The 139,734-nt window shown below is 47.2% G+C and overlaps 6 protein-coding genes and 1 long non-coding RNA gene across 15 annotated transcripts; 2 read left to right on the top strand and 5 right to left on the bottom strand.

Annotated features, from left to right (window-relative positions):
* Positions 1-11,675: 11,675 nt before the first annotated feature.
* MUC21 (mucin 21, cell surface associated) lies at positions 11,676-15,991 on the bottom strand. Its single transcript, XM_090280380.1, has 3 exons — positions 15,630-15,991; positions 12,454-13,808; positions 11,676-12,112 (listed from the first exon to the last, which is right to left on the bottom strand). Exons 1-3 carry the CDS (start codon positions 15,691-15,693, stop codon positions 11,924-11,926), a joined length of 1,608 nt encoding a protein of 535 aa, XP_090136506.1. The 5' UTR covers positions 15,694-15,991; the 3' UTR covers positions 11,676-11,923.
* A 25,188-nt stretch (positions 15,992-41,179) lies between these two features.
* Positions 41,180-50,077, bottom strand: MUCL3 (mucin like 3). The gene is made up of 3 exons (XM_090280776.1): positions 49,996-50,077; positions 41,901-44,686; positions 41,180-41,453 (listed from the first exon to the last, which is right to left on the bottom strand). The coding sequence occupies exons 1-3, from the start codon at positions 50,075-50,077 to the stop codon at positions 41,307-41,309; spliced, it is 3,015 nt and encodes a 1,004-aa protein (XP_090136902.1). The 3' UTR covers positions 41,180-41,306.
* Positions 50,078-57,270: 7,193 nt separating this feature from the next.
* SFTA2 (surfactant associated 2) lies at positions 57,271-58,083 on the top strand. Its single transcript, XM_090282053.1, has 3 exons — positions 57,271-57,405; positions 57,644-57,732; positions 57,871-58,083. The coding sequence occupies exons 1-3, from the start codon at positions 57,345-57,347 to the stop codon at positions 57,955-57,957; spliced, it is 237 nt and encodes a 78-aa protein (XP_090138179.1). The 5' UTR covers positions 57,271-57,344; the 3' UTR covers positions 57,958-58,083.
* Positions 58,084-58,523: 440 nt separating this feature from the next.
* On the bottom strand, positions 58,524-71,597 carry VARS2 (valyl-tRNA synthetase 2, mitochondrial). 5 transcript variants are annotated; one of them, XR_016511990.1, is made up of 32 exons: positions 71,470-71,597; positions 70,821-71,045; positions 70,609-70,690; positions 70,392-70,492; positions 69,979-70,100; positions 69,805-69,871; positions 69,611-69,708; positions 68,890-68,971; positions 68,602-68,721; positions 68,041-68,152; positions 67,260-67,348; positions 66,676-66,766; positions 66,315-66,442; positions 66,097-66,200; positions 65,797-65,878; positions 65,534-65,610; positions 65,387-65,462; positions 65,051-65,156; positions 64,812-64,915; positions 64,597-64,722; positions 64,275-64,379; positions 64,063-64,131; positions 63,862-63,940; positions 63,626-63,753; positions 63,344-63,496; positions 62,344-62,550; positions 61,564-61,675; positions 61,256-61,431; positions 60,983-61,111; positions 60,633-60,880; positions 59,450-59,533; positions 58,524-58,859 (listed from the first exon to the last, which is right to left on the bottom strand). XR_016511990.1 is itself a non-coding variant. In XM_090282048.1 (30 exons), exons 2-30 carry the CDS (start codon positions 71,010-71,012, stop codon positions 60,785-60,787), a joined length of 3,213 nt encoding a protein of 1,070 aa, XP_090138174.1. In that variant the 5' UTR covers positions 71,013-71,045; positions 71,470-71,597; the 3' UTR covers positions 60,525-60,784. The 5 variants fall into 5 exon arrangements, 3 of the variants coding, with proteins under 3 accessions (XP_090138174.1, XP_090138176.1, XP_090138177.1); XR_016511991.1 differs by lacking the exons at positions 58,524-58,859; positions 59,450-59,533 and adding an exon at positions 59,553-59,741; XM_090282048.1 differs by lacking the exons at positions 58,524-58,859; positions 59,450-59,533 and having other exon boundaries at positions 60,525-60,880.
* Positions 71,598-71,695: 98 nt separating this feature from the next.
* GTF2H4 (general transcription factor IIH subunit 4) lies at positions 71,696-77,043 on the bottom strand. The gene is made up of 14 exons (XM_090282052.1): positions 76,831-77,043; positions 76,080-76,222; positions 75,681-75,785; positions 75,253-75,384; positions 74,902-74,998; positions 74,724-74,812; positions 74,417-74,528; positions 74,214-74,282; positions 73,929-74,012; positions 73,545-73,677; positions 73,210-73,340; positions 72,569-72,616; positions 72,349-72,427; positions 71,696-71,961 (listed from the first exon to the last, which is right to left on the bottom strand). The coding sequence occupies exons 2-14, from the start codon at positions 76,217-76,219 to the stop codon at positions 71,789-71,791; spliced, it is 1,392 nt and encodes a 463-aa protein (XP_090138178.1). The 5' UTR covers positions 76,220-76,222; positions 76,831-77,043; the 3' UTR covers positions 71,696-71,788.
* Positions 77,044-81,850: 4,807 nt separating this feature from the next.
* On the bottom strand, positions 81,851-95,514 carry DDR1 (discoidin domain receptor tyrosine kinase 1). Of its 5 annotated transcripts, none has more exons than XM_090282046.1 (19): positions 95,379-95,514; positions 95,085-95,246; positions 92,435-92,564; positions 92,240-92,342; positions 91,806-92,034; positions 90,351-90,498; positions 90,039-90,147; positions 89,432-89,618; positions 89,074-89,320; positions 88,507-88,602; positions 88,242-88,393; positions 87,275-87,440; positions 86,413-86,523; positions 85,139-85,383; positions 84,642-84,769; positions 84,202-84,420; positions 83,550-83,784; positions 82,901-83,050; positions 81,851-82,783 (listed from the first exon to the last, which is right to left on the bottom strand). In XM_090282046.1, the coding sequence occupies exons 3-19, from the start codon at positions 92,520-92,522 to the stop codon at positions 82,643-82,645; spliced, it is 2,754 nt and encodes a 917-aa protein (XP_090138172.1). In that variant the 5' UTR covers positions 92,523-92,564; positions 95,085-95,246; positions 95,379-95,514; the 3' UTR covers positions 81,851-82,642. The 5 variants fall into 5 exon arrangements, with proteins under 5 accessions (XP_090138172.1, XP_090138168.1, XP_090138169.1 ...); XM_090282042.1 differs by lacking the exons at positions 95,085-95,246; positions 95,379-95,514 and adding exons at positions 94,214-94,268; positions 94,458-94,644; XM_090282043.1 differs by lacking the exons at positions 95,085-95,246; positions 95,379-95,514 and adding an exon at positions 94,651-94,710.
* On the top strand, positions 94,148-128,458 carry LOC150006700 (uncharacterized). The gene is made up of 3 exons (XR_016511989.1): positions 94,148-94,518; positions 105,592-105,635; positions 128,313-128,458. It is a non-coding gene; the product is annotated as an uncharacterized LOC150006700 (long non-coding RNA).
* The last annotated feature ends 11,276 nt before the right edge of the window (positions 128,459-139,734 follow it).

The following is a 139,734-nucleotide window of genomic DNA, read 5'->3' as shown; positions in this document are numbered from 1 at the left end:
AGATGGCTTCACAGGTGAATCTTATCAAACATTCAAAGAAAAGTTAATATCTCTTCTTTTCAAACTATTATAAAAAGTTGAAGAGGAGGGAAGGCTCCTAAACTTATTTTACATGACCAGCAGTACCCTGATACCAAAACACAACAAAGACACTACCCAAAAAAGAAAATTATAGGCCAATATGCCTGATAAATATAGATGTAAAAATACTCAACAAAATAGAAAACTGAATTGAGCAATACATTAAAAAGATCATACACCATCATCAAGTGGGATTTATTCCTGGGATGCAATGTTGGTTCAATATCCATAAATAAATTTATGTGATGCACCAAATAAACAAAATGAAGAATAAAAAAAACCATGTGATCATATAAATACATGCAAAAAAAGCATATATTGACAAAATACATCCATTTATGCTAAAACTCTCAGCAAAGTTGGGCTAGAGGGAACATATCTCAACATAATAAAGACGATATATGACAAACTCACAGCTAACATTATACTCAATGGTGAAGATCAGGAACACAACATGAATGCCCACTTACACCACTTTTTTCAGCATAGTATGGGAAATCCTAGCAACAGCAATCACACAAGAAAAAGGAGTAAATGGCATTTGAATTGAAAAACAAGTAAAACTGTCATTTGCAGATGACATAACTCTATATACAGATAACCATAAAGAATCCACCAAAGATTAGAACTAGTCAATGAATTCAGCAAAGTGGCATAATTCAAAATTAATATTCAGAAATTGGTTGCTGTTTTCTATATCAATAACAAAAAATCAGAAAGAGGAAATTAAGAAAACAATCTCATTAACAATGGCATCAAAAAGAATACAATAGGACTTCTGGTTAAGATGGAGGCGTAGGTAGACATGCTTTGCCTCCTTGCACAACCATAGAAAGAATTACAACCAAATCTCAAAACTAATAACACACAGAACTTTCAGAAAATTGAGCTGTATGGAAGTCCAACAACCAAGGATTTAAAGACACATTCACCCAGTTGGGTAGGAGGGGTGGAGTCACAGAGACAGGTAGAGAAGTGGTTTGGCACGGAATTGTGGCAGTGGCGGAACAGGAACAGACAGGAGAAATACCTTAGGAGTAAGTGATCCCAGCTGAGGCCAGACCACACAGCTCAAGTTTCCAGTACTGGGAAGATAGACCCCCATCACCTCTGGCTGTAAAAACCAGTGGGGGAAGGGACGGCAGAAGAAACTGCTGGATTTTTGCTGCTTAAAGCGCCTTCAGATCCTAAAATGTATGCAAATCATCCACTCTGGGGTTTACCATGGAGGCCACAGTTGGTGGGGCACCATTCACACATGGGAAGGGAGTGAAGTGACTGGAAACAGGGCAAGCACCAGGAGAACCACCAGAAGCCAGGTGGTAGCATTGTCCCCTCTCAGCCTTTGCCACACAGCCACAAAGTGGTGAAGTGGAGTGCCCCACCCTGGCAATTACCTAAGGCTATGCCCCACATAATTTACAGGTGCCTTTTCTACATAGGCCACACTACTAAGACAGGGAGTAAAATCAGCTCTATCAAATACACAGAAAAAAAACACAGGGAGGGTAAATTGAGGAGACAAAGAAATATGGCTCAAATCAAAGAATAGAGCAAAATTCCAGAAAAAGAACTAAGTGAAATGAGATAGCCAAACTATCAGGTGGAGAGTTCAAAACATTGGTTATCATGATGCTCAGAGAACTCCTTAAGTACAGCAGAAGCATAAGGGAAGAAATGAAGGCTACACTAAGTGAAATAGAGAAAATCCACAGGGAACCAACAGTGAAGGGAAGGAAGCTGGGGTTCAAATCAACAATTTGGAACATAAGGAAAAGATTAACGTTCAACCAGAACAAAAAGAAGAAATAAGAATTCAAAAATATGAGGATAGGGATGCCAGAAGGAGAAGAGGAAGTGCAAGAAATTGAAAACTTATGTGAGAAAATGATGAAAGAGAACTTCCCTAATTTGGTGAAGAAAATAGACATGCAATTCCAGGAAGCACAGAGAGTCCCAAATAAGTTGGACCCAAAAAGGAACACACCAAGACATATCATAATTAAAATGCCAAAGTTTCAAGATAAAGAGAGAATCTCAAAAGCAGCAAGAGAAAAGCAGAGTTACCTACAAAGGGGTGCCTATAAGACTATCAGCTGACTTCTCAAAAAAAACTTTGCAGGCAAGAGACTGGCAAGAAGTATTCAATGTGATGAAAAGCAAGGACCTACAACCAAGACTACTCTATCCAGCAAAGCTATCATTTAGAATGGAAGGGCAGATTAAGTGCTTCCCAGAGAAGGTAAAGCTAAAGGAGTTCATCATCACCAAGCCATTATTATATGAAATGTTAAAAGGAGTTATTTAAGAAAAAGAAGATCCAAACTATGAACAGCAAAATGACAACAAACTCACAACTATCGACGACTGTATCTAAAAAATAACAAAAACAAAATAAACAAACAAGAACAGGAACAGAATCATAGGTACAGGGATCATTTGGAGGGCTATCAGCTGGGAGGGGGAAATGCCACAGGGATTAAGCAGTATAATTGGTTGGTGCAAGATAGACAGGGAAGTTAAGAATACCATAGGAAAGGGTGAAGTCAAAGAACTTATATGCATGACCCATAGACATGAACTAAGGGGGGTGGGATTGCTGGAGGGAATGGGGGTAATGGACGGAGGGGAACAAAGAGCAAAAAAAAATTGGGAGTACTATAATGACATAATCAATAAAATGTACTTAAAAATAAGAAAAAAAATACAAAAAATTTAAAAAAAGAAAAGAAAGGTAGAATCAGTCAAGAGGATGTGTTGAAAGACTGCTGTGGTGGTTGATAGAAAGAAATAGAGAGAAATCAAGGACAACTACTAGCTTTGGTGCTTGTGAAGAGTTGAATATTGATTTTTTTTACTCAGATGGATAAGAAAGATGCAGAAGCTGGAAATATTAGACAATTTTGAGTTTTACATGCCCATTAGATATTCAATAGACTGTGTCTAGCTGGTAGTTAAATCTTAGATCTCAGTTGAGAGATCAGAACAATAGACATAAAGTTGGAAGTCATGTAAACATAGACTGTGTAAAGTGATGAGGGTGGCTGAGATTATCTGTTGGGGAGGCAATAGCTGGTGAAGAAGCCCTGAGTACTCCATCATTCAGATATCAGGTAGAAAAGAAGCTAATAAATGAGACTGAGAAGGACCAGCCAATAAGGAAGTAAGAAAACCAAAAGGTAATATCAAGGGAGGTAAAAGGATTGAGGGGGTCTAGAAAAAATATGGTGGTTATCTGAGTTGATCGTTGTGAAGAGATCAAGTAAGATGGGGCCTGCAGAGTGTCCGGTTGGATTCGGGACAATATGGAGGTAACTATTCAATGTATTGAGAACAGGTTTGCGTGATGGGACAGACCATGATTGGAGTGAACAGAAAAATGAATGAGTATGCATGGAGGTTTAAGCATTTCACAGAAAACCAAAGTAAAAATAATGACAGAACTATAATTCTATAAGGACAAAGAACTGGAGAGATAACAACAGCAGAAGACATATAAATGTTGATGACATTGAAACCATGTGTAGAAAATGACAGAACCACCTTCAGCCTGGAACCCTGAATGATTGCATGGAACAGAGTTCCCATCACTCTATGATAAAGTCTATTATATTTTACTTTATTTTAATTTTATAATAAATTATTTTTTATTTTTAAACATTTATTTTTCAAAGTCACTTTTGGGATCTGTTGGTTACATTACCCTAAGAGTGCATAAGGTTTTAACATAATTTCCTACCATGAGCCCCCTCTCAAGAATCTTCTAGAAAAAGTGCATCCAAAGAGAAAATGAAACAAGAAACAAGATAGAGATCTATAAGAGGTAAAAGAAAATTTCCAGAGTGTTGGTAAGGAAAAATTGTAGACAAGAGCTAAGCAGCAACCCAGGAGAGGCAAGTATTGACTGGAGATGGACAGTTGCTTCCAAATAGGATTCCGAGGAAGGAGTGAATCTGATAGATTGCCTCATGTATATTGAAAAGAAATTTATACTTCTGATAGATGTTTTTGGGTAAATTAATATATATGAAGAAAGCAAAGCAAAATTTTAAATGAGACTATGATTAATACCTAGAAAAACAAAAAATGTTCAAGAAAGGAGAATAATCATTATGCATTATATGGCTCAGCTATAAACATTACTTGTACAGTTATCGTGATGTAAATACTAATTTAATACCAAAGATTTGATATAAGCATTTGGGGGAATGGTGAGATGAAATATGAGGTGTGTATGTGCAAGGGCAGGAGGGGGGTGTTCAATCTTCCTTTTGAGTAGAAGGAATGAAAACCAAAACAACCAACAAACAAGAATGTTATTTAGAAATAAGAAGGTAAATACCAAAAGAAACTCTGTGGAGTAGGACACACTAGGGAAAAGCAGTGGGAGGAAGGGGTCAGGGTCTGAGGTTTGACTATAAACCTGCAGGATTCTTTCTTTTACAGAACTGTTTATGTGCATTACCTATCATAATAAAATAAAATAAACAAGTGAATGGGAGGTGAGAACTGGAAATAGCAAATGTAGGGAACTCTTTTAAAGGTGGGTGATGAAGGAGAATGGAGGGGAGGCAGTGACTGGTTGTGTTGTGGCTGGGCAGGTGTTAGGGGTGGAAATTATTACTACAATGTTGAGCCTGGGAACCTCTGTGATTAGATTGCCTGAGAGCTTGCTACACAAGATCTCAGCACAGCCACTCCATGCTTACCGAACTGGTATCTCTGGGTGTCAGAGCCCCAGAACCTAGGTTTTTAATAATTTCTCTGAGTGGTATTTATGCACACTGTTTGGATGTTGATGGGAGGGATTGGAAAATGGTGGAGGGAGAAAAGACATGAGAAGTAGAAAACCCCTGGGAAGGCCCCTAAGATGACAGGAGGGTGAGAAGGGAAGCAGAACTCCCTTAGGGAAGTTAATCCTTGCTAATTCCCTGTAACAGAGTGTGTGGTGGGGGTGTTACTTTATGGACCTGGTGGTGGGACAATGAGGTGCCTGTCAGCACTGAGTACACTTGTCTCTTTCGTGGTGAAACCTTGTTGGGGTCTGTCTGTCTTCTACAGCAGCTGGAGTCCCATGAGAGCAGAACTCTGGCTTTCCTGCAGTAGTCTTCACCATGGCCTGGCAGGTCACAGCACCTGGCCCAAGGTAAGTAAATGTCTGTTGGATGACTACATGAAGGACATGCTTGGTCGGAGGTAAAATCAGATGGATAGGACTGGAACCAATGATCTAGATGGGTTAGAAATGGATTTGGGAGCCACTGGTAGAGAGGGAACAGCTGAAGCATTCGGGATAAGGGGATCACAAAAATGCGGGAGAAAAGAGAGAGCCCTAAGAGAGGCAGGGCTGGAGCAGAGGATGGAGAAAATCCAGAAGAAGATGCAAGACATGGACATATTGGTGAAGAAAGGGGACAAATCATCCTAAATCCTCTATATCATTCAACCCAGACCTTTTCTTTTAATTCTGCACCTTTGTCCTCTTGACCTGACTTCCTATAGCAAAGCAAAGGAAGTAGATATGCTGGTTAAACCTGTATCAAATAATTAAGGAAGAATATTTGATGTGAGAAATCAAAGACCGGAGTCTGTGAAACCAGCTCAGGGCGTGAGGTGAAGTCCCACTGATCCCCACCGCTCACCCCATGGACTGCTTTCTTCTATAAAAACCACCACTGACTCTGAGGAAAGCCATGCTTTCCCACGGGCAACCTCTAGTTTGTTTCTCTCTGGAATTCTGGGGGAGGAAGCATGGTTGAAATTGGGCAGCATTCAAGGAAGGAATATTTCTACTTCACTTTAAATTCAGAACCTGGGTCTCATTTGGAATTAAGAATGCTATTGGAACTAGGATGTTGCAGTTGAAAACAAAACATCTGTGCAAAATCCAGAGGAAGTAAGACACCCTTGGCTGTGCTGACACTCAGCTCTCTGGCAATGGAGCTGGGGGCAGTACTGACTTTTGCAGAAATGGCCAAGAGTGAGTCATCTTTGCTTCTGGAAGAGGAATCATGCCTGGACTGGAACCCCCATGTCAGACCTATGGCCTCCAAACCCTTCTCCTCATTAATTCGTAAGTCACTTACCCAGGACTCCAAAGAGCAGCAGCCACAGGACTGGGAAATTAGGAGAGGTGTTCCCTCTCCTCATCTTGAAATGATGCACAGGAGATGTTGTCATCTAGAATGCCTGGGTTCCAGAGGAAAGGAGAACTGCAGAGTCGGAGAGGCAAGGGGCATACCCCCAGAGCCTTAAAGGGAAGTATAATTGCAGGGAAATCCCAGAAGGCTTGTCAGGGCCAAGGTGAGCCTCGCAGAGGTGGAGGCTGGGAAGCTCCACAAATTGCCCCAGTCTGACTTCTAGTTTTCTTCTCTTTTCTCATTAGCATATCCAAGACATTTATACTGGCCAGAACTTTAGGTCCTTCCTTCCTAGGGAGGAGCATCTCTGTGTCCTGGTCTGCAGCTCAGGGCTGTTTGCACCGAGGTCCCTGCAGGAGTGAAGGCAGCAGAAGGCAAGTCAGCAAGAGCAGAGGGGGCAGGTCCAGAGAGGGGCAGGGAGGGAATCAGTGTCCAGTGGAAAGGATTCACCCTTTGAACCAGAATGATCTGAAGCCTGTTTTCTTTGAGCGTATGCCTCATTTCCAAAGCAGGCGTCCTGTATAGAGGAGGGAAGAGGAGGAAGAGAAGAAAAGGAAGCAAGTGGATCTTAAAAGTCAACAGGTGTTCATTTGGGGGAAGCTGGGGATTTGAGGTCTTCTCCAGAGTGTTTTCTCCTAGATGGAGGGCAGCAGAGAGCTGTGATCCTTTCTCTGGGCTCTCTGACTGTAGGGATGATTACTGAGTGACTCTCTCACTCTAGTGTCAAAGAAGGTGAGTGGGGGAGTCCAGTGACCCTAAGACACAATGCTACCTTTGTCTCCATTTTCTGGAGAAGGAAACTAAGTCACAGAGATAGAAGTCAACTAATTTTGCAAAACTCACAAAGCTAACAAGTCAAAAATCAAACTAACAGTTTTAGAGTCTGTCCTTGTCACATGCAAACAGGGCTTCCCATTGGACTGGCCCCTGCCTGTCTCCTTCCAAAGTGCCTGTTCCCTGCCTCATCCTGTGTAGGATCCCAGATCTGGCACTGTTGAAAAGAACCTAGAAATAAGACCACAGGAGCTACAGAGGCCCAGCATGGGCAGCATGAAGAAACAGATGAAGCAATCATAAGAGGGCACAGTGCCAGAGAACCAAGGAGTCAGGAGCGGGCTCAGTGCATGAAGCTGACTGGTCAGAGACCATTGTTTGAGTGCCTGTTTGGAGAGTCAGCTGTGATGATATGAAGGAAAGAGCACATGGGGGCTGAGGGCTTAGAAGTCTTGCTTGTTTGAGAGAGCAAGAGATCCGTTTGTCACAGTGTGAGACACTTCAGGGACCAAGCACTTGTGTAAAGTAAACACATAGTGTGGGTTTGAAATTCATCCTTATACCTCTTGTGCTGAAAGTCTTATAAAATTCCCAAGTCCCAGCTTCTCACTGCCATATCCCTCAACGGTGCCATGTCCTGACTCAGATCTCCCTTGACCTACCAGACAAGAGCCTGCTTTCTCTTTCTAAATTTAGCTTATCCTCAGTTGCAGTTCTTGTCATTACAAAGAGTCTCAAAGCTGTCTTCCCACATTACATTTGGTTTATCAGAAAAAAGAAATAAAACAAAAAGAAACAAGATCTTCTGTGAAAAACAAACCAATACGATCCTTGCCTGTGACCCATCTTCCTCCACGTTGGCTCCCAAGGGTGGAAGTTACCCTTGGACTGGAGGTGGTGATCTCTCATCACGCTGCTTAAACTTCATCGAACAGCTGAACCACCGTTTGTGTAGAAAAAAAAAAAAACCTATATATTCCCTTATTGGTTGATGTTTAATCTAAACTTTCAATCATAAACTTAATTATTTTTTAAAAATGTAATTTCTACCATATTATAAGTATAGACATTGAAATAATAAGACAGTTTTGTTGCTGTTTGAAATGTTTCAAATGGATACTGATACTGTATCATCTCAGTGTCCACTGTTTCCCTTTTTAATAGCATATAAGCAAGTTCTTCCTCAACAGTCAGGGATTCACAGAGTTCCTTCTGCTCTCTGAACACACTATTTGCCCCACAGTATTCAACTGTAATATTTTTTGTTTAAAAGATATTTTTGATCATCACATTTTTCCATATCAAAAAACATGTTTATAAACTTTTTAAGTTTCTTGTGACTTTAAAATTTACATTCCTCAATAACCTTTTGGTGAAAAGTAATTGAAAATACTTTTTCTACAAAACATCTTTCCACATTTTCAAGAAAATATAAAACAAGAACCTACCTAATATACAAAATCACAAAATCTGTAGAGTGCTTACTAATGCAGGACTATTCTAAGGGCTTCACAGCAACTTTATGAAGTGGGTCCATTAGTCCCTCATTTTTATAGGCTGAAGTCTGGCAGAATTAGGGATTTTGTGCAAGGCCTCAGAGAGTTTAGATTTGAAACCAGAAATTCTCGTTCCTTATCCTATGCTCCTAACTGACATTCTGTACAGCCTCTCCATGTTCATCTTAAGATGTACCATTAATCAGTTGGAAGTAAAAGTGGAACTAGTTAGATTTTTCTCCTTGAAGTCATGCAAAATATACAACTGTAACCTAGACCAAGAAGCTGGTGAATGAGACTGTGTCCTCACAAAGCATGGTGTACAAGCCTAGGATGTGGGTTTCAATCAGTTTCTGTTTTCAGCATATTTTTACAAATCCTGAATATTCTACAATAGGGAGACAGACCAGTAAGAAGCGCTTCTTGCCACGGGTTCTCACCCAGGTTAGCGCAGGCACAGCCACCTGTGTAACTAGTCTCAGATGCTGCCTGAGCCCTACCTTCACAGCAGGCTCCCACAGGAGGGGTACATTCTTTGACACAGATGGGCGAGAAGAGTTTGTTAAACAGGAATTTCATTACTCCTGTACCTCACTCTACCATATATCTGAATATATAACATCTGGACATGTACCAAAATTACCAGTTTATTACATACCATTTAGCCCCTAATAGAAATGTATATGAGGCAGGTGAAAAGCATGAAGACCTACTCTGGGTATACGATGCCTAAATTAGAGGAAAATTTTGAGGTATCCCTTCATTTGCTCTATAATAATAGGGGACAGAAAGAAAAGGTAGGTGGCTCTAAAGGGGAGTTAGAAAAGTGTAACTAGCCTGATGCTTTGACCACAGAGGTCTTCTCAGATCCGTTTTAGGCAACTGTATATATGGAAGTTGAAGATCTGGAGAATGATTTCTATAAAATATCCCACAGCTGCATGATATTCTTTAGAAAGTCTTTACACACCTCCAAGGGCAGAGGACAGACTCATTTGAAGATCAATGTACTAGATCAACAAAGCAAAAGCACAGGTCTGGCAGGACAGCGCCTCACCTGTCCACTTCCCAGACTTCTGCTCCGTGAGCCAGGGCTTCATCAGGTTGAAACATCTGTGTTCATGGGAGTGTATTTTATGACAAAAGTTAAGTAACAATGCTTTCTAACTCTATAAGCACACTCCAGGTTCTGGGGGTAGCAAGATATTTACAGAATAACCAGTGAATTAATCACAAGATCAGAGAAGGAAAACTCTGATTCCAAAAAACCTCCGCTGCCTTGCGGCATACCTCTTCAGGGGAAAGGCTAAGGGAGTAAACCCCGACAGAAAATCCGGAGCCGGAGTCCCTAAGGCGGTTTGACGTTGTAGTCAACACCGGCAACTCCTGCGGCGCACCTGAAGCCAAGCTGTATTGACTCCGTCTTTCCCTTGGATCCTTCAGCTGCGAAGAGAGGGGGGGTCTGCTGCATGGGCAACAGCAGACCCTCCATATCACCCTGCCCAGGCTCTGTAGCTTCATCGCAAGATGTTGATACAACACGGCAGGAGATAGATACCGTGTCACTCCCGAGTCGGACTGCACAGCCATTTTCGGCGGTGCAGATAGACTCTTAAGAAGCTACACCATCGTCTCTCGAGACGGACGGCTGCCGACGACGAATCACAAGATAAACTGCTCACCATGGTTTCAAAGTGCCCATTGCTTTGAGTCATTTGTTTATCTTTAGCAACCAAAATTTTTATTTACACATTTTTTTAAATGCCTGGTAATAATATTGTGACAACTTTACTGAGATATAATTACATGCCATATAGTTCACCTGCTTGAAATAGGTAAGTAAGTCAAGGATTTTTAGTGTATTTACAGAGTTGTAGTTAGTGAACACTTCAATCTGCGGGCTCAACTCTTTCTTCTCTATTATTCTCTCATTCCTCTCATCCGTTTCTTTCTACTCTGTTTTGAACCTCTTACCCACATATTGGTCCTCCTGAGTCTGTCCTCCAGTGTCTTCCACTTTCCGGTGGTTCTCATCTCCATAGTTTGTGTCTAATTAAGCTATTTTTTCCCACTTGCTCTTCCAGATTATTAATGTTATTCTCAACAGTGGCCAGTCTTTTTTTGTTCACCTATTACAATTTTAACTGTGAAAAAGTCATGTTTTACAATGTTTAATTACCTAGGTGGTTTGCCTTGTCTTATCTCAGTTATTTTCACATCTTTCCCATTATTTTTTTCACAGTTCACACCAGTGGGAAGCACCTTTTCTGGGGTTCAACTCAGCTTTTCCTTCTGGTTGCTGGATCTCTTTCGGTGAGGTGATGATGATTAGCCTACCTGTAGCTTAGCATGGCCTCATTAATTAAGTTCAACTGTTTGGGTTCGAGAAACCCAGTGAGTGTTGGAAAGCAAAGCAGTTTCCACTGCTGCAAGTTGGGATGAAGCCACCAGCAAACTGCTAATTCTCTCCAGAGGGCTCTGTCCTGGGTGGGAGCCATCTCACTGCCTTATGGAACCTAGAGCAACTTGACTTTCTGAAGCAGCTCCCTGTGTCCTCCAAGATGTGTAGGTTCAGGTAGCCTGGTCCCCTGCAACCCTGAAAGGGATATGTGCAGCCCTTCAAGGAGGGGACTTCATGAGCCTCTTAAAAAGCTAGACCTTAGCCAGATAGGTTCAGGCCAGAAAGACCTTGCCTGGTACAATACAAAGTACTTCTTCTCTCTTCCGAAGTTTGCACCATTCTGAAAGAAACATGCCAACTAGCATCTTCATTCTGACAGTAGCTCAGGTCTGATGACCAAATGTAAATGTCCTGCACACTGTGATGTGGAGTGAACACACCTGGGCCACTGCATCCTGCACCCCTCCACCTCATCATGCTCTGGGAGCTCTGTGTATCACACATGACCTCTGCACCACAGGCCTATCCAGTGTGCCTCTGGAATCCTGGCCCAGGCCCTCCCTTCTCGTTTCTCCCAACTCATTCCCCTGTGAACCTGAGTGAGTCTCGGGAATCCTGGGCAAGAGTCCTACTTAGAGCAAGAAGAATTAGAAAATGGGGACACATGAATGAGGTCTCTGGATTTTACTGTGGAGATTTTGAATGCCAGGTGCTTTACAGAATGGGGGTTTCTCTCATATAACTGTGGAATTCATGTCAGTGCAATAGACACCCACTCATGTATACATACATGTTCTCTCTGTCATTTATTTTGGATGTGTTTATTTCTTAGCTCAATGACCAATAGTGTCTCTTCTTTCCAGTGTCTGGTAAAAGCAACACAGAGGGAGGAAGTATCTTTTCCAAGGTTGTCAGAGATTCAAACAAAACTGGGAGGAGGCTCCTGGGTACAAATGAAAGGGCACTTAGATCTCCAGTCCCCCAGATCAACTTCCTCCATGAAGAATATGGCACTCTGGCCTCAGCCCCACTCAGGGTTCATTGTATCTCCCTCTCATCTCCATGGCTACTGAGGATACTGGTTTCCTCCAGAACCAGCTAGGGCTCCACCTAGGCCTGTGGTGGACTCCATGACTCCCTACAGGGCCTGGGCCAAGGTGGGAACCATGGGGGTGGTAGACAGCTGTGTCAAAGACATCTCTCAGGATCAGGGAGTTTCTCTAGAAAAAGAAAGGTAAATATTTTCAAAATTATATCCCCTCTCCTAAATCTTCACCATGAACTCCTTCTGAAGTCTTCTCCTCCCTCAAACTATCATTGTCATCTTGTACACCTTCCTTCGGGCTTTTTCCTTCTTTTGGCCCCTTTACTGTCAAGTCAATAATTCCCTTGTACACTGATTGGCTCCTCTGGCCACAATGTGGTACTTCTCTGTACTAACTCTCCCTGATTTTCCCTCCCTCCACACTCACCCCCAGCTTGGTTCCCCTACTACTCATACCCATTTCCTATGTTCCTGCTACTCCTCCCCCAAGCACTACACTACTTATTAGGCACTCACCACACAGAAGAAGATCCCAGCAGAGAATCCCACAGCCACTATAGCCGAGACCAGAGTGATGAGGAAGATTTCCCATGGCTTCAGGGACCCATCAGGCCCCACTTTACTTGTTGAAGTAGCAGCACTTGTACTGTTTCTATTGGAAGTTATGTGCATTCTAGTTGGATATGTTGGGCCTGAACCTCCTAAGGTTGTACTAGATCCAGCATTGACAGCTGTGCTGGACCCACTGAAGGTCCCACTGGATACAGTACTGGAGGTTGCGCTGGTCCTACTGGATATCACACTGGATCCAGTGTTGGAGACTGTGCTGTTCCCACTGGAAGTGTTAGCAGTTTCACTGGTTCTACTGGAGGTCACACTGGATCCAGTGTTAGAGGTTGAGCTGGTTCTACTGGAGGTCACACTGGATCCAGTGTTGGAGGTTGAGCTGGTTCTACTGGAGGTCACATCAGATCCAGTGTTGGAGGTTGAGCTGGTTCTACTGGCGGTCACATCGGATCCAGTGTTGGAGGTTGAGCTGGTTCTACTGGCGGTCACATCAGATCCAATGTTGGAGGTTGCGCTGGTTCTAGTGGCGGTCACACCGGATCCAGTGTTGGAGATTGTGCTGGTTCTAGTGGCTGTCACATCGGATCCAGTGTTGGAGATTGCGCTGGTTCTAGTGGCGGTCACACTGGATCCAGTGTTGGAGATTGCGCTGGTTCTAGTGGTGGTCACATCGGATCCAGTGTTGGAGATTGCGCTGGTTCTAGTGGTGGTCACATCGGATCCAGTGTTGGAGGTTGAGCTGGTTCTAGTGGCGGTCACACTGGATCCAGTGTTGGAGATTGTGCTGGTTCTAGTGGCGGTCACATCGGATCCAGTGTTGGAGATTGCGCTGGTTCTAGTGGCGGTCACACTGGATCCAGTGTTGGAGATTGCGCTGGTTCTAGTGGCGGTCACACTGGATCCAGTGTTGGCGATTGCGCTGGTTCTAGTGGCGGTCACATCGGATCCAGTGTTGGAGATTGCGCTGGTTCTAGTGGCGGTCACACTGGATCCAGTGTTGGAGATTGCGCTGGTTCTAGTGGCGGTCACACTGGATCCAGTGTTGGAGATTGCGCTGGTTCTAGTGGCGGTCACATCGGATCCAGTGTTGGAGGTTGAGCTGGTTCTAGTGGCGGTCACACTGCTAGTCTCACTAAATGCTGTGCTGGAACCAGGGTTGGCAGGTGTGATGGTCTTATTGGATGTTGTACTGGATCCAGTACTGGATGCTGTGCTGGATACAGTGTTGGTGAATGTACTGGTTCCCCCAGGGGCTACACTGGAAGTTGTGTTGACAGTTGTACTATTATCACTGCAGGTTATGCCTGATTATAATGACAAATGATTATATATATATATACATATATAGAGAGAGAGAGAAAGAGAGAGAGAGAGAGAGAGAGAGAGAGAGAGAGAGAGAGAGAGAGAGAGAGAGAGAGAGAGAGAAGATGAGAGAGAGAGGGAGGAAGGTAGAGAAAAAGAGAGCATATATACTTTCTGTTCAACCCTTGATTAAATTCATTACATAGATAATTCTACTCACACAAGCCTATGAAATCAATATTATTATTATCACCAGCTAAGATGATGAAATTGAGGCTTAGAAATGTTGAGTCTAGCCCAAGATTACACAGCTGGTCAGTAGTAGAAAAGGAATTTAAATCCCAGCTGTTGAACCAGCACTTTCAGCTACCATGCAGTCACCCTCTCTACCCAGCCCTAACACCAGGGTTATCTGACCTAGTTTTACTGACAGTAAGCTTATTCCAAAATCTGCTATACAAGATCTAATACAGATAAAAATTTTCATAAAGAACTTGTAGGACCCAGCTGAAACTAGTATATACTGATTAAGTTGTATTGTTCCCTTCTTGGAAAACATTTCTCAAACTGCTATTCAGAAAACAGCTACATTAGAATCACTTGGAGAGCTTGTTGAAAATAAAGATTTCTACACAAACCACCCCAGACTAAATGAGTGAGAGTTTGAGATGGGGCCCAGGTAACTGTCCCTTCTAAAGGTGTGAATTATTCTATATGCATTAAAGTGCCAGGGGCTCCTGACCAGTGTGGCAGAGACTGGAGAAGAATAATTTATATGTAGATTAAACGTATAAGCTCTCCCAGAACTAAGGACCATATCAAGACCCACAGGTATAGGGAAGTTTTTAATGTTCTTGGAGGCTCAGCTGAGGTTAAGGTTGTGCCTATTTTTTGCCCCTCACTACCCTGAAGGACAAAGATACTCAGGTTCCCCAGAGCCTGCATTTATCTTGTTGTGGCTTGTTTTACTACTAACTGGGACATAGGTGCCCACCAGCTCACTCTGCACATGTATACTTTTTCCTTAGTCTTATTTGAAGTAACATAGGATTAGAGTATAGCTCTATTTTGGGAAAGTCTCCAATTCTGCAATGGGATGAAATTGGGGTTAAGGTCAGAATCATGCATAAAACTAAATAGGAAACTGAGATGACCAAAAGTAGAGGTGCCATGTGAAAGAGAGTGTACTCACACTGAGAAGTTTTGGAGAACAGATGAGTCAAAATAATAAGAGGGCTCATTTTGATTCAAAATTATGAATTCTCTAAGAAGTCATGCTTTCTGGTTGTGCAGTAAGAGATGGCCTATGGAGGGTTTGCATGCTAGAACTATGGAAACAGAGTGAAAATTAGTCTTGACTCATAAATCCTATTCTCCTATTCTCCTTGGTCCTAAGTTATGAGGTTAACATAGGCTTATGTGGAATTAAGTTAGGAACAGGAGAGAAATTAAGTTTGTAGACTGTTATGTGGATGATATTTTAAGAAATAATTAACTCTTATTATTCTTAATATTTAGCACCCCCAGCCATATCACACAGGTCATACCATTTTATATATGCAGAGCTGATGCACAGAGAAGTTAAACAGTTTACCCAAAGTACACAGGTAACAGATGGAGCCATAGTTCTTATGCAGGCTATCGAAGACCAGTTTAAATACTGTGCTCAGACTGCCTCCCTGACTATTTGTTATTAGACTGGAGTGATTAGAGTAAATGATGATGGTCATATGGAGGACTGCCAGAGCTTCTCTAAGTAGTGGGCACCACTCCACACCCCCTCAAAGGTTCTCAGACCACCACTTTTAAAGAAAATCACTCACCATGTTCTAAAAGTAGGAGTGGCAATAGTAACCAATACTTAAAAGGAATACTTCCTTTCTGCATCTTGATCTGCCTCTTGATGGCCTGAAAGCAAGATGGTTGGATCCCAGATGTGACCAACACCTGGAAGACAAAGAGCAGTATTCTTGAGTAAGAAGAGCTCAAGGTGAAGAGATAAAGGCTGGAGCTTCCAGGAGCTTGGCTCTCCTAAGTATGTGTTCTTGGGAAGAGCCGTGAGCTTAGAGGTGGAGTGAGAGACTGGATGCCTGGGTTCCTTAAGCTTCCTCCATGTGACGCTGTTGCCTCTTTCTTTATGTGTAAGAGCCATGGGGGCCTTTATAGATTCATATGGGTTGGGGAGGAGGTGAAAAGTTGACTTGTTCTTCTGTCAACTGTGAGCAGCTAAGAAAACAATACTGAGCCTGGGAAGGAATAGGCTAGGGGTCAAGAGGAAGGGTAAGAAGGAGGATGACATGATCACACTAGACAGGGCACTGGGCTGGGTTTCAGCAGGAAGTGGAATGGGACAAGAAGATCAAGGTTGTCAGAGTGGAAGGGACCCACCCTCTGAGGCATGGATGGGCCTGTTCTCTTTCTGTTTCCTGGTCAGGACATCCTATGTGCCTGCTTCAGCAAGGAAGAAGCCCTAATGGACAGAGCTAAGGAAACAGAACCCCACATCTCTCAAGCAAACAGAAATATAAGACTCTAAAGACAGCAGTAATGAGAGATCTCAGCCCCCTGAAGGAGGCAGATGGAGCCCTCCTGGTGTGCATTAAACAGTGTGTATTGAATGAACAGGGGAAGAGGAATCCAGGGATCAATGAAACCATCTCTGTGGTCTCTTAGGCATGGAGACTGAGGGCATGGGGAGAGTGTTGAATGTGCAGGAACAAACGACCTGCCAGACTGAAGGAGTGGTTTAGGGAGCCCTTGTGACCCAGGACTTCCCCTCTTGCTGATTTTCAGAGGAATCCATTGGAGCTTTTCCACCCTGGGATCCTACAGATATTCCTTCTCATAAGCCTCAATGAAGCATCTCTCAATAGGGTATACCTCAGGCCACATTAGGACACTTCAAGTATGTTAGGGGAGGGAGATCTATAGTCTGAGTCTGCCAGGAGCTTCCTATTGGGTCTGGACCTGCATGTAGCATCAGAAAGCACACGGTCAGCTAGATGAGTGTGATAGAAGAAACCCAAGTGAGTGGGAGCTTTAAGAGTTCATGAAGAAGACATCTTATGGCCAGGGCAAGAGGTGTGCACTGATGGGAATTCCACACATAGTGTGTGTGACAGAAGTCAGATGTTTCTCAGATTGTTTATTTTTAGGTGAATGAGCAACCCCAACACGTGAGACCTGCTAGAAAGAAGCTGGCAAGTAGGAGGGGGCTAGAGACACACGGGACCTTGGAATGAGTGAGTCTGAGAGTCAGGAAGGGGTGGGGTGTGCTGGGAAAGGCTCAGACATGAATGTCCTAGCAGCTGTGTGGGCAGTTCCTGAGGCAGAAGGCAAGGGGCTGATTAGTAACATATTGGGTCCTGGACTCCTAGAAATCCTAAAAACCCAGTAGCACTCTAAGAAAGAAACCCTCTTTTCCCCTCTAGAATTGTGTGGAGGCAAAGATCCTGAAGTCCAGTCCAGATCACACCTGTTAGAAGTTATCCTGAAAAATAAATTTAACATGCATATTTATTATAGACTAAATGCAATTAGTGGTTTACTCTTCATCAAAACAACACAAGGACCTTGACACATCTTTTTATTATTTTCTTTTTAAGTATATTTTATTGATTATGTTGGTACAGTAGTTGCAATTTTTTCCCTTTGCTCCCCTCTGCCCCGTACCCCCCTTCCCTCCAGCAATCCCACCCCCTTTAGTTCATGTCCATGGGTCATACTTTGATTTCACCTCTTCCTGTATTATTCTTAACATCCCCCTGTCTATTTTGTACCAACCGATTATGCTTCTTAGTCCCTGCACCATTTCCCCATTTCTCCCTCCCCCCCCAGCTGATAATCCTCCAAATGATTCCCATACCTATGATTTTGTTCCTATTCTGGCTTGCTTAGTTGGATTTTATTTTTCTTTTTTATATTCAGTTGTTGATAGTTGTGAGTGTGTTGTCATTTTAATGTTCATAGTTTTGATCTTTTTCTTAAGTAAGTCCCTTTGACATTTCATATAATAATGGCTTGGTATGATGAACTCCTTTTCCTTCACCTTGTCTGGAAAGCACTTCATCTGCCCTTCCATTCCAAATGATAGCTTTGCTGGATAGAGTAATCTTGGTTGTAGGTTGCTTTTCATCGCATTGAATACTTCTTGCCAGTCCCTTCCTGCCTGCAAAGTGTCCTCTGAGAAATCAGCTGATAGTCCTATAGGCACCCCACTGTAGGCAACTCTCCATCTCTCTCTTGCTGCCCCCAGGATTCTCTCTTTATCTTTCACCTTTGGTATCTTAGTAATGATGCATCCTGGTGTGGTCCCCTCTGGGTCCAGTTCGCCCGTGACCCTCTGTGCTTCCTGGACCTGTAAAAATTTGGGAAGTTTTCCTCATTTTCTTCAATTCTTGCTTCCTCATTCTGCACTGGTTGACTATTTTTTCTTCCTTATGTTCCAAATCATTGATTTGAGCCCCAGTTTTCTTCCCTTTACCATTGGTTTTGTGTGGATTTTCCTTTGTTTCACTTAGCACAGCCTTCACTTCTTCTCTTATGCGTTTGCCATACTCAAGCATATCTGTCAAGCCTGTGAGCATCTTTATCACCAGTGTTTTGAATTCTGTATCTCTTAGGTTGTCTATCTCCTCATCTGTTAGGTTGGCTAGCTCCTCATCGCTTAGCTCTCCCACTGGAACCTTGATCTGTTTCCCCTTTTGGGCCATACCTTTCTGTCTCGTCATTCTGATAGGTTCCTGTGTTTGTTTGCCTCCGTGTCCCAGATAGAGCTGTCGCTCCTGTTACATTGTAAGGGGCAGAGCCTTAGGGATTCATCAGTACAGGGCAACCTGTTTCACCACGTTGTGACGCTGTATGTGGGGGAGGGGTCTGAGAAGAAACAGTGCCACCTGCCCAGCATTCGCCCCTTTCCCAGGCACCTCTCCCACTTCCACACTGGACTGGCACCCCTCTAGCTGCCGCTCTGGCCATCGTTCCCAGAGTGGGTGGGTCTGTGGATGCTCCAGGACCATGGGGGCCCTTTAAACAAGTTGACTCTGCTGAGACTGGCAGTTTCTGCCTCCACCCCAACACCCATTGTTCTGCACAGTCAGAAGCAAAGAGGCTTGACCTTCCCCAGTGCTGGGACCATGGGCTGCGAGGTTCGGTGAGGAGCTGGGAATGCTCTCCAGGGGTCCCTCCTGACTTTTTAAAATGTGTGACTGCACTTTCTGCCAGCCTGCCGCTGTCGCCACTGCTGCCACCACTGCTGCCGCCACCACACCGCATCCTCTCCACCCTGGCTCCGCCCCTTCTACCTGTCTGGATGAGTATTTCTTCTTTATATCTTTGTTTGTTGGACTTCCATGTAGTTTGATTTTCTAGAACTTCTGGTTGTCTCTAGTTTTGAGGTAGTTGTATTCCTTCTTAGTTGTGGAGGCAGATGCAGCATGTCTGTCTATGCTTCCATCTTGGCCAGAAGTCTCTGCACTGCTTTTTAATCTACACTTTTATTCTTATTATCCATCTCCCAACTCATACCCTAAGGTTATCAAGTATTTTAATTCTATCTTGCTTTTTAGCTTCATGAGAGATTATTGTTGTCTGCTTCTACACCATAAGCCAGCACATGGTTGCACAGTTACAGTCAGCTTCAAACAAGAGTGCTCAACTAAAACTTGAGAATTCTATTGTGAAAGATGGAGAGTGGGTTTTAATGGACAGCTGTAAAGCTATGATGCACAGTTTAAACCTACTTTCTTTGTATTCTGTATTTAATAATGACAGTATCTTTGGGTTTTGTGGATCTGATCCTGCTATTTTGTTTTGTCTTATTTCTTGCTGGCTTTCACTCCTGTTGTCTGTTTTCATTTGTGATTGAGAATTATGATTTGAATTTATTCTTCTTGTGATGTTATCTGTAGGAGTTCCCTGGGGCCTGGGATGAAGGGCTGATCTTCCACAGAGTCTTTGCATGTTTAGGCCACTCAAGGAGTCTTTTACATTAAATTATAGGTTTGAGGTCTTTTGAATTACCCTTGATCTGGGGCTGCAAACAATGTACAGTATTGTGGTTACAGCTATTTCTCAAGACATGCTTCCCCCTCTCCTCCCTTCCCCTGCACCAAAGTCAGAAAGAGGCAATTTTACTTGCATTTCCTTAGGAGAGAGGTGGGCTTATTTTCAGTTTGCACTCTCCCTGAAGGTTTCAGATTAATGTGAGGGTCGACTCCCATTAATTTTGAGCTACTGAAGCTTAAGTGCACTGGGTCTGGCCAAAGATGGCTTCAGTGCTCCCCTTACTCCATGAATTCCTAACTTAGTCTTTAATTTTAGCATTTTCTACTTTCCTGCCAACTCATTGTTCCTTTAAGAAAACTTTTTAGGCCACCAATTTAAGCTTTTCAGGGTATTTTAGGTCAAGGCTCCTAACCCATTGTAGAGCCAGAAATTTAAGTGCCCATTGGATTGTTTTAAGAAATAAGTGATTGTGTATTTAAAGGCACCAGCACAGTGTATGGCACATAACAAGATGTGATAATAAAGGACAATGGAAAAGAGAAAAACATAAAAATATAGTTTCCAAGTGGAAGAAATTTGGAAGAAACAAAGAGTAAGGAGGAAGAATCTTCCCAAAGATGAAGGAGATTATGGGGGCGGGGAAGGAGGCACTGAGTAAGTTCAAGATGGTTTTCTGTCTACCTAGTTTGTGTGATTTGAAGCTACAAACCTAGACAGGGGTTAACTAGACTTTCAATGGTGATCATTTTGCATGTATGCAAATATCAAATCATTATGTTTTACACCTGAAACTAATGTAATGTTATATGTCAACTCTACCTCAGTTTTTTAAAAATAGGAAGCATGGACAATAGATCAGTGAAGATCAGTTTGCCAAGTGTGCACTTTTCACCAATGAATTTCATGGTCAGGACTTCAGCTTGATATAATTAGTGGTGACTTCTCACCGTTTTTGGAATCTGCCCCTTCAACCAGCCACAAAAATCATTTCTACATCTGGGGTCCCAGAAATGTCAATTGGTAATTTTTGCTAAGATAATCCTTGATGTGAGACCATGTTTTAATGAAGGAGAGTTCTCTGGTGTGAAAGTCTTCTTTTCAGAATCCAGTAGGATACTTGTTATATCTTTTTTTCTGTGGAAGTCTTAGAAATTAACTCAGCAGTGTTTTTAAACTTCTCTGTCGTTTTTGTCCTTTTCAACTGCTGAATTTAGCAAAGACTATGAAAGGACTGTCATTCTTCTCTGTTTAAGAAATATCATACTGCTCTCTCTGATTGTGTTTTTTATTGTTGCTCTCATTACAAAATGAGTCGACAAATTTGCCTTGCTCTGACCTTTTTTTAAAAATGAAGAATGTCAGTCCTGGCCAGTGTGGCTCAGTTGGTTGGAACGTCATCCCATAAACTGGAGTGTCTTAGGTGCGATTTCCGGTAAGGGCACATACTTCCTTTTTGGGTTCGATCCCTGGTTGGGACACGTGCAAGAGGCAACCGATCAATGCTTCTCTCTCACATTGATGTTTCTCTCCCTTTCTCTCTCCCTCCCTCCATTCCTCCTCTTTAAAATCAATAAGCATGTCCTTGTGTGAGGATAATAGAAAAAACTGAAGAATGTCATACAGTTTAGAAATTCTCATGGGAGATTTTTCACACCCTCCACTCAGTGTTAAGTTTAAAAATATATATTCTTTTCAGTCCCCAATGTGCATGATGGATAATGCAGTTTTATTCTAGTTTAACTACGTACTAAAGCTTTAGCTCTGTAGGTGTCAGCTTTATTTAGGGTTTCCTATTACATGCTACCCCCTGTTCAGGTCCTGGACTTTGCTTCTGTGCCTTTGTACTAAAGTTCACCAGACTTGACACATGCCCTCAAAGTAAAGGCTGGCTCAGAGCTTTCCTTCAATCTCTCTGAGTATCTGTCTACTCTCAGTTGTTGATCTAAATAAAATCTACTATCTATCCAACTAACTGGTACAGTTACAAAGATATTTTCAAGATTTTGTCCAGTGATTTTTGTTGCTTTCCCCAAAAGGCATGATTAATGTACCTTGTCCACTCCATTGCCTTTTTGGAAGCCCAGTCAGACCCATTTTATGGTCACTGTCTTCTGCTCCATGATCCCCTTACTCCCCAGTATTTTCTTTCTACAGCATTCTCCATTGACCTGTTCATGTTTATACCCCCCCTTTCCTGTGTGGCTTCTCCGTGGCCTCCTCTCTGTCCCATTTCATGGCTATTGTATGGTCTTCCTCATGCCTATGATGCCATAACCACCCCCATGGCTGTGGGTCAATTCATGGCTCCCTTAAGTCCAAAGCCACGTGCTGCTCCATGGACTGGTTCATTTTCAAAGCTGTGGAGTATTCTTGGGCCCCATCTTGTGTCCTGGTCCAGACAAAGCCATGGGGGTTACAAATGCCTCTATTTATCAGAGGATAAGTCCCTCTAAAAGAGCCAAAAAGAAAAAAAGCCACCCCACAAAACATTAACATTAAATCTTCCTTCTATAGCATTAAACCTTCTTGAATTGTATTGGCTGCAGCTACATGCCTCACCAGGAAGTCTCTGGCTCTTCATGGCATCAGAGGTATGGGACAAGATTACACAGAAACATGATTGATTATTGGAAGAAAAACCTTTCTGTTTATCACTGGCAAACAGACTTTTTGAGAGAAAGGAGAAACATGGTTTGCTAACTGGACTCCCTAGCTGGTTCCTAGCATTTGTGCCTGGTATAAATACTGGTTGCATGACTCAGGCTATCTCTTTACAGAACACCAGTTTCCAAAGCTCAGCACAATGTCATCTTCCTTGCTTGGTACCTGAGGATATGCCCAGGTGTTGCTGTTTGCCTTCCCTGACATTGGCTGGCTTGGGCATCCTTGTCCAGTCATTTGCTCCCAGAAGCACAGGCAGCTGTGCTCTTGGGCAAAATTCTAGAGCTAATAACAGGATGTGAGAGCAGATTGAATATAGACATCAAGTCCAACCCTCTATAACTGCTCTACAGACAGGGAAACAGCCCAGAGAAGCCCCAGAGAGTGGAGCCTTTGTGTGCATAAAACATCGGGTCAAGTCTTTGGCAAGAGTAGGTAATCTAGAAAGTCTTTCTACTTAGAAGCATGTGTCCACTCAACAGAGTTTATTGAGTGTTTACTGCATGTCAAATACTGGCTGGGCTATGCTGTAAGGGATCCTCAGATGAGTTAGAAATAATTTTTTTCTGGAATAACTACAAGGGAGGACCCAAAACCCCCGGAATTATCTTCCAGAGGGTGAGCCCCTTGTAGTACAGGCTTCCCCCAGTAGGTGAGTGTTCTAGGAACCCATCTGTAGCAGTGTACCACTTGGCATTGTTGTAAGAAACTGCATTTGGCTTCAGTGAATTTTTCTGAAGACTCTTTCAATGCATGTGTCTGTTTCATGATGGGTAATTTACAAGTGCATGTGCCCACACTACACTGAGTGTTCAGCAGCTTTTGACCAAAAATGGCAGGATCTCTGTGCCCCTCCCTCCCTCTTGACCTGATCTTGCCCCAAGTGACTTTTTTTGTTTGTTTGTTTCCCTGGATGAGAAAACTCCTCAAAGCAATGTGGGAAGTGTGAAACAAAAAATGGCAAAAGCACTTAAAGGAATCAAAATTGATGAGTCCAAAAACTGTTTTGAGCAGTGGAAAAAACATGTTGTTGGGTGTATTGCATCAAATGGAGAGTACTTTGAAGTTAACTGACATTTAAACATGTAAGAATAAATACACAATTTATTATAAATAAATTCTGGGTTTTGGGGGGGTCCTCCTTCATAACTAAGTCTGAGTGGAAGGGGCTAGAAAGAAGGAAGGAGCAAAGAAATAAACAGAATATTCACATACATTGTGGGCAAGAATCAGAAAGTCCAAGAGGCTTCTAACAACTGAGTTTCTGAACAAGTGACTTTCTGTCTGTGAGCCTTGACAACCCTGTCTATAAAATGGGTGTGATAACTTCAACTTGGCATAATCCATAGAGAAAACATCTGGGAAATGACAACACGAACTTTGGATGAAGATATTTTGACAAATGAATAAATATAGTGATTTCAAACAAATAAGTTTATACCAAAGCAAGGGACTGGTAAGTGGTAAAATGGTCTCACCCCCACCCCCAGCAGAAAGCAGGCCCCTCCCAAGACCCTAAGCATAAGACCTTAGGCAGATGTACAAAGGAGAGGACAACACATGTTGGTCCAGCCAGTGGGGGCAATGCAGAAAGAGGAAATGGAGTTGGTGAGGTAACCAATACTTGCTCCCTGTTGTGCTGTCAATGGAACACGATAGGAAGAAGTTGGTCTGAGATTCTGGCACAACATCTAATCAAAGTGAGTTTAGGAATTCCAATTTTAAGACCTTAGAGATGAACCAGACTGACCTTCTTGTGGACTCAGCCCAGAATGGGGTGATCTTTGCCCAAGGAAGACAAAAATGGAGAGAAAGAGACAGAGAGTGAGACAGAGGATGAGACGAGGGCCAAACCCAGGCTTTTTCATCAAAAAGCCAGCTTGTCAAGTTCTGGCTAGTCTATGCCAGCAAATCAAACAGATAACCCTCTCTTTCCTGCTCTCTGTGGGTAGTGTCCAGTCATCTGTGCAGATGGACAAGACTTCTGACCACGAGGAATTTGTACTCTTGTAGGGAGTCAAATTTTCCCTTAACTAATTTCCATACTGATTTGGGAAGCTCAGAGCAGAGCATCAGGGAGGCCTAGAGAGGCCTAGAGACTTGGGGAGACTTCTAGGGGTAGCTGGGCCTGGAGCTGGGTCATGGAGGACAGGAAGGACCAGGCTGCTGGCAAAAGGTTCACAGATTTGATAAGTGCTGGCCTGAAGAGAGAAGCAGGTGTTTTGAAAATGTGATACCACTTTTTGCTGTCATAGTAGATGTGTCCAACATATTAAAAATCTGTGTCAGGATTATGTCAGTATAGTAAATATTTTAAAGTCTCTGCTCTGAAGTTGAAGCAACATTGCATCCTGTGCATCTTGACTGCGTGGTGTCAGAGCTGGGTCTAATCCCTTCCCAGGACAAGCAATCCTTGCATATCTTAAAAAAAAATTTTTTTTAAATTTTTAAGTTGCAGTTGACATTCAATATTATATTAGTTTCAGGTGTACAACATAGTGATTGCTTAGGTATTATATTATATAACTTATTAAATAACCCCCCCAATAGGTCTAGTACCCCTGACACCATCCATAGTTATTACAGTATTATTGGCTATATTCCCTGTGCTGTACTTTACATCCCCATGACTATTCTGCAATTGCTTATTTGTACTTCTCAATCCCTTCACCTTTTTCACCCAGCCCCCTAACCCCTGCATCCCCCCTTTCTGCCCCACAAGGATCAGTTTGTTTCTGTTTTGTTCATTCTTTCCCTCCTTTGTTTTTTAGAGTCCACATACAAATGAAATCATATGGTAAAAAAGAAACTTTCTTGGATTGTTAAAATTAACAAATTTTCAGTTTGAAACACATTGTTTTTTTCTCTGTTCTCATTCATTCTTTCTGTGGGTTTGCTATTGCTGCTTCCTTCCTCTCACTGGTTCCTCCACTTCCCTGTGCAAACCACTGTCCTCACTCCTGCACTGCACACTCTCCTGGTGAATGATGGGATCTTGCCTTGTTCCCTTGGCAAGGCCATGTGCCACTAGGGTTTCAGGAGAAGGGTGAATCCTCAGCCTCTACCCAGGGAGCAGAGTTTCCCAGAAACAGGGAGGCTTTTGTCATGTTAATCAACCAACCTGTCTGTGAAGACAGGTAAAAATAATGAAATTTCACAAAACAGAAGGCAGAATAGTGGTTACCAGGTTGGGCGAGAATTGACAGGGAAGGACACAAAGGAAACTACTCAGATGACAGAAATGTTCAAAAATTTGAACTGGGTGGTGGTTATATGGGTGTGTACTCATTTTTAAATCAATCAAACTGTACACTTGAGATTCATGCACTTCCTATAAGTTATACTTCAATTTAAAAAAATATATATAAGGAAAGGCTCACAAAGAGCTAATGCTTGGCAAACCAGTGATAAACACCCATGGGAGCTCAGCCCTCCTGAGCAGACTTGGGTTAGAGCCTGGTTCTGCCTTATATCCTCAGAAACTTAAATCAGTCTCTGCCATATAATACAAGTACATGCCCTAATGTTGGTAAGCAGAGTTAAGGGGAGACGGTGCACTCTTGCACTCTTGGCTCTGGACCTCACACTTAGTAAACTGTTAATAAAATGCTAGTTATTATTACATTTTCATCTTAAACATATAAAGGTTTGCTCATGATTGGTGAGTCTCATTTTGTTTTTGCTATAGAGAGAGATCAGATAATCTGAAATAAGAAACTTAAATAAATTGATTGTAAATTATGCCAATGATGTGTTGGCTGGTGGGTGAAATTTTCATGTATTTATTGTGTATTTACTCTGATTCATCCTAAAAATACTGAAGACCACTTACAGGAAACATAAGGCTATAATGGGAACATAGACATTTTTTTTTTTTAATACAACAAGAAAAATGTATTGGGGATGTTTCTCGGACTTCCGGCCAAGATGGAGGCTTAGACGGACACGCTAGGTCTCCCTCTACAACTAGAGAGGAATACAACTACTTCAAAACAAAGGATAACTAGAAATTCCAGAAAATAAAACTACACGGAAGTCCAACATATGAAGTTATAAACCAGCGGTGCCATTTGGGCAGGTAAGAGTTAAAGAGGGCAGTGCTGTTTGCGGTCGCACCTGGACAACGGCGGGCGGCGGGCGGCGGGGAATCCCGGATCCGTCAAGCCCCTGGCGGTGCGCGACCCCGGTGAGGAATCCCGGCTGCGGCCAAGACCCTGCCGGTGCGCGACTCAGGCGCTGGGGAGAGCGGCCGCCGCATCGCCTTGAACAGTGAGGCCCAGGGGGGCGGGAGGACGGATCCCGGTCTCCTAGCTGAATAACTGTGTGAATCCATCTTGGACCCCCGCCCCCCAAAGAAAGCACCACAGGGCTGCGAAATAGGTCGCGGACAGGCAGGCGCCGGCCGGTCGCTGATTTGTGACGCGTACACAGGCACTGCCCCCCCTACAGCCGGCCCAAGAAAACAAAACGCATCTGTCAAAATGAGGCAGACAACTATAGAAATCCTGGTGACACAACTCACCAGACAGCAGATAGAGAACCTGACAGATGAACAGATAAGAAACCTGTCAGAGGCTCAGTTCTGGGCCATTGTTAACAGATGGCTTACAGAATTCACAAAAGAGCAGGAAAAAGATATGAAAGAAGCGAAAAACTTTCATAATGAAAGGAACAAAACTGCATACAAGACAGAAGGAAAGGAAATAAAATCCAGAGTTCATTTCAACAAACTGGAATATGGAGAAGGAACAAGCAGTCAACCAATGCAGTGAGAGGAAATGGGAAGCAACAATGAAAGGATCAGAAACCTCTGGGACAGCTATAAAAGGCCCAACATAAGAATCATTGGTTTGCCAGAGAATGAGGAAGATGAACTAGAACTTGAAAAATTGAGTGAAAATATAATAAAGGAGAACTTCCCAGACTTGGGGAAGGGAATAGACTTGCAGGTCCAGGAAGCAAGGAGAGTTCCCAAGAGACTGGACCCAGGGAGAACCACTCCAAGACACATTATAATCAAAATGTCAAAAGTTAAAGATAAAGAGAGAATCTTAAAAGCAGCAAGAGAGAAGAAAAGAATTATGTACAAAGGGGTCCCAATTAGACTATCAGCTGACTTCTCAAGGGAAACCCTACAGGCAAGAAGAGACTGGCAAGAAATATTCAAAGTAATGAAAATCCAAAACCTACAACCACGAATACTCTACCCAGCGAAATTGTCATTCAGAATAGAAGGACAGAGAAAGTGTTTCCAGGACAAAATAAAACTGAAAGAGTTCATTAGATCCAAACCACTGTTATATGAGATGTTAAAGGGACTGGTTTAAAAAAAAACAGAAGCTAGGGAGATGAAACAAAGGCAAACTAAATAGGCAACGAGAGTGGAAGAGGAACTGTGGGTACGGGAAGCATATTGGGGGGAGGTCAACAGGGAGGGGGAATGGGGAAAGGGAGGGAGATGATATAGGAATTGGGGATCAAGGTAGGAGGGAATGGAATAGACGGAGAGAGGTTGGGAGGAACTGTATGCACAACTAATGGACATAATCTAAAAGGGGGGGACAACTGGAGGGAGGGGGGCCACCGGGTGGAGGGGAGCAGAGGGAAGGGAAATTGGCACAAATGTAATATTTTAATCAATAAAACACATTAAATCTGGGAAAAAAAAAGAAAGAAAGAAAAATGTATTGGAGTAGATGATTAAGAGCAGGATGGAGACTAGAATGCAGAAATGCAGTCAGTTGCCAGTGCATGGCTGTCACAACCCAGTATAGGCAACAGCACGGGTCAGGGCTGGAAACAGGTCAGCACTCTGAGCCCCAGAACCTCCCCTACACCAGGGCGAGCATTACTGTGGCTTCCATTTTTGTTAAGGCTATTGCCTTGTTATCTGCCCTTGGCCTTTAATAAAGTATTTAAAAATCTTTAAGCTATTCGAGCTGTGATAAAAGGTACTTAGAAAAGTGAATTTATTTTCACTTGAGTAAAATCAAAAAAGGCTGGAAAATAACCCCACCACCACACACACAAACACACTCCCAGAAGTAGCGTGTGGCAGCATCTGTGACAGAAATGAAAAAAAACCTGTTGGGCAGAATGGCCATCATCAACAAATCAACAAGAAACATGTGATGGCAAGGTTGTGGAGAAAAGGAAACCCTAGTGCATTGCTGGTGGGAATGCAGACTGGTGCAGCCACTATGGAGAACAGTATGGAATTTCCTCAAAAAACTAAAAATGGAACTGCCTTTTGAACCAGCAATTCTATTGCTAGGATTATATCTGAAGAATCCTGAAATACCAATTCAAAAGAACCTATGCACCCGTATGTTCATAGCAGCACTATTTACAATAGCCAAGTGCTGGAAACAGCCTAAGTGCCCATCTGTAGATGAGTGGATCAAAAAACTGGTACATTTACACGATGGAGTACTATGTAGGAGAGAGGAAGAAGGAACTTCTACCATTTGCAACAACATTGATGGAACTAGAGAGGATTATGCTTAGCAAAATAAGCCAGGTAATGAAAGAAAGATACCATACAATGTCACCTAATACAGGAGACTAATGAACAACACAAACCAACAAGCAAAATTGAACCAGAGGCATATAAACAAGGAGTAGACTAACAGTGACAAGGAGGGAAAGGGGATGGAGAGAAGGGGGAGAAGAAGAGAAAGGGTGTAGTCAAAGAACATGTATAAATGACCCATGGACATGGACAACGGGGTGGGGATTGACTGTGGAAGAAGCGGTGGGCAGGGTGCAGGGAAGCATTGGGGGAAAAAGTGGGACAACTGTAATAGAAAACAAACAAAAACAAATTTTAGTGGGGAGGGAATGAAAGCAAAATGAACTAATAAATGAGCCAGCAAACCCCCCCACCCCCTTCCATAAAAACCCTCACATGTAGGAAAATGAGCAAAAGAAATTGTAAAGTATGGAAATGTAATTTTAGTGAATATAAGAAGGACAAGGATTTTCCTTTGCACTGTACATTTTTCTCCCTACCTGATCCCTCCAGAATTTGGCATTCTGAAGAAGTAAGTAATGACATAAGGTTCTTTGCATAGAACTAATAAGACCAGTTGTTAATAGGGGTTTTGTTAACCAAGATTTTGACTGGAATGTCATGCCTAAAGGAGGCATGCCTGGGCTCTGGTTGTTACCAATAAGCCCCGTGGAACTGGGATTGACTTTTGAAGGTAATAAAAACCCATGAGAAAAAAGGCCTGGTACCTTGGTTGGTTGTGCGGTCCATGGCAATCTCTCCATGGAAGGAACATCCTGAAAAATGGCTTGAAGGAATCTTAAGGCACAATGTAAAACCTGAAGGACTTGGAAAAGACAGGTGTTTACAGGCAAGGCTGAATGGCAGGTCTGTGGCTCAGCTTCTGTGCCCTAAGGGGCAGACTGAAAGTCACCCTAAAGGTTCTTTGTGTAAGTTCCAGCAAAGCAGACTTAAAGATCATATGTGATCATTTGCTGCTCTTGTTGTGTTTATGCAAATAAACAGGATAAATTGAAACTGGACTTAATGCAGTCCCTTTAATGACAAGGAAGGTAATCTTAAGGAGAAAAATCGCAATTCAAGGAAAATCACAATGCCCAACGCTAGACTATAAACTAGTGCAGCTAACTGTCTTCAAAGTTTATTTTAATTTAAAATTTGTTTTCATTTGAAAGTTAAACTAGGTTTGTGACATCATCAAAGATGCTTAATTTACAGGCAATAAGAATGTCAAATGCCTTGCAACTGGGTGTCTTTCCAATAAGACAGTCTTACAGATTTAGAGACTGGTTTGTGGGTTATTTTGCATAAATTAACATGTGTTTTCTGTTTTCATAGAGCATAAGCCTATGATCTCATTACCTGAGTGATTGTCTATATGTATAGGTCTCACTTAATCCTGCCTGCATTGCTGCCTCCTGAGCCATAACGGTTTGGCTGAACTAAGTGGTTGTGTTGGTGAAGTATGGGGTGATCTGTGGGCTTCACTTTAAAACTGGCTTCCCTTTTCTATCCCAATAGCTTGTACAGAAATGGCCCAGAGGTCTGGGATGGGGATGGGGAACCTAAAATATTTCCCTCAGCCCAAACTAAGTATAGTGGGCAAAAGGGCTTTGGACAGGTGTGATGTGCCTTGCACACCTTCCTCCAAAGAAGCCTTTTTTTCCCTATTGTGGGACATTGAAAAATTAATCTCTGCCTTTTGTCATCTAGTGATTATAGATTTAATGATGCCTTTTAAACCTGTTGCCAAATTTGTTGCCCCTAGAATACAAAAAGGATGCCAGCCTGTTAATCCAAGCATGCCACTGTCTGGGGACAGCCAACTAACCTGGAGTCTGCAAGATCCTTCCTCATGTGGGAAGGCCACCCTCCCCTCCACATCACTCTTATTAGGAATTTCTGAACCCAAGGGTAGGTAGGTCGACAACCATGTCCAGCTTGAAGCAGCTAGAGAAGCATGAGACCTTTGCCCATTGTCCTTTATGAGATTATAAAGGGTCTTAAGTCTGAGAGGGGTGAATTGTTATTTTTTATTGTTATAAAAAATGAATGAATTAATTTTAAAAATGATATAAGAAAGGGTGAAGCCAAGGAAATTACATGCATGACCCATGGACATGAACTAAGGGGAATGGGATTGCTGGGCGAAGGTGGTACTGGGCAGAGGTGAGCAAAGGGGAAAAAGAGAAGAAAAGAGAAGAAAAAAATTGAAACTATTGTAACAACATAATCAATAAAATATACTTAAAAAATAAAAATAAAAATAAAACGTATGAGCCATACTCTAGAGACATTCTCATCGTGCTGTATTTTTTTACTCTGCTGAGCCCCACTATTGCATCTGAAAGCTTTTCTAAGACAGGTGAATTCTGTTAGTACAAATTACTTAAATAGCTGATGTAGATGAATGATAGAAAATACCCATATGAACATAGAAGAAATATAAATAAAGTATACCTGATGAAAAGATTTAAAAAAACAAACAAACTTGTGCCTTGGCTGATATGGCTCAGCTGGCTGAAGCATCATCCTGTAATCAAAGGGTTGGGGGTTCGATTCCCAGTCAGGGCACATATCTAGGTTGCAGGTTTGATACCAGGTCCGGATGCATGCAGGAGGCAACCAATTGATGCATCTCCCTCTCACTGATATTTCTCTCTCTCCCTTCCTCTCTCTCTAAAAGCAATGAAAAAATGTACTCGGGTGAGGATTAAAAAAACTTGTGAGCCAAATTCCAGATAAATTATGTTCTGAACAAATGGGACGATGAGCATGGATATTGTCTCTAGGACTCGTGTAATTTACTATTAGAGACTTTCCTTTTTATCTTATTTAATAATTGCTGCTAAAATTAAAGTCTACTGATAAAAATTAATTTGAATTTTTAAATTTGTTTTATTTTGGAAAGGACATTTATCCCCCATTATATTGGATACATCTAAAGTATTAAGTCTTTTCAGGCAAATTTGGGGCAAGAAGCTATTTTGAACCTTACAATATTATGTGGCCCAGTAAAAGATGCATTTAAGGTCTTTGTTTAAAATTAATGAATAACCTGTCTGGTGTTGCTCAGTGGATTGAGCACCAGCCTGCAAACCAAAGGGTCACTGGTTCGATTCCCAGTCATGGCATATGCCTGAGTTAGTTGCAGGCCAGGTCTCCAGTTGGGGGCTCATGAGAGGCAACCACACATTGATGTTTTCCTCCCTCTCTTTCTCCCTCCCTTCCCCTCTCTCTCAAAATAAATAAATAAAATCTTTAAAAAAAATAGCAATATAATGCGGTTATGATTTTTTAATTTGCAGGTATAAATACCATGAGAAAAAGCTAAAAATTGCAAGTGTTGCCTCTGGAAAGCAGGACTCAGACATGAAAAAGAATGGGTGCATATTAGAGAAGGGAGAAAAGAATGGACGCAGATGACGCGACTGTGTAACCTGCCGGTGGAAGATGAAGCAGAGCCTGTGGCGTTTTTGCAAACTTGTAACTCTTTGTTTATGTGTCATTCCTTGTGTCACATCTGCCTTCCCCAGTAGACTAAGCCCCCTAAAGTCATCCTGTTCCTGCTTTGTTCACTTTGGTGCTGAGTAGATGTTCCAAAAATGTTTGCAGAACAAATACATGAATGTCATGGTCAATAGGATGTGACAACCAAGTGACAATGTTATGGGAGAAAAGAACCTGAAGATACAGTACTGGATTTCAGAGAAAGCTGCGCTAGAGACAGGTCTGGAAGTCACCTGCAACAAAAATATAAATAGGCTTGCAGAGAGGCAAGAGGAGGGAGAAAGCAGGGTGAGAAAGACAGTAGTCTCCAGAGGACAGTCACTGGAAAAAGCAGAGGGAGCATGCAGGAGCAAACATCAAAGCAAACAGAAAACATCACACAAAGTCCTGTTCTGTCGATTTCACACCCACCCTTCCCACTCCCTCATTAAGCATGTCATGAGACAACAAAGGTGAAGGAGCTTTATAAGTTGTTTGACATTGGGTTTTAATAATTAAAAAGAGAAACTTGAAATTCTGCAGGAATCTAGAAGTGAGGTGAAATGGCTGGAACAGAGGAGCTCTGGCTTTGCTCCTCCTCAGGCTGATTTCACTCAGAAGCCACATAGCTCTGGGCTCTCTGTGGCCCCTTGCTTATGTCTCTCTCTGGGGATTTCTGGGGATTGTGAGAGCTGACCAAGGATTTAAATTGAGGCAGCATTTCTGGAAGGGATATTTTCATTTGACTGGGCTTTATTTAGACTTGGAACTTAGCTCTAATAAGGAATTAAGGATGATATTGAAACTAGGATTTTCAAGCTAGATACAAAACATTTCCCAGGCAGTTATTACACTCCATTTTACTCCAGGATTCTAAGGGAAATCAAAGCAGTGGCTATTTGTGCTCATGCTGAGAGCTGAGGGTTGGAAGAGGAGGATAAAGATGGATTTGTGGCACAGCAGGAGTCAGAATCACTGTCAGTGAGGGCTACAGTCAGTACTGACTTTCACAGAAATGGGCAAAGAGAAGTTTATCATCTTTGCTTCCAGAAAAAGACTGAGACTATGCAAGCCAAGTACCTGGGACAGGGACCCTTCTCCCCTTCTGACTTTTTGTGGCCTCCATGTCCTCTGTGATCGATGGATAATACACTTACAAGCTCCAGGATTCCAAAGTGAAGCAATACATGGACACTGGAGGTGGGAGGTAATTTTCCTCTCCTCACCCTTAAATAATCCACAGGGAAGTGGCCATCAAAATGTCTGGGTTTCAGAGTGGACATGGGCTACAAAGGCAGTTGGTGTCTGGCAACTCGGTGGGACATGAACTTTCAGGAAGAATTAAAAGTTGGCCTGGGCCAGAGTTTGGGGAGGAGTAATATCAGTTGGTGCAGATTCGCTGGAGGTATGGAGCTGGGCACTGAGACAGCTGGACTCTTGGATTCTGAGAGTTGCTCCCACAGTATGTCTGGCTTACTTCCTTGTCTCATGTGGCCAGAGCTGTGGCATTTATAGTTGCCACTGGACAGGGGAGGCCATGACTTCTGGGCCTGCCCTTTCCAGGGGAAGGAAGCTGTCAGAGGAGGAGAAACCCACCCTGGGTGCCAGAGGTCAGCAAAAATAACTTCTTTTCTCTGGGGATGTCTCATTTCTGGGACAGAAGCTTTTCTGGGAGGCAGAGGAGAAATAAATGGAGGTTAGAGTCCCAAAGCCTTGGGTCTTGTCCTTGTGCCAACACTCACTGTCGGGCAGGTGGGCTGTGAGAGCTGGCAGTTAGCTACAAGGGGACTGGGCCCTGTGAGGGGAGATGGAGAACCTTCCAGGCTAGTTCAAAAGCCTCAGAAGGTGACACAGGTAACGGAGGCTGGCCTGAGGTATTGACTGGCCAGAAGAACAAGGCTCTGAGCCCAGATCCAAAGGGCTGAAAGGGAAGACCTGACTCTGTAGGAAGGGGCTGGATACCTCTGATACAAACCTCACTTGCACTCTGTAACATCCCAGTCATCAGGACCATGCTGTCACGGGCACATGGAGCCTGGTGCCACTGAGGAACAAAGTGAAATTGAGATTGGGAGGAAATAAACTCTGTTCCACAGGTGCCAAGAGGATTTGAACTCTGAGCCCAGTTTTCCCAGGCTCAGATGGCAGTGACTGGGGGTTGGCGCTGTGTGTGGGAAAGCAAGGCAAATCTCCAGAGCTCTGCCATTATGCGGGGTGGTGGAAGCCAAGCTGCCAGCAGTCTGGAGGGTTGGGCCGGAGGAGGGGGTGGCGACTGGGACCACGAAATCCGAGGGCGAGCTGGCCTGGTAGTGACTCCTCCAGGACATCGCCCACTTGCAGGCGATGGTGAGTGCTCCTCCGTCTGTTAGCAAGCGAGCCCCAGGAGCCCCAGGAGCCCTGGCCGGTGGAGCTTGGAGGAAAGGCGGGAGGGCCACGCGAATGAGAACGCAGCCACATGCTGGCTGCGCCTCTGCAGTCGCCCCTGGCCACCCAGTCCCAGGGGTCTTGGGCACTCACTCCAGGGAGGTGCTCTCCCCAGGGGACAGGGGCTCCATAAGCTTGAAGAGGGAGCCACTCATGAAGTGTTTCTGCCAAAGGAGAGCCCAGCCTGGGAGTTGTTAAAGGGTTTTCCCTAGGTTGCAAAGTGATCATTAGCAGGCAAAAGAAGAGAAAGGGAAGGAAGAATCGCCCTCCTGCACCATGTTTGCCCTGGAGATGAAAAACGTCCCCACTCACTCATCACACGCCCTTTGGCCCTAGTGATCCATGCTGATACCTTGGCAGGGGCAAAGGTGTTTTTGCTTTATTTTGTTTTAGCTTTTAAAATTAGGGTTCAGAGTGTGGAAATTCAGTGGTTAGTGGCTGGGGTTAAGGGGTATCTGACTGCTTTCCTTCCAGGGCAAGTAACACTCCTGTCCTAGTAGCTGCCACATGCCAAATCACCATCTGTCCAGATGACTAAAAATGGGACATCCTGTTCCTTTTCCTCAGACACTCCGGCCCTCTCCCAGAACCCAGGTGGCCCTCTCTGCCTCAAGGCTCTCTCCAGGGATCTATATCTGGGGTCCCTCTGATGCCTTGCATGCCTCCTTTCTGGGACCCAAGCAGAGTGGTTGTCAGGTGGGACACTGAGAGAGACCCTCAGGCTGAGGCCCATCAGCCCAAAGTTGAGCCCTGGCAGACTATTCAGTGGCATGAGTGTCTGGATTAAGATTACTGATTAGGACAGGTTGCCAGCGGCCCACAAGTGGGTTGCCAAAGGTAGCGAAGAACAACCCATGGCCATACTACTTGATGCTGAGTGGAGTTAAGGTTGGAAGGCTTATGGCAAATCAAGTGCACTTCTGATCAGCAAGCACACTCTGGTGAGAGTAAGGCCTTGGCTGCATGGAGGATGGGTGGTGGTTCTGCTGGGACTGACATTTGGGCACAGAATGGCTTTGGAGCAAGGCTAGCATAAAGATGGAACACGGCAGATGCCCATAAATACTGGGTTTCATTCATTAGAGTCTTCTTTCATTCTATGTAGTACTACCTTGTTATAGCTCTTACTGAATTATTTAATTTTAACTTTTCTTTATTTGTGTCTCAGGTGGAAACTATATCTTAAAATTCTTTATATTCTTTAACACAATGTATAATAGGTATTTAGAAATACTTGCTTATTAAGTAACAAGTTTTTCCTTATTTTGTCACCATGTAATTGAGCTTAGCATGAACTCAGCCCTGCTCATCTTTAGGAGCAATAGAAATTCAACTTCTGTCAACTAAGAAGGAAAACAACTACCGCAAAACCAGAAATAACCAGAAGTTCCAGAAAATAAATGGAAGTTCAATGTATGAAGTTATAAAGAAGTGGTGCTCATCGAACAGGTAGGAGGGGTGAAGCTGGGGCACAGAGGTCAAGCTGTGCTGGCAGCGGCAGCAGCAGCAATGGTGGTGGGACGACTGTAAGCACAAACACCCGTATTTAAGGGGAGGCGAGAAGCCCCTGGGGAGCACCCCCAGCTGCAGACCAGACCTGTCAGCTTGCGATTCCAAGGCCAGGGAAGGCAGACCCCCATTGCCTTGAACTGTGAGGCCCAGAGGGGGTGGGATGGAGGAGGAGGCTCCCGGTCTTTCAGCGGAGAGTGAATGGCAGGAATCCATCTTGGACCCCCACCTACACACAAAATGTCACAGCGTGGTGAGAAGGGTCACCCGGTTGTGATGAGTGCATGTGGCTCCGTCCTATAGCGTAGGAATGGTAACAGCCCCACCCCAGAAGCAAAGGTAAACACAAAACTGTCAGGATGGAACAGATCATGATAGAGATCCCAATCATGAAGCTGACCAGACAACAAATATATAATCTAACAGCTCAGCACATAGGAAATCTTCCTGAGACATAATTCAGAGCTTTGGTTATATGAATGCTTACAGACCTAACAGCAGATCTTAAACAAGATGGGGAAGGAATGAAGGCTAGCCCTGCTGAAATGAATACAAACACATATGAAACTAGTGGTGACGGAAACAAAGCCATGGATCAAATCAACAAATCGGAAAATAGGGAAAGAACAAACAGTCAACCAGTGCAGAAAGAGGAAATGAAAAGTGAGGAAAATGAGGAGAGGCTCAGAAACTTATGGGACAGCTATAAGTGGGCCAACATCCAAATCATAGGGTTGCCAGAAGGTGAAGAAGAACTAGAAATGGAAAAATTATGTGAAAAAATAATGAAGCAGAACTTTCCTAACTTGGGGAATGAAATAGACTTACACGTCCAGGAAGCACAGAGAATTCCAAATAAACTGGACCCAGGGAGAACCACACCAAGACACATTATAATCAAAATGTCAAAAATTAAGGATAAAGAGAGAATCATAAAAGCAGCAACAGAGAAGAAGAGAATTACGTACAAAGGGGTCCCAATAAGGCTATCAGCTGATTTCTCAAAAGAAACTCTGCAGGCAAGAAGGGACTGGCAAGAAACATTCAAAGTAATGAGAAGCAAAAACCTACAACCATAATTACTCTATCCAGCAAAGCTGTCATTCAGAATAGAAGCCAGAGAAAGTGCTTCCAGGACAAAGTAAAACTGAGGGAGTTCATCAGGTCCAAGCCACTGTTATATGAAATGTTAAAGGGACTTGTTAAGGAGAAAGAGGATCAAAACTATGAACATTAAAATGAAAACTGTATCACAACAACCAACAACAGAAGCTAGGGAACCGAAACAAAGGCAAACTAAGTAGGCAACGAGAGTGGGAAAAGAATTTTAGGTATGGAGAACATTTTGGGGGGAGGTCAGTGGGGGGGGAAGGAGGGAGATGGTAGAGGAATTAAGAAGCATAGTAGAAGGGAGCAGAGTAGACAGGAAGATGTTGAGAAGAACTATATGCACAACCAATGGGCATGGACTAAGGGGGGGCAACTGGAGAGAGGGGGGTCACTGGGTGGAGGGGAGCAAAGGGAAAAGAAATTGGGACAACTGTAACAGCATAATCAATAAAGCATATTAAAAAAGAAAAGAAAAGAAATTTAACTTTCTCTTGCTTCACCCTCCAAAGATTTTCAGTCCTGTCGTCTAGCCATTCCTGCTCAAGGTAATCTGCAAGGTCACATTCAGAGCCAAGAACACCAGTCAAAACTTTCTTCCAACTGATAGTCCAATAACTATGATGTCCTTACTTTATAAATATTGTACGCTTTATTATAAAAAGACCAATAGCTACAAGTAAGCTATCTGTCATCTTTCAACTCTCCCTTTCCACCTTTGCTCAATCAGTAATAGGAAAAAGGGCTTTAATAACTTGGAGAAAAAAACCTAAAAAACATATGCTGTAGGTAAAATTCTTACTGAAGGGGGTGGAGGCAAGGTATCAGAATCTGTAATGAAGGTGTAAAGAAAGAGGATGGGGCAATAGAGAAGACTGGTGAGTGGCTTTTGATGATAGAGGCAGGAAAATAAAATGCTGAGTAGAGAACACCATCAGGGAAGATCTGGGATGGGTATCAATGGATGAAACTGCAGGCCAAACAAAATTCTTCCCTGTGTGCTCAGCCACATTCAGCAAGCCAAACTTGCAGGATGTCCACTACAGACATTTAGAAAAACTAAGAGATTTGAGAGGAAGAGGAAAGAACCATCTCAGTTTGAGATGTTTATGATCTTTTCTGGAATTTTGATTTCTGCTGGAAATGGAGAGCATGGAGAAAGAAATAAATCCTCTTTTCCTCGCAGATCCTATTTTTACATTAGAAGAAGAAGGAGTGGGAGAAGAAGGAGGAGGAAAATGAGAAGGAGAGGAAGAAAAAAAAAGAGGGAAAGGAGAGTAACCCTGGGAATTGAGAGACAAGCCTGTTTACACACACCCTAAGTAACAGTAGATGGAATAATATAGATTGGCCTCAGTCTCTCTCTTCTCATCCCCATCTCACAAGCCAGATCTGGGCATTGCCCGCTAAGGCTCCCAAACTTCCATAAGCTATCCTGCCCCTCCCAGCATCAATGTCCTGTATTTGTCCCCACCTCAAGTGTTCATCATGCATCTTTTCATTCTCAGACCATCATCTTCTACAGAGAACACTTGCTTGTATTAGTGGTTCTTTCTTTTCTGTCTCCCAAACTCACATCCTTCTTGCTATCAACTCATCCCTTGACTAGTTTCAATAAGAATACAGCAGGTGAGGACTTCCAGCCAAGATGGAGGCCTAGACAGACACGCTGTGTTTCCCTCCACAACTGAGAAGAAATACAGCTACCTCAAAATTAGAGACAACCAGAAGTTCCAGAAAATCGAGCTGCATGGAAGTCCAACAAAGATATAAAGAAGAAATACTCATCCAGACAGGTAGCAGGGGCAGAGCCCGGGTGGAGAGGATGCAGTGTGGTGGAGGCCACAGCGGTGGCAGCAGCAGGCGGGTGGAAAGCACAGTCACACGTTTTAAAAAGTTGGGAGGGACACCTGGGGAGCGCTCCCAGCACCAGACCAGACCGCACAGCTTACGATCCCAACGCTGGGGGAAATAAAACTTCTTTGCTTCTGACTGTGCAAACCAGTGGGGGTTGGGGCAGAGGAAGAAACTGCTGATCTCTCAGCAGAGTCCATTTGTTCAATGAACCCTCACAGTCCTAGAAAGTCCACAGACCCACGCACTCTGGGAATGACAGCCAGGGCAACCGCTAGAGAGGCACCAATCCCATATGAAAGTGGGAAAAGTGCCTGGAAAAGGGGCTAGTGCTGAGCAAGTGGCATTGTTCCCTCTCAAACTCCTTCCCCTCATACAGCACCACAATGTGGTGTAACATGTCGCCTTGTACTGACTAATAGTTAAGGTTCTTCCCCTTACAATGTAACAGATGCGACAGCTCTACCTAAGACACAGAAGCAAACAAACACAGGAGCCTGTCAAGTTGAGGAGACAGAAAAGTATGGCCCAAAAGGGGGAATGGATCAAGGTTCCAGTGGGAGAACTAAGCGATAAGGAGATAGCCAACCTAACAAATGAGGATATAGCCAACCTAACAGATGCAGAGTTCAAAACCTGGGTGATAAAGATGCTCACAGACTTGACAGATATTCTTAAATATGGCAAACACATAAGGGAAGAAGTGAAAGCTATGCTAAATTAAACGAAGAAAAATCCACACAAAACCAGTGATGAAGGGAAGGAAACCAGGGTTCAAATCAATGATATGAAACCTAAGGAAGAAAAAAACAGTCTACCAGTACAGAATGAGGAAACAAAAATTGAAAAAAATGAGGAGAGGCTTAAGAACCTCTGGGACAACTTTAAACATGCCTGCATCCAAACCATAGGGGTGCAAGAAGAGAAGAGGAGCAATAAACTGAAAACTTATGTGAGAAAATAATGAAGGAAAACTCCCCAAATTTGGCAAGGGAAAGAGACATACAAGTTCAGGAAGCACAGAGAGTCCCAAACAAGCTAGACTCAGAGAGGACTACCCCAAGACACATCATGATTAAAATGTCAAAGGTGAAAGATAAAGAGAGAATCTTAAAAGCAGCACGAGAAAAGCAGAGAGTTACCTACAAAGGGGTGCCTATAAGACTTTCAGCTGATTTCTCAAAAGAAACTTTGCAGGCAAGAAGGAACTGGCAAGAAATATTTAAGGTGATGAAAAGCAAAACCTTACAACCAAGATTACTCTATCCAGCAAACCTATCATTTGGAATGGAAGGGCAGATAAAGTGCTTCATAGACAAGGTAAGGCTTAAGGAACTCATCATCACCAAACTATTACTGTATGAAATGTCAAAGGGACTTACTTAAGAAAAAGAAGATCAAAACTATGAACACTAAAATGACAACAAACAACTATCAACAACTGAATCTAAAAAAGAAAAACAAAATCCAACTAAGCAAATCAGAACAGGAACAAAGTCATTGGTATGGGGATAATTTGGAGGGTTATTAGCTGGGAAGGGGAGGGGAAGAAATGGAGAAATGGTGCAGGGATTAAGAAGCATAATTGGTTGGTACAAAATAGACAAGGGGAAGTTAAGAATAATATAGGCAAGGATGAAGCCAAAGAACTTATATGCATGACTCATGGACATGAACTAAGTGGGGTGGGATTGCTGGAGGGAAGGGAGTTCTGGGCAGAGGGGAAGAAAGGGGGAAAAAGTGTGATACTTTAACAACATAATCAATAAAATATACTTAAAAAAAAAAAAAAAAACCACAGCAGACAAGGGGTTGATGTTGTTAATTGTCAGTACTTTGCCCTTCCTGGAGTCCAGGAAATAGGAATTGTTGACTCTGATTCTTAATCCAGGAAAGGGGTAGGACATGACAGAGCTGGAGGTGGGCACTTTCTGGAAAATCATCGTGGGGAAGGGATCTGGCCCACACCTAGTGTCTGCTGCTCCATCAGGTAGACTGGGTAAGAATTTGTGCCCCCGTCATCCTCTGTGTCATTGTCCTCAGTGTTGTAAATCAGTGCATGGCGTGTTCGTATCATGTGGGAGATCTGGGATTGGGAGGAGAAAGGAGAAATGAGTACCATCTGCCATGCCATTTGCTTCCTCAACACCCCTATCTCAGGCCCTTTTCTATTCCCTGATCCAGACCTTCAGCTTGGTTCTTTCCCAAGAGTTTATCCAAACTTGATTCTTATTCCAGCTCCTGATCTCATACAGAGTCTCCAGACCTCTTCTTCCTTCTTCTGTCCTCCTTCCTTATTCTAACAAAATTTCCTTCCTCTACACCCTTTTTCTTTATCCACAGCCTTCCCTGCAATTCTACATTTCATATCACATGCATCTGTTCTTTCCCCATAGTTTTCACCAACGCTGCCCCTCTATTACCCTGCCCCATGACTTTTCTAGACTCATTATTTCTTCTAGTTCTGATCCATAACCTCTCCTCAGCTCTGTACCCCATGGGTCCATTACACTGGAGCATCCCTGTTTCTTACCAGGAAGATCAGGCCAAGGAACACCAGGAGGAGAATCACAGCCACAAGGACCACAATAACTATGGCCCATGGAGGGAATGAATCATCCTTCTCCATCTCTCCAACATGGAGACCTCCCTGTGAGCCATCTTTGTTCTGGCTCTTGTTGACTGGGGCTTCTGACATGACAGAACTCAACTCCATGCTGAATGTGGAAAGTGTAAAAGAGTCAATGGGCACCTGATGAGTATCCTCAGTTTTATTTGGATGAGGAGAGGAAGTAGTGATAGACTGGTCTCCTGTGACCTTGACTGGAGATCTTACAGTCTCTGTGCTGGCTGTGTTTCTTGATGGGTTTACTGTAGGCTTTGCTGGTATTGGTGTGGTCTTCCCTTTGGTAGATGCGGTCTTCTTTGTGTGTATTACAGGCTTTTCTGAGGCTCTTACAGTTTGTTCTGTGGTCCCTGTGGTCTTCAGTGGGTGTTCTATAGTCTTACTTGAGTGCCTCGTGAACTTCTCATGAACCAATGTGCTCTGTTGTCTATGATCAGTAGGCATTGTTGGGGCTCTTGTAATCTTCTGGTGAGCTGATGTGCTCTGCTGACCATATTCTGTAGGCAGTGCTAGGGTTCGTGTGATCTTCTCATGGGCCAATGTGCTGTGTTGTCCATAGTCCGTAGGCATTTCTGGGGCTCTTGTGATCTCATGGGCTGATGTGCTCTGCTGACCATAGTCTGTGGGCATTGCTGGGGCTCCTGTGATCTTCTCATGGGCTGATGTACTCTGTTGTCCATGGCCCGTGGGCATGGCTGGGGCTTGTGTGATCCTCTCATGGGCCGATGTGCTCTGTTGTCCATGGTCTGTAGGCATTTCTGGGGCTCTTGTAAACTTCTCATGGACAGATGTACTCTGTTGTCCATGGTCCGTAGGCATTGCTGGGGCTCTTGTAATATTATGAGCTGATGTGCTCTGCTGTCCATGTTCTGTAGGCATTGCTGGGGCTCCTGTGATCTTCTCAGGAGCCAATGTGCTATGTTGTCCATGGTCCGTAGGCGTTGCTGGGGCTTGTGTGATCTTCTCATGGGCCGATGTGCTATGTTGTCCATGGTCCGTAGTCATTGCTGGGGCTTGTGTGATCTTCTCAGGGGCCAATGTGCTATGTTGTCCATGGTCCGTAGGCATTGCTGGGGCTTGTGTGATCTTCTCATGGGCTGATGTACTCTGTTGTCCATGGCCTGTGGGCATGGCTGAGGCTTGTGTGATCCTCTCATGGGTCGATGTGCTCTGTTGTCCATGGTCTGTAGGCATTGCTGGGGCTCTTGTAATCTTCTGATGAGTTGCTGTGCTCTGCTGTTCATATTCTGTACGCAGTGCTGGGGCTCTTGTGATCTTCTCAGGGGCCAATGTGCTATGTTGTCCATGGTCCGTAGGCATTGCTGGGGCTTGTGTGATCTTCTCATGGGCCGATGTGCTATGTTGTCCATGGTCCGTAAGCATTGCTGGGGCTTGTGTGATCTTCTCATGGGCTGATGTGCTATGTTGTCCATGGTCCGTAGGCATTGCTGGGGCTTGTGTGATCTTCTCAGGGGCCAATGTGCTATGTTGTCCATGGTCTGTAGGCATTGCAGGGGCTCTGGTGATCTTCTCATGGGTGGATGTGCCCTGTTGTCCATGTTCTGTAGGCATCACTGGGGTTCTTGTGAAGTTCTCATAGGCCAATGTGCTCTGTTGACTATGGTCTGTAGGCATTGCTGGGGCTTGTGTGATCTTCTCATGGGCCGATGTGCTATGTTCTCCGTGGTCCGTAGGCATTGCTTTAGCTCTTGTAATCTTATAAGCTGATGTGCTCTGCGGTTCATGTTCTGTAGGCATTGCTGGAACTCTTGTGAACTTCTCATGGGCTGATGTGCTCTGCTGACCATAGTCCGTAGGCATTGCTGGGGCTCTGGTGATCTTCTCATGGGTGGATGTGCTCTGTTGTTCATGGTCTGTAGGCATTGCTGGGGCTCTTGTAGTCTTCACAAAGGCTGAAATGGTCTTTTGTCCATGATATGTATGTTCTGCTGTTGTTTGTTCATTCTTTTCAGTGGCTCTTGGTGTCTCTTTTGTTTGTCCTCTAGTCTTTATCAGTGTCCTGTCTAAGGCTACTGTAGTTTTGTAATTAGCTGCTACTGTATGATTATCAACCGTTTTTTTCTCCTCTGTAGTACTTTTTGCCTTGTATGATGCTTGGTATGTTGTGCTTTTTTCTGAGGAAGATAGGGGTCTTTCATTGATCTCTGAATTGGCTGAGTGGTGAAATACAGTTGTGATGCTTTTACTGTCTAATGTAAGAATGGTATTTTCCAAAGGCATTTCTGTTTTGGAGGCATTTCTCTTTACTGTTGTTGTGCTTATTTTGGTCTTAAGACAAGTTGTTTTACTCTTGGGTTTTGTTGTTGAATACTTTGCATCAGATAATTTTTTATGTGTGTTATTGGAGTCAGCAGAGCGTCCATTCCGAATAACTGGATCTTTTCTTTGATTGCTGGGGTTTTGTTCCAAAGTGGGAGCAGCTCCATGATGAGTTGTAGAGCTTTTGGAGTTATCTATAGGTTTGTGATTTGGCTTAAAATGATGTGTGGCATTGCAGTACTGTTTGGGTTGATGCGTTTCTGTAGATGCAGGGTGGCCTGGAGGGCTGTGTCCTAAATGAAGAGTGGTGTGGTCAGAAGTAGCACTGTAAACAAGGTTTGGAGTAGGAGGGGAAAAATGACCAGATGTTGGGGATTCACCAGGGTTCTGAAGTTCTTGAAATGTGCTAGCACCTGTAAAGGGAGAGAGTCAAGTAAGAAAGTTTCTCCATTGTCTTCTCTGCTTCCCTTCCCACCTCCATCTCTAAGGATCTCTTTATTATCCCAGATATATCTCCCCAGCCAGTCTCTTCAGAATACTATAATATCTAATCTACATTCTCACCTCCAGTGTCTGAACCTTTTATCAGGCTGTGCCTTCAGCAAGAATGTTACCTCACCCCTTCTCCACCTCTACTCCTCAATTCTAAATTCTAAATCTGTCTATCTTTATGGAATCTTTTCTGATCTTTTCAAGCAGATCAGTGCTCAAAAATTTTTGTTAATTACCCTTTCCTGCTACCTTCAACTTGACATTACAGTTGTCTGTGTGCCTGTCAACCTCTCCACACTTCCCTGCCTATCAAATCATAAGTTTTGAGAGCAGATATTGACTGAAATTTTGCTCTGTAAGTGCTCCTTTAGAATTTATATAATACTTATGGAATGGAGTTCCCTTTTCATGGTAGAGCTGAGAAGAAAGGTAGTAAATATCAGAATCTTCATCTATTCATAACATTCTAGCTCCAGAGGTCAGATATCTAGCAGAACTTTCTGTAAGAATTTGTAAGTATACACAAGTGATGAGAGAGAGAAGGATAAGAAGAGGAATTGGAGGATGGGAAACTTTCATTTTTATGATGGAGTTTGGTCTGAGTGAAGGGAAGTAAATGAGATGATTTAACCCTCAGGTTCCCCCACTGATCCTCCTGTCAGAGATCAAAGCTAAAGCTATCTTGGATAAATTAAGGTGGCCCTCTTATAAGAAAAAATATCTGCTTAGGGGTCCTAAGAAGAGTGAACTAGGCAGCTGAATTCTGGAAGACACACTGTTTAAGGACAGGGTGTGAGGCAAAACACCCCTATCAATGAACAGATATGGGCCTTAATTCCATGGAAAACAACCCATGGGGACAGAGGAGGTGTCTGAGTGAGAGCCAGGAGATCACCAAAGAATGAGAGATAGTGTTGTTACATAACTGAGATTTCCAGTTTCTGTTAGCTCAAGGCGGCAACCAGAACCTGGACCCATTCCCAACCACAGGAAACCACAATCCACCCAACTCCCTGCTTACAAGGAAAGTTGGGGGTTGGGGAATTCAGTCCTTGAAAGAAATATGGGTGGGAAGAAAAGGGGGAGGTAGTAGAAAAGCCCAAGTCCTTGATGAGAGTCAAGGATGGGCACTGGGGCTAGAGAGGAGGACTCAAGTGCCAGGCACTCCCTTCACTGTGCCGCCCTGCTCTCCCTCTCTCTCTGCAGCAGCAGCTCTCTCACTCACTGGGCCCTTCTCCAGCCCGGTACTCCACTGCTTGCCTCAAAGACAGTCTCTTTCTAGGTTCTCCTCCACAGGAGCTAATTTCCCAGCTCCCCACGAGGCACCTTAGAAGTTGTTAACTTCCCTATTTTACAGCCCAGAAACTTGAGTTTCATGGAGAAATGATGACTTGCATACAATCCACACAACGGTCGGCCAAGAACACTGATTGTGAGACAGGCAGGTCCTGCAAAGGAGGACGTGTACTAACCGATTTACTGTTCACAACAACCCTTTGAGGTAGAGAGCTATGTGTTAATTCTCTCCTTTTCATATATGAGAACTCAAGGTTTGGGGCAGGGGGTGGGGGTAAGTAATTGCCCTAAGGACCCTCAGCAGGTAAGAGGTAGAACCAGAATGAAACACACCTTCTGGGCTTCTAGCCCCCAGGCCACCCTGAACAGCCTGTAGGTCAGCCCAGATCTTTTGGGCAGATAGAACATGGACATTTGTGGAATGCCTGAAGGATGCTTTCCTTCTCTTTGTTTATTTAATCTTCACCACAATCCTCTGAGGCAAGTGTATGATCTTACAGTTGACAGGTGAGGAAAGGAGGTTCAAAGAGGTTAAGTAAATGGCAAAGTCAGACTTTTCCCTACACCCCAGATGCTTTTAAACATGATAAGGGGTGAATAAATGCCCAATAATAGAATAAATAAGTGGGCTGCAGCACAGCATGGCAACTCTACTGCCTGAAGAAACCAGAGGACAGGTCTGGGGTCTAGGCTGGTCCCACGCCAGCTTTGCATCCTTGTTCAGGTCACTGAAATGCTCTGAATCCCCATGTCCCCAAATGTCCGTAACAGTGATGCCAGCTGCATCAGCTTAGTGTGAGGACTGAGGAAAGTAGAGCATAGCAGACTCTTTAAAGCATTTGTTGAATCTGAATTGTAGTCTTTGAAACAGTTTCACACTTTGCTGAGCTCTTCTCCTGGTAGCAAGGGAGCCTGAGCCACAGCCCAGCCCTCCTTCCTGCTGCAGTCTCTCCTGACCCACCTGTACTATGCAGCTGTGAGCCACTGCCAGGCTGCTTCCCCCGGGGTTTATCAACATAACACTCACCACTTTCTAATAGACAATACATCATTTAATTCCCATAATGGTGGGGATTTTTATTTGTTCATTGCTGTCTCCAGCCTAGAACAATGTCTGGTCAATTACAGGTACTTCTTAAATATTTGTTAAATGGGGAAATGAGAGAATATTTAAGCCTTGCCAACCTTTCATTATGCACATTAAGTAAAAGAAAATTTTTTTGGAAGACCAAGGGGTAGCTTCTGTTATGTTAGGTGCTGAGCCCCTGAGATGTACTTCTTGTCCACCAGTTCTGGGACTCCAGTTATCATTGAGCCACAGAAGCCACACCATCAATAACTAGACTCAGAAAACTAGATCTTAAAATTCAGATCTGCATCACACAGCTGTGGAATCATCACCTATAATATCTGACCCTCAAAAATGGCTCCTTCATTTATGACTCAAGCTCCAGGGTTCCCTGGTCTTGGGCCCAATCATGAAGCAAATCAGAGACTAACCCCCAGAACAAGCTAACCATTTCTCCTCCCCAGTAGATCTACCATTGGAAGCAACTTTATTTCCCTAAGAGTTTCTCACTGTGAGACTCATTTCACTGACTACAATAGTGGCCTGTAGAGGATCTTTTTGGTCACTGAGTTTAGGCAGAGAAGAAAATCTGGTTTTAGCAGAAGTTACTAGAAGTATGTGCTTAGTCTGGATAAAAGAATGAAGACAAATCTCACAACATCAAAACTATGTACAATTCCAAAGGTCTATTCAATTTGCTTCATTCACTTGTTTGAAAAGAAGGTAGACAGGCTGTCATCAAAGCAGCCTTCCCCTAAGCAGTATTTCTGGTGCTTCTTGGTGTCCTACCAATGATATGGTCAAATGCTTGTTAAAATGTCTATAGAATCTCAACATATAAAAAAAAAGACTAAAGGGAAATACACTCAAATGGTTGCCCAGGTGACTAGAGTATTAGGAAAAATATTTTTCTTTCTAATTTTTTCTATTTTTCAGTTTCTAGAAAGAACACTTATTGTTTTTGTCATAGAAATTAACTCATATAACATTTACTGTAGGAAAACGTCTGCTTTGGAGTCTCCCCAGGACCCCAGGGGCCCAGCTCCATGTGTGCTTCCTCAAAGATGATGCCATCTGGACCCTGCCCCTAAGGTTCCATGGCTGCACCACGCAGATGCTGGGGTTGTAAGGTCCAGATATCTAAGTCTGGGTATGGACCGGTCCTGTGGATAAATGAATCCAGCCATCATTCTTCCCTCCCTCCCCAGCCTCCCTTTCTGCTGGACAGTAATGTGCTCACATGCAGTTCCACCCCAGCCCAGCCTCAAGCCTACCGCCTCTCACCACTCTTGCTCTTGTCTGCTGCCGACGCCTGCTGGCCATCTCCCAGACCACACCCACCCATCCAGAGTGTCCTGCTCTGAAACTCAGATTGTGAGTCTTCCCTGTGCCTGTCCTGTGACCTAGAGTAAATGTCCCTCAGAAGTGAATGTGTGTGGAATTGTTTCATTCTCTTCTGTCCCTATAGGTATGACAGGTGGTGCAGAGCTGTAGGTGGCACCATCAGCATTAGGGAAAGGGATGAGAATACAGGGATTGGGGGCTGACAGTGGCTCTGGTGCTTCTGTCCATGGACCCCCAAAATGGGAGGAAGCCATCAAGTGAGAACACAGACAGGAGGCACTGCTGAGACCTAGCAGAGGCAACTTGAAGACTCTTCAGACCCTGTCCCACCATCCACCATCCCCCAACTCCTACCCCATACACTCTGGCCCCCACAAGACCCTGAGCCCTGAGAAGGAGAAGCTTCCCATAATGTCACCCTCACACACGCTGCCCCAAATACTGCCCAGGGCAGCCAAACTCAGCTTCCCTAGCCCTGGTTGAAAGCAGCAGCGCCACTACTGTGGATGACTCTATCCACTATGTGGAGAGTCTGTCTGAATCTATTACTCGCATGTCTGCCTTGTGAAGACCCTCCTCCAAATCACTCAGGCCTGCGCCAAGCTGCCCCTGTGTTTGGCATCTCTCTTCCCTGGGTTCAGTCACAGAACTGCTTCTTAACTAAGTGAACTAATTTGGTGATTTCACGTTATGTCGTAGGGTCTGCTTAGCTCATCAAACTTTTCCATATTCATTTTTGCATTGAAGCCCTGGGATGTTTCCCAGCTGTGATGTGGGGACAAAACCACAAACCCTGTTCAAGTTGCCATCAGGATTCATGAGTCAACGTGGGTGAAGTGCCTAGAACAGTCCCTGGCACATAGTAAATGCTCCATAGCCTCCAACCATGCTCATTGGCCAGGCAGTTTCCCCTTTTAGAGGTGTGTGGATTGATTAAATAGACCAGAGTCAAGGTGGAGCCCATGTCAGCACAGAACAGAACTCTCAGAAGAAAATGCACCTTGTGCCTCAAGGGCAGCAGGCAGTTCTGAGTGGCCAAAGCCAACTTGCCTCTGAGGCTTGGGCAAGACCCTTAACCTCCCTGAGTCTCACTCTCCTCACTATACAAGGGGATATTATTAACCACCTCAGGGGATTTGAGGAGATGAAATGAGATGAAGTACCCCAAGCATCTGTGAGTTCCTGGTATAGCCCAGGGCATGTCTGATCCCCGCTGCCAATGCAGGACTGCCTCTCCACACAGCATCCGTGTGCAAACCAGAAGAAAGCCCCTCTGCATGGCTGCAAGGAGCAAAGTATAGGCTGCATTTCATTGCCAGCACAGCTCTTGGCCAGCACGGCCCTTAGCCAGCACACCTGAGCAGTGCACAGCCTGGACAACTGTATGCAGCAGCTTGTCCCCAACCCCTTTCCCACAGCACATTCATCTGCTGTCATTTCTATGATTGCTAAGAAACAACCCCTCTCATTCTTCTATCGCCCTGTGTAAAGGCGACTCTTTTGCCTCTGAGGGCACCTTACCTGCTCCCTGAGCAGCTAGAAGGAAGAGGAGGCAATACTGGAGGCCAAAGTCAGAGCGGGCGCAGTGGGCTGGCTGGGCCATGGCAGTGGCAGCAGCAGGTCAACAACTTTAAGCTGAGGCCTGGGGTCCTCTCATCTTATACGGGGTCAGTTTGACGTCATGGGGGCTGGGGCCCCTCAGGCCTAAACCTTAAACAAACGGAGCCACCCCACCCAACAGGGCTGCCTTGATAACAGGAGACCGCAGCTGCTGCGTCAGGAAGCCAGGAACCTGGGCACCTGCCCTACGGCTGGGATCTGGGGGAGAGCAAAAGAATTGGGAGGGTAGACTCCTGACCCTCCCCAGACTGTTCTGAGGTGGAGGAAGCAGACGGCGGGTTCTAAAAGGACTGGGTACTGGCTAGGTGGAATGGGGAGGGGGAGATTGGATGTCCAGTACAGGAGGAGATTCAAATTCTGGTCTTCTCCAGCTTCACCTTCTGTCTCCTGTCCGGTGCGTCAGCCCAGCTCGCCACACCCCTTGCTCTCACAAGGCCACTCTTTTTGCCCTGGGTGGAGCTGCCTAAGGGGGTCAGGTGAAAGAGCAAAGGAGAGGCAGCCCACACACACATGGCCCACCGCTACAGACCTGGGCACCTGCAGTTGTCCAGAAAGAACATAGCATGTGGAGACAGCAGGGCAGTAACAGACACTAAACCCCAGGTACTGACCTGACCTACCTCATCAGGGATGAAGACAGGTCCAGATCTTTGGTATCCCTGCCCTTTCCCCTCTCCCACCTAAGCCCCCATCCACCCCTACACAGAAATGCAGACCCCTCATGTCTAGGGTTCCCCAGTCTCCCCTTCCCTCCTTCCTGAACCCTTGCCTGAAGCAAGCCTTAGCTCAGACTATCCATACTGGGGCTAGAGCAGGGGGGAGGGCACATTTGGGGGACTCTGAGGAGAGGCAGAGCTGGGGGTCCAGGTGTCTCAGTCACCACCCCTATTGCTCACTTCAATGTGTTCACTGTGTGTCTCCTCATGGAAAATCAGCATCAATCAGACAAGGCCTTTGCTGTGGTCACTGCTGCCTCCCCAGTGCCTGGCACAGTGTCTGGCTCAAGCAATCAGTAAGTGTTTAGTGGGCTGAATGGATTGGAAGCAAGGGCTGGCCATTGCCCTTCTTGGGGAGTGGCACAGGCCCTAGGAGGCAAAAGGCCAGGGCCTGGGTCGTGCGGCTCACGGGGGGCCTAGGGGACTGACCATGTGAATTCCTTTCATTACCTGGTGTGACTAGTACCTGAGCCATGGGCAGGGCTGGAATGGGTGGGAAGAGGAAAACAGGCCAATTGCTCATTAATGTGATTAATGGAAGATTAATGAGGTTTCATGGAGTCAGGCCAAGAATGACTACTCAGAACTTGGCAATGCCTCCTGGAGGATGGGTACCTGAGGCAGACACAGGGCCCCCCCGCAACTCCACCAGGATTCAGGAATGACCAGCAGCCCCCTTTCCACTAGTCCGCTACCCTACCCCTTTCCCCAGATACCAAGGAAGGGCAGTTTTGCCCCACCAGGGGATATTCAGAAATGTCTGGAGCCATTCTTGTCACAACCTGGAGGGAACTACCACTAACATCTAGCAGGTAGAGGATAGAGATGCTGCTAAACATCCCATAATGCACCCACCAGTCTCCACAACAAACTTTCCAGCCCCCATATGTCAACAGTGCTGAGGGTGGAAATCTCATTGTGTAATACCTCCCTTCTTTTTAGCCACAACCTCCCCAGGGGACCCAGGCATCTGGGGTAGAGGAACCTGGAGGGAGATTGTGGTATCTGAGCTATAGGCAGAGGAGCTGGTCACAAAACAGTCCTACCAGCCACTGACTTTCTAGCATTGCTGTGTACCAAAGAACATGCCGAGTACCTTATCTTGCTATAATCTATGAGAAACTTGCCCAAGATCACAGCACCGGTAAGCAGCAGAGGCCAGACATGGCTGGTGCCTGCCCGATGGCAAAGCCCATGCACTTAGGCAAATGGAGACCAGTAGAGGGGATCCTGTTTTACTCAGCACCCACCCAGAGTGTCCAGGGGTCATTAGAGAGCAGGGCTCTTCACTCTCTGGAGCTGAGAGAATTGGGGGTCTTGGGAAGGCCAGGAGCCAGCCCAAGGGGGCTCCATATGGAAAGGGGTATAAAGGAGAAGCCCCCTCTTGGTTCCTGGGGACCCAAACAAAGTGTCCTCAGCTAAGAGACGTCTCTGATTCTTGGGGGAAGAGGGTGGGAATGGGGAGAAATGGTAAGGGGCAAAGACTCTATGAGGGCTGGAAGACCCTGAGGTCATCTAGTGCTGGTTCTTCCTTCCATAGGTGGGAACACTGTGTCAGAGAGGTGAAGTGGCAGATGGCAGGCTGGCCACAGGACCAGACCCTAGACTTCCCTTTACTCCATTGTGGGAAGAAACCTGGCAGGCCCATGGCCTCAGAGCAATCCACCCATAGGAAACAGGCCTAGTTAGCCTTAATGGAAGCTTGGATACTTTTTTCTTTTTTTTCTTTTTCTTTTTTTAGTTTTTCCTAATTGTCCCTCAAATGTTTTTTTCATTAACAATGGTTTATAACATTATATAAGTTTCAGGTGTACATTACAATTTGACATCTGTATACACTACAGCATGCTGACCACCAAAAATCTAGTTTTCATTTGTCAGCTGACAAATTGACCCCTTTACCCTGTTCACCCTCCCCCTACCTCCAGCCCAGCCCCTCAGGTAACCACTAATCTGTTGTCTGCCTCTATGAGTTTTGTTTTGTTTTGTTTTTGGTTGTTGTTTGTTTGTTTGTTCAATTAATCTGTATAGGAGAGGAATTAGGAAGGCCAAAGGGGCAGGGTGTTTGCTATCCTGGCTCTGCCCCTTCACTTGACTGAGCAGTGCTGCCTGGTGGCCTCCTGGTGGCAGCCATAAGGGGTCACAGAGCCACAGCCACACAAAATACTCATCTCTTTCCGGAACTGGCAGGCCTGCAAGATGAGGGAGGATAGGATGGATTAACCAAAAACCCCAGACCGCTGACTCTCTCATGCTCCTCTTCCAGCAAAAACAATAATGCTAATGAAGCAGATGAATTTACTGAGCACTTACTGTGTGCCAAGCACCTAAAGGCTTTATGTGCATAAGTTCATTTCATCCTACAACAGCTGTTATCATTCTCATTTTATCTAGGAATCAATTACCTCATCTATACAAGGAGAGGGTAATAATATTACCTATAACATAGGGTTGCTTTGAACTAAAATAAGTATAGCACCTGACACATAATAAATGCTATTTAAGTATTACTTATTAGTAGTAGTAATGAAGAATCTGGAACACAGAGAGGTTAAGTAACTTGCACAAGGTCACCCAGATATAATGCCAGAGCCTGGATTCAAACTGGGGCTCCATGGAGCTGATTCTTCACGACCAATAGCTAAATTTCGTGTCTCTGTAATCTGGTCAGCCTCCAGCACTCTCCAGCCTTTCCGTCAGTGTCCCCAAGCCCCCATGCCTGCCAGCCACCAGGACCAGGGTTCCATTCTGCCCTAAATACCCCCTAAGTATAGAAACTGTCACCCTTCTCCCTGAAGCCCCTATGCTTGTCAGAGTGTTGGGGCACCAGGTCCCAGCCCTGCTGGCCCATGCATTCAGACCATGCTTTCACTCACCCTCTTGATACCACACAGTAAGCTGACAATTAATGCCACCACAGTGACTGTGATCAATACAATGGCCCAGTCTGGAACAAAGCCCGTCTCCTGGGGTGTCAGGCCTGAGGAGCAGAGATGGACAGTGACAGAGGCAGGTGGAACCTCAAGCCCCACTCCCCACCTTTCCACCTTTCCTTCTGTGACTCTCATGTTTCTGTGACTCTAAGACCACATTTCTCTGTGGAGTTCTCTCCCCTCCTCTCGGGGACAGAATCTCAAGGTAGAGGGTTTTCAAGGGCTTCAATCCAAGCCTTTGATAGAAATCAATGGACTGATTCTATAAAGATGAAAAGTCTGTGAATAGCCAAGACAATCTGAAAGAGAAACAGAAGAGGAGAACTCATACTATGAGCTCTGAAGACTCACTACAGAGATGAGTCATCAAGCCCTGTGGCACTGGAGACAGAGCAGATGAATGAAAGAGCAGAATCAGGCCCAGAAACAGCCCACACATCATGGTCACCTGACTTTTAATAAAGGTACTCACACAATGCAATGGTGGGGAGCGACTGAGGGTCTTGGAAATAAATGGTTCTGGGATAACTGGCTAACCATAAGGGGAAAAATTGAACTTGACCTCTACCTCACTCCATACACAGAAATTAATCATTAATCTGAGGAGCAGAGGGAAAAGAAACTGGGACAACTGTAACAGCATAATCAATCAAATATACTTTAAAAAAAGAAATTAATCTGAAATAGATTATAGGCTTAAATTTGGAAACTAAAATAATAAAGCTTCTGTAATAACACTTTTGAGAATATTTTCATAACCTCCAAGTAAGCAAGAAAATGTCTTAGGCAGGATACAAATGTACTAACCACACAGAAAAAGCTGAGAAACTGGAAAGCAGGAAGGAGTCCTTGTGCAGCCACCAAGGCCAGGGATCCCCTTCATGAGGCTCTGGGGAACTGCTGACTGATGACTGATGCTTCCACCCAAGCACAGAATGCCCCCACCCTCAGCTTTGGGCCACGTTTAAAAAATGAGTCCTTCAAAGATAGATTGAGCAACAGAAATATCACCTGATGACGCTGAGACTGGTCCTGAAGTGCTCCCAGAAATGATTGGAGCTAAAGTTTCAGGATGACTGGGAAAATACTCAGAGGTTGAAGAAACTGTTGAGAAACTTACAGACATGGTGGGGAGACTGAGATGGTGGGGACAGTCACAGAGATATTCCCAGAGACAGAGGGGAGATCCACAGAGACAGAGGGGAAAGCCCCAGAGACAGTAGAGAGACCTCCAGAGACAGTGCAGAGACCCACAGATACAGAGGGGAGACCCCCAGAGATACTGGGGAGACCCTCAGAGATAGAGGGGAGAGCTCCACAGGTAGTGGGGAGATCCCCAGAGACAGTGGGGAGATCAACAGAGACAATGGGGAGACCCCCAGAAGCAGTGGGTTGACCCCCAGAAACAAAGGGGAAATCTCCAGAGACAGAGAGGAGATCCCCAGAGACAGAGGGGAGATCCCCAGAGATAGTGGGGAGACCCCCAGAGATATCACCAGAGGTAGAGACACTGTCAGAAACAGTGGGGATGCCTCCAGCTGTAGTGGTCCTCAATGGGGGCAGCTGAGTTGTTGGAAAATAATAATATGATCATGTTAGAAGAGTCGGCCACATCCCTGGGTCTTCACCCCAACACTCAGCACCCCTTTCAAGCCCGTGTGCACCTCGTGTGGTGAAGGCCTGCAAGCCCACAAGCAGCACCAGCACTGTATCCATGGTGCCAGCCCAGGTGCCTTCCCAGACCCATTGCCAGCGCTTTTTAAAGGCTCCAAGGCCCATTACATGCCTCTAGAGAGACAGGTGTGCCGGGACTTCCATCAACACCAGGATCCCCATCCAGGGAGAGGTCACCAAGCTGTCCCCAGGGGATTAACCTGTCCCTGCCTGATCCCAGGAAGTATGGGTGAGGGGGGCAGTGAGTAAGAGGCTGAAGACTCCCCTACCTGGCCCTCAGGCTTTTTTCTGGACTAAGGACCTGTGTCAGTCCCCCACTCAGACCCTCATGAAAAGGAGGGTATCAGGTGTCCTATCCCCAGGTCCTTCTATTGCTGCTAGAAATACAACTATTGCGGGTGAGGACATAGGTCTCTAGAAGAAGGAGGAATTGGGAGCTGGTTGGGGGTAAAGGATGTTGTGGCCTGGGGACTGCATCTGATCTTTAGGAGACCCAGGGGAAGGGAGGATATAAGCCACCCTCATCTAGACGACTGCAGCCCCAAAGTTTTCCATTCCTTTGGTGGACAAGATGAGCAGCAGGGAAGACCACATCATGTTCAGGGAGTGCATTGTAGAAGTTCAAAAACCAGCTCTAGAGCCTGCCTACCACTTCCCAACTGTGCAGCTACTCAGGAGATGTGTCTTCACTCCTAAAACAAGGTGTTCTAGAGCCTCTAGTGTAAAGGAGCATGATGAGCATTAAAAGAAATGTTTCTAACTTGCCCAACACACAGAGTGTTAGCTATGATTACCTAGAAAGGAAAAGACACAGAGGTGCTCCCCTCTCCTCTTAACTCAGATGCCCCAAAGCATCTCTCCACCTTCTACCTGCTGCTCCTTCCTGCTGGAACTGCTAATCTTTCTGTTCATTTATTCTTTCACTGCAAGTTTGGGAGTCCCATTGATGATGTAAACATCTCCCTCCATCTCTGCCTTCATTCTTCTGTGCTTGGGCCCTCTGAGTTTCAGGGGGAGAGGGGAGATGTTACATAGAGAGGCAGATGGGAAGATGTTCTTTTGTGTATTCCAGGGGCTGACGTGACTGGTATGTCAGTCTTGTCCGTGTGTCTGGTGTGTCTGGCATTATGAAGAATGAGTTCTAATCTCTCTGCTACTGACTTGATGTGTGACCTTAGTCATTCACCCTCTCTGGGCCTTATTTCCTAGTTTTTAAAGAAAGATGGTAAACTAGATGAGCTTCAAACTTTCCTCTACACATCTGTCCTGAGTTTGCCATTCTGAGTGCCTGTGACTCAGTAGATGAGGGTATCCCCTTTTGCCTGAACACAAAAGGCAGGGAGAGGAGGATTTGATGAAACCCATGTCTCCACCTGAGTATCTGGGATGTTTTAGAGCAACTAAAAACATTCAGAGATGAAAGTTTCTTATTACCCACATTTTTCACTTAGAAAGTCACTGTGGCTGGGGAAACAGGACATCTGGGTTTGGGAAGAAACTTGGCTTAATCCCCCCTCCCTTTTGGGCCCACATTCCTGAGCCATTTGGTGACATGAATGATGAGAATTAATTGTAGTTAATAATTAATCCCTAAAGGACACTGAGAGGCCCTGGCCTGGGTGGGACCTAGACATCTGCAGAAGAGGCACCTCCTCCGCTTCCCTCTCAGCAGGACCAGGCACCCATTGGGGTTAGGTGAGGAGGGACCACCCACTGTTTTCCCCAACAGCCCAGTGAATGGCCCTCTCCTGGGTCCTCAAAGCCACACTGGGAGAACTGGAAAATCCAGTTGCTCAGCTCCACCCCCCCCCCACCCCCCCCAAATGCCTGTGCTAAGGATTGGCTGTAGAAAGGTAGGCCAGGTAAGGAGAGGCCAGTGGGAGCTTCAGACATCTCTTCTGTTTATTAGAGAAGTGAGGTGGCCACAATGGAGACCAGGCTGCCCCTCTTCCTCCTTCTGACCCTCCTTGGCAGTTCACATGGAACAGGTGAGGGGTAAGGGGCTGGGCACAAGGATCCTCACGGCAAAAATGGGCCGAGAAGGGGAGCTAGAGAGACAATGGCACCCCAGTCCTGAACTCCCCAGAATTCAGGAGTGAACTCTGCATTGAGAGGGTCTGAAAAGGCCTTGTTGGGAAGAGGGAGTTGGGTCGGGGTGAGGCAGCAGGGGTACCCACATCCCCAGCCCTGGTAGCTGGGTCCTAAGCTGTACCTCTGGATCCCTAGGGCCAGGAATGACTCTGCAAGTGAAGCTGAAGGATGCCTTTCTGGCAAATTCCTCCTATGATGCCAGCTCCCTGGAATTGCTCAAGGAAGTATGTCTTTGAAAGGGCAAAGGATGGGGCTGTGTGAACCCATATTGTTTCTGAGTCCGTTTGGACCTGCCAGCACCTGGCCATCTCTGGGTGCGAGAGCCATTTTACACCCTGCCCTCTAACCCTTTCCCTCCCCAGCTCTGCCTTCTCCTCCACCTCCCATCAGGGACCAACGTCACCCTCCATCAAGCTGGATCCCCACACCACATCGCCTGCAAAGTTTGAGAGCAACCAGAGCCCGTGTCCCTCCTGGATGGGGTGTTTGACCGCACCCCCACTTCCGGGGGGATACTCTGGCCCCATCTTCCAGCAGGCCCTCACCTGCTGAGGCAGTAAATGTGCTGAATTTAATGACTTGGTGGGTTTGTGAGCAGAGGGCCAGCTAGAAAAAAGAAATTGGACACCCACATCTCTGACTCTCCTTTGGGAAGCAGAGAGGTTCCAGGATGGGCTCGCTCTCCCTCAACGCCAGTTTTCAAAGGCCTAGAAATAATCTAGGGAATTAACTAGGGGACATACACATACCAAACACACATACACTGAGGTGTGAACACACACTTCAAGTTGAGATTTTCAGAACACCTGGGAATAAGGGAAAGTCCATTGTACTGAATTTGTACGTTGCTCCAGGAGTGATGATCTCCTAGGTCAATGCTTGCAGCAATCTTAAATGTAGCATAATAGATATTATCTGATTTTAAAGATCAGGAAGTTGAGGCTTAGAGAAGATAGGCCACTTGCCCAATGTCCATTAGCAGTGGGGAGGTCAGACACCAGACAAATGCCGTGGCTTAAGCAAGATAAGCAAGATTTTTATTTCCTCTCTGTTTGATTAAGCTGTGGGGCTGGGGGCTCAGAACCCAGACAGGGATGTGGACAGACACCCACAGGACACGGGCCTCCTAACCCTGAGATCCACACAGGTCAATTGGGGTAGGAGGGATGGGAGGCAGCTCAGGTGAGACGGGGGGTTCAGCTGATGAGAGGGTGGCCAGCTGGCATAGGTTGGGGGGGAACGGGTGCTAGCAGAGGTTGTGCTGACTAAACATAAGGACATGTAGCAACAGAGGCCCATAACACTTGAGTTCTAGGTGTTTCTCATCCATATGGAGCCTGCATTTCTTCACCTGCAAAATAAGGATAATGACAGTACCTGCTTTGTAGGATTGTTGTGAGGATTACAAGGGTAAGCTACCTAGGGCATGTGCCATCGTGCCTGTCAGGTAAGGGACACAAGTTGTAGGGATTGTTGTTAGAAGGGAAACCCAAATCCAATGTGTAAGTCCCGTCAAGGTCCAGGGTTGTCCTTTTCCTGATTTTCTTGAGGCAGAGATTCATCTGACTCCCCACTCAAGATTATATTAACTTCTTACCAGCTGTCTCAGCCAAGACTTGATCATTTGGGGTATTGATATGATTGCTCCCCGCTCTCCACAACACCTGCCCCTGCCTACCATCCTCCGCCCCAATCACCAGCACCACAGTATGAAATGAGAGCCTGGCTGCTCTGGAGGGAGGTAAAGGCAACAGCTCTGTGTGGAGCAGCCCTGAAGATGAGGAGAGCACAGAAGTGGAAGAATAAAAACAAAACTCACAAAATTTCCCTAGTTTCCTCTGTAATCGTTCTGAATTAGCCCAGAGGAGAGGTAGCTGAGGGCCCAGTATTTCATGACTTGCCCCTGTGATTATGACAACTTGCTCCCCCAAGTCCCCTTACCTTGTTCTACTCTTTCTTCCTCATAGCATTCATCACCTTCAGACATACTCTCTATTTTCTCTGTATTCTTTCTGGCTTTCCCTGCTAGAATCAAAAAACTATCAGGGCCATCTTCATTTCTCTCATTCGTTGATAAATCCAAGGGTCCAGAACAAGGCCTAGTACATAGCAGGTGCTCAAGAAATATTTTTTGAACTTGGGAAAGAGAAATAGGAAGCTGCCCATCCCATTCTTTCCCTCCTCCTTCTGGGTGGGAATGTGGATATGCTTGTGGGAATTGGAGATCTTAGACCTAGAATTAGAAAAAGTGCATCAGAATGGCAGGAAAATGTTAAAAGGGGTAACCCTTCTGCCCAGCTAATGAAACATTCATCTCATCTAAGTTGCCATGATACATGAAGTTTGGTCACAGCAACCAGAAAGAATTTATGACTAATTTATTGGTTGAATCCAGTTGATACTTTATACAAGCTAATTTTATTCTCTGAGCACATTTCTTCATCTCTAAAATGGAGAGAACACTCCCACCTCTGAGATTCTCAGAAGGATTAAGTAGCACCACGGAGGCCCCAGCCATAAATAGCAGCTACTCAGCGCTGCTGGACAGAATGGAACTTGGGCATGGGAGAGCCAGCCTCTGAATACCACTGAGATGAGGCAAGATGTTTGGTGGGGGAGGGGTCGGAATCTGCCCATCTCTGTACCTCCATCAGGGGCTAGGCAGGGTGCCCCTGGCACTCGTCTCAGGTACCCAAAGGGTGGGGCACTCTCTGCAGCCCCTCAGCACACGTGGGGAGTCAAGGAACAAGGAAGTGGTGAAGTGCCAGCAGAAGTTGGGGCACTGTCAGAAAATCCAGGAAATAGGTGGAACCCAGGCCACTGTGAGAGGCCTTCGAGAATTCTCCTTTCCTCCAACAAGGCAGGTACTGCCCAGCACCCACACTCCCACTGTGGCTCAAGCCAAGCCCGAGGAAGAGGTGGCCCTCCTCTCTTCCCAGACCAGAGTCTCAGGGAAGAATTGAAAGGCAAGAAAGTCACCACTGAGGGAAAGAGGGATAAAAGAACTACAGGCACATGCATTTAAGATTTTTAGTTTATCTTAATCTCCTCACGCCTAAACTTCTAGGTGGGGCTGTACAGGTGGTAAGCAGGAACAGGAATGTGAGCATCTCAAGGGACTCACAGTCATTCTGACCAAGCTGGTTTGTTCCCATAAATGAGGGAGGTGAACCATGTGGTCTCTGAGGCCCCATCTCGCCAGCAACTGCAGGATCAGTTTGTTCTCCAAGGCAGGTCTGGGAGGGCAGAGAACCGCCAGGGACAGTGAGTGAGGGCTCAGGATTCCCTGGGGCTGGGAGTTGTGTCCATCAGCTGCTGGAGGTGAGAAGCCGCCTTGTCCAGTTTTGACAATTCCAGCTGGATGGAAGAAAGCTGGGCAGGGGAAGGAGCAGGTAAGGATCCAGGTATGAGGCCCACCCCTCCTACCACAGTCCCTCAGGGAGGTAGGTTCCCTGGGTGGCCTCCCAGCTTTACCCTCTGCTGCCTCTGAGTCTCCGCCTCTCTCTCTGATGGGGTCCAGGCTATGAGGCCATCAAACTGCTTCTGCAACTTGTGTCTTCGGGCAGCCAGCAGAGGTAGATGGGCCTGGGGGTCCACCAGGCCCTGTGGGAGAAGAGAGACATCTGCAGCCCATCCAGCACTTCCTTCTTCCCCATGCTAAGACCCCTCTGCACTTTTATAAAACTTGCCCTTGCCCTCTTCCCAACACCTTTTGACCCCTCCCCCACTCCAATCTCCTCCGGGCACCTGCAGCTCCATGTAGACCTGAACGGTGTCACTGGCTGGGGCCCAGGCCCAGTCAGAGGGAGCAGCTGCGCCAGCAGGTAAGAGGCTCACAGCCCCACAGCGGCCCAGGGTGCCCAGGGGCTCCAGGAAGGCCTCAAAGATGCCCTCCTCTCCAGGCTCTGAGCTCTGCAGGAGCACTGGGAGGAAAGGGAGTCTGTCAAGGCCTGAGACCTTGCCTCCCTTCCCATCCTGCACCTCCTACCCCGGGCCTTGCCCCCAGGTTTCCCCCTCTGCCGTCAGCCCCTTCTTTCTGCAGGAACACGCCTCACCTCGGGGCCGGGCCCTGGTGAGCTGGTATGTGGCTTGGAGAGCCCTCAGTGCCTGCACAGCTTCCTGGACCTGGGAGAAGCGCCGCTCCAGCTCAGGCTGGTGCCAGCGTTCCTGGAGACAGGGACCCAGAGTTGACCAGCAGGCTCCTGGGACACCCATACTAACTCTCCTGGTTCTATCCTCCACCCACCCACCTCACTCCTCTGCACCACCTCAAGGATGGAACAAAGCAAAAACTGGGGAGTCATCTAAGAAGGTCTTAGATGATCAGTGGTTGATGTCTGCTTAGTCACTCTGATCAAAGATGGCAAACAACTAAAAATAAAATTTTAAATATATTATTCAAAACTCACAAAACCACATAATTAAAAAATAAATTTAGTTAACCTTTAAAATGACTTATTTGGGGGGTTAAGTTTGCTGCATTTATCCTTCTCAAGTCATTAAAGCTTAAAACTGCAGAGACTTTTGGGTTACCCTATTACTAACATCTAACCCTCATCACAACCATGACATTGACTATTGCTATCCCCAGTTTAAAGATGGGGGAAACTGAGGCACAGTCACATAGCTAGCAAGGATCAGTCTAGCGACACAGTCCTGCTCTTATCCACTGTTTAATACTGCTCCCCAAGACAGTGCTAGAGAACAATCCATCCCTGCAAAGACTCTGAAGTACAAAACAACAGTGTCAATAACCCCACAGCAGCAAACCCTTTTAGAAGACTACACCCCAACCCTTCCCCAACAGTCCCACTCCAGGAATGTGTGTGACCCACCAAGCTGCCAGCACTGGGGTAGGGGGCAACAGAGATGCTGGGGGCAGGGGGGCTGCCCGGCGTGGGGGGCAGCCTCTGCCAGAGCTCCTCAGCCAGGTAGGGCATGAACGGGGCGAGCAGGCGCAGACCGACGTCAGCACAGGAGAACAGCACCTGAGGAGGCCCCGGGGGGCGGGGGCAGTGTGACAGCCGGGGCTTCACAGTCTCCTAGGGAAGACGCCTGCAGGTCAGGGGAGAGGGCTGGGCCACAGCTACAGCCACAGCCCCTCCACACACTGGCTGCCCTACCAGTCAGGACGCTACAGGTTACCTGCACACTGCAGCTTGGACACCATTGGCTATCCCAGAGAAAGGGAATCTCAGGCAGGGAAACTCAGAGTGGGTAGGAAATCAAAATTGTCAGGAAGGTTGTATACTTTAGAAAAAAAAGTATTGAGGTTTTGCTTATAAAAAGTTTTTTTTTTTAAGATTAAGAAACAGTGATCTCGGGCAGCAATCCTGAGCTAGCAGCATCCCCTGGGACAAGCAGTGACAATTTCCACCACCCCACCCCATCTGATGAGTCAGCACTCAGGGACAGGTTAACCAGCTATCCCTCCCGCTGACTCTCACACAGGATTAAGTGTGAGAACCCTGGGTCTAAAGACCAACTTTGCTTCCTCCCTGGCCATTCACAGCTCCTGGCCTCCCCAGGGTCCGAACTCAGCAGACAGAAGCTAAGGAAGAAGCTCCATCTGCCTCCTGACCCTGCTTTGTCAGACTCAGTTTTCTAGAAGTCTCCCCACCTCCTCTCTCTCCGCAGGTGACAGACAGGGAACAGTGACTAGGTCAGTCGCAAGGAAGAGGGGAGGTGGGATTCCCTGGTTCATCTGTCTTCCTGTCCTAATTAAGGGAACAATCGAGAAACTAGCTGAGACCTCTCTGCCAGGGAACCTGATCTCAAAGGGACAAGGAGTAGGTCTGCAGGGCTGCAATGCATACCAACCCCAGCCCCACTCACCAAGTAGACATCACAGAGGCTGTGGAGCCAGAAGTGGTGCAGGGCATGGGTGGCAAGTGGGAGCTCTCGCGTAAGGAAGCCTCGCTCACACTCTCGGGCAGTGTGTGCCAAGCGGCTCAGGATCCAGCTGTCCATGGGGGAGGAGGGGGACAACTGCAGACAGAAGAGGGTTGCAGGATGGGGACAGCTCAACTCACACTCCCTGCCTTTCCTTTTAGATGCCGTCTTCCACCTCAGACATCAGACGACCCCAGTCTCAAGCACCTCTTCTTTGTCTCTTACCTCCTCTGAAGGCTGGGGTATGAATTTCTCCCCTAGGACATTGAGGATAAAGCGCAGGGCATTCCAGATCTTGTTGCAGAAATGCCGGTAGCTCAGGACCTCAGAGACAGACAGGTGTAAGTCACCCGCTGGGAGGGAGAAAAAGCAGAGAGCATGCAGGTGGATGGCAGTGGCACATGGCGCCTTCAGCCCTGCCAGCCCCTCTTCACACCCCAACACCTCCTGGCTTGGCTTACCCAGGGCCCCATGGGAGCACAGAGCAAACCGCAGGGCATCTGTCCCACACTCGGGGATCCCGTGAGGAAAGTCCTTTTTCTGCAATCAGAGGAAGGATGGGTAGCAGATATCTATGAAGCCACAGGGCCAGAAGCCTGGATCACAAAGGAAACTGGTTGTTGTGAGCTAGAGGCCAGACGGAGCAGACACTGGGGACACACCTGCGCTGCAGTTGCAATCGCCAGCTCTGTGGGGTCCAAGTTCCCATCTCTCAGCTTCTCCTGCAGCACCTAGGACAGGTGAATATTCACTGGCCTCAGACCACGACCCACTCCTACAAGGTTCCCACCCATTGTCCCCCAAACTGATTTCTCTCGGCAGGCTCCCTATCTCTCCCCCACAAACCCCAGCCCTGTCCAGATCTCATCCTGACCTGCAGCTCCACCCCTCTGATGATGTCCCGTGGGTCCAGCACATTCCCCAAGGACTTGCTCATCTTCCGGCCCTGCCTGTCCCGGACCATGAAGTGAAGAAGCACCTGGGGGTATGGAGTGGTCAGCAGAGGGTAGCTTGCAGAGCCTTTCCCTGGAGGATCCCTTGGGATATCTGGCCCCCGTGCTTTAAGGGTTAGGGTGGGAAATGAATCAGGAAACAAGAATTGAGAACATGGAAAACACCGTAGGAGTTAGAAGAGAGGACATGGTTAGGGAAAAACTGGAGCATTAGAGAGGGACAGGGCACTAAAGGGTTGTTACCTTGCTGAAGGGGAGCTGTCCTGTGAGCTGGGTCCCCAACATGACCATGCGGCCCACCCAGAACAGCAGGAGGTCACTGCCAGTTTCCAAAAGTGATAGGGGGTAGAATCGATTGAAGTCTGGGGTCTAGGAGGAAGAAGATAAGCAGGAAGAGGCCCTGAGTGCCATCTCTTCGAGACTTGGAGGGCCCAAGTGTGTCCTTCACCCGTCCCCACCTTCAGTCTCTTCCTCTCAGGCTGGCGCCTCACCTGTTGGGGCCAGCCCAAGGCAGAAAAGGGGAAAAGAGCTGAAGAGAACCATGTGTCCAGGACATCAGGGTCTGCAAAACAGAACAGGGAATGGAGACAACTAGAACCTCAGCTTCTAGGACCTCAGCCCACTGCTGCCCATCCTTCCAGCCCAACCCTCACAACCAGCTTTCCGGACCTCACCTCCCCAAGACCCAGGCCCTCACCGCGCTGCAGGATCAGCTCTGCCCCAGGTCTTCCTGTCAGTTTTGCAGCCAATTCTCTGGCCTCAGCTTCTGTCCGGCCGACAACCCAGCAGTCCTCCCTATCGCCCTGCAGAACAAGGGAAGCGTGAGGAGAAACACCTGGCAGGTAGGCAACCTCAGATTCAAGGTCTCTTTGGGCCCTCTGGCGGTGAGATGAAGAAGGCCAGGCCGCCCTAAGGCTAAAGCACCTGAAGGCAGGAAGCTGGGCTGGCCTTGAGGCCTGGATCACATGCTAAGGCCCTCTCCGCCCCCATGCCACTGCCTGGCCCCACCCCTCCTGCACTTCCTCCTACCAACCTTCACCTGCTCCTCTATAAGCAGGTAGGCTGGAATCCGATGGCCCCACCACAGCTGCCGAGAGATGCACCAGTCCCTGCCACAGAGCAGAGTGGCTGCTCAGCATGAGCAGTGGTCCCCTCCCAGTTCAAAGAGTGCCCCTCTTACCCGATGCGGGAGAACCAGAGCCGCCAGTTCTTCTGGTGGAAAGATGGGCTCAGCTCCAGAGCCCCAGACTCCACAGCCTGCACAGAGAGGCCTTCAGACAGTGCTCCCTGTCCTGCACCCACAGCTTCCCTCTGACATGGTTCTCAAGCTCAGAAAGGTCCTTCCAAACCTCCTGTCTGGGCCACCTCGCCTCCTTGCCCACAGCTGTCCTGTTTCCTCACCCCTTCCCCAGGCGCCAGCCCTTGCTTGCAGTGCGGCCTCACCTGAGCAGCCCGGTCCCCCATCTCCCGGCAGCGCACAAACCACTGGCTCTTCAGTAGGTATTCTACCACGTCCCCGGAACGGCTGAAAGGGAGGCAGCTGAGCTCACTGCTCCCCCAGCCCTGCGCTTCCGCCCCAGGGACTGGGGACCCTACTAGGTGCCAGGCCCTCAGTACTGAGAATACAACAGTCAATGAAGCTGACAGGGCCTGTATTCTAGCATGAAGGTGCAGAGACCATGCCAGGTCCCTCCTGGGGGGGGGGGGGGGGGGGTCCCAGGTGAAGGAGTTAAAATGGATCACCTGCAAATGGGCAGCACCATGGGATGGCTCTGGAGGCCCCGGAGCAGGCCCCTCTCCCTCAGTGCAGACATAATCTTTTCCCGGGCTGCAAATCGATGAAGACCCTAGGAAAGTAGCAATGATAAAGGTTAAAGGGCTCTAGAGAAATAAGAGTAGGAGAGGGGAGGTGGGGCAAAGGGTGTCCCTAAAGGATAGGGTAACACTAAGGTCGATACCACCTGCAGCCAGTCCCCACAAACAGAGGTCATGGTCCCATCCTCTGCGATGACACTTAGGGGACTCAAGCCATGTCGGGTTCCCAGCTCAGCATCAGCAGGGCTGTGAGCTGGAGTCACCTTCACGGCCCCTGGAAGAGCAGAGACGCTGTGAACACTGAACCCTGACCCTGGCTTTTGCTTTTCCAGAGGTATCATCATCACTTACAACCCCCTGTCCCACCCCTCTTCTCTGTGCCTCCCTTTCTTTCCCCCCATCCACTCAGACTACTCCATACAAGGTTTCCCTCCCTCCTTTCTTCTTTCTCCTCATCCCTACCACCCAGCATCCTGGCTTTCTCTCCTTCCCCTGACCTCCACTCACCTGTGCCCACATGTGGTTGGACAGCAGAGTCTGCGATGAGGGGTAGAAGCTGCCCCGTCAAGGGGTGACGAAGGTGTCGCCCATGTAGATGCTGAAGGGAGAGGGGTCAGGGACAGGCATGTGTGAGCAGAAAGGTCTTGGCAGGGCAGGAAAGCCCTGAGAGTAAGAGGATGAAAACCAAGGTAAAGACTCAGAGTGGCAGTCAGCCAATGTTTTCTTAAGGGAACAGAGGATGAATACTTTAAGGCTTTGCAGGCCAAGAGACAAATGCAGCCTCTGCATAATTACTCCACTTGCCACTGTGGCAGAGGTGATAACACAGCCAAGATGAGCATAGCCAACGAGTGTGGTGCACACAAACACAGGCAGCGTGGATGTGCCCCTCGGCCGTGCCTGGTCAACCCCTGAGCTAGAGGAAAAGTACTACATCAAGAACAAATGGGAGCAGACTCAGAGCCACTGGAGAACTGAGCTGCGAATTCTTAGGAAAAGGAAGTAGAAGCAGGAGAGACAAAGTCGCCATCCAGAAAGGAAGGGAAGAGAAAGCTGTGGGAACACCAGGTGCACAAAGTACTGGGCATTACCGTGTATCGGGTATCATTGGGATGAACGGCCACTGCCACATCTCCAGGCAACGTCTCTGGCCTCGTGGTCCCTACCACGACCTCTGTGTCTGAGGACAAAATTCAGGCACATCTAGCTAGCAGTCACTCTCACCCCTCCCTGTGGACATAGCTAAAGAGAGGAGAACTGAAAAAGGGAGGGGTAGGAGCAGTCAAGGTTGGGCAGACCCCCAAAAGTAACTAGGGGAAATTAAGACCAGTGTTTTTAGGAGCCTGGGTTGGTATCTGGTGCTAAGGAAGTCCTTGACAGCTTGCATGGAAGAAATGGGTGTGGCCTTAATAAAAGCAACCAGAATCTTTTATGGCACCCGAGGGACACTATAACACTCAGTGTCCTAATCATAAATGCTGAGCATTCTTTGGGTCTGGCACCAGTCTCTCCTACAAAAAACAGCTTCTGACATTCCACCTTATCTATTTCCCCTTCTCTAAACTCTTCAGAACACTTACTGTTCAAACCACACTTCAGAATTTATATTTTGTCTCTTTCGGAGGTGGCAGCCTCCTGCAGAATTACACTAAGCTCCCAAAGGGCAATGACCATGTGCACTTTTCTTACATGGCCCCAAATAGCCAGGATAAGTGCCCACAAAAACACAAACACTACCAAGGTTCCTTATGCCCCTCCCACCAGGCCATGTGTGAAACAGGATAGTGGGTTCCCTCTCATCAGCCCAACACAGGCTTGAGGAAACAGGGGACGCAGAGACCAGTGGGCAACCCTTCCAAGGACTGCCCTCACCAGGCTCTCCATCCACAGGGAAGGCCACAGAAACAAGGAGGCCAAAAGACACAGGGGTGGGGCAGCCGGGCAGTCGAAGCTCTGTGCGGCCAGGCAGGGACAGGCTCTCCACCTAGAGACATGGAAGAAGCAGGGTCCGAGAGCAGCCCTTCTGCAAGATTAACACCCAGTGTTCCCTCCTCCACTCCTCCACCCAGCCTCCCTGCAGCCCGTCTATCAAAAAGCCATTCAGAGGAGTGGGGAGCCACCTCCCTCTGCCCTCACCTTAATTCTTGTGCAGTACAGTTATAGCAAACATTCACCGAACACTTAAACCATACACAGGTACTCTGCTGAATACCTTCCATGAGTTCTCACTTCACTCTCACAACACCCCCAAGATGCAGGCATTCCCATCAGTCCTAATTTACAGATTAGGAAAACTGAGGCTCACAGAAGCCAGAAGTCACAGAGGTGGTAGGTGGCAGGACCTGGATGGGATTCCAGGCAGTCTGGCTCCAGAATCTGGGCTTTCAGCCACCTCAGCGCTCTCACAAACCTGCTTCTCTTCCTCTGCCTTACCTCAATGTCAGAGATAGCTGATCTTAAGGTACATGACCAGTTGACAAGCTGCCGGCTGCGGTACAACAACCCTGCCTTGTGAAGTCGCACAAAAGCTTCGGTCACAGCCACTGAGGAGCCCTAGAATGACCTGAGTGTCCATACCCAACAGCCCCTTCTCAGCCTGTCACCCCATTCAGGGATCACCACTCCCACCCCAGCTACCTCCAGCACACACCACAACCCACCTCCCTGCAGATCTCTAAACACCTCTCTGAGACCCACAGGGACCAGGCTGGGCACACTCACAGCATCCATAGTAAAACATTCTCGATCCCAGTCCAGGGAGGCCCCCAGAACTCGAAGCTGCTCACTGATCTCGCCACCTTTCCTATGCCCAGAGAGACTTGTCAGCAAACATGTCCGGAGCACCAATAATGTACCTACCAGGCCCTATGACACCCCAGCAATGCTGTAGGGTGGGGTGAGTATGCCATTGATCTAGCCTCCAAAAGCTAATGGAGACAGACTCACAAACCAGTGTGGAGCGTTCTATAAAATTTTTAAAAGTATAAAGTTCTACACTAACAGAGGAAGGGGCAGCCAATTTGTGGAAAACCTAAAAAGCTTTATGAAAAGATGGCATGTGATAACAAACCTGGAAAAATAGGGCAAAGTCAAGCAGATGGAAAGTGGGAATGGGTGAGTTGCAGAGATGATGAAGTCTAGGCAACGGAAAATGGGGCAAGTGTGGGAGGGGAGAATTCTATGTATACATATATATGCACATACACACTTCATTATACACATCTTACTGTATCACACACAGACACACACACAGGGACACACAGGGACACATACACAGGCACAGCTTGGAGACGTCACTAAATGCTGACAGGCTCTAGAACTCAAGTCTCTGGAAGTTAGGGAAGTGAGGGAAAATGGGACGAGCGACCACAAGTCGGGAGAGGGGTTAGAAAGCAAGGCCCCAAACTCATGAGCTCAACCTCCCTATGCCTGTCATACTCACTCCTCCTTCCACTTCCACACCTCCTGGAGGAAGTCTTCACGGCTCAACTCGTGTCTCCTCACTCCTCGCTCCTTCCACAGCTGCTTCTCCACCACAGCCTACAAGATTAGGGGGAAAAAAACAGTGAATCAGGTCACTTCTGGGGGAAGAAATGTCTTTCACCCAAGAAAAAGAAACAAAAGCAAAGGACATACTTGGGTAGCAATTCCTGCATGATCTGAGCCAGGGATCCACAGTACCTGATCCCCGCGCATCCGGTGCCTGCAACAGAAACACTGGCACGTGAAGCCCTGAGCTTACATGTTTATCCTCACCCCTTGCCCCTTTCCCTTCCCCACCAAGAGCTCAAGCAGCCCCTTTCCCCTCACCAGCGCACAAGAGCATCCTGGATGGCCACTGTCAGTGCATGCCCAATGTGTAGAGAGCCAGTGACGTTGGGAGGTGGGATACACATGGAAAAGGTCTCCCCTGTAGCCTGGGGCAGCCTGATCTAGAAGCAAGGGGCAAAGTCAAAGGGCAAGAGAAGACTGGATGTTAACTGGGTGAATAGCTCCCTCTGGTATCTCTAAGACATGAAGAAGGGGAGGAAAGAGTGATCCTGCAAGTAACAGGGAAAGAGAAAACTCACCAAGAGAATGCTCTGGAGACACCAGCAGCAGGAGACAAGCTCTCCAATGTGGGTGGCTGTGAGCTCCAGACTCTGAGGCTCAGTTGTGCCCATCAACCTCATGGGCCACTTACCCTGGGGACTGTTTAGTGCCCCTCCCTGCCAGGTACAAACCTGATATTCTGGCTTGAAGAAGCCCTCTCGAACCCACCAAGGGTACCAGGCCGCCTCAACGTATCGGGGGCTGTATGCAGGAGGCAGAGGCTGGGAGACATCTGGGGAGGCAGAGGAGAGTTCCAGTAACTCCTAACCTTCATTGCCAGGCTGCATTTCAGCAAACCAAATGGGCAACGAGAATGTGAAAGAGAAGGCCTTTAAGTTTCCTTGTTACCTTTCTTTTCACCAAGTTCCGTGGGGATTTCGTACAACACTATTTCTTTCGGAGTCCAGGACTTACTGGATTCTGCAGATGACTGGGGGAAGGAGGAACCAGAGAGGGAGATTACAGTTTCCAGTAAAGACCAGGCATGTGGAATGCAGCAGTCTCTCCTCCAGCCCCTCAAGTCTTCCTAGAGACCCAAGGACAAGCTGTGTGACCCCAACCTTCTTCTTCCCGGCCAACCCAGCCTCCAGCGCCGCCTGCTTCTCTCGGAGGCGCTTCTGTCTGGCTTCACGATTCCTCTGGGAGATGGCGGATCCATAGGGCTCCGACTGGGTAGAAAGATGGGGCCTGGAGAGGCCCCGCGGGGTCCTCAGCCCCCATCGTAGAAAAAAAGCCTGAGGTAAATGAGGCATCAGGAGTGCTTGCAAAGGGGCCACGATCTGTTCCTGACAAAAAAGAGCACATGAGGAGAATATGGGGGTGTGCGAGGGTCAGATTCCTAAAGACACACCCTATTCCTTATTCCCTGCCTCCTACTAGCAGTGCTCTGTTATTCAACCCCTTCCCAAACAACCCTTCCTCTCTGAGGACTGAAGAGCATAACGTCGACAATAACAGGATCATGGAGTCAGGAGGATCAGGTCTCTTCTGGGGAAGGGCCAGGGTTTCTGGCCCCCAACTTATGCACGTGAGACGTAGGGGTGGTCGCTGACACACGGGAAGGTATACTCGGAGATTCGGGGAAGATAACCGACAAATGCGTGCCCAAGGAGTCCGGCCAGTCACCGCGACCTTGGCCTGCCCAGACATCGCCCTCACGGCCTCCAGCCCCGCGCGTCCCACCCACCGGAGGCGGCCCCGGCGCCTCACCGGGCGAGCCCGCAGCGACCCCAAGGCACTCCGCAGCACGCCGACGGCTGCGGAGGGATTACCAGCAAGCCTACCGCGTAAACTGACCTGCAACGCGGGGCGCGCGCGGCGCCCGAAAGCGCATGCGCGGTAGTAGCCGCTTGGCTCCACCCCCCGCTCTTCCCCGCCCAATGACCGCAGACGCAGGGAGCGGAAGCAGGGGCGGAGAAGCCGGAGGCCGCGTGGCTTACTTTTCAAGACTTTATTCAACACTCCCCACGTGTAAATAAAAACCCAAGAATTACAGGGCTGCGCCCAGCTCCAGTCCTGGTGCACACGCTCAGGAGCTGTGCTTCTGCCGCTTCCAGAAGCGCTTAACGTCGCCATGCCCAGCAGGTGTCACTACCATGAGCCGCTTGGCGGAGTTCTCGAACACCAGCACGCCCAGCTCCCGCGCGTGGGCCAACAGCAGCTCAAAGTCCACTTGCGACAGGAATTGGTTATAGAGGACGCCTGGGGCCCGAGGACGGGCAGCGGGGCAGAGGAGGAGAGATCATGAGCCCCTCCACATCAGGCCACCCATCACAATATAAATCTAATCTTTGTCTCTTTGAACCTCATCCACCCATATTCAGGGAGGCAATGTAATACAATAAGATAACCCAGTAGTGCTCACCAAAACCAGAGAGGTTACTATGGATTACCCCTCCCAATTTTTCTCTTCTAATTAAATCCAAATTACATTAATTTGAGATTATATTTACTACTAGATTTACCCCAAAATAAAATGTCTTGTCAGTCAGACAAAAAAATAAAATGCAACAATATATTTTTCAGCTCAAGACTGAATTGTTCTTCCTCTACCCAATAACCAAGAACCAACGATCAGAAGCTACTCACCCTCAGTGAACCGGAGTCTGTCCCTTTCAAGCTCCCACAGCCGAATCTGATCCGTGATGGTGGGCGGCAGCACAGGTGTCTGCAGGGACAAGGGACGGCTGGACGATTCAAGAATACTGCCCCTGACAACCCATTCCTACACTGTTCCCCAGAGTTTCCATCGCTTGACCACCAGGTGTCAGGGGCTGTCAGCCTCCAGCAGCTTGGTACCTGTCTGTACCTGTTTAAGCATCACTGGGTGGGCCCTTGTCCTGAGGAAATGGATGATCTAGAAAAACAGAAGAATAGGAAAGCTACTTAGGCTGTCACCTAATGTCAATGGAACATCAAGTTACTGTTTAAAAAAATTCATAGTGACATGCCTGTCATCAGCCCATGCCCTGTTCAGCTGTTGTCCCAAGTTGCTGTTCCCACTGTCCCGTCTGCCATTCCTTCTCTGCCACGTCTGCCCTTTGTACAGCCTTGTTTTTTCTTTAAAATAGCAGCACTGATTGTGCAGCAGGCTCTTAGCTTAGTGTTTTACCACTATTCTCTCACTGAAGCCTCCCCAAAACCCAGTGAAGTGAAAACTCATTATTTCCATCTTCCAGATGAAGAAACTGAGTTTCAAAAACAAAGCAACCAGTCTGTTCATGCAGCTAGGAAGTGGTGGTGCCAAGACACAAATTCAGGGCTATCTCTAGTCCCTCAGGTGTTTCTCTCCAATGTCTGCCTATTCCCACACCTACAGCCTTGACTTCTCATGTACCTGATCTATGCGCAAACTAACAACTCACTTCCACCTACTGTAACAGACCTAGTAACTACCTTGTACCCCACAGCCCAGTGCAGTCTGTCTTCCCCCCTCCCAAGGGGTGCTACCTGCTGGGCTGTAATGCCACTGGCGATGGCCTGTTGGACACTCTCCCGGGTGACCTGCGCCACCACCATGTTGGGGAAGCGATAGAGCATCTCGGAGAAGAGGGCAATGAGGGCGATCTGCAGCTCCGACTCTGACCCAGAGACAGGAAGAGAGGATGAGAAAGCTCCCCCATACCCAGACTACCTCAAGCCCTGCCCTCATTTGTGATGGGAAATGTCAGAAAACTCTGTAAACTGTCTGGTAAACCGAAAAGATACTGGCATTCCTTCCTGCTTCCTTCCCCCTCCCTGCTCCCAATCCAACCTGCTCTCCCAGGAGCCCTATGTTCCCTCACCCGTGTAGGCATACAGTCGGTAATTGGTTTCCACAACAATGAAGCCTGGCTGATGTGCAGTGCCCCCAGCCCCAGAAACACCTGATGAGAGATTGATGGCCAGGCGCGTGGGGTAGTAACGCCGAGACTTCCTCTGGAAAGGATAGATGGGAGAAAGGCAGAGGGCGGGCGATCTCTCAGCTGTCACTGCCTTATATCTTCCTGAGACACCAAATCCCTCCTAGTGCACAGAGTCCCAACTCCCAACTTCTCTCCCAAGGGACCCAAGTATTCAGTCCTTGTAATGGCTCCCTGCTGCCTCCTGAAACCCCACTCCTTTCTAAAGGCCAATGCAGCATTCCACCCTGCCTCTTCCCTACACGCCATGTATTTGGGTGCTCATACCTTTCTCTGGAAAACAAGCCCAAACTCACGAAGATGTTGCAGGAAGTTCAACAGAGAATCACTCATACCTTCCACAGAGTAATCCTGAGGAAGAGAGACAGACAGAGTACAAAACACATCCCATTCTACTGCTCCCAACCCAGGCCACCTGCTTCCTCTTTTCACATCTCTGGCCATGCCCTATTCATTCTCATCTTTTACTGTTGCCCCATAGCTTCACTTCCTTTCCCCATCTCACTCCCTTCAGTTCACCCACCCAAGCCCCCAGTTCCATCCTCTGCTTACCTTGCCTAGAGTAGAGAAGCTGAGCTGGAAGAGGAAGGAGAGGATCTCCACTAGGTCCATGCCCCGGCTCTAAGAAGGGATGGGCAGAGGCAAAGGGAAGGGCAGGAAGGAGAAAATGAGAGGAGAGAATATCAGGGAGCAGAGTCTGCAGGTAGCAGTCTCTGAGTGGGCCTTGGGAAGAGCCAAGCATGCGGTCCCCTCACCTGGGCCGTCTGCAGGTACTGGAGCATAAAGTACCAGAGCTGGGCAGGGGTGTCCAACAACAGGAACTGGAAGCCAGCAGAGGTGATACAGGGTGGCTCTCCAGGTTCAGCACTGGGGACAGAGTGACAATGGAAGAGGTGTGCAGAGAAAGGCCACCATCCCCACGGGTCCTCTCATATCTTATGGTTTACCTCTGGCCATACTCCACTCAACTCTCCTTTTTCAGTCAACCCCTTGCACTCCTGACCCACCCGAACACTCAGTTTAGCAAGGACCCAAGGATACATCGAAGCAGGTTTTCTTCACCTCTTCATGAGCCCAGCCTGGCTGAGGAGCTGAGCCAAGTCCTGGCTGACAGCTGCACCAGGGGAGCCCACCATGAAGTGCAGCACCACCTGAGGAATGCAAGAGAAAAGAGATGCCTCTAGGGTCCACAGGAGGTGGGAGCACAAGCAGAGATACACACAGAGTCCTAAGTCCTCACCTCCCATCGCTCCTCGGCATACTTATCAAGTGAGGGGACATCCCGGGCATGCTTGTCTGGTCCCAGCTGACTTGTGTCATCAGACCAGGCCTTGCCCCTATGCCAGGATGGACCGAGAGTAAGGAGCCCTGCCTGTGTCCCCTGCTTTCCCTCTGCCCTCTTTCCACCCTCATCCCCATGCGTCATGAATGGGAGATCTTTGCTATACTGTGCAGCTGTATCTGGTCCAACTTAGTCCTAAAGGAGCTCCCAAAGGTGGAGCCCCCAAAGTTCCAGACAGGCACCTCAGAGCTCCCCATCCAGAAGTTTAGTTCCCCTGGCCCAGCTGAGGAAGAGATGGAAGTGACATACCCACCCAGAAGGGCAATGCGGAGGTTCTGGCGGAAGATGGGGTTGAGGATGAGGCCCTGGAGACCACCAGGGAGCAGTTGGGTGTGCCAGATACGGAGGCCGCTAAGCAGCCCTATACTCTCCTCCTGAGTTCTGAAACAGAAGCAGGGAGGTGAGGGGGTATCAGGAGAACAAAAAGAAGGAGGCCCATAAAGGCCTCCACTTCTGTCTTTTCTGAACTGGTGGTCCTTGGATCACTGTTTCACAAGAGTGAAATCAGTGTCATAACTCTCCAAGAGGGAAAATACAATATGCAGTTTCCCAAACTTATTTAATTATAAGTTTTGTGGTGTACCTATTAATATTTCCTGAAAATGTTCCAAGAACAGGAGTTTGGGAACTCTAGCTGTTGAGAAATTTGTACCTAGCTGAGAATGCAGTAGACTCACTTGCCAAATTCCTTCTTCACCCACAGGGCCACAGCAGCTTGTGGCAAAGGCTGCTCCAAAAAGAGCATCCGCATCACCCAGTTCTTAGCCAAAGATGGGAGCTCCCTGCAGGGGCCAGAGGTAAAATGTTAATATCAGCAACTACCTTAGATCTGCATCTCCTGCATCTCAGCCTCTCAACATGCCCTGTCACACACACACACACACTGCCCCCCCCCCCCGCCCAACCAATACACACATTTACAGTTTTCTGTCCCCACAAACACCATCTGTTTTGACCTGACACACTTTAATCCCCAAGCCCTTTAGGTCTGGGCTTCTACACATGATAACTTACCCCAGTCTGCAAGCCCCATTACATTGTCCCACCATGGTCCCTGCCATAAAGGGCATGCTCACCTGAAGACAGCCAGACAGGTGGCAGGGTGCCCGTACAGTCGGTCCAATACCCCTGGGTTCAGACCCCCAAGGAACTCCTGCAGATTCCTGCATTGTAGGTGTGCTCGGTTCAGTCCACCCCTCAAGGGGGTGCTCTCCATTACCTGAGAAACGCAAGTGTTAGAAACACACTCCCACAATGCATGCCAGTGTCACCCCTCACGTTTCTCATTCCAGTCCCAGATCCACTGGCTCCCACCACATGGACCATCTTTTCTATGGTTTCCCTTTCCATGTCATTCATCTCATTTCTCCCAAACCTGACTGACTTCCTCCTTTTCTGCCTCCTCACCCCACTTCTGGCCTCAACTCCAGTATTTCTAAGTAACAGAATTGTTAATTGTCCCATATTTGCAGAATTATTTTATATTTTGATGATTTGTCTCATCTTTACTAAGCAGCAACAAAAAGACTTGTTGAGCCCAGTCCTCTCTCTCTTCCACTTCTCCTGGTCAGAGAACCCCATAAGCTCCACATCTGTCAGACTTTCCCATCTATTCTCTTGCTGGGAACCGCAATGAACTACCTCTCCGCTCCATGTCTCCCAAATCTAATTCTACCTTTTTTCTTCTCTCTCCTCCAAGACTACTACTCATCCCATTCAACCTGATCCACACCATCCAACCTCCTGACTTCTCTCCTACTTTTCTCCCACTCCTCCCTCTCACTCAAAGCTCCTGCACTCCGCCACCCCCTCTCCCGGCCCCCTTACCACTCGGGGTCGATCTCCGCCCTCCCCTCCCTTGTGCACCCAGAGTTCCAAGACGTCGCTTAATCGGAGCCAATATCTCGCATTGCTTCCAGGGAATAGGTGAAAGGATGGTAAAAAATGAGAGAAAAAGAGTGGGAGAGCGACGAAGAATTTCACAAAGAAGGCTCCCGAGTATAGGCTTCAAAAGAGAATGGAGTGAAAAAGTAGGGAGGATAAGAATAGGTGCTGCACTTGCCCGCTGCGGGGCATACTGGGATTTGGAGTTTTGTCCTTGCCCACCTGCCAAGCAGGCTGAAGTGCGTCTGACTACAACTCCCAAAAGGCACCGCGGGGAAGCGGAGAGGAAAGAAGTTGGCCTTTAATTGAAAGAGCCCGGGACACAGAAGACGGGCCACTTGGTTCCGCAATCGCTCTCCACGTAAGTTGCCAACGGCTTTCCTAACCTATCAGTACATGAGGCGGGACCCAGGCTTCCCAGCGGAGACGCGCAGACACCTCTTAGGTGAGGGGCTTGGGTGTAGAGACGCTCGAAACTAGGTTCCTCGAATTCAGTTGTTCCTGGTAAAACTGGAATATTGCGCTCTCTAGACCGCTTTCGCGAGTTGTGTTGTTAATACGATCCAATGTGCCTTACTGGGCACGTTAAGTATAGATCTTAATCGCCACGTCCACCATACTTCAGCCCCCCGTTTAGTTAGAAGATACTAGTAAATACAATGTTTAACACAATTGTTTAGTCTGATTTGACTTATGAACCTACTGCAGGGAAGGGGAAAAGACCGTCTTCAGCCAAGGACAGAGCTACACACTTCCCTAAATTCCTATAAGGCCAGTTCTGGGTTGTTTTTTAAGATTTTATTTATTTTTAGAGAGAGGGGAAACAAAGGACGGAGAGAAACATCTATCCATCAAAACATCCTCCCATCAGTTGCCTCTGGTGCACTCCCCAACTGGGAACCTGGCTGGAAACCCAGGCATGTGCCTGGACCTGGAATCAAACTGGCAACCTTGCACTTTGCAGGATGCTGCCTAACCCACTAAGCCACACCAGTAAGGGCAATGCCAGTTTTATTATTACCATTTTACAGACTAGAATACCAAAGTTCAGTGAAATCAAGTTTGCCCATGACCAGACAACTGGAAAGTGCCGAAGCAGGTATTTGAAGGGCATTTGCCTGGGATGAGGGACTAATTGTATAACATTTTGTCATGTTTGTTTTGTTTCTTTAGCAATCAATATTTAAAGTCCTCAAAGAAGGCCACAAAACTAACAAAGCTTCTTTGTGGCAAATGTTATGTACAGTTAAAATACAAATTACAATCTGGGAAGAAGTATTTGATTAAATGGACAAAATACAAAGAGCTCTTATAAAGCAGTGAGAGAAAGAAACAACACACTGGAAAAGTTGACAAGAGAGAAAACAAGCAATAAACAGAAGAAATACGAATGACTTATAACCAAATAAAAAACCTCTCAACTTCACTAGTAATTAAGGAAAAGTGAATTAAAGAAACAATAACATCCAATTGAAAAATAAGGATTGAGCACCTCAATGTTAACTTCAGTGTATATGAGCATATAAGCATACTCATATATACTTTGTTGAAGGTTGACATAGGCATGTTTTTTTTAAGGGCAGTTTGTCAGTACATACCAATGGTTTTAATGTGACTACCCTCTGACCTAGCAACTCCCCCTTTAGGAATGTACCATACTAAAATTCTTCCACCTGGGTACAGAGATATACATGCAAAGATGTTTATTGAAGTGTGTTTGTTGTTGTATTATTAAAACAATGGAAACAGCCCAAGTGTCCATCACTGGGAGTTGGTTAGATAAAATGTCAGTCATTGAAACATGTAAAATACTGGGCAACGCTTTGACAGGAGGTCACTGTATGACCTGGAGCTACATACAACCTGTCATGAGGGGAAGAAAAGCAGATTACAAAATGGCATAACTGACCCAGTCCCATCTTTGTAAGGAGCTTTACGTGAACTCAAATAGGTCATTTTGATGGGAACAAGCAAGGGGCGCTGGGCAGATCAGGTCACAGTTCTCTGCAAGTATAGGGGAAGCTCTGAGGCTATGCTAGCCACCTGCAGTTATCTACATTTAAGTTAAAACATTTAAAATTCAGTTCCTGCCCTGACTGGCATGGTTCAGTGGGTTGGGTGTCATCCCACATGATGAAGGATTGCTGATTCAGTTCCTGGTTGCGGCACATACCTGGAGGTTGTGGGCCAGGTCTCTGGTTGGGAGCATGCAAGAGGCAGCTGATTGATGGTGCTCTCCCTCCTTTTCTCCCTCTCTTCTCTCTAACAATAAATAGAATCTTTTTAAAAATTCAGATCCTCAGTCACACTAGCTTATTTCAAGGACCCAGTAGTGGCTACCTGTTGGATGGTGCTGGTATAGACCACCTCATCACAGAGTTCTCTTGGGGCTGCCTGCTCGAGGGAATGCAGTGGATGAGGGCAAGGTTTCCACGGCAGGAACTGAGCAGGCTGAGTTTCTGGAACTGGTCTTTAGGAAGAATATCAGTCTGGGCTTCTAGGAGCTGATTTGTAGGAGCTCCCTGACTTAAAGATATCGAGCCTGTGCTCCAGAACTTGCTGTGATATGGAGTTCATGAGCACCCCTCAGACAACATACTAGAGAAAGAGCAGAGACCCAGGAGCCCACACAGGCTGCTTCTGAGCAGCTCACCCTCTATAGCTTGGGCAAGTGACTTAACCCGGCAGAGTTTTCTTTGTGAAATGGCAATAATTTTAGCTACTTTATATGTTGGAAGTATTAATAAGATATAATATGTAAGAAGTATGGTACCTGGCACATAGTAAGTGTTCAGTAAATATTATTTCCTTTAAAAAAAAACTATAGAGAGTCATGTTGCTCTGAGAGCATGGGTTTGACTGAGAGAAGGGGTTTGACTTGGTCAGGCAAGTCAAGGGCAACTGCTGAGGGACAAACAGGTGTTACCAAGACAGACCGCAGGGAGCTGTGTTCCATGTAGGGAATAGCATACTACAAAGGCCATGTGGCAAGAAGGACTGAGGCCAGTGGGTGGAACTGAAAGGCCAGTGGTGCATAAAGGAGAGAGTGGTGAAGGACCCAACTTGGAAGTGGAGGGCCAAAGTTGGCCAAGATTTTGTTCTTATTCTAAAGTCAATGGGAAGCCATGAAAAGGTTTGAAACAAAGGAAAGGGATCACATTTAAGTGTTTTCAAGATCAATGTGGCTGCAGGGCTGAAAACAAACCAGAGAGGAGCAAGGCAGATCCTGGAAGACTACTGCTGTAATCCAGGCAAGAGGGAGGTGCTGTGTGCCAGGGGGAGATGGAAAGACAGAGAGAGAGAAATGATGAATTGAAGGGAAATTTGGGAAGTAAAATCAACAGAGCCTAGTGATAGACTGGATTTGTGAGGGGAGAATAGGTGACCCCAGGTTTCTGGCTTTTGCAGCAGGGTGGATGATGCTGCCATTTAGTCAGGAGACAGGGAGGAGCAAGTGTGAACATGCCAAGACAAAATACACATGAACTCTGGCTCCTTGCACACGTCTACAGCAGCAAGTCTCAACCAGTGAGCCACAAGAATTTTTAAAACATGCAATACCTAACTATTTAGTCAGGAACATTAACCTCTTTTCCCTTAGATTGTCAAATTAAAAAATGACAACAGCCAACACAATAGCTGTCCAGTGTGAATAAATCAAAATTATACCTATTTTTATGTGAAGTCAACAGAAAATATATTTTTTGGTGTGTTGCAGAATTTTAATAATTTATGTGTGCCATGAGATGAAAAAGGCTGAAAATTGCTCTAATCCCTGGTCTGCAGCTCAAGTTCTGAGCTCAGAGACAGGAGGTCGTGGCTCACCACATGGCATCTATCCCTAACCACTGAGTTCTGGCTTCTAAACCCTTGGCCTCTTAGTCCCCAGCTTAGACTGTGGTTCCCAGTGGTCTGATGTTATGCAGGTTTCAGTAGGACTCAGATCTGTGTCCTGGACTCCAAGGGTCTATGAATTCAACCTAAGATTAAATTATCCTCATTGCTATCCTCATCATTCTGTAAATATTATCAACCATGACTCCTAGGTCTCTATTTCACAAGATGGGCCTGCCATTCTTGAATGCTTGCAATGTTTTTTTTTTTTTTTTTTTCCGTTTCCAACCAAATTTGAACTCTTTGTTAAAAGTTCTCTTGGTGGTTATAGGTCATCATTCCAAGCCTCTGAAATAATTTAGGCTCTTGTTTCTGGCTCCCAGAAGTCATCCACTGGGTGATTTGCACGCACGATGAGACTAATCCAGGGATTCACCACCTGGGACTTCCAGACCCTTGGGGGGCAGGGGTCCTAGAATATGGGCTAGGCAAAGAAAAAAAGAAAAGACCTCTAATTTATTAACCTCTAACTGAAATTTAGCATTTCCTTCAAGTGTCTGAGCAAAATCCCAGGAGTACTAGCAGTGCATGTGACTGTCACTAATGAACACCACAGCTATTTCCATATCCCACTAGTCGTAGAAATCTCAGATGTTATTGTTATACTGTTTGAAAATATCAGTACTTATTACATCTGCTGCTAGGTGTTATTAAATATATGCAAAAGGATGTTAATATAGTATAATTGTTCACATTTTGGTAATGTCTCTGTAATCATCTATCTAATCATCTATCTCTCAAACACACACTTTAAATGGGTTTTAAAACATAAAATTCTGAGGAGTCAGTAGACCATCACCTGACTGTCAGAAGGGTTCATGGGTCAGACAAGGTTAAGACCACAGGCCTCCTGCAGAGCTCTTGTTGGAGCTGATGAGGTTTATCAACTGATGAATCTGAGGTCCCACTGGCAAGGGCCTGGCTTATGGAGACACAGTAGTGCTGGGCAAAGTACGTGGTAGGAAATGGAATAGAGAGGAGGAAAAAGAGAAGAAATAAAGAAAATGGGATGGGGGGAAGGAAGGGCAGAAGTAGATTTTACCAAAACTCCAAGAAACCTATGCATAGCTGTGGAAAACTCAATCTTTATTATTACCTGCCTAGTGCAGGGGATTAAAATTACATTGAGATAGATCCATATATTAGTGCAAAAATCTGTCTCTCCCACCAAAAATGTACAAACCCCAAGTGATTACAGAAAAACCAATGTGGCAGCTACAATAGAGATGCCCAGCCCCAGGGCCACAGCCATTGTTTCCTTTCCCCTAATCCCAATATTTATTCCACAGAAAATACAGGCTTAGAGAAGTTCTAGTTTCAAAACAGCAGGGGGAGGTGGGCATGACTGGGGGTCAAGGGCAGGGATCATCCCCAGGTCCAGTGTTTCAGAGGATTGGGGGGGGCGGGGCGGGAAGAAGCCAAAGCTGAGGACAATTCCAGGAGTAGGACAATTCCTTTTTTTGTCCTCCCCACTCCCCAAATTCTCAGCCAGTGGGGTCCAGTGTGTGATGGAGAGGGTGGGAAGCCACAGCCTTCCCTCCAGGAACCAGTGTTGTCCAGGGGCCTCGGTGCTCCAGGGGCCCAGTCCAGTGTCTGCCCTGTATTTGTCCCACACTCCCCCAAGGGATGGCTAGAAGATGTCCAAGAGGATCCCATCCACAGGGCCAGCTGTGTGGGTGGCAGGGGCTTTGAGGAGAGGAGCAGGGAGAGTGTCAGCTCCCTGGCAGGCCCAGCCCACCTGCAGTCACACTGCCTCTCAGAGGTGAAGGGCAGGGGGAGTGGGGATGCCATTAGCTCCTTGGGTTTGGTGCTGCTGGGCTCCTCTGAGTGTCCCTGAGGGAGGACCACCGGGTACCATGATTCACACTGTGTTGAGTGCATCTTCTGCCAAGAACCGATGCAGCTGGGAAAAGGGTGGTCGCTGCTCAGGCTCTCGGCTCCAGCACCGAAGCATCAGCTCATACAGGCCCAGCGGGCAGGCTGGCGGCCGGGACAAGTACACCTACATTGTGGCAGCAGCGTGGATGGAAGGCAGGGAACAAATGCTCTTTAATTCCCAAGATGGCAGGCTCTGCCCTCCCAGCACCCGGCCCCATCCTCCTGACCCAGGTGCTCAGACCTGCCGGCCTTGGTCCCGGAAGAACTCCCCTGCATTCTCGATGACTTGTTCATCTGTCAGCTGCCCAAAGGGCTGGGTTCGGCAGAGCATCAGCACCTCCCATAGAGTCACCCCAAAGGCCCACACATCACTCGCTGTTGTGAACTTCCCCTGGTGTGTGGATAAGGCAACAGGCAGAGAAAGGCATCAGGCAACAAAGACTTCCTCCTTTCCCCACACGGCCACAGCCCCTCAGCACTTCCTGGGCCTGACGACACTCTTCCCAGTGGGCTTTCTCCCAATAAGCTTGTCCCTCCCCTCAGCTCTGCCTTCCTTCTCAGGTTCTAGTCCTCTCCCTCATTTCTTCCCTTTTCTACACTCCTGCCCCCCGTTTTCTGGTCATGACTAGCTCCCAACTCATTCCCTTCTCTCTCTAGTCCTCTCTATCCCCTGGTCTCTCTTGCTTCTGCCACCCTGACTCCATCTCTCGGATCCTCTAGTCTCCTGGACCCCTGCCCATCACTCCATACCTCCCTGCTTTCTCCAGTTCCTGAGCCACAGGGAACCTCATAGGGCACTGGTCCAAACCCTCACTTTATAGATGAGGAAACTGAATGAGACCACAGGCTTCAAGAGGCAGCCAGAGCTCCCTGCCCTGCCCGCCTCTCACCATAAGGATGCACTCCCAGGCCATCCAGCGGATGGGCAGCACTGCCCGGCCCTGCACGCGGTAATAGTCCCCAGCATAGAGGTTCCGGCTCATGCCGAAGTCAGCGATTTTGATGGTGAAATTTTCCCCAACCAGGCAGTTCCTTGTGGCCAGGTCCCGATGCACAAAATTGAGTGTGGCCAGATAGCGCATGCCTGAGGCGATCTGGGCCGCCACGTGCAACAGCATCGGGTAGCTGAGTAAGGGAGCCAAGGACAGAGGGTCATTGGGATAGCCCCAGCCTCATCCTCACCTCACAGATTAGCAGGAGAAGGGCAGCCACTCCCTGGGACTGGGCTACACCAACTCTGGTGCTGAGATGGAAGTACCAGGTGGAGGCCCACAGGTAGGTGCCTGCTCAACCTTTGATTCATCCAACCCCAGGGAGCTACCACTTTTATTATGCTCCCTGAATGTGGACTCAGGCCGTGAGGGTGACAGAGGGCACAGGGAAATTCTTGACAAGGTCCAAGTCCCTTCGGCCCCTCACTGTAGCCATGCCCAGCTTTTCTAACCCTCATATCCCTCATCCCAGGCTCCCCCAAACCCAGAGCCTCCCCTCTGCCTCCAGACTGGAGCTCTCAGGGAAAGGCCAGCCTGGGTACCCACTGACCTGATGGTGGGCCCCTGGACGGCCTCCCCATCCCCCGGGCCCCCCTCAGCTGCCTTGTCCTCCAGCTGGTGGGCGCCGAGGAACTGGTTAAGGTCGCCGTTTTCCATGTAATCAGTAATCATGCAGAGAGGGTCATCCTGCACACAAACACCCAGCAGCCGGATGATGTTTGGGTCCTTAAGCCTTGACATGATCTTCACTTCCTTCAGAAAATCGTTCCTGGAAAGATAGGGAGAAGGTAGCAAGGACACCGAGGGGCTGACCTGCACCTGTGCCCCTACTCACATGGACCAGAAACCCACCCAGATCCATGCTGACTCATTATGATATGGGGCCTTCCCCAGACAACCCTTTTGTTATCTCTACCACATTTCTCTCTAGATCACTTCCCGCTCTTTGTGGCCTCCCTTGTCCTCCCAAATGCCAATCCTGATCCTTACCTGGCATTCTTGGTGGCATCTGGCCGTAGGATCTTGACAGCTACCAGCAATGGGTGTCCCTTGTGCACATTAAGGGGAAAATCAAGACTGACCAGATCTTGAGGGTTCTCTACCTCACACAGGTGCACCTGGAGAAATAAGGTCATTTGTTATGTGGTCAAAAGGATTCCCTGACTGGTGTGGCTCAGTGGGTTGAGCATCATCCTGCAGACCTAAAGGTCACGGGTTCAGTTCCAGGTCAGGGCACATGCCTAGGTTGCAGGTCAGGTCCCTGGCTAGGGGCATGCAAGAGGCAATAGATCGATGTATCTCTCACACATCAGGATGTTTCTCTCCCTTTCTCCCTCCCTCCCCACCTCTAAAAATAAATTAAAAAAATATTTTTAAAAAGGTTCAGTTAGGATAACACAATCACAGATGAGAAGTTCCTGCCCAAGGGGGATGTGTGGGCATGCCGTCAAAATCCCAGACAGATGGCTGGCAGGAATCCTCCTTACCTCCCCAAACTGTCCCTCGCCAAGCTTCTCCTTAAAGCGGAGCCGTGACCGAGGGAAATCCACTCTGGGGGGCCCATCCCCAGCCACCCCTGGGGGCAGTGCAGGCACAGCATAGGTGTTGCCCCCGGTGACGCCCTGCAGAGTGACAATGTCAGCCTCGGCATAATGGGGGACGCTGTTCTGGGGAGGTGGGGGCAGAAGCGGGGCACCTGGCTTCTCAGGCTCCATGTAGTCCCCACTGCAGGCTGGAGGGATGAAGGAAAGAAGACAGGACCAGCATCAGGAGCAGCCACCGAGAGCCACAGTTCTCCATACCCCAGCCTTCCATGGACACCATGTCCCAGCTGGGTGGGAGACTAGGTGTACCCTCCATCAGCTTCCTCAAACCAGAGAAGATGCTGGTGTGGGATGAGTTAGTCATTCCAGTTTTTGAGGCACTGGAGATGGTCATAAAGCCTTATTCTCCAGAAATCCCAGCACGGCCCAAGAAACCATGAGCTAAGTCTTGTCCAGAAGAGGAATTCCTTTACCCACCATCAGAAGAAGGATGGTGCCAGCCATCCAGTCAGCCTCCACTTTCTAAATCGTTGTCCCACTCCCTGCCAGCCCCTCTCCTTCACTGAGCTGCTCCCCACCTTCCTCCACAGTCCCCACTCTCAGCCTTGGCTCCAACACACCAAGCTCAAAGACAAGCAGAGATAGGGGCACACGGAGAAGGGAACAGTTCCTCATAGCCCGCACAACAAGGGGTCTACAGACAGAGGAGAAGAGGCAGAGCTCCCCCTCTTAGCTCTGGAGAAGGGGTGACAACGAGAAAGCAACACCAAGGAGGGGAGGAGCAGACAGAAAGGGTGGGAGTGTGAGCCTTCACCTCTGGGACTGCAGAGAGGACACATGGGGGTACAGGGCAAGCACCCAGGGTGAGAGGCCCTCCTCCTCAGAGTTCTAGAGAGAGGGGAGAACAAAGCAGTTACAGGAGAACCTGGGCCACCACCGCAACCTCCTCTCTGGCTCTGGAGAGCTGAAGAGATGGGGTGGAAGAGGAGGAGGGGGACAAAGCTGAGAACCAGTGGGCGTTCTACTCCTCAGCTAAAGGGGAGACTTTAAAAAGGAACAGCAGAGGAGAGCTAAGGGCATAAGAAAGTCCTCCATGGGGACTCAGGAGAGCAGAAGAGGCCACAGTGAGGAGAGGAGGCAGTGCAAGGTGTGAGGACTCTTCCTTGCCCCAGTAGAGGTGTGGGGAGCCTGGCGGAGCCCAGGGCAGAGGGGCTTACCCTGGGTGTTGGTGGGTTTGGCCCAGGCGGGTGTGGGGGGGCCCGGGCCTCGAGGGGGACGGGCGTAAGTGGCCAGAAGGAGGCGGTAGGCCGGATTGGAGAGCAGCAACGCTGTCGGGAGAAGGAGGGGTGGGGGAGACACGGGGAAGGGATGAGACTCAAGGCTGGACAGACAGGGAGAACTGGAAAAGAGAAAGACCAGGGCTGACGGGAACGAGTGTACTAAGAGAGACAGGATCAAACAAGATGTGAGAGTGCTGGATAACTGAATGGATAATGAATGGATGAACAGATGGGTGTCTGAATGGATGGATGAATAGATGATGGAAGGTAGGATGAATGGATGGATGGATGATGGATGGACAGATGGGTGTATGAATATGTATAGATGAATGGCTAGATGAGTGATGGACGAATGGTTGGATATGTGATGGATGGATGGATGATAGATGGATAGAGGAACAGACAAATGATAGATACATGGTGAATGGCTGAATGATGTATGACCATAGAGGGATGGATGATGGATGGATGGATGGATGGATGGAAGAAACATCGTGAGTCTAGGAAAAAGGAGAGGGACCAGGAAGACAAAATGAGAGGGCACAACAAAAATGGAGAGTTGTGTATGGGACAGAGACAGGATGACACCACTGAGGACTCTTGGGTAACAAATGGGAAATTCTTGAGGGAGATTATATGGTAGGGACATGGAATGATATAGTGGGTGGTGACCAGGGGCACAGAAATAAGAAAATTAGTTGAAATTGGGGACAACAAAAAAAGAAGGGTAGGGGAAAGGAACACAGTAAGAAAACAGGCAGAGAGGATGGAGGTAGAACCAGAACAAGTCAGGTCTTACCAGAGCCATTAGGGACACTGGGGGCAGAGTGGGGTGGATTCCCACAAGGCCGGGGCTCCTGGTAAGGGGGTGGCTCTCGAGGACCTGGGCGGTTGTTGATGAGGATGGTGTCCCCAGGGACAGAGAGATGAACTGTCAGCTCCTCTTCTAAGACCTGACGCTCGGCCTTGTCACGGGAAAGGCAAAACATGAACTGTGCTGCTGCTTAACATGCACATCCCAGCTCTTTGTTAAATGCTGTCCCCATGTCCCCTTCTTCCATCCTCACAACAGCCCTGGAGTTGTATCTACAATTAACTCCACTTCACAGGTAAAGAAACAGAGGCTCAAGAGCATTTGAGTCCCAGGATGGGATCCCACCCAGGTCTGAGCAATTCATAATTGTCAACTTTAATGCATATCACCACTCTGGACTTTCACTGAAAGACATGGGTTTGGGGTATGCCAGACATCTTCTGGCTGCTTCTCCAGGTCCAAGTTTTCCACTTAGCCTTGGCCCCAAGAGGTGACCAGCATGGACTTCGGTGACAGGCTGTGGTTCGGTTAGCCAGAGAGGAGCTCCAGCAGGAGTTTGGAGGGCTGACCCATGGAAAGTGTGTGGAAAGTGTGGTCAGGCTGATTATTCTCCCAGCTCCTCCCTGAGGGGAAAACTCAGGCTACTGAATCCCTGAACCAGTCTGCTGCCCCATCAAGGTATTCTCTGCACAGGCTCACTTCCTGGGTTCTGGTAAGTATGGTCTCTCACCAAGCAGCCCAGGACGGTGACATTGTGGTGACTGGTGCTGGGGACCCAACTACTACCCTTGACTTCCATGTACCCCACTCACACTTTTGTAAGTGGTCTCTTTACTGAGCCCCCCTCCAATTATTCTAATTAGACTGTGCTCTGGGTCCCTATTGGACCCTGACTAACGCAGATACAGGTGGCCTCAGGCCTGGAGCCCTACCCACTGCCCCAGCTGCCCACCTTGCTGAGGAGCCTGCGCCAGTGTAGTCGCCAGAGCATGAGGGCAATGATGAGCAACAGCAGCAAGATAATGGCCACCAGGCAGCCGATGAGAATGGCAGTTGGGCTCCCCTCAGCCTTGGCCACAGGCTGCTGACCCCTGGGCTCCAGCTCTGGTGGAGGAAAGAGGGTCAGAATGGCAGAGAGCTTCCCAGCCAGGCTGGGGAGCATACAGGGAGGACCAGCACACAGGACCCACACCCAAAAGAGGCCCCGGGTTGCTTACCCAAGCTGCTAAAGTTGGTGGGAGGTGGGCCAGGTGGCCACCAGGGGACTGGTGGGAAGGTGCCCCCCAGAGTCAGAGAGGAGTCATTCATAACATCTGGGAAGAAGGAAGAGAAGGAAATAAGGCAGAGAGGGAGGGGAGATGCAGGGAGGGGGACCTGGAGGAGAACTAGTGAGAAGGTGAGGAGTGGGAGCAGAACAGGGGTAGGAACAGGGTTTCGGGGCTCTGGAGGCCCTGACTATGGTGGATGTTAGCTTTTCAGGAGAGACCCAGGGTAGGGGTCGTAGTATCAGGAGGCTTAAAGAAGAGGCTATTTCCCAACCAGCACAGAGTACTTCAATATTTTAACAGCCAACACTATCATACTGGCTCAACATCAGTCCTGAGGAAGGTGCTCATGAAGGACAGACAGAGACAATGGTGGGGAGGGAGCATTCAAATTATTTGGAGGACTCCCTGCCTGAGAAGCCTCATGGGTGATGGGTAGATATGGTGCCAGGGGTGGGTATCTTGGGGCACTGAGGTCTTGGCACAGAGGCTGGGGACTGGGCTGACATCAGAGCTTACCAGAAATGAAGGAGATCTCACTGAAGAGTAACCAAGGCCCAGCAAAGAGGAAGCGGCACTGCAGAAAGCGGGCCACGCGGCCGCCCAGAGGCACCAACACAGCTCGGGCTCTGGGGTCCCCCAGGCTGTCCCCCAGGGCGTGGCGCACAGGATCCCCTTCCCAGGCCATGGTCGGGCCCCGCTTGAAGCGACACTCCACCCCACCAGGCAGGCGGGCTCCCAGGGTGTGCATGTTGTTAGAGTGGACCTGAGGGGAAGGGAAAAGGGACATAGGGCCAAGGCCAGCAGAGCCCAGGCAAGCATTCCAGGGGTCCCCACCCTTGTCTCACAGCTTTCCCTGGGAGTTCGACACACTCACCTCCATGGCCTGGAAGGCCCTCAGCCGGTCAAACTCAAACTCCATCTCCATGTAGCCACTGGGAAAGCTGTGGTTGCTCCATCCCACATAGTCATAGCCTGGCCAGACCCGCAGCTCCTGGCTCTTCCGAAAGTCATCCAGCCCCACCACACCATCTGCCAGCTGGCCCAGACCGCCATACTGCAGCCTGGAGAAAAGGGGCCAAGTAAGAGATTGGAAGAGAAGAAAGTGTCGCGTACCGAGGTGCTCTGCCACCCCAAACCCCACAGTGGCCTGGCCCAGACCCAGGACTGGGATGGGTACTTTGAAATAATGTGCTGCACAAAGCACCCTGTGATGTGTGTGTTTATTGTGACTATTTCCAATAGATGTGTTAGCAAAGAGGTGCCTTCTAATTTGCACAAGATGTCACATGAGCTAGTGGTCGCCTTGCTGCCCTTCAATCCTGGTCCTGTCCTTTGAGGCCTCACCTAACCCATGCCCCTCCCCATTCCTCTATCTCACTGCCCAGACTACTTACCAACTCCCCACCCCCACCCCACCCCCACTCACTTTATCCTCCCTCCCTCCCTCCCCAGGCTTCGGCCTGTGGGGCCTACTTCCTCACCCGCCAACTGTGTGTGTGGTGTGTCCATCATAGGTGGAGTCGTTGAGGTGCACGGCCTCAGCTAAGTACATCGTCTGCCCCATGGGGGCCGTGTAAGACAGGAGTCCATCTGAGGCAGGGTTGGAGAAGGGGTGTGAAGGCAGGAGCCTCCGTCTCCCATCCTTCCGCAGGCCCACTGGCACAGAGGAGGCAATGCTGGCCAGTCCCCTCCTCAGAGTGATAGCTTCCCAACAGGAAAAAGAAGGCCCTGGATGCCCCTCTCCCCAGGATATAAAATGAGTTCTCAGGGGGATGAACCCCTGAACAACTCACCCTTCCAGAGGCAGCCGTAGAGCTCCACCCGCAGACAGACGCTCATGACCCGGTCTGCCCTGGGGTAGAAGCGAACCAGCCGGGCCACCATGGGGGGCCCAAGGTCCTTCAGCACAACTCCCCCAGGGTCCTCATTACCTAAGATCACCTGTTGGCCAGGAAATGGGGTGCATGGGTAGGAAAGGCAAATCTAACTCCTCTGTCACCAGCTGCTCCCAGGCCCCCACCCATGCCACACACAGATCCAGGAAGGGTGATGCTGAGCACACGGGTTGTGGGGCTGCAGCAGAGTGCTCTGACACGTCTGCCAGCCTGATGGTCAGCCCTCCCACTCCTGGCCTGGCTCCCTGTATCGGTCTTAAAGTCACTCAACTCATTGTGCCGGATTCCACCCCTTCCTCACAGCCCTGCACCCCTGCTCCGGCTCGCCCATCCCCTCTGTCACTTTACAGGCACTGGCCCAGAGTCTGCCAGGCACCAGCCCTCACGTCCTCAGTGGCAAACACCAGTCCCTCCCCTGCAGGGACTGTAGGGAAACAGCTGTGAAGAACAAGAGGTGGGGAGTGGGGCTGGAGCAGTGGGAAGGGGGTTGGTCAGAAAAGGCTCTCTGAGGAGGTGATATCTGGGGGAAGAACTAAATGGAGTGAGGGAGAGACTGTGCACATGGGTGGGGGCAGAGGAGGAGATTTCCAGGCACAGAGAACAGCAAGTGAAATGTGCTCAAGCTGTGGGATGAGCCCTAGCTTGCTCAGGAACAGCCAGAAAACCAGGGTGGCCCAGGTTGGGCAAGGATAATGGATAGGCAGGAGCCAGAGAAGATCAAGCTTCTGTACTCAGGAAGGTCCTTCACTTTTGTTCTGGCACAGTGGGGAGCCAGCAGAGGGCCACCAGCAAGCCAGTGTGTTTTCTAAAGTATGCTGGATGTGGCCTCTGGGGCAAGATCTTCAGACAGGAAGGACAGAAGCAGGGAGAACAGTTAGGAGACTACATCGGGCCTTCACCTAAGCTGGGATGGGGTGGGGGCAGTGGGGAGAGGTCAGAGGCAGGAAACAGCATGGAGGTAGCAGAGATTGGCCTTGCTGATGCACTGGAAACAGGAAGTAAGAGAGTAAGGAGTCAAGGAAACCATCTTAGCTCATGGCCTGAACAACTAGGCACATGGTAGTACTGTTTCCTGAGCTAGAGAACACTGTGGGAATGAGGGGAGACTGGCTTGGGGTGATCATGAGACTCAAGTTCAGCTTGGGAACTCGATGGTAAGTTTGACACACCCATTAGATATCTAGGTGCAATGGTGCAGAAGTTGGTCAGGTGTGCCAAAACTAGATAGAGCTCAGGTGGAGAGATTTGGGCTAAAGAGGGTGTGAATTGGAGGATGGTCAGTGGATAGATGGCATTTAAAGTGTAGCTGGAGAAGAGCCACCCTTCCCGGCTGCTGACCCCTGCCAGCCTCACCTCCTGACCCCAACGGTCCTTCCAGTCCATCCAGCGGTGGCCGTCCCGGGAGTAACGCAGCCGGTAGCTAGGGGAGAACTCCTTGCCCAGACCCCCGGCATGCCGCCCCTGGGTGCCCACCAGAGCCACCAGGTGCAGCTGCCGAAGATCCACTTGTAGGTACTCCTCTTCCTTGGGAAAGACTGGTCCTGCAGGGCACCATGCCCCGTCCCCATCACTGCTCTCCAGCCTGGGAGGGGGCAGGGGATCAGAGGGAACATCTGGCCCTGGGTCTGCCTCTGGATTTAGTATTTAAAGCCCCACCCTTCCCAGGACTGTGGAAGTTTCATTGGCTTTGGCCTTCTCAGAAGCCTCTTGGCTTATGCAGAGGGGTTGGAAGGGCAAATAAAGAACCTAGTAGTTAACCACCAGGGCAGCCCCAGTGTGCCAGGTACCTGCTGTGGCGAGCAGCTGTGGAGTCTGACCAGGAGCTAGAGGCGGAGATGTCTCCATCTGGGATGGTCCGGTCCTGCATACCCAGCGCATAGCGGCACTTGGCTGGATGAATACAGGCAGACAGATGGTCAAGGCCCCTGATTCTCTGACTACCAAGTCCCATCCCTAAGGGACCCAAGAGCCAGTCTCCTCACCAGGGTCAAAATGTCCCTTCATGTCAGCATCTCCAGTTGTCACCAAGCACAGCAACAGCAGTAGAAACGAGAGGGCTCCTGGCCCCATAGCTACTGACCCCGTGGGCCTAAGGGGGTGGGGGCAGCATCTCTGCAGGAGACAAAATGGGTGGGAAATAAGTTAAAGGGCAATCTGGGAGAGCAAGCCACAGCTACAGCAATAACAGAGAGACAGAACAGGCTGCTTGGGACATAATGGCAGTAAGATGACAACAGTGGGAGTTGAGAGCATCAGCTATATTTTTAGAATGCTTCCCATGTGCCAGACACTGGGCTAAACTGTGGTCCCCTCCCCACCTAGGAGCCCAGAATTCTAAGACAAGTGGGGGACTCCAGCACTTTCCAATCTCACAGTCCTCTGTAGCTATGCTAAGCCCAGTATGACCCCTGGACCAGCAACTTTGGCAGCACCTGGGAGCTTGGGAGAAATGCAGGATCTCAGGCCCCACTCTAGTCCTGCACTTCAACACAAACCTCAGGTGATCTGTGCCCAGGCACAGAGAACCCCCTGTTCTTCCTCTCTGGGGCCCAGGCAGCTCGTCCCAACTAAAACCATTCCATCTGGTATCTCCTTATGAACCCTAGTACAGGAAAAGCTATATTGACCTGTCCTTCTCCTAGGTTTGCACTGAGCTCTCCAGGCCCTGGAATCCTGAGGGACCACCCCTCATATGCTAGCTCTCAGTACTCTGCCTTCCACCAGACCAGCTGTGCCCTCAGTTCCCACTTTCTGAAGGGGGAAGAGCCCAGGGCTGAGGGAAAGGCTGAGCTGCCTTGGAGAGGAGGGCGGGTCTGAAGACAGGGCTCAGGTCACCCCAGGAGGTAGGAGGAGTGGGGGACATTCCCCCATCTCTTTGTCTTCCTTTAGCTGCTCCCACAATGCTCCAGGCAGGAATGTAAGAAGCAGCTGAGACCCCACAGCTCTGAAGAAGCAGCTGAGGGGCTGACTGAGTTGTGAGGGGCACCCTCGTATCCAAGCAGAGCTAGAACCAGAGGCATCATGCCTAGTCTCTTGGGGGTCCAGAAGCTACACACAGGGGTCTGGAATTCCTGGGTCCCACTCTCCACTCCCACCACTGTCAGGAACAGCGGGGCCCTTGTTCCCCTGAGTAACCTTCATGCCTATCCCAGATGAGTCATCGGAGCCAGATGGAGCAAGAGGAGCCTGGGCAGGGATACAAAGGCAGGCAGAGGATAGGAGGCAGGGGGGTCAGGGGAGGCAGGGCCAGAAACACAAAGCAAGAGGTAAATAGAGCAGGCTCAGAAGCAAAGCACAGAGCCAGCAGAGAAACGCACAGCCGTCTGGGACAATGCTTCTCAGACACCTCCATTCCCCATTCTCTCCACTGGGTCAGACACAGGGAAAACAGGCCCACTAGACCTACCCCAGCTCCACCCATTCTGCCGCTCTACAACCATGGGGCCAGACACCCAGGCAGGAGGCAGGTTGTTCACTCTCCTTTCCCCACCCCCCACTCCAGACAACACCCACACAGCTCTGTATATGCTGATACACACTCATGCACACTCACACACAGACATATGTGGTGAGACGCATGGACTTAGAGCCTGCTGTAAACACAAGCTAGATTAGCCCACGCACACACACACCTCGGTGTCTCACAGACAACCCGTCACAAACTCAGTGACACTCACATGTGATATCCACATAAATCTGTTACACACATAGACTCCCAGCCAAAGCAAACACAGATGCTCACACATCAACTCCATCCACACCTCAGCCTTCTTGAAGTCCAAGCCCATCACTCAGTGAAGAGCCATCTTCAGACACCTGCAAACATGAAATAACGAGACACCATATATATGCTCCTGCCATCAGAGGACAATATGAAACACACACACTCAGGCCCTTGGGGGACAGGATCCCACGGGCCCACCACCTACAGGGTGACCAAACCAACAGGAAGTGGAGGGGGTGGGGAACTTGGACAGCTGGGAGCATTAAGGAAGAGCCGCGTACCCTGCTTTCACCTGTCTCCTGTACCACTCAATTCTGCGCACACCGACTACCCTCAGCAACAGTGAGTCTGAACACCAGACTGGCTGGGGGTGGAGGTCTGGAAAGGAATGTGCAGCCAGCAGGGGACCTGCGGGTGGGGAAAGGCTGGAGGGAGGAGTGGAGGAGAGACTGAGGATGGCGCTCATTCTCTCACCTCAGAACCACCTGACCATCCTGCGTGGATGGGTGGCTGCCACAAGCAGGTTAGGGAGCCAGTCCCTCTGCGGCCAGGCTGCCAGTTGGGTGCTGGCTGGGTGCAGGACCCAAGGACCGGCTAAGCGGGAGGGCAGGCCCACTTCTCACGGGCTCGAGGAGATGATCAGTGCGGCTTCCTATGAGCACCTGTCTTCCCTGCTGAGTAAGGGGGGGGGGGTCCTTGCTCAATGCGGGAACACACTTTACCGACGTCAGGGGCTCCTGCACTTACAGAGAGTAAGCAGAGCCCCCGGGAGGGAGGCAGGGACAGCCCTCGAGGGGCTGGACAAGCAAGTGCAGCTCGGCACGTCCTGCCTCCCCGGCGCGGCCCGCAGCCCTGGGCCGCCGCGCTCGGCCCTTCGCCCTGCAGGGGTCCTCTGCTGCTCTCCCTACCTCTCATCGCTCTTCCCGCGAACCCGGCGTCCGGCCCGCAGTGGGACCTCGGTGGCGGCTGCCGGGCGAGGGGCGGGGGAGGCGGCGGGAGCCGGGAGCCGGAGCGGAGGCGCCGGCGGGACTTGGGTGTCGGCGGCGGCTCCCTGAGCAGCTGTCGGGGGCCTGTTCCGGGGAGAGGAGCCAGGGCTGTGCGCCGCGCGCTCAGGCACCGCCTCCCTCGCCCAGCCCCCGCCACCTCCCCCAGCCCGCGGCCGGGCTGCGGCCCGCCCCGCCCCCAGTCGGGCCTGCTGCTACCTCCTGGTTGTCCCCACGGTCACCGCCCACCTCAGCGTGGCCCCCGCATCGCCCTCCACGCACCAACCCCCCAGGTTCCCCAACGGAGAGAATCGCCGAGCTGAGGCCCCTGCGGCCGCCGTATCCCCGCTTAGGGCCTCTCACACACCCAACCCCCTCCCTACTCCCCCTTTTCTGGGCTCAGTTCCCGGAGAGGGAGGTGATGGGGGACAGCCCCAGGGCAACGCGAAGAAGCAGGTTCCCACAGGCCCAGGCCCCCGCCCAGCAGCGGGAGTTTGGTTGGTGGAGAGAATCAGGGCTCACCTGTCCAACCAGCCTCCTCCCCGGACCCATTCTGCACTTCAACCTCCACTGCCCCAGAGCCTGGCGCCAGCCCCTCTTTCTCGGCCCTTCCAGTTCCTCCCTGGACTCCTAGCCCTGAAGTCCTCCTCAAGGCAGGCCTCCCTCAGGCCCAGCCAGCTCTGGCTCCATGCACCTCACAGCAAATATAAACTCACCCGGACACCAGCCGAGAAGAAACACAGTCCCAACCTGATAAGTACACAAAAGCATTACCAGGAAGAGACTGGCCCTTGGGAGAGCCAAGGCACAGTTGGGCACATGCTCCAACCCACGACACACAAACCCAAGGACATCCCACCTGCTAAGGGACTCACTAACAGACAATCAGGGTCACTGAGAGAATCATCCTCTTTGACCAAACCCCAGAGTGCCCCCAGAGCACCTACCCCTCCCCAGACAGCCGCTGGGGAACCTGGGGCAGGAGAGGCTGGCCGAGGGGTGGAGTCAGGCTGGGGATGGGGACAGGGTGTCCATGAACCTCACCTGGGCGGTTCTCAGCCTCTCCTTCCAGGGCAATGCTGGGGAAGACCAGCCTGAAGCCAGGCTGAGCTGCACCCCATGCCTCAGGAGAGAAGAAGCAACCCCTCACGCCCCGGTGGGACATTCCACACCCCAGGCCCATGCTGACCCAAGCCAGTTGGCACAGCGGTGCCAGACAGAGAGGTCCACTGAGGGGTCTGCTGCAGAGTACAGTTAACCATAAAATCCTGAAATCCTTGCCCCCCTGTCTCTCCAGAAGAAATTCCTGATTGGTGATGCCCACCTCACCCCAGCCCAGGACTGGAGGAGTGACAGGGATGCAGGGCTGGGGCCCAGGGGAGTCAAGTGACAGCGGAAAGGGGGCTGGAGCCGGCTGGAATGTGGGGCTCGGAGCCGAGATTCCCAGAGGCCAGTGAGGGAAATCCCTGCCATCTGGGGCCCCAGAGCAGCATCAAGACTGAGTGTCCACCCAACTAGCCAGAGCCCACCCCATGTCTCCTGCATCACTTCTAACTGCAGAGACCCTTTGTCCTCCCAAACCTCCAAAGGTCTCTTCCCCTCCCCCATCCATGCCCTCCCAGGCAGACTTCCCTCCCCTTCAAGCCAATGGCTTCCTGCTGCCCAGGAAAGAGAGGAAGGGAAACAGTTGGGGGGGAGGGAGAATGTAAGGAGAGGCACGGATAGGAGACAGTAGCTTCAGGACTGCAGACCACCTGGCCACAGTGGGGAGACCCGTCAGGACCAGTGAGAGGAAAGAAGGACCAGATCAGCCTCCCACTTGAGCTACAGTCCCCTTCCTGGGAGGTGCAGCTGGCTCTGGGGCAAGCAAGCTGGGTTAGCTGCTGGGAAGAGTGAGAACTGGCTAGTGAGAGGGCAAGGTGAGGGCTAGACAAGGTCCTAGGCATTAGTCAGGCCCTGGTACCACTTGGTGCAAATGGGAAACTGAGGCCCAAGAGTGGAAGCAGGAGGAGGATGTAGTGCTGGAAGGGAGAAAGATGCAGTCAAGCTCAGCTCTGGGTAGCCTGGGCCATGGAGATAGCTGATGATGATGATGGAACTTGGAGACAAGGGATACATGGAGGCCAAGAATGAGGACTAGGGGTCCGAGAGAGAGAAGGGGATGGAGACAAGGGCACACCACATGCAGCAAAAGGTGGAAAGACTGAGGTCTGGAGAGAAAAGTGCTGGATGGAGCAATATAACTGGATGAAGATGGGAGGAGCGACAAGCAAAGAGGAGGGCAGGAAAGTGAGGCTCCCTGAGTAGTGAGCAGGCAGACAGACCAAGAGTACAAGAAACAGAGACCAAATAGAGAAGAAAGGGCTGGAATGAGACCAAAAGATGGGGGAAGAGGAGGGAGACTGAGGCACCAGGGGTGAAACACAGGGACATGGGGAGATGAGAAGAATAAGAGACTAAGAAAGTTTGAGGGGCACCTGTGGGACAGACCAGGAAAGATGGGCGAAAGATGGAATCAAACCTGCTTCTGGGTATCAGAACACAGGTCAAAGACTTCCCCTTGGGGCCATCATTGCCCCTCAGCCCATAGTCAAACTCTCTTCTCCATCCTTCCTCTCCTCCCGCCAGGCTGGCAGAACTCCCCTCCAACCTAGACTGCCTGGTTCCTCCTTTGAGGGGAGGGCCCAGCTCAGTCCTCACTCCTGCCCTCCCAGTTCAGCTCTGGCTTCCTCTCACCTCCAGCTCAGTCCTGGGTTCCGACTAGTCCCTCAGTCTCAGGCCTTTGGGGGTTACAGGTCTGAAGCTGCCAAGGCTGCCTGCCTTTGTCCGCCCTTCGGGGCGGTGAGCAGCTGCCCAGGCCAGCTGCCTCGGCTTCAACGTGACCATGGCAACCCAGCCAGCTCCCCTAGCTGAGCCTCCCTGCCCCCGCAGAGAAGGAGGGAACAGCCTGGCCAAGGAGAAAGGGGAGGGAGGGGGAGGCCAGGACTGAGAAACTGAACCAAAGGGAGACGGCAGACAAAGAACCCCCAGACAAAAGGAGGTGGAGGGAGGCAGCTCAAGAGAAAGCTGCCTGGCTGGCTGTGCTGAGGGATTTGGTCCAGCTGATGGGGAGGCTCCCGGCAGGAGGGACAGCCCAGGGAGGAAGAAGAGAGGTTAGAATTGATTGGCGGTGGTCCTTTGAAGGCCTCCTCAGTCCCTAACGCTTCTCTTTCTTCTCTCAGTTTTTGCACCCTGGGGATAACCAGAGTACCAGTCTCCTAGTTGGTTGCCCCCATTGTACCAGTGGTCATAGGAAGAACCTGTGGCCAGAAGTCACCCTTAATTTTCAAGAACCCCAACTTTAAACATAGCCTGACCTGTCCCCTCTGAAGTACAAATGTCCTTGTTAAACAAGGTACTCCAATTATTGGTTTGGAAACTAGGATCCCCAAAGCCAAAGTGACTGGGTTTGGAGGGATGGGGAGGGAGGGAGAAGTTACTGATGCCTCTCACAGCACCAGGGCCCGGGATGCAGAGCACCCCATGGGGATGGGGAACCACAGCTTTCCTCTTAGAGGTCAGGAGTGAACTTGCCCCTCAACATCTACAGCACCCCAGTTCCCTCACCCTTAAAATGGAGATAATGCCTGCCCTGCACAGGGAGCCTTCTGAGATGATCTTTTGAGAAGTGGCTGTAAAGGACAGGGCCTTCTGATAGAAGCAACCATCCAAAGTCCACCAAGAGAAGTGATCTCTCTCTGTGGCTTTCTCATGTATCACTTGGGTCTCTGAGTTCCACCTCCCAACTCATTCCTCAGTTATTAAGGGTTTGTGCAGGGCAGGGATCTGACAGTAAGAACTATGAAAAATGTACTCACTGTCCTCCAGACATTTACAATCTAGAGGGGGAGCCAGACACGTGTATGTGTGCATGAATGTGCACATATGTGTATATATGTGTGTTATGCCTGTATGTGTATGAGTATATATGTATGTATATGTTGATAAAGACTAACTGGAACTTTAAGCAAGCAATCAGTCTGGAGAGTCTATGGGAAGAGCTAGGGTTTATGGACGTTCTCACACTCTCAGTAATCATAAGAACCCTACAAGAGAGAACCCTACAGAAAGAACTCTATGTTTATCCTAAAGCTCTATGGTTCTAAATTCCCCTTCCCTTAACTTCCTTTCCCTTCTGTAACTACCCCTTCATCTTGGCATGCATAGCATTGTGTACACTTGGCTTGCCATGTCTGTGTGCACTGGGTTACAACCTAGCCAACATTATTTTTCAGTCTCCATTGTGTGTGTATATGTGTTGCATATGTGTGTGTATGTATCTATATAGTCATAGAACACAGCTGACCCATGCCGTAGTCAGAGCTGGAAGGGGCTGTGTGAACCCAGGTCCTCCTACATGGAGTGGAAGGCAAGATTACTGAAGACCTCATGGAAAAGTTGGAGCTTGAACTGGGTCTTAAAGATTTGCAGAAATGAGGCAAGGCCATTCCTGGCTGAAAGCGTTGAGGGAACAATCGCAGGGAGGCATCAACATGGTTATGTGAAAATGCAGTGTGACTGGAAGACAAGATCTGTCCAGATGAGTAAACCCAGAAAGGCAAAGTGAGGCGAGGTGACCTCATTAGTAGTTTGGCTTATTCTGAAAGTGAGGAGGAAGATCCTTAAGATTTGAGCTGGAAAATCACATGATTAGATTTGTGTTATTTTAAAAGTGGTTCTGACAGCATAGTGTTGGATGCACAGTGCCAAGCAAGGTTGAGGGGGAGGGAGGGGTCAACCCACCTTTATCCTGTCCGCACCCTCCTGGTGTTCTACTCCCAGTCCCCAGCCAGGAATGCTATAAGGCAATGGTGAGCTCCTACAGAAAAGCAGTGTACATTCTAGGTATTTTCCCGGTGTTTTTACCTATCATTTGGTTGTCCCTCTGGGGCCTCTACGGTGGGTGGGGTAGGGTTCCTCATAAAAGGGGAATCAAGTCCAGAAAGGCTGTAACTTGCCTTAGATCTGAGGCAAGTTGCTGCTTTCCACCCAACACTTCACCTAGATCCTCCACCTTCTCTTTCAGACTTGGGAGAGGCAGAATGGCCTCTGTGGGGCTGGACTGGATACTAACCTGAGCCTCTTGAGTCCTGCCCCTCCTTGGAAACTACCTTTCATCAATCTTCATGGGCCTCATGGTCTCTGCAATGAACAGGAAGGACACTGGGGGGCACTCGCTGCACAGGTCACCAACACTACTGCAGAAAGACGTGAAAGCCTGGGAGTGGGGCGGGGGGGGGGATTCCAGTCTTTGGTGGAAGGGCGGGGTAGAGCCGCTGGGAGGCAGAGGGGATAACTGAGAAAGGCTCAGAGGAAGCTTAGAATAGCTCATTAGGGGGAAATATCCTGACAATCATACATCAGAAATGTAATTTGTAAACAGAATTTTAGAATCTTCCCTTTCTCTTTTCTGTGTCATTCACCAAGTGCCTGTGGCATTCTCAGCAGCCTTTAGCCCCTTCCTGATGATGGCTGCTGAATACGGGCCTTGCTGGTTGCCAGGCTCTGCCCTTAGCACCTTCCCAAGTCTCCTCATTTGGTCCTCACCACAGCTCTGGGAACTGACATTTTGAAATATGCCTACTTTTACAGGGGCAGAAACTGAGGATTAGAGAAATCAAGTAACTTGCCCATAGACACATACACAGCAACTGGTAGATCTAGAATTCCAACCCGAGCCCTTTTTACTCCAAAGCCAAATCTAGCCTGGAGGGTCTTAGCTGTCATTATTTTCCCAACTCTAGAGGACTGTAATAAATCCTATCTCTTCCTTTATATTTCCTGAAGATCCTCTAACTTCATTCATTTCCCAGGAATAGTGGTGGCCCAAATCATTCTTGTTTGTGTATGAAGAATGTACAGAGATCCAACAACAGCAAAAGATCAGTCCAAGCTCACCCTGGAAGTCAATGTCAGTGCTAGGATAGTGTTTCTTAAACAGAGGTCCCTGGACTCCTTAGGACCTGTGAAAATTATTCAATTTCATGTTTTCGTTTTGTTGGTAATTTTTAAAAAATTTTATTGATTGATTTTTAGAGAGAAAGAGAGAGTGAGAGAGACATCCATTTGTTGTTCCGCTTATTTATGCATTCATTGGTTGATTCTTGTATGTGCCCTGACTGGGGATCGAACCCACAACCTTGCATATCCAGACAATTTTCTAACCAACTAAGCTACCTGGCCAGTTTCACTGGTAATTTTTAGAAAGCATCATAAGCATGCTCTAGGTCACATGTACCTGCTCTTGACCTACACATGAGTGCCTGCATTCGGGCCTGTCATTTTCTTAATGTCATTAGCATGTCTTTTTAAATTTTTTAATTATTTATTGATTCTAGAGATAGGGGGAAAGGAGAGAGAAGGAGAAAGAAAGAAGAAAAGGAAGAAAGACATTGCTTTATTTTTCATTTATTTGTGCATTCATTGGTTGATTCTTATATGTGCCCTTACTGAGGTTTGAACCACCAACCTTGGCATATCGGGATAATACTCTAACTGAGCTACCTAGCTATGGCAAGCTAGCACTTCTTAATTATCTGGAGTGCATTTGTAGCAAGTGAAGTCCAGCAAACATGTACTGACAAAGGTTTCTTAATAATTTGAACAGATGAGTAGGGGAAGAACAGAGTGTCAGAAAGCACACAGTAGAATATTGTGTCAATTTCAAAAGAAGCTGCATCAGTCAGTGTGTTCATGTTCCCAGCAGCATTGCATTTCGGAAAAACAACTATTCATCTTATCAAACTGAGACAGGCTAGTAAGCCAGGACAAGCAGAATAGGAAAACTGAGACAGATAGTTAAACAAGCAGTCTGCATCCATCTAGTAAATTCTATCTTCCCTAAACCAAGAACACTTGAGAGCGAATGGTTTATATTTCTCCTTCCCAACCAGAGGGTAAAAAAGCTTAAATCACACTTTTTAGGGAAATAGCCAAAATCCAATTAGCAATTTGCCAATCACACGCAAGGACAGATCAAGTCAAGGGAATAAATCTCATTTTAGCACATCAACATAAAGCTGATGAATATTCTATTGAGATTCTCCCCTATCTCCCCTAGGCTCCAAGCCTTTAAAAACCCTCTAAATGAAGGTTCCAGTACACACTCTCCTTCCCAGGAGCAAGCCCACACCTCTCCCTTCCCCATCTTCTTCCCTCTCAGGCATGCATCTCCTAAACTCTAAGGGACTATCCTTTGAGACTTGCAACCAGGGGAGCAATGGGCAGTGTCAGCTTGTCCTGGGCTAACCCCCTGACCCTGTCCCCAAGGCTCCCTTTTCTCTGACTTTCTAGTGAGCCAATAGCAGCCCCACCTTAGTTCGCTTCTGTCACTGTGACTTTTATTTCTCAGTGAGCTGACAGCAGCCCCACCTCTGCTCATTTCTTTCCTGTAATATTCCTAGAGAAACAAAGCAAACCCACCTAGGCTCTTTCCTATTGCTTCTTCTATCCAAGCTCTTCCTTGTTTCACTATCCCCAGCTGTAATAAATGTCTTCTAACAATCACCTGCACTGTTGTGAAATCTTTCCTGCACATCAAGAACCCACACACTACCTGCCTGTCCTAGGCAGATGTGCTTAGAGGCCAGGTCCCCTTTTCAGTGACAAAATTACTATTTAAATTGTCTTCCCACTTTTGTTTGATTTAATGTTACTCTGTTTTGGTTTCATAACTGCTTAAGTTCTGAAGCACAAGAAGTTTGTACTTAACTGTGTTTGTACATGGTTTGCAAGCATTAAGTAATAAAAATAATTTCAGTAAAGTCCATGAGAATTGAATTTCTTCTAAAAAAGGTCTATATGTTACTCAAGTTCCAGAGCTCAGAGCAGGGCTAAACTAAACCTGGGCCTTCAGGAGTCTCCATGGGAAACCTATGGTGATCAAATTCTATTAAAGCTCAGAAATCTCCCACCCTCAAAATCCAGTGCATGGAAGTTAGGACCTGGGGCTCTGGGCTACTGGGGGTGGGAAGGGTGTTCATAAAATCAGGAGGTCATAGGGCAGACACCTGGAGAAAACTCCAAAGAGAATTTACATGACAGGAGCAAGAACTGAGGTGAAAATGTGTAAAATTTTTTCCAAATAAGTTTACACAAATTTTTGAAGAAAATTGGTATTAAAAAAAAAAGAAAATGGCAGTGTCTATGAAAGTGTTAGATGTGCATAATAATTTCACCCAACTATTTTATACCCCTAGGAATTTAACCTACAGATGGAAATATTTGTAGGTGTGCAAAAATGTGTACAGGGTTTCCATTACTCTGTTTGAAAAAGAAGTGAAACCAGAAAAGCCAGTGTTCATGCTGCCTGTCATCTACCAGACCCAATAAGCAGAGACAAGGATTGAATCTTTATGGGCACTTTATTCAGATGGTTGGTGATTGAGAAGACAGCAGGTTTGTATCCTAAGAGAGTGTCTTAAATTCCATTATAAATGGACCCTTTTTATAAGGAGAAGAAAAGTGTAGGTAAGGAGTTTGGAATTCAGGAAAAATTTTAATTGGATAAAAGCTGCAATATTCCTCCTTCTGTGTCCTGGGCAGTGGTCCTTGTGCCCTGGCCATTGGTCTTTGTGTCCTGGGGTGTGGTACTCTCACCCTGGAGTACAATGGCTCAGATACCTTGCAGTCCTCCCGAGGCGCAGAGGTGGAACTGCTTGTGGTCTCCTGGATTCAAGGTGGGTCATACCTCCAGTTCCTGAAACAATAGCTTTTTACATACATTAATTACTAAGCTTATTAGCTGTTACCTGAAACTAAAATTTTCCAACATTTGAGTCCCCCATCAGAAGGACAGACAGAAGGAAGGAAGGAAGGAAGGAAGGAAGGAAGGAAGGAATGGAGGAAAGAAGGGGAAAAAGAAGAGAAAGGAAAGGAAGACAGTTAACTGTTTCTTAACAGGGATGAATAGCCACAACAATTATTCTTTTAGTTTAGACTTCTCCAATAGCATTCCTTAAATGAGGACTTGCTTGAAAAGTAGCTTATTTAGTCATAGAGGCCAGAAATCACAAGTAAGTGGATGGAAGGAGTGAGGTGGGGAGGAAAAAACCCAGTACAGTATGTTGATAAGCAGATGACTGTTGGGGGCAACTGGGACTTTAAACTGTTGGGGACCCTCTAAGGAACTGTTAGCAGGAGAAACTTGGTTCTTCTTGCTGACACAGTAAAGAATTACAGATTAGCAGTTCTCTTAACGTGCAAGCAGGGTTTATTAGTGATGCATTCTCATGGAAGAGAAGAGGCCTTGCCAAGGTTGGGGTGAAAAGCATAGGCTCATGGCATGGCAAGGTAAGGATGGCAAGAGGCAAGGGCAAGGGTGTCAAGAGCCAGGGTGGCAAGAGGCCAGATGGCCAGAGGCGAGGGTGGCCAGAGGCCAGGTGGCCAGAGGCCCCAGGTCCTTTGTCTTGAGGACTTATACAGCAGGCGGGTTGGGAGTGAGGGAGTTACATATTGATTGGTGGGTAAAGGTGGTGCCATATTCCCCTGGGGAGATGTGACTACCCAAACGTAGGTATGTATGGGGGTTCTTTACCAGATAGTGGAAATGGTACATAGAATTTCAAGGACTCCCCTCCCACTTTCTAGGGCAGTGGTTCTCAATCTCCTAATGCCATGACTCTTTATAAGGAGAAGAAAAGTGTAGGTAAGGAGTTTGGAATTCAGGAAAAATTTTAATTGGATAAAAGCTTTGGGGTCACCTCATGTTTTGGTGACCCCAAAGCATAAAATTATTTTTGTTGCTACTTCATAACTGTAATTTTGCTGGTGTTATGAATTGTAATGTAAATATCTGACATCCAGGATGTATTTTCATTGTTTCAAATTGACATAATTAAAGCATAGTGATTAATCACAAAGACGATATGTAATTATATATGTGTTTTCCGATGGTCTTAGACGACCCCTTTGAAAGGGTCGTTCGACCCCTAAAGGAGTCACGACCCACAGGTTGAGAACCGCTGTTCTGGGGGATGTTCAGGACACCTGGCAATCTTAGCAAGAGTATTACAGAAGCTTACAGAAGCCCAGTCTCAAGGACTCTCCCCTCCTCCTGTACTATCATAGTTTTGCTTGTGTTGTTAGGAATGCTTGGCAGTCTTATCAGACCAGCCTCAGGACTACTGGGTCAATGGGTGAGACATGTCTTCCTTTGTTTCTAGCCTCCTGTGTTAAGTTCTTTGTTAGATTATAATGGCAAGGGCTCTGCCTTTATTTCCCCTCTGGCCCCTCATTCCTAGTTGCTACCTAATAGAACTATATAGAATGCTCTTCAGCTTTGTCCCCCTAAGGAATGAAGAAGTTTTTATCCACCATCTTAGTTTAGGATGCTATTAGAAATCACCACAGACTGGTGAGTTACACAGCAAACATTTCTTTCTCTCATTTCTAGACTGGGAAGTTCAAGGTCAAGGTGAAAACAGATTTTGGTGTCTGGTAAGAACTCTCTTCCTGGTTCACAGGTGGCTGCCTTCTGATTATCCTCACATTGTGAAGAGAAAAAGAGAAATCTGCTGTCTTCTTCTTGTAAGAGCACAAATCCCATCATGGAAGCTCCACCCTCATGACCTCATCTAAACCTAATCACTTCCCAAAGACCCCACCTTCAAATCCCATGACATTTGGGATTAGGGCTTCAACATATGAATTTGGGTGGAGGGGAGACATAGTCAGTCCATAGCACTCACCAAGTCTTCTCCCTCATCAGTGGGCAGTTGCCCTTGGAGGTATTAAGTCCTTTGTACTTCTAGGCTGTCTTCAATGGCTGAGCAAGCTCTCATGGCACTAAAGAAACCCACCAAGCAGAGACGCAGAGAGACTTGGGCACTTGAGTAGTAAATATGTGTCCATAAATACATGTGTGTGTGTGTGTGAGAGAGAGAGAGAGAGAGAGAAACCAGAAAAGGTGGTGTTCATGCTGCCTGTCACCCACCAGACCCAATAAGCAGAGATAGGAATTGAATCTTTATGGGTGATCTTGATGGCCGTGATCTGAGAAGACAACAGGTACGTACCCTAATAGACCATCTTAAATTCTATTTTAAACTGTCCCTTTTTATAAGGAGAATAAAATTGTAGGTAAGGGGTTTGAAATTCAGGGAAAAAGTTAATCAGATAAAAGCTGCAGCATTCTTTCACATGTGTCCTTGGTGATGGTCTTTATCTGTGTCCTGGGTGGTGGTCTTCTCATCCTGAAATACAATGGCTCAGATACAATCCTGATTGCTGACAGTCCTCCCGAGGCACAGAGGTGGAACTGCTTGTGGTCTCCTGGAGTAAAGGTGAGTCATACCTTCAGTTCCTGAAACAATAGTTTTTTACATACATTGATTACTAAGCTTATTAGCTATTACCTGAAACTAAAACTTTCCCAATGTTTGAGTCCCCCATCACGTGGACCTGTATGGATGCTACAGAACAATTCTCACAGGGAATCACTGAGGCCTGTGGATAAGAAAGGAAAGAAGTTTTACTTTATACTTTGTACTTTTCTGTATGTTTTAATTTTTTATAATGAGCATAACTAATTTCATAGTTCTTTCTAAAAATCATTTGAACCTACCTAGACAAAAAAACTGAGACAAGGGAAAAAATGCAGCTCCATCTGTAACCAGACAGCCTGGGTTCCACCTGCTTGCCATCTTGTGTATGCATAACACAAAGATTTGTGGGGAAGGAAATAGGATTTTATTAACAGAGCTCCCAATTTAAGGGGACTGTAAGCATTCCTGCTCTGAGCCCACCTCTCCCACAAAGCACAGAAAACCAGCCACCCCCAGGAAGATTAAAGTCCAAATCCACATCCAGAGGTTCCCCATTATTACTTATTTCTAGCCCAGTGTTGTTACACAAACGGGTCTCCATCTCTCCAGCTCAAGACCCTCGCGCTCTCTCTGGTGCCAGAGTCACCATTGCCGACAGCAGCCCTCAGGATCTGGGGTGCACTGTCAGACCACTCCAGACAGTTGTGCAGGGGAAGCTCCATTTGTGGGGAACTTTCTATTTCATGCCTCTGTGTGCTGCTCTCAGCCTCCATGCACTGCTCTCAGTGAGAGAGTGGAAGCAGTCCAGCATGCGTGTGGTGTGGTATATAGCGTCCCAAGGGCTGGTGCCCGGCGAGGACTTTCTCCCAGAGCTGGCTTTCAACATGCAAGGCCTAAGCCCCAGGTGAACTGGCATCTGTAAGACAAGGCAAAGAAAAGAGCAGCTTTTTCCTGCCTTCTGTTTAAGTCCTCTCCCCAAATGCCACATATGCCCGGAAGCCAGTGGGAGTAAAACAGAGCCCACGAGCTGCCCTGGTTTAAGCAGAACCCATGAACTGTTTAGTTATGAAGGGCTAGATTGCCCATCACCAAAAAGCAGAACTCTCAATACCAGAGTTTGGTGAGAAGAAAAGGAATTGTTTATTTAAAGGTTATACAGATTTAGATTAACGGTAGATTTCTGCCGTTCAGTCTTACTTTCTTTAAAACACCCACAAACACATAGTTCTGGCTCCCCCTGCCAAACCAGGCTAGTTTTAGAATAGAAAAGTCGGAGGTATCATTTATGTTTAGGGAAATAGAAGTCTGTCGATTTCCAGACACAGTTCAGCTTTACCAGCAGCTCCCAATCATTTGTGCCTGACCGGGGAGGTTTTGCCTGTGTCGTGGTGTTTTTCAGTTCTTAATCCAGAACCATGTGGTTCTCTTTCAATCCACATGGCTCTCCCCTTCTACCTCCTTGCAAATCTCATGGATTTCTCCTGGTTCCTTGCAAACAGCATGGCATTCCCTCCTTTCCCTTTCAAAATCAAATAATGCAAATGGCTACTGCCTTATTTTTAAATCCCTGACTTCAGCCCATGATGCAGTGAGCAGGGTGACCAATTGCGACCACCCATGAAATCTCATGCAGGCCCCTAAAGCTTCCCATCACCATTCTACAGTCAAAGCCCTTCCCATCTGCTTGGGGATCCCACTCTGTAACAGGAATGTTCACCATTTTAACCAATGAGGGCTAATGTTGGCCATGTTTGCTTTTGCTTCTCCTCCAGCCACCATGTTCCATAAGGCAGCAAAATCTTCAGTCACCCGGGGCAGAGCATCCAGCCCCCACAGCTCACCCAGGAGCTGCAGCTCCTGGGCTGCCTTTGGCATTTCCCAACCCATTTCAGGTGTCCCTCCTGTGAGTACAGCTCTGCCTCTCTGCTCCTTCTTATGCTAGCTGTATTGCTAGTGATGCTACCCAAGGCAGCAGCCTTCTCCTGCAGTCACTCCCTGCTGGGACAGCACAGGCTGCTTGGTTGTCCCGGCACACTTGCTGACTTGTTCACAGTTTCCTTTGTTCCTAATTGGCCTCAAGCAGTCTCCCTTATCCCGCAGCCTCTCCCTCTGGAGAAGACTGGCTGCTTCAATCTGCTACCTTGGCAGCTCTCCTCACTCCATACCTTCTCTTGGCAGGAGGGAGGAAGCAGCCTTTTGTGCCAGATTGGGGTTCCCCAAATTGGGGTCTTCCTGGGGTCTAGTGATTTGGTCTGACCCTCCTGTTACACATCCCCACCCCGATCAGCAAGGACTGGGTGAGAGGTCTAGACTTCCTCTAAACCTGACCTATGAAGGCCCCTGATGTGCCTCCATTCCCTTCCTGGGGTGGTATCAAAGAAGACTAAGTAAGGATCCTAGATTTTTATCCCTGTCCAAGAGTAAAGAGCCTCCTGCTACAGGGCTCTTTTCTGAGAACTAAAAAATATGAGAAAAATTAAATTTTACTGGATGATGAGACTTCTGGCCACGAAGGAGGAGTAAGTAGATATGGTTCACCACCCACCACAACAATAAGGAGAAATACAACTATCTCGAAACTAAAAACAATCAGAACTACCAAAAAATCTAACTTCATGGAAGTCCAACAAACAAAGATATAAAGAAGCAGCATTCATCCAGACACATAGGAGGGCCAGAGAAGGAGTAGAAAAGATGTGGTGTGACAGCAGTGGTAGCAGCAAGGCAGTGGCTGTGGCTAGCAGGTGGAAAGCACAGTCACACATTATAAAAGTCAGAAGGGACACCTGGGGAGTGATCCCAGCCCCAAACTAGACTTCGCAATTAATTGTTCCAGCACCGGGAAAAAATAAAGACTCATTGCTTCTGACTGTGAAAACCCATGTGTGTTGGGGTGGCAGAAGAAACTGCCCGTCTCTCAGGAGAGTCTGTTTAGAGGGCTCCTGTGGTCCTAGAGTGTCCACAGACTTACCCACCCTAGGAACCACAACCAGGGCAACAGCTAGAGGGTTCCAGTCCCATACAGGAAGCAGAACTGCCTGGAAAAGGGGCGAGTGCTGAGAAAGCGGCATTATTTCCTCTCAGACCCCTCGCACACATACAGCACGACAATGCAGTGAAACGGGCCGCCCCATACTGACGAATACCTAAGGCTCCACCCCTTACAATGTAACAGGGGCAACAGCTCTGCCTAAGACAGAGAGGCAAACACTGGAGGCTGTCAAGTTAGGAGACAGAGAAGTGTGGCCCATAAGAGGAAATGGATCAAGGTTCCAGTGGGAGAACTAAACAACGAGGAGATAGACAACCTAACAGACACAGAGTTCAAAACACTGGTGATAACAATGATCATAGACTTGACAGACAATATTAAGTATGACAAGCACATAAGGGAAAAAAATGAAGGCTATGCTAAATGAAACAAAGAAAAAGCCACACAAAACCAATGGTGAAGGGAAAGAAACCAGGGTTCAAATCAACAATTTGGAACATAAGAAAGAAATAAACAGTCAACCAGTACAGAATGAAGAAACAAGAATGTAAAAAAACAAGGAGAGGCGTAGGAACCTCTGGGACATCTTTAAACATGCCAACATTCGAATCATGGGGGCGACAGGAGAAGAGGAGAGCAAGAAATTGAAAGCTTATGTGAAAAAAGTAATAAAGAAAAACTTCCCTAATTTGACAAAGAAAATAGACATACAAGTCCAGAAAGTGCAGAGAGTCCCAAACAAGTTGGACCCAAAGAGGACCACACCAAGGCACATCCTAATTAAAATGCCAAAGGTTAAAGATAAAATCTTAAAAGCAGCAAGAGAAAAAAAGAGTTACCTACAAAGGGATGCCTATAAGACTTTCAGTTGATTTCTCAAAAGAAACTTTGCAGGCAAGGAAGACCTGGCAAGAAGTATTCAAATTTGATGAAAAGCAAGAACCTATAACCTAGATTATCCAGCAAGGCTATTATTTAGAATGGAAGGGCAGATGAAGTGCTTCCCAGACAAGGTAAAGCTAAAGGAATTCATCATCACCAAGCCCTTATTATATGAAATGTTAAAAAGACTTATTTGAGAAAAAGAAGAATATCAAAATTATGACAGTAAAATGACAACAAACTCACAACTATCAACAACAGAATCTAAAAAATAAAAACAAAAATGAACTAAGCAAACAGCCAGAATAGGAACAGAATAATAGGTATGGGGATCATTTGGAGGATTATGAGCTGGGAGGGGGAAGGGAGAGAAATGGGGAGATGGTGCAGGGATTAAGAAGCATAATTGGTAGGCACAAAATAGGCAGGGGGATGTTAAGAATAGTATAGGAAAGGGAGAAGCCAAAGAACATACAGGCACAATCCATGGACATGAACTAAGGGGAGTGGGACTGCTGGAGGAAGGTGCGTACTCAATGGAGGGGAGCAAGGGGGGGAAATTGGAACAACCATAACAGCATAATCAATAAAATATACAACAGAAAACTTTACTAGATGAATTCAATAGCAAAATGGAAAAGAACTGTGACTCAACCAAAGATCTAGCATTTGCATCATTGGGGCCTCAGGAAAAGAGGGAAACCAAGGTGGAATTTAAAAAGAATTTGAAGATAATGCCTGAAATTTTTCTCAATTTGGCAAAAGACATAAATCTACAGATTGAAGAGGTTGAGGAAACCAGAAACAGAATAAACTCAAACAAATCCACATCAAGGCACATCATAATGAAGCTCCTGAATACCAAAGACAAAAAAATCTTGAAGTCAGCAGGAAATGACACATTACCTGTAGGAGAAAAACATTTCAGATGACAGAAACCATGGAAGCCAGAGTTAGTGGCACAACATTTTCATGTGCTGAAGGAAAAGAAGTGTCAGCCCAGAATTTCACATTCATTATAGACATCCTTCAGAATGAAGAGAAAATCAAGATGTTCTCAGAGGAAAAAAATTAAGGGAGCTTGTCATCAGCATACCTACCTTAAAGGAATGACTAAAACAAAATTTTAAAACTAAAGGAGATAGAGCCGGACCAGGCTGGTGGGGAAGGATCTGACGCCACCAGGGGCAGATCCAGGAAGTGCAGATCATTCTAAGAAGCACCAACAAACAATAGGAGTCACAGAAATGGGGAGACAGAGAAACAACCCTCCATCGAAAGGAAAGGTAGAGTCCCCAGAAAGAGTGCTAAATGAAATAGAGGGGAGCCAACTATCAGATATGGAATTGAAAGCATGGATTATGGAGAAGCTCAATGAGCTCAGCGGAAACTACAAAGAACTCCAGAAAAACTACAGTGAACTCCAGAAGAACTATAAGGAACTTACTGAGAATTATACCAGCATCAAAAAGGACATGGAAGCTATCAATAAGAGCCAGGAGGAAATGAAGAATACCATCTCTGAATTGAAGAACACAGTAGAAGGAATTAAAAACAGGCTAGAGGAAGCAGAAAATCGGATCAGCGAGCTGAAGGACAACGTAGACAAAAACTCACAGACAGTGCAACAAAATGAAAAAAGGCTGAACAAGATTGAAGAGGCTCTAAGACAGCGGCAGGACAACATGAAACATAATAATATCCGTATCATAGGAATTCCAGAAGGAGGAGAAGAAGAGCAAGGGATAGAAAACCTCTTTGAAAAACTAATGACAGAAAACTTCCCTAACATGAAGAGAGAAAGAATCATGCAAGTCCAGGAAGCACAGAGGGTCCCAATGAAGATGAACCCCAACAGGCCCACTTCAAGACACATCATAATTAAAATGCCAACATTCAAAGACAAAGAGAGAATCCTAAAAGCAGCAAGAGAGAAACAACTAATAACATACAAGGGAGCTCCAATAAGGCTATCATCAGATTTCTCAGCAGAAACACTACAAGCCAGAAGGGAATGGCAAAATATATTCCAAGTAATGAAAAATAAAGGCTTACAACCAAGAATACTTTACCCAGCAAGGCTCTCATTCAAAATGGAAGGTGAAATAAGGAGTTTCCAAGACAAAAGAAGGTTAAAAGAATACATCTCCACCAAACCAGTATTGCAAGAGATGCTAAAGGGTCTGCTTTAAGAAGATGAAGAAACAGAGAGAGACAGAAAGGAACACGAGTACAAAGGGGGAAAATGACAATGAATAAGTACTGAAAGAAAGAAGGAACTTCTACCATTTGCAACAACATGATTGGAACTAGAGAGAATTATGCTTAGCGAAATAAGCCAGGCAACAAAAGAAAATTACGTTATGCTATCACCTGTTAAAGGAAACTAATGAACAACACAAACAAATGAGCAAAATTGAACCAGAGGTATGTAAACGAGGAATAAACTAACAGTAACAAAGGGGGAGATGGGAGGGAGAGAAGTGGTAAGAAGGGGAAGGGTCTAGTCAAAGAACATGTATAAATGACCCATGGACATGGACAACTGGGTGGGGACTGAATGTGGGAGAAGGGAGGGACAGGGTGCAGAGAAGCAAGAGGGGGAAAAAAGTGAGACAACTGTAATGGAAAAACAAACAAACAGAAAAATTTTTAGTGGGGGGAAAAAACAAAAATATAAAGAATAGAAATGCAAGTTCAGTGAATATTAGAAGGACAAGGATTTTCCTTCACACTGTATATATTTTCTCCCTATCTGATCCCTCCAGAATTTGGCATTCTAAAGAAGTAAGTAATGACCTAAGTTTCTTTGCATAAAACTAATAAGACCAGTTGTTAATAACGATTTTTTTGACTAAGACTTTGACTGGAATGTCATGCCTAAAGGAGACATGCTTGGGCTTTGGTTGTTACCAAAAAGCCCTGAGCAACTGGGACTGACTTTCAAAGGTAATAAAAGTCCACGAGATAAAAGGCCTGGTACCTTGGATGGATGAGCGGTCCATAGCAATCTTTCCAGGGAAGGAGTGAAGGTTGTTTTCCTGAAAGATGGCTAGAAGGACCTTAAGGCACAATGGAAAACCAGGAGGACCTGGAAAAGACAGGTGTTTACAGGCAAGGCTGAATGCCAGGTATGTGGATCTGCTTCTGTGCCCTGAAGGGCAGACTGAAGGTCACCCTAAATGTTCCTTGCGTAAGTTCCAGCAAAGCAGAACTAAAGATCATAAGTGATCATTTGCTGCTCTTGTTGTGTTTATGCAAATGAACAGGATAAATTAAAAATGAACTTAATGCAGTCCCTTTAATGACAAGGAGGGTAATCTTAGGGAGAAAAATCAAGATTCAAGGAAGATCACAATGCCCAGTGGTAAACTATAAAGTAGTGCAGCTAACCATCTTTAAAGTTTCTTTTCATTTAAAATTTGTTTTCATTTGAAAGTTAAACTATGTCTGTGGCATTATCAAAGATGTTTAATTTACAGGCAAGAAGAATGTCAAATGCCTTGCAACTGGATGTCTTTCCTATAAGACAGTCCTACAGATCTATAAACATGTGTGTGGGTTATGTTACATAAATTAACATGTGTTTTCTGTTTTCAAAGGGCATAAGCCTACGATCTCATTACCTGAGTGATTGTCTGTATGTATAGACCTCACTTAATCCTGTCTGCATTGCTGCCTCCTGAGACTCACTGGTTTGGCTGAACTAAGTAAGTGGCTGGGTTGGTGAAGAACGGGGTGGTCTGTGGGCTTCACTTTAAAACTGGTTTCTCTTTTCTATCCTAATGGCTTGGACAGAAAGAGCCCAGAGGCCTGAGAGGGGGGAAACCTAAAATATTTCCCTCAGTCCAAACTAAGTATAATGGGCAAAAGGGTTTTGGACAGGTGAGATGTACCTGGCATACCTTCCTCCAAAGAAGCCCTTCTTTTCCCTAATGTGGGACATTGAAAAATTAATACCTGTCTTTTGTCATCTAGTGGTTACGGATTGAATGATGTCCTTTAACCCTGTTGCCCCCAGAATACAACAAGGATGCCAGCCTGTTAAACCAAGCATGCCGTTGTCCAGAGACAGCCAACCAACCTGGAGTCTGCACGATCCTTCCCCTTGTAGGAAGGCCACCCTCCCCTCCACATCCCCACTCTTATTAGGGATTTCTTGACCCAAGGATAGGTAGGATGACGACCATGTCCAGCTTGAAGCAGCTAGAGGAGCTCGAGACCTTCGTCCATTGTCCTTTATAAGATTGTAAAGGGTCTTAAGTCTGAGAGGGAGGGATTGTTATTTTTTATTGTTAAAATATTTAGCTAATTAATTAATTATTTAAAAAAAAAAAGAAGAAGAATATATGAAAGGGTGAGCCATGGGCATGGACTTAGGGAGGGGATTGTCGGGGAAGGGGGGTGCTGGGCGGAGGGGAGCAAAGGGGAAAAAATTGGAACTATTGTAACAATATAATCAATAAAGTATACTTAAAAAAAAATAGCCTCTTTAACAAATGGTGCTGGGAGAACTGGATAGGGACCTGCAAAAAAATGAAACTAGACCACCAACTTACACCACACACGAGAATAAACTCAAGATGGATCAAAGACTTAAGTGTAAGCCGTGACACCATAAAAGTCCTAGAGGAAAACATAGGCAAGAAAATATCAGATATCTCACGTAACAATCTCTTCACGGATACATCTCCTAAAGCAAGAGAAATAAAGGAAAAAATAAATAAATGGGATTACATCAAACTGAAGAGTTTCTGCTCAGCAAAAGAAAACATCAGCAAGATGAAAAGGAAACCAACCATATGGGAAAACATATTTGCCAATGACATCACAGACAGGGGACTGATTTCCAAAATATATAAAGAGCTGATACGACTCAACATCAAGAAAACAAACAACCCAATTAAAAAATGGGCAAGGGACCTGAACAAACACTTCTCCGAAGAGGACATACAGAAGGTCCATAGACACATGAAAAAATGCTCAACATCAATAGCCATCAGGGAGATGCAAATAAAAACCACAATGAGATACCATTATACACCAGTCAGAATGGCCATCATCAACAAATCAACAAGCAACAAGTGCTGGCGAGGATGTGGAGAAACGGGAACCCTACTGCACTGTTGGTGGGAATGCAGACTGGTGCAGTCACTATGGAGAACAGTATGGAATTACCTCAAAAGATTAAAAATGGAACTGCCTTTTGAACCAATGACTCCACTACTAGGATTATACCCGAAGAATCTTGAAACCCCAATTCAAAAGAACTTGTGCACCCCTATGTTCATTGCAGCACTGTTTACAATAGCTAAGTGCTGGAAACAACCTAAGTGCCCATCTGTAGATGAGTGGATCAAAAAACTGTGGTACATTTACACAATGGAATACTATGTAGCAGAAAGAAAGAAGGAACTCCTGCCATTTGCAACAACATGGATGGAACTAGAGAGAATTATGCTTAGTGAAATAAGCCAGGCAAAGAAAGAAAAATACCATATGATATCACCTAATACAGGAAACTAAAGAACAACACAAACAAAGGAACTAAATAGAACAAAGAGCAGAATAGCAGTCAATAGGGGGGAGGGGAGAGGGAGAGAAGGGGGATAAGTAAGAGAAGGGTTTAATTAAAGAGCCTGTATGAAAGACTCATGGACATGGACAACGGGGAGGGATATGATTGTGGGAGAGGGGGTGGGTTGGGTGGGGGAGAGAAATTGGGGGAAAAGGGGACAACTGTAATTGAAAAACCAAAATAAAAAAATTAAAAAAAAATAAAAAATAAAAAAATAAAACTAAAGGAGATAATAAAAGAAGGGATCTTGGAGCACCAAGAAGAAAGAAAACAATGGAATGAGTAGAAATATAGGCAGATTACACTTTCACACTTCATGTCAAGTTTGTCCATGTGATCTACTCAAGCCAATGGAATGTGAGCACAGGTGCCTTGTGTTACATCCAAGAAGCAGCTTCGAAGGCCAGTGTGTGGTTCACCGTGACTCCATCTGGGTCCTTGTGTGAGAGGACAGGGACAGAGCCGCAGCCAACTTGTAATGGACATACAGCATGAGCAAAAAATAAACTATAGATGTTGTGAGCCCTTAAGAGTTGGGAGTTTTTGTCACCATAAAAAAAAACCTAAATTCTCCTGACTGATACATAATCCCTGGTATATTTGCATAGTTCTTTTGAGCTCCTGAATCCTTTTCTACATTATTTCCTTTGCCCTTCACAAAGGCCTATGATTTATGAAAGCCAGTTGATGATATTTTCATATGAGACTAACTGGACACTATGTTGTCCCCATTATGAACTGATATCAATACATGTCTGCTCCACCTGCAACATGGTCCCCAGAGCCTCCTGTACTGCAGTGTGAGCGCTCACATACTCACAGTTACAGCTTCCTGTGTGAAGTTCCTTCTTCCCATTACTCTTTGTTTTCCTTGTCCACAGCATCTTAGGAGGCTTGCAATGTCTTTGTATGCCTCTCATTGTGTATAACTTTAATCTGCTTTGGTGGGTGACTGACAATCTTTTTTTAAATAATTTATTTATATTTATTTATTGGTGTGCTAGAACCCCAGAGGAGGAGGAAGCAAAGGAGAGACTCTCCCTGTTTCCACTCTTATTTGAGTTCGTTTGGTGCACAACTGCCCCTACATGGGCAATTTCATTTCTCGGATTCGCTTGTTCTTCTGCCGCCTCCGCCGCGGCCACCATCCCTTGCCTGGTGGCCATCACCATGTCACCCGTGATTATGGCCCACCTGGCTGGGACCACCCTGCTGTCAGACATTTCCACCCACTATTTCATTTCTGTCATGCTCCCGGTCCATCGGCCTTCGGCCTTGTCCCGAGAGGGCGGTGTCCTCTCGCACAGACTGTGCGCTTCCCTCTGGAAGTCCACCAGTTGGTGAAATGGAAGGACCCCCCGCAGAAGCCTGTGCTTCCTGCTTGTACATCCGGGAGGTCTGGAAGCTTGAGACCGGGCCCTATTCGTCATTCAGGTCGCAGATCTTCTGGCCTGCGCTCACCACCTGAGCAGGCAGTCAAGGCTGAGGAGCCGGGACCCTCTATAATCGTCCCACTTCCTTTCCCAAAGGAGGTGGTGGGGAAGGTCCCGGAAGAGTCCCCAAAAGACACGGCACACAAGACCAGCCAGGTAGAGGAAAAAGGGCAGGATCATGGGGACAGCCCCCACAGCAGTGGGCATCTGCCCAGCACTCCAGATTCAGTATGTGTAGGGAAGGAGAAGCAATCCAGCAGCAATTCTCCCCGGGCCTCTGCCAGCAGGAGGCCCCGCAAAAGAAAGCAGTCTGGGCCGCTCTTGCTTCCACTGCCACCACTGCGGTGGGATCGAGGTGAGCTGCCCCCGCCTGCTAAACTTCCTTGCCTTGCCATGGACCCAAAGCTGCACACCATGGAAAGATCTGAGGGTCCAAGGAAAAAGACTGCGGGGGACAAGACCCAGGTCACTCAGCCTGCTGCTTCTCTGCCTCCATCTGCCTCGGTGCCTGCAGGAACCCTTCCCCTGGCCACTCAAATGGGGCAGGCCCCTGTTACGATCACTGCCAGAGCATCTACACGTTTGACCTCTCGGCCCGCTTTACAGGATGATGACACCGAAATGGACACGACTCCTCCGTACTATGCCACCACAGTCGTATCATCTCCAGGTGGCAGTGTAAGATCCATGGCAGTTCACCAAATCCCTGCCATGGACCCCGAGGAGCCTATGGACACCACTCCTGCTCCATAGGAAAACCACTGCCCCCTGTCCTTGCCCTTCCTAATTCTGACCACATACCACCCAGTGGCAACATTCCCTTGGCTAAAGTCACCCCCTCTTTTCTTAACTGGGGATCCATCTGGCCACAGCATGGCTGCTGCAGGAGGAGGAACATCCACAACCTCATTGCAGAGTATAACACCTTCCCCATGATCACAGGCACTAGTGTTCACGCTTGCCACCAGTGCACCTGCAGTCCACCTGGCGTACAAGATCTCCGACACTTGCAACAGCCACCACCATGGAGAATACAGGTATGTCATGAGACATGTCTCTTTCCACCTTCTGTCAGACCACTGGGGGCATTTCTGGCTGCGTCACAGCCATTATTGTTGCAAGTCTTAGCATCATCCCTGTGTTTAGACACACTTGTAGCTGCACTGTATTTCAAACCTGGAACCTACCTGTGCTGAATCTAGGTGATGCTATGGCAGGTTACAACTTCCCTCCCGTGATGGGAGGGCGTGTTCTTCCCACTTTGCATTAGTACAACGGGGGCCCACCTGGCCATGGTGGCTGATTTTTTTTAATGACAAAGTCAATAGAGTAATAATTTGTGGTATAATCAGTAGCTTCTAATTCTTTTGATTTGTCCAAAGTTTGTTTATAGGAAGGTCGTGATGCTTTGGTCATGAGTTCAATCTCTGGGTCCTGCTTTCGGTTTAGAAATTATTGATGAGATAGTTTGATCTTTTATTTATTCAATTACTGAGAAGTTCTGTCACACAGAATCATCTTTGAATACCTATTTGTCTGTTTATTTTTTAGACAAAAGCATTTCAAGTTGCTACCAACAACATTTTTAAAACCCATAAAATTGTACAATGGAATGTGTTGCTTCTTTGGATGATATCTTTCTTGGAATATATAGTTTTATGGTTTGGCTCAGTGGATTGAGCGTCGGCCTGCGAGCTAAGTGTCGCTGGTTCGATCTTCCAGTCAGGGCACATCAGAGAAGGAAAACTCTGACTCCAAAAAACCTCCGCTGCCTTGCGGCATACCTCTTCAGGGGAAAGGCTAAGGGAGTAAACCCCGACAGAAAATCCGGAGCCGGAGTCCCTAAGGCGGTTTGACGTTGTAGTCAACACCGGCAACTCCTGCGGCGCACCTGAAGCCAAGCTGTATTGACTCCGTCTTTCCCTTGGACCCTTCAGCTGCGAAGAGAGGGGGGGTCTGCTGCATGGGCAACAGCAGACCCTCCATATCACCCTGCCCAGGCTCTGTAGCTTCAGCTCCACTGGAGAGGACACTCCAGCGTCATCGCAAGATGTCGATTCAACATGGGAGGAGACAGATACCGTGTCACTCCCGAGTCGGACTGCACAGCCATTCTCGGCGGTGCAGATAGACTCTTAAGAAGCTACACCATCGTCTCTCGAGACGGACGGCTGCCGACGACGATTTATATTTGTTTGTTTTGTTTATTTATTTTTATTTTTAGAGACAGGGGAAAGGAGAAAGAGAGGGAGAGAAATATCACTGTGTGGTTGCCTCTCACTTGCTTCCCCAACTGGGGACCTGACGTGCAACCTAGTCATGTGCCCTGGCTGGGAATCGAACCAGTGACACTTGGCTCGCAGGCCGATGCTCAATCCACTGAGCCACAGCAGCCAGGGACAATTTTTTTGAAGTGACACCACAGGCCCACTAAATTAGATCTAGTATATTCCACATAACATATATTTTAAGTCATACTTTATCAAGCAAAACCTTCAAATTTGGTAGAAATCCATTGTGTTAGTTATCTATCACTGTATGACAAGTTATCCCAAAAGTTAGTAGCTTAAAACAATAGTAAACAATTATTTTCTCTCTCTCTTATGTATATATACACACACAAAAGTAATAATTTGTCATTCTTGAACTTAAAATAATTTTGCACATTAAAAACCTACCTCTTCTCCTTGCTGCCCAAACGACCTTTTCTGCTGTTCCTTCTCTCAGAAGATCGTCCACAACCATGCAGCTAAGCAAGCGTGGTTTCTCAGCATGCACCTGACACCTCTTCCTCTCCTTGATACGCGTATCCAACTCATTGCCAATTTCTGTGGATTTTACTCCCTAATTACTTCTCAAGTATGAGTATGTATTTCCATCTCTTCCATCAGCCCTCTTAATTTGTATGCTGCCTTGCCTGAGAGAATCCAGGGCCCACCCTGGGCCATTTCAATTATTCCTTCACAGTACAGACAGAGGAACTTTTTCAAAATGAACCCCTGATCATGCTATTCCCTGATTAAAGTCTTTAATGGTTTTCTTTGTTCTCCTAGATAGAAATAAAATTCCCCGACATGACCCACACAGCCCCTACCAGCCCCTGCAGCCTCATCTGCTATCATGATCATGACACTATTTTTCTCTCTCTTCATCAGCTCTGTCCACTTTTGTTCACCTACTATGTCTGTAGGGCTGGCACATAGTAAGTGCTCAATAAATGCTTATTGCTCAGATAAATTAATGAATTGGTTTATAAATCATGCCAGAGTTAGGTTCAGTTCTCTAAGACAGCAATACTGATGGATCTTAAAGACATAGCATTGAATGACAAAGTAAAAAATAGAATGAGAATTATAACATGATACTATTTTGATACTGTTTAAGTTAAGAGTCCATGTACACCAAATAGCAATACAGTTTACACAAACACATTCAAGCAAAAGAGACAGGGAGCATGCTAGAATAGCTGCCCAGTGAAGAGATTAATAGAATTGAGGGGGGAGGGGTTAAAATGGAATAAACAGACAAAGGGCCTTGCACAGACACAGGAGGGCAAAGTGCTGTGAACTGAGGTCCCATAGAGAAGAAATGAGAGACAACCGGTGGTATAGAATGACAAGAGAAGGGATCTGGCTGAGTCCTTAGGAGCCCTCATGTTTAAGGATGGCCAGAAAGGGTGGCCAGCATAGAAGCTGAACTGGAGGGACTGTTGGGTCAGAGGGCACCAGAGCAGCAAGGCATCCTGCAGGCCAAGCAAAAAGAGGTCATGTCATGCAAGTTCTGAAAAGGGTCACTCCTAATCCCTCAGGTGAGTCTATTAACTGTTTCATTTTATATTTAGATTATTTAATTTACTTTCAATATGCAGTACATTTCACAGTTCAAAATGAAAAAGGTCTAAAAGTACCTACAGTGAGGTCATTCTGGTCTCTTCCCCAGAGGCAATGACACCAATGGTTCCTCATGCCCTTTTATACATATACATGCAGATTCATAATATACACACACAGAAATGCACATACACACTATTCTGTCCCTTGCTTTTTCACTATCAGTATAACTTGGGTATTTTTTAATATCAATATAGAAAGAGTCTGCATATCTTTTTTATAACTGCATTGTGCTCCGCTGTAAAGAAATGTCATCCTTTTTTAAAAAACCTTCGCCCAAAGATATATTTACTGATTTTAGAAAAATAGAAAGGGAGAGAGAGGTGGGGAGAACATTGATGAGAGAGAGAAACACCAATTGGTTGCCTCTCATACATGCCCCAACTGGGGATTGAACCCACAAACTTTTGGTGTACGGGATGACACTCCAACCAACAGAGCCACCCAGACAAGGATGGAAATACCATCTTCTAAAAAACTGGCCTCCTAGTCATGACCACTTGAATTATTGCCAACCTTTTGTATGAACAATGCTGCAGCAGGCACCCTGTACAGGAGTTGTTTTGCGTACAAGTGTGTGCGTGTGTGTGTAGGAAAGATTCATAGAAGTAGAATTGCTGAGTGAAAGAAAATCTGTGATTTTTATAGACTTGGCCAATTGCCTTCCATACAAATTGGACCAGTTTACACTCACAGTGCAAATACAAGAGGGTCTTCTTAGGCTAACTTTTGATGGAAATCATTTGCCCCCATAAATGGACTGACAAAAGTAAGGAGTTGAGAAAACTGAGATGTAGTTAGAGGTACTGTAATTTTTTAAAAATGCAAAAGAAGATACCTTCTTTTTTGAGTTCAGAAAAGCTTTTGCAGCTCCTTTCCACTTTCTCCTTGAGAAAGGCTTTGCTTATTGCAACCTCCAGGTCACTGACCACTAAAGCTGTCCTCTGTGCCCTTGTTTGGGGGGGTGTGAGGTCCTGCCCTTCCAACTCTGGTGCTGTCAGGAATGCTGGCTGAGCTAGAAGAGCATAGTATAAAGTAGAACATGGGGTAAATTAAATTTAAATAATTTTTAAAGGGAACTTGAGGCATATCAACCACTTACAATATATGGATCTTTTTGGATCCTTATTTTCCAAGAAACTCTGTGTGTGTGTGTGTGTGTGTGTGTGTGTGTGTGTGTGTGTGTGTGTGTGAGCACACGTGCAAAATAACTGGAACAGAGAAAACCCTTTAACCTTGGTGGAACATTTAATGATACTATAAAGGAATTGATGTTGATATTTTGAGGCATGATAATGGTTTGTGGCTACTTTTTTTTTTTTTTTTTTTAAGGAAAGCTGTTTCTCCTAGATCCAGAGTAAACCATTAATGGCTGAAATGATGTGATGTTTGAGACTGCCTGAAAAGCAGGAGCAGCTGAGGCATGCAGTGGCTGAACCAGAACTGACCTTGTGCTTACATGCAAGGGCAGGCAGTGGGTACAGTGGCGTCTAGTATAGCATCGCCTCTCCTTTTAAATATGTTGGAACTTTTCCATAATAAAAGGGTTTTTTAATTTAAAATTCTAAATGTCTTACAAATTTATATTTGCACCCCACCCCCACCCCCGCCGTAATGGGTCCCTATGAGATGTCTTAATTTGCCCATTAGCTTAGTAAAAGAAGGTTGGGAGATATTTTTGCTCATAATACGATTTTGATAAGAGCAGGTGGGAAGTTCTTATCCAGTTCAGAAATTTGAAGCGTTTCTCACATAGAGACTGGAGCAATGTGGGACAGTCTGTCAGAGGGCTGCAAAGACCTCACAGAGGAATCACACCTGAGCTATGTGAGAAAGATAAGTAGGACTTCTAGGCAGAGAAGGAAGGGAGTTTTTCTGACAAGAGGGCGCTGTTATGTGCAAGAGTGTGGAGGTGAGAGAGACCACTACAGGCTTTAAGTAGAAAGAAAGAAAAAGTGAATTGTAAAAGATGAAATTGGGAAGGTTTATTAGTCAGAATGCTTGTGGCTGAGTTTTAAATAAAAACTCTGGAGGGTTCCAGGTTAATTTCTTGACTTGATGATGTCATCAAGGATCCAGCTTCTTCTCATTGTTCTGCTTCCCCATCCTTAGTGTGTTGGAATTTATTCCCCCAGACCTTGGCTGCTGCATCTGCAGATACCATGTTCTCGCAACTGCATCCAGATGCAGAAAGCCTTTCCCGGAAGAGCCCCAGTCAACTTCCCCTGATGTTACTCCCAAATCCATAACAGCAAGAGGAACAGAAGCAGCCCTCTGGCTTAGGTCAATCATAGTAGTGATGGGGGACTCAAATGTTGGAAAATTTTAGTTTCGTGTAACAGCTAATAAGCTTAGTAATCAATGTACGTAAAGAGCTATTATTTCAGTAACTGGAGGTATGACCCACCTTGACTCCAGGAGACCATAAGCGGTCCCACCTCTGTGCCTCAGGAGGACTGCAAGCAATCAAGATGGTATCTGAGCCATTGTTCTCCAGGGCACAAGGACCACTGCCTAGGACACCAATGAAGGAATGCTGCAGCTTTTATCCAATTAACAATTCCACTGAATTCCAAACCCTTTACCTACACTTCTCCTTATAAAAAGGGCCTATTTATAATGGAATTTAAGACAGTCTGTTAGGGTACAAACCCACGGTCTTCTCAGATCACCAACCATCTGACTAAAACACCCATAAAGATTCAATCCCTGTCTCTACTCATTGGATCTGGTAGATGACAGGCAGCATGAGCACTGGCTTTTCTGGTTTCAGTAGTGTGTCTCTGTACCAGAAAGGAGACCTGCCCAAGCAGGTCTGCCTCGTGCCAGCTCGTCATAGTGTATGGGTCTTGACTTTGTGTAGGAAAGATTTCACAAAACAAGATTAGGTGATTTTTAGAGGACATTTTTTAAAGCTGGTGACAGTGAAACAAGGAAAGGCCTAGAATAGAAGAAGCAATAAGAGAAAGCCTAGGCAGTGCTGCTTTGGCTCACTGAAAAGTTAGAAAAAGGGAGTCTTGGAGACAGGATCAGGGAGCTAGCCCAGGATGACTGCCACTGCCCATTGATCCCCTGGTTTCTAGCCTCATGGGGTCCCTTAGGATTTAGGAAATGCATGCCTGAGAGGGAAGAAGAGGTGGAAGGGGAAGGCATGGGCACCAAGGGCCCTTTGTTTTGAGTTTTAAAGGCTGGGAGTTTAGGGGAGATATTAAAGAAGGATCTTAACGGAATATTCATCAGCTTTATGTTGATGTGCCAAGAAGAGATTTATTCTCTTGACTTTATCTGTTCTTGGATATAGTTACCAAAAGGCACTAATTGGATTTCTGCTATCTATCTCCCTGATTTAAGCTATCTACCCTCTGGTTGGGGAGAAGTATAAACCATTCACTCTCAAGTGTCCTTGGTTTAGGGAAGATAGGATTTACCAGATGGCTGTAAACTGCTTGTGCATTTAAGTCTCTGTCCCAGCTTCCCTATTCCACTTGTTCTGGTTTACTAGTCTGTCTCAAGAGCACTTTCTCCTCTGATATAAGCACTGAAAGAATAGATAAGATTTGTATAACTTTGCCAGCAAGAAAGTAGAGAAAGTTGTTTTGTGAGCACCAAAACTGTCTTTTAGAAAAGGTTTTCCTGAGATCAGATAGACTTACTTGAAGGGACTTGCTTGCCATGTCAAGAGGTTTGGATCTTTTTTTTTTTTTTTTTTTTTTCAGATTTAATGTGTTTTATTGATTAAAATATTACATTTGTGCCAATTTCCCTTCCCTCTGCTCCCCTCCACCCGGTGGCCCCCCTCCCTCCAGTTGTCCCCCCCTTTTAGATTATGTCCATTAGTTGTGCATACAGTTCCTCCCAACCTCTCTCCGTCTATTCCATTCCCTCCTACCTTGATCCCCAATTCCTATATCATCTCCCTCCCTTTCCCCATTCCCCCTCCCTGTTAACCTCCCCCCAATATGCTTCCCGTACCCACAGTTCCTTTTCCACTCTCGTTGCCTATTTAGTTTGCCTTTGTTTCATCTCCCTAGCTTCTGTTTTTTTAAACCAGTCCCTTTAACATCTCATATAACAGTGGTTTGGATCTAATGAACTCTTTCAGTTTTATTTTGTCCTGGAAACACTTTCTCTGTCCTTCTATTCTGAATGACAATTTCGCTGGATAGAGTATTCGTGGTTGTAGGTTTTGGATTTTCATTACTTTGAATATTTCTTGCCAGTCTCTTCTTGCCTGTAGGGTTTCCCTTGAGAAGTCAGCTGATAGTCTAATTGGGACCCCTTTGTACATAATTCTTTTCTTCTCTCTTGCTGCTTTTAAGATTCTCTCTTTATCTTTAATTTTTGACATTTTGATTATAATGTGTCTTGGAGTGGTTCTCCCTGGGTCCAGTCTCTTGGGAACTCTCCTTGCTTCCTGGACCTGCAAGTCTATTCCCTTCCCCAAGTCTGGGAAGTTCTCCTTTATTATATTTTCACTCAATTTTTCAAGTTCTAGTTCATCTTCCTCATTCTCTGGCAAACCAATGATTCTTATGTTGGGCCTTTTATAGCTGTCCCAGAGGTTTCTGATCCTCTCATTGTTGCTTCCCATTTCCTCTCGCTGCATTGGTTGACTGCTTGTTCCTTCTCCATATTCCAGTTTGTTGAAATGAACTCTGGATTTTTTTTTCTCACCATCTATCTCGTATGCGGTTTTGTTCCTTTCGTTATGAAAGTTTTTCGCTTCTTTCTTATCTTTTTCCTGCTCTTTTGTGAATTCTGTAAGCCACCTGATAACAATGGCCCAGAACTGAGCCTCTGACAGGTTTCTTATCTGTTCATCTGTCAGGTTCTCTATCTGCTGCCTGGTGAGTTGTGTCACCGGGATTTCTATAGTTGTCTGCCTCATTTTGACAGATGCGTTTTGTTTTCTTGGGCCGGCTGTAAGGGGCAGTGCCTGTGTACGCGTCACAAATCAGCGACCGGCGCCTGCCTGTCCGCGACCTATTTCGCAGCCCTGTGGTGCTTTCTTTGGGGGCGGGGGTCCAAGATGGATTCACACAGTTATTCAGCTAGGAGACCGGGATCCGTCCTCCCGCCCCCCTGGGCCTCACTGTTCAAGGCGATGCGGCGGCCGCTCTCCCCAGCGCCGGAGTCGCGCACCGCCGGGGGCTTGACCGCAGCCGGGATTCCTCGCCGCCCCGCCGCTGTCTCAGGTGCGACCGCAAACAGCACTGCCCTCTTTAACTCTTACCTGCCCAAATGGCACCGCTGGTTTATAACTTCATATGTTGGACTTCCGTGTAGTTTTATTTTCTGGAATTTCTAGTTATCCTTTGTTTTGAAGTAGTTGTATTCCTCTCTAGTTGTAGAGGGAGACCTAGCGTGTCCGTCTAAGCCTCCATCTTGGCCGGAAGTCGAGGTTTGGATCTTATCCAGTAGGTTGTGGAAGGCCTTTTTAAAAATTGAGGCTGGGCATGATCAGATTTGCATAATGCTGTAAAGGATGATGTGAAGGGAAAGTGGTATTAGTGGTAGGGGTGCCAGTCATAAGGCTATTATTTATCTGCTTATAATTTTAAATCAAATACATAACAGGAAACCAGAAGTGACAGGTGAATGGATAACATATCATGCCTGCTGGATCTCCCTTGGAGATCTTCCCCATGAACTTCACAGCTCTCACCCCTGGGTGGAGCTAACCAAAATACAAACAGCAGACTCTTGGTATTCAACTCAGATTCAGAGCCGCTCTGGGGTGGAGTGTCTTAAAGGATTAGAGGTCAGAGTAAGAGGGAAGCTAACACAGGTGCTAAATTCTGCCACTATACTCCCTGAACAAGGTCCTGGCTGGTTTGGCTCAGTGGATTGAGCGTCGGCCTGCGAGCTAAGTGTCGCTGGTTCGATCTTCCAGTCAGGGCACATCAGAGAAGGAAAACTCTGACTCCAAAAAACCTCTGCTGCCTTGCGGCATACCTCTTCAGGGGAAAGGCTAAGGGAGTAAACCCCGACGGAAAATCCGGAGCCGGAGTCCCTAAGGCGGTTTGACGTTGTAGTCAACACCGGCAACTCCTGCGGCGCACCTGAAACCAAGCTGTATTGACTCCGTCTTTCCCTTGGACCCTTCAGCTGCGAAGAGAGGGGGGGTGTCGATTCAACACGGGAGGAGACAGATACCGTGTCACTCCCGAGTCGGACTGCACAACCATTCTCGGCAGTGCAGATAGACTCTTAAGAAGCTACACCATCGTCTCTCGAGACGGACGTCTGCCGACGACGTCTCTCGAGACGGACGGCTGCCGACGACTCCCTGAACAGATCACCGTGTCCCATTCAAGGCAACCTGAAACTCCCAATTGCCTTATCGTAGGCATCTTGCTATCAACTACACTCCCATCTCTGACATAGTCTCCTAGCCTCCAGAGAAACCATGACCAAGGGCTTCATGATGATCTGCCTCTGGCAAGGGCAACAGTGATACAGACAAAATGGCTCATGTTGTTCTCAGTGCTGCTCATGTCCCTCCATTCATCAAAAAAATAGTCTGCCACCACCACATACCATGTGACCATCAACTGTGTCTCCTCTGCTACAGAAGTCATATGTCCATTTGCCACTGCCTACAACCAGGGCCCAGATACAGTGTACTGGTCACCTGCAGGTGTCCTCCAGTCTCAGCAGGTTCCTGACTTCAGTGAGGCATGACCTGTGACCCCTGCACACCTGGATTTAGGAGCAGGGGTTGGGGTGGAAGGTAGAAGAAAAGTTTTCTGCACAGATCTCCCTTCCCCATAATGGGATTGGCCTCTTAAGTTATTGAAATGGCTTTATAACTTCAGTTCTGAAACATTCTACTTGCAAACAGAGTAAAAAATTTCAAATTATGAAAAAATCTTCCCTCACTTGGTAAAAGAACCTCATTTAGTAGCATTTTCACTTAATGTGTGTGTTTTGGGTAAATAGACACTTAATAGCGGGAGGAACTAAAAGTCTCTGTATCCCAATCAGCAGAACCAACTAGAAAGTAAGCAAATAAAAAACGAAATATGAAGTTATAACAGTAAAAAAAGTTATATATCTGGTTTTTCCTGGACAGAAAGCTACACTTCCTGGCTGGTGATCAACCCCATGGACTGTCAGACTAAGCTGGAGCCTCAGATGCTGTCTCTGCGCTGCACAGCCTAATGCTCCTAACCCAATGCTCCATGGATCTCCTGGGGCCTCATGTGTATAGGAGATTAAAGTTTGCTGGGTTGACAATGTGTGACTTCATTTATATTCAGTGACAACCAAAGACAAACACAAATGGTATCTGCAGAAGAGCTTTCTTCCTCCCTCTCCTCAAAGCATGGGTTCCAAACTCTCCATCCTGTGCAGCTAAACTGAGTGGTGGAGAGACTGGCCAGGTCGTGGTGACCACCTCAGAAGTGGAAGTGGAGGTCAGAGATTTGCCAGTCCTGGAGAAGGGGAATAGGCCAGCACAGACATGGGAAGCTAGAAGACTGATGAAAAAAAAAAAGGAGAACTTGTAAGTGAGGGAACGGGTTGGGGAAGACTTGAAACTGGAAAAGTCAGTGTTTGTGCTATCTGTTACTACCAGAACCAATAAGTAGAGACAAGGATTGCATCTTTATGGTTGCTTTATTCAGATGCTGCAATGTGAGAAGATGGTGGGTCATGTACCCTAAAAACCTAGGAAGCCTGTCAACTCTCAAGCAAAGAACTGGCTTGTTTCTTTAACCCTAACAGGAGCAAGAAGAATGGGGGAATGGAGATTCCTGGTCCTCCTTGTGGGCCTGTAGGAATCACCTGCCTGGACTTCTGCAGGCCCCCTTTTTGAACTTGCCAACTGCACATTTCATCAAGGGCGAGTTTGTCATATTAGCATATTCAGTATATCATTTGCGTCTTGTTGTTGTCATTTCTGATCAGGTTTATTAGCATATCCTGTTGTTGTCCAGACCAGGTTGATTAACATATCCTGTTTTTGTTCTGACCAAAGTCCAGGTGTGCATTCTAGCTGCCTCCATGTTCTGACACTGCCATTCTCCAGAGGGCTGCTCTTGCATGAAAGGTTGACATTGTTAGAAACAAGGACATAGTGACTCCCAAACCAGTGAAAAGTCATTAGTAACAAAGGGGAAATGTAATTAGGGGGTCTCTGAGAAGGGAGCTGACATCACTGGCATATCTACAAACCACAGAAGGGGCATTTAGATAACCGTGTTAGATTGTAACTCCGGAGTAACCAGTAATGGAGAAACGGGGAAGAAGGAGAGGGGAGGGGGAGCTAATTGCGTTAGAGCGGGGAAGCTAATCGCTCTCACTTTAGGGCAGAGAAGATAATCACTTTAGGGTGGCAATTTTAGGGTGGAGAAGATAATCACTTTAGGGTGGCAATTTCAGGGTGGGGAAGCTAAGACTATAAAACCAGTTTCCTTTGTCTACTTGGCGCGCACATTCTCCTGGCTGTGAGGGTGCGCCCGGCTCTGCAGACTCGTGAATAAAGGCCTCGTTTTACTGCTCAAGTCCTGTGTCCCAGTTTTTATTGTGAGCGTTTCTCACAATTTGGGGGCTCGTCCGGGATCCTCCGCCTGTGTGCGGGAAGGGCTCTGAGCCAAGGTGGGGAGACGCGTCCTACCCGCTTTTGGGTGGCCCGCTTGACCCAGGGCCCACCCGCCTCAGTGTCCGGAAATGACCCGAGACTTCTTGTTGGGACAGCAGTGGATCGACGCAGGGGGAAACAAAAGCAAACACCGCGGCAACCAGGCAACCTCGTGCACGGGCCAAGGTAGGAAAATTGGACTTAAGTACTGCCTTGGTGGTTGGGCATCCTCGGGAAGCTGATTGTGCGTGTGGCTGGTACGAGTTGTGCGTGTGGCTGGTACGAGTGTGGAGTGCCTCTCCGCTGGGTCCTCTGTCCCGTGAGGGAGACGGCCGGAGTGCACCTCCGCTGGGTCCGTTGTCCCGTGAGGGAAACGGCCGGAGTGCATCTCCGCTGGGTCCGTCCTCCCGTGAGGGAAACGGCCGGAGTGCTCTTCCGCTGGGTCCGTTCTCCCGTTAGGGAACGGCCGGAGTGCACCTCCGCTGGGTCCGTTCTCCTGTGAGGGAACGGCCGGAGTGCACCTCCGCTGGGTCCGTTGTCCTGTGAGGAAATGGCCGGAGTGCCCCTCCGCTGGGTCCATCCTCCCATTAGGGAGACGGCCGGAGTGCACCTCCGCTGGGTCCATTGTCCTGTGAGGGAAGCGGCCGGAGATGAACGAAGCATCTCGGTCTGTGTGCAAGTAAGCGAGTGTGGAGTGCCCCTCTGCTGGGTCCGTTAGGTTGAGAACACAGCCGGATTCAGCCATGGGAATCAGCTGAGGATGGGAAATGGAAATTTTAGGCCTAGGGGTGGGGACCAAAAGTAAGGAAAAACAGACAATGGTAAATTATTGTTGTTTCCTTTGGCCAAAGGAACCCATTTAGGGGAAATCTGTCTCCTAGCCCCGATTTGGGTCTGATGAATGTTGGGTTTGTCAAGCCCTGGTCTTATATGTGTGTTCAGCTTTTTTGGATTGTTTGTTTGTTTGTTTGTTTTTGGAGAAAGAAGAGAGGGGCATCGCTGTGTGGTTGCCTCTCGCTCGTGCCCCCAGTTGGGGACCTGGCGTGTGGCCTGGTCGTGTGCCCTGACTGGGAGTTGAACCGGCGACACTTGGTTCGCAGGCTGGTGCTGGGTCCACTGGGTCACAACAGCCAGGGCCAGGCATCAGCCTTTAAGGAAGAGAGGGAATATACTCTCTGCTGATCACCACCTACCAGCAGATCCGCAGGTCTCTTCCCTGTAAAAAAGAAAAAGATAAGGCCTGGGACCCTCTGTCCTGTCTCCCATTGCCTTATAGCCCTGGCCAGCCGGCAGCCAACTGGGCAGAGGCACCGTGGACGGACAGTACAGACGGAAGAGGCCAGGAACACCTAGCAGATACCCCACCAGTATCCGCCCCCATGACACCTACGGCGCTGGTGGCAACTTATCTAAATTAAGAAAGGAATTGAAACAATGTAATCAAGACCTAAAGAATTTCCCCGTTCCCTCAGAGCAGCCGGTTTCCCCTTAGGGAAGTCTCCATGGGTCCAGGACATATTAGATATGTCAAATGCTCCTTCAACAAGCACTGAAGTTAGAAACTTCAAGCGCAATATGAAGCGCTTGGTAAAGGACCCCCTTGGACTGGCAGAATAATTAGATCAGTTCCCCGGACCCAGCATATACATGTGGACAGAATTAATGTCTATACTAGACATCTTCAGTGGGGAAGAGAAGGGAATGATCAGACGGGCTGCTATGAGGCTATGGGAAAGGGAACATCCCCCCGGTCAGGAAATTGTCCCGGCCTAACAGAAGTTTCCCAGTATAGACCCTGATTGGGATAACAGGCCGGAGGCTAGGGCTCAAATGAAAGACCTTAGGAGCCTCATCATCAGGGGAATCAAGGAGTCCGTTCCCCATGCACAGAATGTCTCCAAGGCATTCGAAATACAGCTCCATCAGATCCCTGCAGAAGCTCAGGGACAAAATGAGAAAGTATTCTGGTCTAAATCCAGAGAATGCAGTGGGACAGGGACTCTTAAAAGTCACCATTGTAACAGAAACTGGCCAAATATTTGTAAGAAATTGCAAAAAGTAAATGAATGGGCCAAATAAAGCAATTGAAAAACTCCTCAGGAAGGCTCAGAAAGTGTATGTTAGAAGAGAGGAGGAGAAAGCAGTAACTTCAAAAAGCTGCAGGATATCTCTGCAAATCTAGGAACTTTTAGCTGCCAGATACTGAGTTTGAGTACAGTCCTTCACAGTGTGGAAAAGAACAAGGATTGGAAGCATGTTATGGTTAAATCTAAAGCAGTAAAGGGTATTTAGAAAGTTTGTGAATGTTGCAGAAGGTCTGAGGAAAGTTGTAATTATAAAAAAGAAAGTTATGGAAGCTTTAAACCTGGGAAAAGAAAACCTCAGCCGCTTGTGTTCTGTTTATGCTCTGAAAGGAAGAATTGAGGTTTCCCAGGGAAATTTTAAAACTTCACATGAAAGAAAGGGAACCAGGAAAGGTGTAAGACATGTAAATAAAAAGGCTGGTTAGAAATTTATAAAGGTTTTGAGAAGAAATTGTATGGTTTTAGTAATAGAAGGTATAATGCATGGAAATGCAGTTTTTGGAGGACAAGGATTTTCCTTCACGCCTTTATATTTTTCTCCCTACCAGAACCCTCCAGTATTTGGCATTGTAAAGAAGTAAGAAGTGACATAAGGTTCCTTTGCATAAAACTAATAAGACCAGTTGCTAATGGTGGTTTATGTCAGCCGAGGCTTTGACTGGAATGTCATGCCTGAAGGAGGCATGCCTAGGCTAATGCAAGCCCATGAGGGAAAGGCCTAACACCTTGGGTGGTTGTGCGGTCCATGGCAATCTTTCTAGGGAAGAAACAAAGGTTGCTTCCCTGATAAATGGCTAGGAGGAAACTTTAGGCACAATGGAAAGCTTGAAGAACTTGTAAAAAGCATGGTTTACAGGCAAGGCCAGATGGCAGGTATGTGGCTCAGCTTCTGTGCCCAGAGGGCAGACTAAAGGTAATCCTGAAGGTTCCTTGTGTAAGTTCCAGCAAAGCAGACTTAAAAGATTTATGCTATCAATGGCTGCTCTTGTTGTATTTATGCAAATGAACAGGCTAAATTAAAACTGGACTTAATGCAGTCCCTTTAATAACGAGGAGGGTAATCTTAGGGAGAAAAATCATGATTTGAGGAAGATCACAATGCTCAGTGGTAGACTATAAACTAGTGCAGCTAACTGTGTCTATAAAGTTTATTTTCATTAAAAGTTTGTTTTCATTTGAAAGTTAAACCAGGTCTGTGACATTATCAAAGATGCTTAATTTACAGGCAAGAAGAATGTCAAATGCCTTGCAACTGGATGTCTTCCCAATAAGACAGTCTCACATATTTAGAGACTGGTTTGTGAATTGTGTTGTGTGAATTAACATGTGTGTGTCTTTCTGTTTTCATAGGGCATACGCCTATGATCTAATTTCCTGAGTGGTTGTCTGTACATACAAGCCGCACTTAAGAAGCCCATCTGCATTGCTGCCTCCTGAGACTCAACAGTTTGGCTGAACTAAGTGGTTGGGTTGGCGAAGTATGGGTTGGTCAATGGGCTTCATTTTAAAACTGGTCTCTCTTTTGCTTAAAATAACTTTCACCAAAGTGCTCCTTCCCCAAACTGCCAGCCTCTCCAGTGCAACCCTCTTCTAACACTTAACCAGCCACAGGCCTTAAGTCAGAAACCCCATGTGGCTACCAGAGTTTATGGCTTAGGAGTGGATGTATCTGGCATAGATCCAGTAGGGTGGCTAGGTCTTCACTTAGTGACAACTCCTCCTTCCCTAGAAAATCTAACTTCTCTCAGCTAGACCTCAGAAACACCTCAGAAAAGACCCCAGAATAATCCAGCCAAGGTAAAAGTTTTTAAGGTATTAAACCTCAGACAGACCTTAGAGATAGAGACTGGATACGGGGATGCAAATGCTTGGGTAGAATGGGTCAAATTTACCGTTAATTCCCTGAATAAAAGCAACTGTTATGCTTGTACCACAGGGAGACCCCAGGCACAGGTTGTACCATTTCCACTAGGCTGGGACTCTGACCCCTCGGGAATGGCGTGTATGCTCGCTCTCTACCAGTATGAGAATGCATGGGGAAATGAGACTTGCAGAAGCTTGTCTCTCCTCTTTCCCTCTATAAGGAGTAATGGGACTCAGTCACTCCCTTCATACTCAGTGGGGCCCATGAATTACTCTTCTTGCCTCTCTAGGTGGGAAGCGAATTTGAGTACCCCTGTGGAAGAACTCCTAATATGCACTCATACCAGAAATGCGAGACAGCTTTACAGTGGGGCCAGCAACTATATTCCCCTCCGAATCCCCAGAACAGATGTCTGGTGGTATTGGGGGCAGAGGAGTCTCTGGAAAATCCTGCCTAACAGGTGGAGTGGAACCTGTGCCCTGTTCAATTGGCTATCCCATTTACCCTAGCATTTCCAAAACCGATCCAGACTGCCCCTGTTAGGAAAAAAAAAAAAAAAAAAAAGGTCAGTGGCGCCTGGTGAATCCTATAATCCTCATATCTATAGTGACACCATTGGAGTCCCCAGAGGAGTTCCAGATGAGTTTAAACCTAGAAATCAGATAGCAGCAGGGTTTGAGTCAGTGCTCTTCTGTTGATTAGATAAACTATATTTATTATAACCAACAGAGGTTTATCAATTATACTAGGAATACTATAGAAGGAATCGCTCAACAATTAGATGCCACCAGTTGAGTGGCTTGGGAGAACAGGATGGCACTAGATATGATGCTGGCAGAAAAGGGAGGTGTATGTGTAATGCTCGGGGGCAGTGTTGCACCTTTATCCCTAATAATACAGCCCCTGATGGATCTATCACTAAGGCCCTGCAGGGACTAACTATCTTAGCAAATAAACTGGCAGAAAACTCAGGTATTGATAATCCCATAACAGGATGGTTAGAAAACTGGTTTGGCAACTGGAAAGGAATGATCTCATCAGCTCTGGTATCCCTCATAGTGGTAGCAGGTGTCCTCACAGCTTTAGGCTTTTGTATTATTCCATGCGTCAGAGGTTTGGTTCAAAGGCTAATTGAGACTGCCTTAACTAAACAGATGTCAGCAACTTTTTATAATCTCCTCCTCCAAGAGACCAAAGGGAATCCTAACTATGAGGAAGAAAGTCAAGAAATCCTCCTTAAATTTGAAGGGATAAATAGAATGGTTTGAGTAGTCAATTTTCCAAAAGAGACAGGGGGGAATTGTTAGAAACAAGGACATAGTGACTCCCAAACCAGTGAAAAGTCATTAGTAACAAAGGGCAAATGTAATTAGGGGGTCTCTGAGAAGGGAGCTGACATCACTGGCATATCTACAAACCACAGAAGGGGCATTTAGATAACCGTGTTAGATTGTAACTCCGGAGTAACCAGTAATGGAGAAACGGGGAAGAAGGAGAGGGGAGGGGGAGCTAATTGCGTTAGGGCGGGGAAGCTAATCGCTCTCACTTTAGGGCAGAGAAGATAATCACTTTAGGGTGGCAATTTTAGGGTGGAGAAGATAATCACTTTAGGGTGGCAATTTCAGGGTGGGGAAGCTAAGACTATAAAACCAGTTTCCTTTGTCTACTTGGCGCGCACATTCTCCTGGCTGTGAGGGTGCGCCCGGCTCTGCAGACTCGTGAATAAAGGCCTCGTTTTACTGCTCAAGTCCTGTGTCCCAGTTTTTATTGTGAGCGTTTCTCACAACATGATGCATCACCACCATATCTGCTGGGTCCATATTTCATCCAGTAGTTAGAGGAAGAGGAGAAGACATTACCAAAGGGTTGCTCATGTTGAAACTGGAGGGCAACTGAGTCCAGAGCTCTTGCTGCCTATCACCACTCAGCCAAAAAGCAGACAGGAATTGGATTATAATTGTGTTTTTATTAATACCAGAGGCTATGCCCCTGGCTGGTTTGGCTCAGTGGATTGAGCGTCGGCCTGCGAGCTAAGTGTCGTTGGTTCGATCTTCCAGTCAGGGCACATCAGAGAAGGAAAACTCTGACTCCAAAAAACCTCCGCTGCCTTGCGGCATACCTCTTCAGGGGAAAGGCTAAGGGAGTAAACCCCGACAGAAAATCTGGAGCCGGAGTCCCTAAGGCGGTTTGACGTTGTAGTCAACACCGGCAACTCCTGCGGCGCACCTGAAGCCAAGCTGTATTGACTCCGTCTTTCCCTTGGACCCTTCAGCTGCGAAGAGAGGGGGGGTCTGCTGCATGGGCAACAGCAGACCCTCCATATCACCCTGCCCAGGCTCTGTAGCTTCAGCTCCACTGGAGAGGACACTCCAGCGTCATCGCAAGATGTTGATTCAACACGGGAGGAGACAGATACCGTGTCACTCCCGAGTTGGACTGCACAGCCATTCTCGGCGGTGCAGATAGACTCTTAAGAAGCTACACCATCGTCTCTCGAGACGGACGGCTGCCGACGAATACCAGAGGCTAGCAGTCTGAGAAGGTGGTATGTTAAAACCCTAACATCCACCTTCCCTTGAGCCTTCAGAAGAAAGTTTATATAGGGGAAATGTAGGAATTTGAGAGGAGGAAATTTCTAGGAGGAGGGCAGATGTGCTGTTTCTGTCCTGAAGGTGAGCTCAAAAGGGAGTCTGAAGCTTCTTCCCAAACTGGCTACTTTGTTCTGGGGTTATCTCTCCATTTGCATTAGAATTCCTCTTTCTAGGAGGATAAGTAAGGGAAGGGTCTAGTCAAGGAACGTGTATAAATGACTCATGGATGTGGACAATGGGGAGGGATATTATTGCGGGAGAAGGGGTGGGCTGGGGGGGGTATCAATGGGGGAAAAGTGGGACAACTGTAATTGAAAAACCAAAAAAAAAAAAGAATTCCTCTTTCTCTCTTCTTAGGACTGTGGTTTAAGGCCCAAGAGATTATGTCTTCTCTGGTTAGGGAGGAGAGGTATAAACCCTTTACTCCCAAGTGTCCTTGGTTAGAAAAGAGGAAATCTTGCCATTCACTAGCTGGCTGTAAATTGCTCAAATTGATACACAGAGATCTGATCACATCACTAGGGAGGAGTAGGGAGGGCCCCTGGGAGAAGGTTGCCTGAGGCAATGGTAAACAGTCTGTGAAGGGATTGGCCTAGAAGCTGAATGCCTCTGGAGCACATAGAATTAAGGGCCAGAAGATTTAAAATAAAAGGAGGGCAGAGACTGGTTCTGTGGCTCTCTTCCTCATTGATGCCTGGATAACCATGCTGCAGCTGCCTGTGGAAGGTATTTTGAAAAAGTAGAAAGAACTTCAGGTGCAGCCTAGGATCAGGCTGGCCTGGCAGAAGGTGGCAGGGTTATTCTTCTTTGGGTGTTCTAGGGGGATTGGTTCTGAAGCAGAAGCTTGGCATTCTTCCAAAATTGTGTAGCTTTTGTATCTTATGTTGTTTTAGTTTGTAAACTAACCTTATATAAATAAGATAATTAAAAACTAACAGGAGAAATGATAGGGGAACTCAGGAGTTAAAGATTTTAGCCTTAATTGATAGACTTAAGTGACTAATGCAAGTGGGAAGTTGTTATTCCAAAATTGTGTAGCTTTTGAATAAAGACATCTTTCCTTTATCACCATAACTTTGCCCCCCAAATTTTGCCTAGAGGGTGGTGGCAGGCAGCGGGACCCAACTTGCTATTTGGTAACAGCAATGGCAACTGTTGGGACCCTAGCTGCCTGTGGCTGGTTGACCCTAAGAATGGGACTGTGGGATTTCCCAGTCTCTGGGAGTTCCTCTGCATCCCCCCTTGAGGTGACAGCTACCTAAACACATATGGTAGGTGTTGTATCAGGATGACCATAGCCAGGACCTTTGCCTCCACATGCATGTATCTTCATTTGCCTAGGTCACCGTTATCTAAGAGAATTCTTTCTGCGTAAGCATTACACAGCTCAGACTGGCCGGGTGCCACCTTTGTTAATTTCACATATATATACAGGGCTCTGCTGTTCAAGTGGCACAGATGATTCTGGCTCTCATGGTTCCCTAAGTCCTGAAGGCAAATGATCCCTTGGCCCCTGTTCTCGCTTGCTGCCAGAACAAGAATTGAAAGGCAGATCCTGTTGTTCCTGTCCTTACCCACAGGAGTAAGATTAAACTGGTAAGAACTCCCTCTCCAATGATCCACTGTCATTTTTTGGTTTCACAGAATCCAAAGTAAACTTGGCTGGAGTTGAACTCCTGTGCTGCTACAGCAGGTGAAAAGGAAATGGGTCTGGGAAGGGGCCATAAAACAAGGTCCAGGTGAGAATTGTTTTGTTGAAGCCATTGTGTGGGGATCACAGATTGTGAGATTGGTTGGCTGTGAGTACTCTCTGGAATAATGAAGTCACGGGTATCAGTTTTGTTTATATGTTTTCATCTTCCTTGGATTTTTCTGGCCATAGTCTTGGGCCTGCTGTACATCCAAGACAATAAGGGCAGGTCTGTTCTGGCTCCTAGAGGGAGCCCACTGGGTAGGATTTTGCTGGGCTAGAGCACATAATGTCATTATCCAATGTCCAAGGAGGTATTGATTTATTATTGTGATACTGTGAGGCCTATATATATTTTGGATTAAGGAAAGGTGGCCCATGCATGGCTTCCTAAGTTATTGTACCATCATACAATTGAAACTGTATTGCCAACAGTTAGGCAGATTGGATGAAATCCATGATGTCAATGTTTCACCAGTGACAGAGAACCAGCTGACGATGCAGAGAAGGGAAGAGGCCTCAAAACCTCTCCCTGACAGTAAGGCACAGGAAGAAAAGAAGAATGAAGAGATAAGCCTCCTCAATGCTCTGAACCCAGGGGACTCAGGGTTGGTGGCAGGTGGATCTCCCCTACCATTACCCCCTCTGCTAGCTACTCTTGAAGCACATGGAGCCAACAGCTCCACACCTGTATGATGAGGAATGGGTCCCCCCCTGAAGGATCCATCAGGGCACCACATTGGGCCAAGGAGCATCCTTATGTGGAGCAAGGTAGTTCCCATCGAGGCAATATCCGATAGGCAGAGTAATTCAGGAAGGCCAGCCTATTGGCTACTAATGGGCTCATACTCCATTCTCTACTTCAAACTAACTGAATTGGAAGAACTCCAACCCCTCATATAGGGATGATCCTCAGAGCATGGCAGATCTTATTGCTTCCATTTTTGCCACCAATCATCCAAGCTGGGCATATGCACAGGCTCTCCTCAGTGTCTTGTTAACAGCAGATTAGTAAAGTCTGGTTATAAATACAGCTAATGAAGAGGCCCAAGGTCTCCACCACAGAATCCCAGTGGGACCTCCCCAACCCACCTGGGGCAATTCCCTTGACAGAGCCTGACTGGAACCCAAATTGTGGGTGTAAGGGACAAAGAAACTGGTAACTCTCAAACCAGAGTAGGAAATACTTAGCAGCAAAGAACAAATGTAATTAAATCTTGAATTAAGGGGTCGGTCTCTGAGCCAACAGTAAAGCAAGAGAAAATGTTAGCATCATCGGCCATCATCGTCATCGGCAGCCGTCCGTCTCGAGAGACGATGGCGTAGCTTCCTGAGAGTCTATCTGCACCGCCGAGAATGGCTGTGCAGTCCGACTTGGGAGTGACAATCCCTGCCGCACTTGTTACAGGTGAAGGCAGATGGCTGTTGTTGCTGCTGTTGACGCTGCTTCCGCCTCAATCTTTTCTGGACCGCCTCCTCGTTGCGCGCAGCCTCTGCGCGTGACGTACCTTGCCTGACCGCGAGCCTCCAGGCTAGGCGGTCGTCTGCTTGAACTTCCCATGTGTTGAGATTGATGGAGCATTGCGTCATGTCCTTTTTGCAGATGTCTTTGAACCGCAGTTTTGGGCGCCCTGTCATCCTCTGGCCTTCTGCTAGCTCGCCGTAGAGGAGGTCTTTGGGAATA

Source organism: Furipterus horrens, unplaced genomic scaffold (genome assembly GCF_987537825.1).
Source record: "Furipterus horrens unplaced genomic scaffold, mFurHor1.1.pri manual_scaffold_6, whole genome shotgun sequence".
NCBI classification, from domain to species: Eukaryota; Metazoa; Chordata; class Mammalia; order Chiroptera; family Furipteridae; genus Furipterus; species Furipterus horrens.
Note: the sequence above shows the minus strand (reverse complement) of the source record. Positions and strands in the feature narration are given on the sequence as shown.

What these genes read in the sequence shown, in the direction of transcription:
- MUC21 (XM_090280380.1), bottom strand. Translation starts at nt 15,693, where the DNA reads ATGCAGAAAGGAAGTATTCCTTTTAAGTATTGGTTACTATTGCCACTC. An exon ending in ACTCCTACTTTTAGAACATG is followed by an intron (nt 13,809 to 15,629) that starts GTGAGTGATTTT and finishes CATTATAATCAG; the next exon opens with GCATAACCTGCAGTGATAAT. An exon ending in CTGGGATCTTCTTCTGTGTG is followed by an intron (nt 12,113 to 12,453) that starts GTGAGTGCCTAA and finishes TTCTTTTTCTAG; the next exon opens with AGAAACTCCCTGATCCTGAG.
- VARS2 (XM_090282048.1), bottom strand. Translation starts at nt 71,012, where the DNA reads ATGCCTCATTTACCTCAGGCTTTTTTTCTACGATGGGGGCTGAGGACC. An exon ending in AATGTTTTACTATGGATGCT is followed by an intron (nt 68,722 to 68,889) that starts GTGAGTGTGCCC and finishes AGGTCATTCTAG; the next exon opens with GGCTCCTCAGTGGCTGTGAC. An exon ending in ATGGTGCTGCCCATTTGCAG is followed by an intron (nt 65,879 to 66,096) that starts GTGATCCATTTT and finishes CCTCCCTTTCAG; the next exon opens with CCGTTCCGGGGACGTGGTAG.
- GTF2H4 (XM_090282052.1), bottom strand. Translation starts at nt 76,219, where the DNA reads ATGGAGAGCACCCCCTTGAGGGGTGGACTGAACCGAGCACACCTACAA. An exon ending in CAGGCTGGGCTCATGAAGAG is followed by an intron (nt 74,529 to 74,723) that starts GTGAAGAAAACC and finishes CTCTGTCCCCAG; the next exon opens with TGCTGAACCTGGAGAGCCAC. An exon ending in GCTTCTCTACTCTAGGCAAG is followed by an intron (nt 74,013 to 74,213) that starts GTAAGCAGAGGA and finishes TCTCTTCCTCAG; the next exon opens with GATTACTCTGTGGAAGGTAT.
- MUCL3 (XM_090280776.1), bottom strand. Translation starts at nt 50,077, where the DNA reads ATGGCCCAGCCAGCCCACTGCGCCCGCTCTGACTTTGGCCTCCAGTAT. An exon ending in TCTAGCTGCTCAGGGAGCAG is followed by an intron (nt 44,687 to 49,995) that starts GTAAGGTGCCCT and finishes CTCCCTTTACAG; the next exon opens with GTGCTAGCACATTTCAAGAA. An exon ending in TCCTTGGCCTGATCTTCCTG is followed by an intron (nt 41,454 to 41,900) that starts GTAAGAAACAGG and finishes TCCCAATCCCAG; the next exon opens with ATCTCCCACATGATACGAAC.
- SFTA2 (XM_090282053.1), top strand. Translation starts at nt 57,345, where the DNA reads ATGGAGACCAGGCTGCCCCTCTTCCTCCTTCTGACCCTCCTTGGCAGT. An exon ending in TGGCAGTTCACATGGAACAG is followed by an intron (nt 57,406 to 57,643) that starts GTGAGGGGTAAG and finishes CTGGATCCCTAG; the next exon opens with GGCCAGGAATGACTCTGCAA. An exon ending in CCCTGGAATTGCTCAAGGAA is followed by an intron (nt 57,733 to 57,870) that starts GTATGTCTTTGA and finishes TTCCCTCCCCAG; the next exon opens with CTCTGCCTTCTCCTCCACCT.
- DDR1 (XM_090282042.1), bottom strand. Translation starts at nt 94,240, where the DNA reads ATGGGCTTGGACTTCAAGAAGGCTGAG. An exon ending in ACAGCTGCTCGCCACAGCAG is followed by an intron (nt 92,035 to 92,239) that starts GTACCTGGCACA and finishes GCCCCCTCCCAG; the next exon opens with GCTGGAGAGCAGTGATGGGG. An exon ending in CTACGGCTGCCTCTGGAAGG is followed by an intron (nt 90,148 to 90,350) that starts GTGAGTTGTTCA and finishes ACCCTGCCTCAG; the next exon opens with ATGGACTCCTGTCTTACACG.